Source organism: Eleginops maclovinus, chromosome 16 (assembly GCF_036324505.1).
Source record: "Eleginops maclovinus isolate JMC-PN-2008 ecotype Puerto Natales chromosome 16, JC_Emac_rtc_rv5, whole genome shotgun sequence".
NCBI lineage: Eukaryota > Metazoa > Chordata > Actinopteri > Perciformes > Eleginopidae > Eleginops > Eleginops maclovinus.
This window is the reverse complement of record NC_086364.1, coordinates 19,492,549-19,629,805: the sequence shown is the minus strand read 5'-3', so window position 1 is coordinate 19,629,805 and position 137,257 is coordinate 19,492,549. Positions and strand designations below refer to the sequence as shown.

At 42.1% G+C, this 137,257-nt stretch overlaps 7 protein-coding genes across 8 annotated transcripts in view; 3 read left to right on the top strand and 4 right to left on the bottom strand.

Moving 5' to 3' along the window:
- Window positions 1–15,738: 15,738 nt before the first annotated feature.
- On the bottom strand, window positions 15,739–19,312 carry desi1a (desumoylating isopeptidase 1a). The gene is made up of 6 exons (XM_063904062.1): window positions 19,103–19,312; window positions 18,775–18,796; window positions 17,935–18,004; window positions 17,409–17,518; window positions 17,140–17,262; window positions 15,739–16,891 (listed from the first exon to the last, which is right to left on the bottom strand). The coding sequence occupies exons 1-6, from the start codon at window positions 19,191–19,193 to the stop codon at window positions 16,801–16,803; spliced, it is 507 nt and encodes a 168-aa protein (XP_063760132.1). The 5' UTR covers window positions 19,194–19,312; the 3' UTR covers window positions 15,739–16,800.
- A 4,294-nt stretch (window positions 19,313–23,606) lies between these two features.
- Window positions 23,607–37,370, top strand: flii (FLII actin remodeling protein). The gene is made up of 31 exons (XM_063904117.1): window positions 23,607–23,746; window positions 25,010–25,120; window positions 25,630–25,701; window positions 25,858–25,938; window positions 26,156–26,403; window positions 26,627–26,730; window positions 26,899–27,074; window positions 27,229–27,386; window positions 27,614–27,698; window positions 28,177–28,324; window positions 28,481–28,617; window positions 28,704–28,811; window positions 28,934–29,038; window positions 29,146–29,325; window positions 29,467–29,549; window positions 30,158–30,232; window positions 30,384–30,467; window positions 30,562–30,733; window positions 31,573–31,680; window positions 31,773–31,964; window positions 32,246–32,344; window positions 32,481–32,570; window positions 32,679–32,818; window positions 33,415–33,649; window positions 33,742–33,896; window positions 33,985–34,045; window positions 34,128–34,256; window positions 34,729–34,835; window positions 35,001–35,106; window positions 35,218–35,283; window positions 35,361–37,370. Exons 1-31 carry the CDS (start codon window positions 23,684–23,686, stop codon window positions 35,493–35,495), a joined length of 3,813 nt encoding a protein of 1,270 aa, XP_063760187.1. The 5' UTR covers window positions 23,607–23,683; the 3' UTR covers window positions 35,496–37,370.
- Window positions 37,371–38,241: 871 nt separating this feature from the next.
- On the bottom strand, window positions 38,242–78,232 carry llgl1 (LLGL scribble cell polarity complex component 1). Its single transcript, XM_063904516.1, has 24 exons — window positions 77,965–78,232; window positions 74,742–74,839; window positions 60,725–60,806; window positions 60,485–60,645; window positions 59,987–60,133; window positions 57,204–57,366; window positions 56,214–56,349; window positions 55,605–55,659; window positions 54,515–54,669; window positions 54,179–54,399; window positions 53,053–53,120; window positions 51,783–51,957; window positions 49,831–49,935; window positions 48,648–48,940; window positions 48,322–48,472; window positions 48,100–48,238; window positions 47,320–47,633; window positions 46,470–46,661; window positions 46,268–46,340; window positions 45,715–45,829; window positions 44,896–44,954; window positions 42,189–42,324; window positions 42,022–42,104; window positions 38,242–40,006 (listed from the first exon to the last, which is right to left on the bottom strand). Exons 1-23 carry the CDS (start codon window positions 78,043–78,045, stop codon window positions 42,026–42,028), a joined length of 3,198 nt encoding a protein of 1,065 aa, XP_063760586.1. The 5' UTR covers window positions 78,046–78,232; the 3' UTR covers window positions 38,242–40,006; window positions 42,022–42,025.
- Window positions 78,233–79,542: 1,310 nt separating this feature from the next.
- Window positions 79,543–108,981, bottom strand: myo15aa (myosin XVAa). The gene is made up of 64 exons (XM_063904119.1): window positions 108,899–108,981; window positions 108,698–108,761; window positions 108,456–108,565; window positions 108,213–108,287; window positions 106,242–106,332; window positions 106,116–106,121; window positions 105,749–105,852; window positions 105,443–105,506; window positions 105,239–105,352; window positions 104,993–105,154; window positions 103,876–103,989; window positions 101,878–101,936; window positions 101,501–101,624; window positions 101,266–101,361; window positions 100,936–101,067; window positions 100,732–100,857; window positions 99,750–99,827; window positions 99,514–99,668; window positions 99,367–99,412; window positions 99,147–99,271; window positions 98,530–98,647; window positions 98,231–98,406; window positions 97,758–97,842; window positions 97,603–97,656; window positions 97,403–97,484; window positions 96,858–96,988; window positions 96,673–96,768; window positions 95,596–95,831; window positions 94,965–95,155; window positions 94,415–94,487; window positions 94,039–94,230; window positions 93,695–93,795; window positions 93,463–93,557; window positions 91,839–91,974; window positions 89,804–89,868; window positions 89,210–89,332; window positions 88,896–88,950; window positions 88,554–88,701; window positions 88,266–88,359; window positions 87,995–88,115; window positions 87,717–87,832; window positions 87,542–87,601; window positions 87,156–87,231; window positions 86,917–87,032; window positions 86,672–86,790; window positions 86,246–86,387; window positions 85,905–86,016; window positions 85,670–85,744; window positions 84,758–84,960; window positions 84,263–84,387; window positions 83,673–83,736; window positions 83,472–83,544; window positions 83,239–83,312; window positions 82,994–83,076; window positions 82,779–82,909; window positions 82,585–82,679; window positions 82,321–82,398; window positions 81,939–82,035; window positions 81,698–81,858; window positions 81,034–81,167; window positions 80,719–80,852; window positions 80,393–80,526; window positions 79,895–80,035; window positions 79,543–79,674 (listed from the first exon to the last, which is right to left on the bottom strand). Exons 1-64 carry the CDS (start codon window positions 108,979–108,981, stop codon window positions 79,573–79,575), a joined length of 6,945 nt encoding a protein of 2,314 aa, XP_063760189.1. The 3' UTR covers window positions 79,543–79,572.
- Window positions 108,982–123,998: 15,017 nt separating this feature from the next.
- On the bottom strand, window positions 123,999–129,139 carry drg2 (developmentally regulated GTP binding protein 2). Of its 2 annotated transcripts, none has more exons than XM_063904362.1 (14): window positions 128,983–129,139; window positions 128,687–128,774; window positions 127,771–127,931; window positions 127,461–127,550; window positions 127,328–127,388; window positions 127,012–127,102; window positions 126,724–126,796; window positions 126,287–126,377; window positions 126,064–126,161; window positions 125,820–125,896; window positions 125,617–125,705; window positions 125,460–125,518; window positions 125,283–125,336; window positions 123,999–124,351 (listed from the first exon to the last, which is right to left on the bottom strand). In XM_063904362.1, the coding sequence occupies exons 2-14, from the start codon at window positions 128,748–128,750 to the stop codon at window positions 124,265–124,267; spliced, it is 1,095 nt and encodes a 364-aa protein (XP_063760432.1). In that variant the 5' UTR covers window positions 128,751–128,774; window positions 128,983–129,139; the 3' UTR covers window positions 123,999–124,264. The 2 variants fall into 2 exon arrangements, with proteins under 2 accessions (XP_063760432.1, XP_063760433.1); XM_063904363.1 differs by having other exon boundaries at window positions 129,036–129,087.
- On the top strand, window positions 129,054–131,372 carry gfer (growth factor, augmenter of liver regeneration (ERV1 homolog, S. cerevisiae)). The gene is made up of 3 exons (XM_063904364.1): window positions 129,054–129,495; window positions 129,877–130,091; window positions 130,203–131,372. The coding sequence occupies exons 1-3, from the start codon at window positions 129,292–129,294 to the stop codon at window positions 130,363–130,365; spliced, it is 582 nt and encodes a 193-aa protein (XP_063760434.1). The 5' UTR covers window positions 129,054–129,291; the 3' UTR covers window positions 130,366–131,372.
- A 1,189-nt stretch (window positions 131,373–132,561) lies between these two features.
- syngr3a (synaptogyrin 3a) overlaps window positions 132,562–137,257 on the top strand; it is a 6,934-nt gene continuing 2,238 nt past the window's right edge. Inside the window, exons 1-3 of the mRNA XM_063904932.1 lie at window positions 132,562–132,789; window positions 135,457–135,691; window positions 136,230–136,375. Of these exons, the coding sequence (XP_063761002.1) occupies window positions 132,688–132,789; window positions 135,457–135,691; window positions 136,230–136,375 (483 nt within the window). The 5' untranslated portion in view covers window positions 132,562–132,687. The remainder of the gene's footprint in view (window positions 132,790–135,456; window positions 135,692–136,229; window positions 136,376–137,257) is intronic.

Here is a 137,257-nt window from a genome sequence, read left to right as displayed (position 1 = left end):
CCCATCCTCTCTTGTAGGGGGAGGATTAGAGATTAAAGATTGTAATCATGCAGCAAATTCTGACACTTTAGCTCTCCAGTGTTCAGAACTAGTAAATTACATTGTTATTTATAGATTATCATTATCAGCACTGATGACTAAAACATGGAGATTTACAGCAATAGGGAGTTGAGTGGGGGAAATTAATTACTGCTGTGAAATACATCCTCTTATTTCAGCTATCCACTGGAGAGTTATGACCGCTTTTAACTGGTTTTGTCTATTATGTTAAACTGATCTCATTCCCTTTCTGTGCTTTTTCTCAGCCGTCCTGTACGTCCATCACTCTGTGCCTCCGTCTCCATGCATTGTGGGTGAGAATCTGTTGTTTTGGGGTCAGGTTGAGAGGATTCGACTGCTGTGTTGAGCTGACTTTGGCTCCAATTAACAGAATACCACTTGACAGCAGCAGAATACAAAGTGAGAGCCACTGCGGCTCAGTGCCCCGTATACTCCCTGCTATCTAATTCTCTCTCTGTTTTCCCCTTCCCTCCCCTCTGACTCTGATAAAATCAATCTTTCATGATCTCGGTTGCGGGAAAAGGCCACATTGCAGCAGCAAGTAGCAAAAGGCTACAGCATGTACAGCAAGTGTGCATTTCAACACCGGTAGCCAGTGATGTTTAAAACATGAAACACATGGCCCCATGAAGAAATAGCAACAGGAGATGCAGCAAAATTACTCAAATATTTCAAACAAAAACCTATAATATGCAAAGCAATGATTGTGACATATGGAGACAGTTAGCCTAAGAGAATCTAGCTGTGTATATGTACGTATTTATGTATACTTCCCCTCAGGTCTTTTTTCTTGTGTGTCTCTATCTTATTCTGTTTGTGTGTCCCTACGTCTATTCTGTTGACTCAGCTCAGTGTGCCTTCATATCCTTCGCTCGCTGCGCCGTCACTTGGTTGCTCAGGGCTGCTTGTTTCAGCTCATCAGTAAAGTGAACTGTACAGTGCAGAGCTCGGCTCACTGCAGCTCTCCGGCTCTTTGCTCGGATCTGAGAAAGCATCCAAACTTTGTAATAGAACAGCGGCTAATTTTATCCACTCTGAGCAACTGCAGCACAGTTTGTAAGAATTGACGTACATTTAAAAAAATCTTTAGCCATCTAAATTGACACCTTTGGCTTACAACTCTTCATTTCAATGCAACTAAAAGGCTAAACACTAAAAGATTGTAAAACCACAAGCCTCGTTCAGCATCTTAAGAGTTTTGAATATTTTTCAATTAGTAATACAAAACCAAAATCGTGTGAGCAATGATTTAAACCGAGTTCATACGCGCTAAAGTTAGCTGCAAATAGAAGCACGCCAGGCTAGCTTCGGTAGCTAACCACCAAAGTTAGCATTGCCAGGAGCATTCAAAATGCTGCATTTGGCCAGAAACTACATGTGAGGTTTCAAGTTGCATTAGTGTAAAAAAAAAAAGGCCCTTTGGTATAGCTCATTCACTGTATATCATTTCCCTACTGCATGGAAATCAGTCAGTATTATATCAAAGTGTACTCGTTGCCTTTAGCCACACTGAAAGATTTCATGTCCCTGAGCATTCGCGTATACTGTGCATGCTAGATTAAACTGTATGAAGGGCGAATCTGAGAATAGAAACATTAAGAAATGCAGAATTTAAGTTCTAGCATAGATGGGAAGGTCAGCTTTTGTTTATCTCTGCAAAAGGGCCATGAGAAAAAAGGCACTGATGAATCCAGGAAGTACACATCATAACGAATGAGACGCAATCAGGAAGCTACGTGCGCCATCGGCTTAATAAGGCTCCGTTTCTGCCCATAGACGCTAAGAAACAACCCCAACTTTAAACTAAAATGTTGTCAAAGAAGTAGTTCTTTTTTAACCTGAGTCAGACAGAAATATATATTTGAAGGAAACTAACTCATGGAGCTGACGTTAGCTTAATTAGCTAGCTAGCAACATGACGTAACTCTGCTTCTGTCTTTCCTCGTTTTTCATATTAAAGCACAAGAAAAATGTGTGTCAGTTGCGACAACAAAATATTATCCAAGTTTGGGAATTTGGGAATGCTGAAATACATTTTTATCAAGTGGAGAAAAATGTCTACAGAAAGATCAGATGTGATTTCTCCTTTATTCACAGAAAGGCTCTGAGATCATCAGTCATTCATGAATTCAAGAAGTCTCTTTGAAAAGATGTCCTATGGATAAATGATCGTGTGGTTTACTGCGGCAGGAGGATGTAGCTTGCTCAGGAATAAAACATTTTTGGTAACAGCTAAGACTCTTAACTTTCTCATGTAACCGTTATTTCGGAGAGAAAAATGTCTTCAGTTAATATGGAGGGAAAATGGCCCTCAAGACGTATTGAAAGGGGGCAGTTGTTCTTAACACCGATTTAAAATGATGAGTGCTTATTTTCTCTTCAACAGCAAGAACTTATTTCCCTGTTTCTTTTAGCTCTTCCTTTTTTATGTTTTGTTATAGGGACACTTCTTTATGACATATTCCGATCTCTTGCATATTTCCCTTTCCGTAAGTCTTATTTTATTTGTGTACTTCTACTTAATTTCTACTGCTTTGTTGATGTAGTGTCTTGACATTCTTCCCATGTGTGACATCCTCCTCTACATTCTCTCCTGTCGTTTTGAGGTATAACTCAAGGTTTTATCCACAGAGTCTTAACCTTTTCAGCTTGACATCCAAAGCAACTCCTAAGTATTTCGTAAAGGTTAAAAACACAACCTGTGGCCCCGGCCGTGGCACGACTGGCTGGGGCACCTGCACCGTATGCCGGCGACCCGGGTTTGATTCCCGACCCGTGGTCCTTTCCGGATCCCACCCCGACTCTCTCTCCCATTTTCCTGTCACTCTCCACTGTCCTATCCGATTAAAGGCAAAAAGCCCCCCCCCCAAAAAAAACACAACCTGTGAGGGCAGTCAATTAGATCACTTCTCAAGGGCTACAAACGAGATGAGTGACTTGACAGCATCCCACCTTGACTTAAGGCCAAGCCATCTTTCTACCAGTCCTTCTTCTAGTTCTTTGCTGCCCCGCTGATTCCGTGTCTGTCAGGTTCCCGTTGTGTGTCGCGCCCTCGTCTCTCTGATGGGCAGAGTCCAAGACGCTCCACTGCCCACCAGCCCATGCAAGTCATTACCTTTGGTCCCAACAGCCTGTGAGTGTGTGTCCAGTGATATTTTAATCCTTGTTTTAGCGGTTGTTGATACTGCTGTCTTTGTCACAATGATACCCTAATTCCAGGCTGTAGGAATGTTTCGAAATTTGGAAAAATATTCAATTTGCAAATGTAATGCATGTACAGTATTAATGAAGTTACAGCTAGCAGCCACTTAGCTTAGCACAAACACAGGAAACACAGGGAAACAGATAACTCTGCTCTGTCTAAGGTAACAAACCGCCTGCCAACGCTCCTCAAGGTTACTTATGTCGTGGTTTTATTGCATGGTACAACTTGAGTCACTTTTGGTACCGAGTTTGTACTCTATCTTGTTTTTCACTATGGTTAGCACCCTTCAGAATAGTAAGAATTCATAGCTGATGGCATAGCGACCCCGCGGTAACTGCTGTAACATCATCTTCACAAGAAATCCTTTCACCTTCAAGCAAACAGAAGAATATCTGTATCAATACATCTGCACCTGTCTGTCTGAATTGACATTAATACTAAGCTCATGCACACTTTCGGCTTTAGTCAATGATGCAGACTGTACGTATAGAACCACCATTACCCACATTTATTCAAGCTGTCCATAAAGAAATGGAAATACCAGTTGGAATGAAGTGTGGTTAGGGAAAATGTGCATGGGTTGATCACCAGACAAATGCAGATCCTTGATTGCAGTATTAATGGAACTGCATGCATGACCGAGCCGTAGATGCAGAAATGATTTTGAAGGCTTTAGTTTATTCAATGAATGAAATCCTCCCTATCGTTCTCACGGGAGGATCCTCCGGGTCACATTGAAGTTTTAGTCTCCCGCTCGGGGATTCTCAAGCAGAGAAACTGTCAGAGCAGTGATGTCCCAGCATCAACTCCAGGGAGGTAATTAGAGGACCGCTGGTTTGTGTAACGCTGTGGAGGAGACGCCAAATCAAAAAGGAACATACATATTTGATGTTACAAAAAAAGATAAACACAGCAATAATACCACGCACACACAAAGCCACTGGTTAGTGTAACAAAGTTTCACCAGTTTTTGTGAAAGTTTGATAAAAGTGTAGGTTTGTTTCTCTGATTGTTCAACAGTGTTGACAGTTTGGTTCGACAGAGATATTTTTTGTTAGCGAGACAGCTCAAACTCCTTCTGGAGGAACTGTTAATAATGGCTCAACAACTGAGCCCTTGTGAGATGTTTTTATTTTCTGCTTCTCTCTTGTTTTTCTCCCTGATGACAGGGACAGTTACTGTCATACATAGCTTTTATGTGAAGTTGCAGTGTATATGTGCACGTAAAATATCACTCTGTATCGTTTCTGGCAGATGTGAAAGGAAGATCTGAAAGTAAACATGCTCTGTTTTTGACAACAGAGTTGCTGCGTTGCTGTTATTTATTCTCTGTGCTACGGTTCATTCTGTGACCCCCTCAGATTATATGACCTGGTTTTCAATAGCAGCTTTATTGCCATGACAAACATCATTAAGATAGTCCCATACTGTATTTTGATAGCAGGTAAATGAGTATTACTTTATTCCAAGGCATCTATACGTTGCTGTTTCTCATTAGTGTATCTGTGCTGATGCTGGTGCCTCTCTTCCAACAAACTGTTGTAATTACAGAAAGCAGACTTGGCAGCTCTTTGAGATGGATCCGTAGCCAGTGTTTCTATAGTTGATCTCGCGGGACGAAAGAGAATATAGTGCGCGGTTGTGGATGAAATGTTTCCTCTGAGGAGACATTTGTGGGATGCACAGAATTGCCTTCATGAGGACTGCCAGATGGCGAGTCATCCGTCTGTCTCTAAAACGCACCAGAATCTGTCAGCACTCTCTCTCTCTCGCTCTCGTAAATTACCTCTGTTGACTTCTGTGGACGCCCATTGTTTTTGAATTGCATGGCGTCGACCCTGCTCAAACAGTGGCATACTGGATTTATTACAATCCCGTTATACATCCCACTGCTGCTGTGAGAGTCGAAGCCTTTTGGACACAAGTGTGTATGTATGATTACCGTGTTGTCCTTGGGCAAGACACCTAGCCCCTAATTGCTCCCGACAGCATGGGTAACAGTGTGGGAATGGGTAAATGCTGACTTGTATGTAAAGTGCTTTAAGCTCTCGCAAATATTTGAAAATCACTTTATAAATGCAGTCCATTGATTATTTATGATACCTCAACGTCACACTGGTCGTAGGTGCACTTCAGAGATTACGGTCGGATCAATTGCAAGGCTGTTGCAGAGGAGGGACCGAGTCAAGTCCAAGTCACAACAAGTCATAACTCTCCTCTACCTGCATGTTTTCATGCTTCTCATTTGCAGGTCCATATTTGTATTCTGTGTCTCTACTGTGACATGTCTCCATGCTTTAATGTTCAGAAAGCTCTTTATTTTTCTCATACTGCCTGTGATGCAGCACCTCTTTTCACCCTCTGTCTGAAACCAGAGCCCAGTCTGCTCTGATTGGTTTGCTGGCCGGCTCTGTTGTGATTGGTCAACCGTTTAGAGATGTCCTACCCCTTGGCCTATCTGGTACAATGTGTTGGAGAGCCAATAGAAGCCAAAAGAAGCTTGAGTGTTACACAGTGAAGTCCCTCTGGAGGTAACTAACACGCTACAGGAAAGGGAAAACCCCAAAAGCCTTAAAGGGACTCTTTAACCCTTAGATGCATAAGTGGGTCAAAAATGACCCGGTGAGGTTGTTTTCTTGAAATATCTTCGTAATGAAAAATTGTTATCATTTCATATTCCAGGTATTCCTCAAAAAACACGTTTTTGATATAATGCCATTTACATTTTTAACTTACCTTTTATACATTTTAAGAAATTGTAGTTTTTGTATTACTACCCCAAGCTTCCATAAGTGGGTCAAAAATGACCCGCATGCATTTTCTATGGAATCCAATGGGAACCTTTGATTCTTATCAACTGTGGCTGTCAGGAATACATTAACTGTGGACCACACAGACTATATCAGAAGTGTCACCCCTCAGGAAGATTATTTTACACAGCAAGAGCTGATACGTGTAAGTATTATCTTCATATAATATTGTGTGTGTGTCTTTCATGACTGTTGTTATTATTATGTATCAACAAATTAGCCTACTTTATAACTAGCTAACACTAGCTAGCTAACTATGATAGCTAACATTACTATATGTATTGTGTGTGTGTGTGTGTGTGTGTGTGTGTGTGTGTGTGTGTGTGTGTGTGTGTGTGTGTGTGTGTGTGTGTGTGTGTGTGTGTGTGTGTGTGTGTGTGTGTGTGTGTGTGTGTGTGTGTGTGTGTGTGTGTGTGTGTGTGTGTGAGTGTATTCATTTATATAGCTACATATTGATCTATTGAAAACATTACTCTTATGTTTCCTCATCCAAGGTGTCATGGCTGCTAGATACACAGCTGAAATGGTCCTACAGATGCTGGATGATGGAGAGGCAGTAACGGGGTTGGACTCCGAGTCTGAAATTTCTGATGATGAGGACCCAGACTATTGTCCAGGTGGCAGTGGCAGTCGCCCACCTGGAAATCCAACTGAACAGGATCAATCTGACTCAGAAGATTCCTCTTCTGTGTCTTCTGAAGAAGAAAGTGTCCAAATCATGTCCAACAGAATGAGTCGGAAGGGCTCTTACTGGAGCGAGTTACCTCCCACCCAGGGCAGAACACAGAGCCACAATATCCTCAGAAGTCGGTCAGGGCCTGCACAAGGGCTTAGCACCACTGTCTCACCAAAAGATGCATGGGAGCTCTTTATCACTGATGATATAATACAAGAGGTGATGAAGTGCACAAACTTGGAAGGACGGAGAGTAGCAACAGCTAGAGGAAAAGAATGGAAAAATGTCACCAAAGATGAATTCATGGCCTTCATTGGATTGACCCTGCTTGCAGGAAGTGAGAAGAACTGGGATGTATCAATCCATGAGCTGTTTGGGAGTCCTCTACATAATCCCATGTACAAGGCTACTATGGCTGTTGGAAGATTTGAAGACATTCGCCGTACCTTGCGCTTCGATGATAAGAGGACCAGCACCCAGAATTCAAGAGCGGCATCACCAATGCACGACGGCTCTTCCTCAAAGAGCTGTCAAAGGAGCTTGTCACACCACACATGAGGAGTCAACTGGAAGGCTGCCCCCAACTGCAAACCCCGATTATTGAAGCAATGGAAAGGTGTGGGATGACAAAAGCCACAACCCAGCCACAGAAAAGAAGCAGACAGGGCCAACCAAAGAGAAAGAGGTGTCAGATCTGCCCGAGTAACAAAGATCGCAAAGTCAACAATAGGTGTGGGAAATGCAATGTACCTGTGTGGAATGATCACAGCCAGAAACAAAATGCATACAGTGATGAGACAAGAAGGCAAAGCAGGGAAAAGAGAGAGGAACTGTCAATAACTGGACAGTTACACACATACATACACACAAACACACACACACACACACACACAGACACAGACATAGACACACACACACACACACACACACACACACACACACACACACACACACACACACACACACACACACACACACACACACACACACAATGGATGTTGACATTTTTCTATTGCTGTTCTGGGTAATTTTCTTTTTCAAAAATGTTAAAAAGTGAAAAATAAAGATATTTCAAACATGAAATCATTGTTGTGTGGTCCTGAATATAACACTAAATATTATACAAGTGATTATTCTTAACCAAATTGACAAAAATGGCATAAAAACACATTGATTCTAATATGGGTCATTTTTGACCCACTTATGGAAGGGTGTAGGGTCCAGTCACTCGTGCATCTAAGGGTTAAGCTGACATTTGGGAGTCTGACTCTAGTCACGTGATTCCTCCACACCTGCGGTATTTTGTCCAGCTGTCAACTCTTATAAACTTAGTGTAAATAATTAAACAAATGTGATTAGCCTGCCACAGCTTTATATTCACTTGTTTGCCGGACTTCAGGCTAACATCTCTACCTCGAGTGTGCCTCTACTTCTAACAAAGTAATCATCTTCACAGCTGACACTCCGGTGTGCACTTCACATTTGATGCATTGAAGTGGACGCTCCAGTGCCACATCTGTTCACATAGTCTAAAATGTGTACCTCCGAGTTACAGGTCTCTCTCAGAGCCTCCACATCAGGGAGCACACGGGCTGCGTGCTGTCGATGAGTCAGCTTTTGCGGCACTCAAATTGGGAAAATCAATATAGAAATCCTGGTGTAATGAGGATATACTGACTGTCTTTTGAAAACTAAAAGCTACCTGATTTCCATTTGTCATTGTGATACATTTGAAGGGCGTTTTAAGTCTCCTTCACTGTAACAAATAGTGTTTCCAGGTGTCTCTTATGCAAGACTGTGACGGCTTACACTGGGCTTCAAATTAAGAAAACCCATTTTTTAAAATCCTGTCATATTATACCTTCTTGACAAACACCATCGGTGTCATAACAGCTGCCTGTTACTTCTGTCGGATGCGTTTTGAGCTGGTGCCTTCAAGTGGAAAATGTGAGTAATGCAAAATCACAAATAACTCTGTTGCCATTCAGAGGGTACTGAAAGCTCCCAGGCTTGTTATTTCACAGTCTCTACTGAGCAATATTATTATTATAATATTATGTCTGGGAGTTCCTTTCTGAAAGTGGGCCATTGTGTTAGGAGACATTTTTTATTGGGATCAAGATGATAGCAGGTCTCGATGCTGCCACAGCCAGTGTGTTCATTAAGGACCATTCCACCCCGAGCTATCAGGTAATTAGTGTTACCTTCTCTTGCTTCCTGCTCTTTTCTGTCTCCTCTAACCTTCTTTTCTTCTCCCTCTCTGTCCTCCAGCCCCCCCCCCCCCCCCCTCCTTACAGGTCTGCAGGCACCATATCAGGTCCCTGTAGACACCACTGCTCTACAACTACACAATTCTCCTAATGAGCGACAAAATGGGTTTTCAGCCCCAATTCAACTGTAACACTGACTCGTGTGTGTGTGTGTGTGTAATAGATACACAAAGGCAATTTCCTGTGCAGGGTTACATGGTTGGCTTTGGACTGATTGACCTACACATGATATTTTCAAAATAAAAGACTGACTAAGGGGGGGGGTATGCTTTTAGTTTCTAGAGTGTTTGATCGTGCATGCTGGACTTTCACATATAAAAAAAACATTGTTTGCCAACTGCTGATTAATCCTATCGCCATCGGTGATTTCCTCAGTTTATTTGCAGTATTTTGTAGAATTTTGGAGCGATTTCCTAAAGCTGGTGCACTAATGCCGCTTCTCCCGAACCCAACGAGTTAGCCAAGGTTTTTTTTTTTATCTGAAGCATCCCCTCCAGAAACTTCCGCCATGATCCTGGCTGCTGCTCTTTCTCTCTCCCATATGGTAATTACTCTCTCTGTGAGAGGGGGGAGACAAAGTTCTGCACTCTAATTATAATTGTTACACATTACTCTCGGAAAAAAACCTTCTCTGCTTTCTTGCCAAGACTTTTCCAAAAGAAAATTGATACCACTCTTGCGACTCAAGCCTTTACACACCAGGAGTATTACATTTTTTATTTCAAATATCAAATTACTTTCAGTTAGGTGTCTTCAACGTTGTCAGGCTAAGGTCCACTTGAGTAATTGAGTAACCAAAGACAGTATACGATTGAGCTGCATTTACCTGGGCTCAGAACAACATGTGGGTCGGCATAAAAGGGCATTTATAAGCATACCTTTTGTGGAGCATTGTTACCAAGCTATTAAAATAATAATATCCGGCCAAAGCTAACACAGTTTTATGGTATTGATAGGTGACAGACAATGTGTATATCTCAAGTGATTTCACAAGGACTCCTGTGTATCAGATAGAGAATCATCCATGTTGTGTGGTGACCTTGGTTGTTTTTGAAAAAGAGCAATTTACCTTGACTAATAATATGTTTGATTTAAAGTGTATTTTCATACTTTAACTTTCAAACAATAAGTTGGCATTCATGAACCACCTGTCGGGGACCACATGTCTTGCAACGATCGAAAATTGAGGTCACTTAAACTTCAAATAACCACGGGCGCACAGGGACAGATCATTTTCTCTCTCTCACACACACACACACACACACACACACACACACACACACACACACACACACACACACACACACACACACACACACACACACACACACACTGTCCAGATGGGACAACCCAAGGGCATTGCAGGAAACGGCTGTACACGGTGACTGATGCGGCAGAAGGTCTGGAGGACAGTTCACATGTGCCTCTATATATATTTATGCATCTATGTATTTATGCAAGGGCACGGCACTTACCCTGGCCTCGGCTCGACACAGACAAGGAGCACACAGCAGTTTGTTAAAGGAAGTTATTCCAAAGCAGTGACCTGTCCAGCTGGTTGGCCGTTGCTGGCTGGTTGCCTGTGGAGCGAGCCGACAAGTTGGAGGTGAAAGTAAAAGAAGGAGATAGAGGTGGTCTAAAGATTAGTGTCCAACTCTGGCTTTGGTTTTATTAAGAGGCACTCCTTTGCTTTTGGGGGTTTTTCCTTTCCTGTAGTGTGTAAGATATGTTCTCTCCGACACACTCCCCTTGCCTGAAACATCCATTGGACTTCTTGGTTTACTTCTTTGTTTACTGACATCACTATGTAATACTCGCGCTTCTTTTGGCTAACGCTCAAACACATTGTACGTGATAGGCTAAGGGGCGGGACATCCCTAAGCGGTTGACCAATCACAACAGAGCCAGGCCAGCTAACAAATCAGAGCAGACTGGGCTCTGGTTTCAGACAGAGGGTGAAAAGAGGTGCTGCAGCACAGGAAAGTATGAGAAAATAAAGAGCTTTTTGAACCTTAAAGCATGGAGACATGTCCCAGTAGAGGAGCAACATACACATATGAAACCTGAAAATGAGCACAATCCAGAAAAGAAAGAACTCTTGTTTGCAACGAACTTGGCCTGCAGAAACTCTCCTAGTTGTAATACTTTTTGCATTGCGTGCTTTGTCCAGTGAATACTTTATAATAGCTGCAGAGTCCAAGCCCATTACAACTCCAAAGCAAAATGGATGATGGGAATGGATAGGGTTTAAGGAACAAGGTCAGGAAAGTCGGAGGAGGATGCGAGTAGAGAAATGAGAGGAGGTTTGGAAAGCGGAGGAGGGTGCAGCCAAGCAAAAACTCACAGGGTAATTAAGGATTTTGAGAAATGGGGGGTTTTAAAGGCAGGGTATGGAGGTGTAAGAGGAGCAAATATGAAGAAAAAGATGAGGTCTGAGGTAAAACGGGTGAGAAATTATTAGAAAAAGAAATGTATGCATATGTAGTACTGGTGTAAGTGTGCTGCAAAAGAGGTCGAAGATACAACGAACACGTGGCAGATTTGCTGAGTCAGGAGAGCATTGAACATGCAAGAGGAGGGAGATGGAGGATGAACAGTTAAACGGTTCAAAAGAGGACATCCCTTTTTTCATCATACATGCTAAAACAGGTTGCTGTGACAGTCATTCAACTGACACCTACAGCAGAGATGAACCCATGTCGGTGAAGCATGACTGGACAAAAATAATCATCACACTTACTGATGTTGCTTTACAACATTAAGCCACACTCCTCTGTGGACACAACGACTGTGACAACACAAGGAAGTATCTGTGACTGTGAGCAATGCGTGTTTTAAGAGATTATAATAGAATTAGGGAAGTTTATTCTACTACTAAGAGTTGTTTTGCTTGAATTTGGTTAGACTGAGCAACAAAAGAGATCTGAGAACCAAACCTGTTCCTTTTTTTGAGCAGATTTCACAGTGGCGTAGTGTTTCTCAAGCGTGCAGATTTGTAAACGAGATTAAGGGATGTCTTCCTGCAGAACACCAGAAGCCGGAAGCACGGGACAAATTATAGGTTTTTCTCCAACCCCTAAACTAAGAGCCTGGCACTCTGCTACTGTGCAGTGTGCACACATTAATTATTCGCAGGGTAACCTTCAAAAAGTGGTACATGAATCCTTTAATTATGCATATCAGTTCTAAATGAAACATTAAGCCGTGGGGATGTAGTTCTACCGGGCCAATCCTTCAGGAGAGCTCACCCAATGCAGCTTTTAAACACTTACCTGTTAAAAGCGTCCCTCTTTTCTCACCTTCTCTCCCCCACAGATATACACACAGAAACACACACTCACAATCTTTTAGGGCACTGTTAGAGAGTCACAAATCAGAACCTATCAAAATGAATGTGCAACACCTCAATGCATTTGGTTTGTGTGGTTCTCAGGCCACAGTTTACTATTTTCCTAAAGCTTCTTCAACCAACATATTTATGCTAGTGGTATGAGCTAATGCATAGCCACGTTGGTCTTTTGGACAGTCCTCTACTTTGTTCCTGTGTGATATTTGGAGTACTGTTGGAAGGATAAAAATCGCAATATCTACAGGATAGAGGTCTACAGATGCTCATGGTTCCCAAAAGACGAATGATATGGATCCCCTGACTTTCATCGAGCGCTGCAACATTTTTGGTTAGAGGTTAAATGTCTTAAAACTCTAAATCTGTATGAGAAATCATTTGGTGTCTAAAGTTTCATCTAGTGCTATGATAGTTACATTGAATTTCTCATATATTTGAGTTCAAAATCTCCTTTTTCTTTTAATGCAAATGACCAAATGTTAGCATGCCAGCACGCCATAATGTGAGCTGAGTAAACACTAGCTGCTAAACTGCTAAACAACATGTTGTGTTTGTTGGCGTGGTCAGGTTAGCATTTTACTGCTTGCATTTTGAACATATACCTCTAAAAACCCACAAGCCTACATTTGCTTTGAAGTGTACCAAACTGCAGATTGATTAAGCATCCAGCTGCTGAGCTTTGTGAACCATTTAGCAGCTAAATAGCCAGACATTTCATTCAGGGGGTAGGTGGAGACCAAAAATAGAGCTAAAAGGAGATTGATTATTGGATATGGATTGAAATACGTGTGTAAATAACACAGTTTTTGCTAAATACTGACAGTATCAACAGCATTAGATAATTCTTAACTTATTCTATTCACTTATTTGGTCTTGCTGGTAGCATACTAGCTTGACATAGTGCATATAAAATATGATGTGGTACAGCTTACTTAAATAAATCTCATCTTTTCAATGTATTTTAACAGAGATACTAATTTGCTGAAAGGCATGGCACTTGCCCTGAACATTTAAACAGATTAACTTTCGACCAGAGCAAAAGTGAAGCCTCTACATGTAGAAGGAAAAACCAAATCACTCTTATGTGCCATGGCAGGATTTGTCCTCCCAGCAGGGGGGTGGGGGGGGGTGTGACTCACTGGGTTTTGTCACAGAGGTACTGCCGTGCTAACAACTTTGGCCAGCTTGACAGTCCCCTTGTAGTTGGAGAGAAGGTTAACGTTTGTCAAACGTCATGTGGAGACTCATAATTGTGCTACTAACCAAGCTGATTCAGCAACTCGGCTGCAGGGAGCAAGGACAGGCTAGGTCTGTCTTAGCATTTATTATCCACTTCCTCTCAAGACAGGTGCTGTTTCTAAATGCCATGGACCAGGTGTGCTTCACATCTGTCCAATCCACAGTTTTGCTGCAGAGTTAAATATCTGAGGTCTCTACTTTCTCTGCAATAGTGATTGTTACCACGGAGTTTGGATGACAAAATACAAGATCTGGAATAGACAGATCTGGAGGGTAGTGGCTCGAGAGGTAGATTATCTTCAAAACACCCAATGGTTAATAGTGAATATAGTGGAACACATAATATGGATTATTATTTTCCATGGTTATTCCTAAATGGTTATTTTGATCAGAAACAGGGTCTGTCCTGAAGCTGCATCTCTAGCTATCGATGGAGCAACACTGACTCTCTGTGGAAACTTAAAGGACTGCAGGTCACAATATACGAAACCCAGAAAAAGTTGATCAATTTAAATTGGGTGATAACAATACGAGGATTCATTGTCCACATATTTAGCATTTGTTATTGCAAACATCTCATGATAGATATGAATTTCATTTAAATATAAACGTATATACATTTACACCTTATTACCTACCGATGTGCAATCTATGAAGAAGATGTACATGCATACCTGAAGCTATAAGAACGAGTCAATAATAACACCAGACGTTCTGCAGTCAATGGCTTTATATGTTTAGGTAGATTTACAAAAGAAAACAATCACACAAACAATAAACATATCCAGTATAGTTAGACTCCTTAAATAGGGAATAATATCCAGCACTATCTGTTGCAATTTCACATCACAGGTAGCAGCCAGCAACAACACACGTCAGAGCGACGGAGAGAGATGTGTGCAGGAACACATTTCACTGGTCTGGTCGGCATGTCACTCCGTTGGTTAGCAAAAATAACAAGAACACAAATTAAACTGAGCCTTCAAGCCTCGTAAAAGGGCAAAAAGTAGCCGAATGCTGACAAATATCAGGTTCGAAAATGACTTTAAATGCTGCAGGATAGAAACGCTCACAGCTTGGAAGGTACCTTTTGTGAGATGTTTGTTTATTGCAGGAAAATGCAATGACATTTAATGCTGGTTTAGTCATTTTGTTTTTTATTTCCTTGTTTTTTGTTTGTTTGATCATTTAGTTTAGGCTCATGAGGTTCAATATGGTTCATATGGGTAACACTGTCTTTATCAGGCACACCTTAAAATGTCAAAAGCTTGAAATGAGACAGCTTGATGGCCGTGTATAATAAACTGGTATTATAGGCTGTGAGTGTTACTGAACTACTTGAGTTTTCTACTAAATTTATTCCAGGGTTTCTCACTACTTCTACCCACTTTCACCTCATTTGTGTAAAGTTTTCTGGAGCTCCACACACTAACCTAACTAGCAGATTTGAAGGCAGGCAGCACAGGGAGTTACCATCTGTGCTACACAAAAAAAACATGCCCACTCCTAACAGTGTGACTGTCGCCAAGCAGAGGGAAATGAAGGCACAGAGGTGTAGTGTATATGCAACACACTCTGGTGGCTGTCAAAGGATGCGAGCAGGTTGTATTTAAAATCTGTGGCTGAGCAGTTTTTATAATACACATGGCAACAAAAAACGGTATAATAAAACGTAATTATAATCAGCATCTCCCTGTGGAGCTGGAAACACAAAGAGGCACGACTCATGGAATATAACAGGACTGTGCTGCAGTTCACTTTCAACAGACAAGAGGACATCTACTGCTAATTTCCAGGTTCATATTTGTATTTTCTGCCTCTAATGTGACATGTTTACATGCTTTAATGTTCAAAAAGGTCTATATTTTTCCAACCAGAGCCCAGTCTGCTCTGATTGGTTAGCTGGGGCGGCTCTGTTGTGATTGGTCAGCCGCTTAGAGACGTCCCGTCCCTTAGCCTACCACATACAATGTGTAGCCAATAGAAGCACAACGGTAACAGTGATGTCACTATGTTGCAGAAGTAAACAAAGGAGTCTTAACATGTCCGTATTGACCAATCAAAATTGAGTATTCAACTAAGCCATGTAATAACTCAATTTAAAGTGAACTGATCCCAGTCCTGCTATAATGACATCACCTCTACATATATTATAACTCCAGTTTGAGTTAGGCATCGATGACCTGCTTTATCACAAAAGATGCAACAAATCAAATCATATCATGAGAGTTGAACTCGACAGAAACAGACAAACGTATTACAGGTATAAAAGGGTCAATGACGGACATTTAACTACAGGCTACCAAATAAAAATAGACAAAACAACCATAAAAGTGCAAAATTAAAATATGACTGACATTAAAAGATCCTTCAACTACCTGGTTTTCCTTAATTTTATTGAATATATTAAATATATCTATATAGAGGTGTACACTCAGATAAATGATGTCAGTGGAAAACAATTAAATTAATGATTAAATAACTGAACTACAGAAATATAATCTTATTAAATTAAAACCAAAATGGGAATCAAACTAGTTCCAACTGAGGAACATTGTTTACTTTGTTGTATAAAATGTAATGTACTTCCTAAGTTGGATGCACCAATGCGCAAGAGGTATTTTAATGTTGTAGGTGGTGTAATAACAGCCTATAGATAAATGTTATGGAGTAAAAAGTGCAATATGTTATGGAGTTAACGTTTAATTTCTCGCAAAATGTAAATGCTAAGTAACGCCGCAGTGCACCGAATCAATAATATAGATTTGTCGGTTATATTTCACTTCTGAAAAAAGCTAAATTGGACAACTGACTTTCCATAGATTTATATATAAGAAGGCAACATTCTTTAAAGTCAGATTTAAGTGTTAAAAAGCATCTTATATCCTGCTATGCTGGTAAACCCTTAACTGTATCAGTGTTTTTCTTCTAAGTACATTGAATTCGATGCCAGATTCCCATTTAACAATATTCAAGAACTAAATCATGTAGATCTTAAGGAGGTGTAAATTGTAGATTTTTTAAGAAAACACTGGTTATTCATCAGTAATAGCTTCCAAAATGGCCATTAGCTTAAATGCTATAGTGTGTAATGTATGTACAGAAGGAAAGGAGAAAGAAAGACAATTATTTTTGACTGTCTGACTACAATGAAAGTGACCTTGTGAGCACACGGTGATTCTGTTGCTCTCAGGTTACGCATTTCTCCCCCCGTTGATGACGTTTCCTCCTGGAGGGGCGATGTGGATCGAGTCCAGGATCGGCCGCAGGATTTGGCCGAACGGTCTGGAGATAGACAGAAAAGTTTAGATATTTTATACCAGCAGCCAGGGTTCTTAAAATTGATTTGAGTCCTTTTACATGCAGTATAAACCACATGTAATAAACTGGTTTGACTACAATTTCCAGAAGCTTGATGTTAGTTCAACTATTTTCACATTTAAAATGATTATTATTGTGACTTTTTTACATTATATTGTCTTAAACCTTCGATTGAAATCACAGGAAGAGGACAGATTGAGTTAAACACTCACGTGGAGAGGACTTCTGATGGAAGGTCGGTGATGTAGGATGGGATGGAGTTGCCCGTCATGAACTGAGCAACCTCGTTGGTGAAGGTGTTGCAGTTGTGCTCAAACAGACGATACCTGTCACCTCTGAACCCCAAAAAAAAGTTGTGAAATTAGCCACACGTTACAACAACCAAACTTTGAGAACTGAGTGAGCATCTTTTGTCTTAAATATTTACTACATGTCTTAATTTGTATAGCCTTGAAGAAGAGCTGTATATCAGTCACTCCACCTGTATGTGCTTTCTCCCAGGGAAGAGAGGTACTCCATGAAGATCTCCTCAGATACTTCGGTCTCGCCAAGCTCCACTACTGTGTCTGGAGGACCCAGCATCGTCCCACCCTGACAAACACACAACAGACAATGTCTCATAACATTTACATGTCGTGTTATAGCTGTTGATAAGAGCAGGGGTCATTGAATGGGCCTGTTTAAGTATGCTCAGGGTATAAGAAATAACTCATTCTGAGAAAACGGCCTTTAAAAATATATTAAACCTAAAATGATTTACAGTTTACAAGATGGGTGAATAGGTTAAACAGATTGAAGTAATACATATAACCATTGCTTAGACTGAAACATTTTTTAAAAATAATTTTTAATTAAGTTCTAAACGATTTTTCTGAATTGTTATGAAATCAAACTACGAAATGTTTGTAAATCTCTCCACTGTAACTTTTCGTTTGCAGGATTTTCCTTCTTGAGTATGTGGAAAATAACAGTTGTGAAAGAAGTCAGTCCCCTTTATACAGACTCACCGGCGGACAGCTGGAGATCCCCTCCCCTCCAAAGAAGAACTCATCACCGTATGCCACTATAGCTGTGTGCCTGGAAGAAAACCCAAAATGAACAAAGAGGTAAATACAGATCATAACAGTTTAATTGTATTTATTTAAAGTGGTAACTTAGTGTCTCTTTACAAAAGAGCAAGCCATAAACCAGTTAGACAAACTACAAACCGAGCCTTTGATAAATGGATTTTTATAATGGACTCTCTAAGTATGTGATTTTTTATACAATTTTCTTATATTGTCAAATAATTCTGTATTTTAGGATATCCTTAATTTGGTTTAAAAATAATATAAACCAAAACAAATGAAAAAAACCTCAATAAATAACAATATAAGGTAGAGCTGCAACAATTAGTTGCTGTATTAATAAGCTAAATGACGCAAAAATAAATGGCAACCAACTGATTGATCATTTTTTAAAAGTATGCCTGTTCAGTTTCAAATTTTCAGACTTGTTAAATAATTTTTAGTGAATATTTTATGATTTTCGAGTAAAAAAAAGACAATAAAAGAGATACCTTGGATTTAAAAAAAAAAGATGGATATTTTTCTTTTTTATTCTTGCCATTGTACTGACCAAATGGTTTATCAATATTCAATGAATCAATGAAAAATAATCCTAAATTTCAGCCTTTAATTAAAGAAAACATTTCGAGTAATTATTACAATATTTTATTAAATTAACTAATGTGTTTTCTGTGATAATTAATGGGTGACTGGCCTAGACAAGCAATGTTTTCATAACTCAATAGGTCTTTTTAGGTCTCAAACAAGACAGCTGTCAAAATAAAAGAAAAAGGTTCATACCATATACCATCCAGTTGCTTTCCTGTAACAAAAAAAGGAAAAAAGTGTCGAAAATAAATGGTTTGCAGTCGATATTCAGAGCAGCTGTAAATATCAAGTGAGTGAGTTTATTATCAACCCATAATAAAGACCTAAACCATTCCTTAAAATGAAGATATTAGTCACGATTCACATTATATTTTCAAAATAAATGTATAAAATAATATAACTAAATATCAGTTTACTGAACGGTAATAATTGAATACAAAAACAGTGTTAAAAAACTGTTAATACATATATAATAAAACCTCTGTTTGTGTCCAAGGCCGGATTTTGTATCTGCACTTACCTAACATGATGGGACTAAGGCTGCGGGCCATTCCTCTCGATAAATCATAAATATATAGCTGAACATTGTATCGCGTTATATTCTTATCCATAATGTAAAAACTAAAATAGCTTTTTTTATTTAATGTTTTTCTTGGCTGGCTAAGCGACGGATATTTAACTGCACAGCTGACGGGGAGGATCTCATACAAAACACTTCCGATTCCACTGCTTCAACAGCCCTTCAAAATAAAACATTTTTTCTCAAGACGTCATCATGCATCATAAGCTTTCTTGAGAAACGTTCTTATTTTGAAAACACGTTATACCTCTTCCGGTTTTACTATCGCTATCTCTTAATGACTTGACAGTTTCTATGTAACTGCATTTTTTACTGTAGCCTACATTAGGGTTAGGAAAAGGAAATGTGCAACTCATAATCCCTAACACAAATAGATTCCTGAGAATGGAATCGAATTAATCTAGTGCCCCACACTCCCATAATGTTTTGCTAAATAAAAGTGTTGTTATCTAAAGGTAATGTGTTTAATTTAATTTAAATCTTTAGTCTGAGCTTTTAAATAAGACACCTTAATTAGCAAGTCCTGATTGAAATCGGGACACCCACACAGCCCTGGGTGCATTGTAATCCCTGGTTATGATCACTAGGTGACGCTGTAGGCACTCATTATTATAACCTTTAGCACACATTCCGAAACAGGCGGTGGCAGTAATGATTACTTTACTATTCAAAAGGTATGTCAGACTATCAAAGTTTAAAGGGAATTTGCAGAAAATAATGTACAGTTTTCTCCAGGTTGGGATTGGGACACACTGGACTCGATGATACATTATTCATCATGAACAAAACAGATACAGATAAATTAGAGTTTTGTAAATGAATGAAGACAGTTGAACATGTGTTAGTAGAGAGGCAGGTAGAGAGGCAGGTAGAGAGGCAGGTAGGTAGATAGGTAGGAAGAGAGGCAGATAGAGAGGCAGGTAGGTAGAGAGGCAGATAGAGAGGCAGATAGAGAGGCAGATAGAGAGGCAGGTAGGAAGAGAGGCAGATAGAGAGGCAGGTAGGTAGAGAGGCAGATAGAGAGGCAGATAGAGAGGCAGATAGAGAGGCAGGTAGGTAGATAGGCAGATAGAGAGGCAGATAGAGAGGCAGGTAGGTAGATAGGCAGATAGAGAGGCAGGTAGATAGAGAGGCAGATCGAGAGGCAGATAGAGAGGCAGGTAGGTAGGTAGATAGGCAGATAGAGAGGCAGGTAGGTAGAGAAGCAGATAGAAAGGCAGGTAGGTAGAGAGGCAGATAGAGAGGCAGGTAGAGAGGCAGGCAGGTAGAGAAACAGGTAGATAGAGAGGCAGGCAGGTAGAGAGGCAGGTAGGTAGAGAGGCAGGTAGAGAGGCAGGCAGGTAGAGAGGCAGGTAGGTAGAGAGGCAGGTAGGTATAGAAACAGGCAGGTAGAGAGGCAGGCAGGTAGAGAGGCAGGTAGGTAGAGAGGCAGATAGAGAGGCAGATAGCGAGGCAGGTAGGTAGAGAGGCAGGTAGAGAAGTAGGCTTATAGTTTACCTGTCAGGCAGTCCCATTTCAGTCCTTTGACAGTAAACGCCTTGGCAAGGAATGTTTTTAATTGAGTAATATGGGAGATGTAGTTTTGTGACAAAGTGTCTAAAATACTACCCACCTAAGCTTTAAGGAATCATGTCATATTGTTTACATGAGCTGGAACTGATGCAAAGTAACGTAGGTGCAAAGGTTACTTCGGCTAAGCATTTGCTTGCTAAGTTTAATTTGTATTACTCACTTGCATACATTGTCCAAAGACTTCCTTAGATAAGTCTGAAATCAAATGTAGAACCTGCAGAACCTGCTATCAATGTTCTTGATGTGATGTGTTGTAAGATCACCTGTTCAGACACATAGACTTGACTCATGAGCAAAAGCAGTTAGACCACATTGATTGTTTTCTATAATGTGCATGTCTTTGATGACTCACGCAGTCAGTCCAGGCTTTGCATCAGGCTGTTCAACATGACTGATTGTCCAGTTTCTTAACATTTCTATTGAGGACAGACTTCATCCAGTGCCCTCTGCAGAGCGTCTACTCTACTCTACTGTAAAAGGAGAAGAGCAGTAAAAATGGAAAACGTAAAGTAAAAAAAGTGCAGAGGAATTGTGTGTTTTACATTTTTAACATTTACAAGTGCAGTACTCAAAACATGTCCTGGCTTCTAGATTTGCTGGTTTCTCAAGAAAAACAACTTTATATCCGACACTTGCTTCCTTGGGTCCTTAGTAATAAACATTGCTTGGCATATTGCATCCCCTAGCAATGAGTGAGCTCTACCCAGCATGCTGTTTGGCAGGGAACTGTCAGAACTATTTGTGTACGTAATGCTAGCTGCCATGTTGGTATGATATGAGAATAGTACGAAGCTGGATAAATAACTTTATTGTTAAATGACTGGCTGCTAATATCAGCCAGTACAGGATGACATCATGTCTATTTTTATTCAATTGTAACTTTTAGTTAAATCAATAATTTTTTAGTCCAAAAATCGAACATACACATGAAATCGCTGTTTCTAGACTGAGAGCGTTTCAAAGTACTTTATAAATTGAATAAGCATCGAGCCGTTTATTTATCATTCAATAAATGAATAAAACACCAAACTCGGACGGTATCTCTTGGGAAACTGGGTTCGGATAAAACCAACGAAGATGGCGAACAACCCTTTTACAATCAAAGAGCATGAGGAGAGGATAAAAGAAGCTGCCCCATCTCTCTGCATCAGAGGGTTTCGTGGTAAACTGAACTTAAACTAAGTCTTACCAACCAGTTTGGTGAAATATCGTCCTGTGACATTGACACTAGCTAAACGATCCAAGTAGACAGTTCAAACAACGGCCTAATTCCTGTGCCCACCTAGCTAGCCGAACTTCCTGCATGGGGTTAGACCAGTGTCAATTTAATGGACAATACCTTCTGCTTTCCTCACAACTTTCCTGGCATTGTAACCATCTATCATGGAGTTTCACTGAACACTGTTGGTAACTACACTTTAAAGAGCTCATCGAAGGGGACTTGTGAGTTAAGGCGTTTGCAATGCTCACTGTTGCAACTCTGTGATACAAATCCTTTCACAACAGTTACTTTTCAGCGATAGAGTACAATCCAACCTACATGGAGAAAATCACAAATGAGTGTTGTAAATGGTTGGGACATTTTGTCCAGATGAGAAGACGTTTGAGGCCATTGAAGAGAATTGAAGAAAGTGAAAAGGGGGAGCAAAACTGAGACAAAGTGAAGTTGATTGAAATTTTAAAAATCGTTGAGTACATCATTTACTGTCACAGTAAATACCTATTACCAGTTTTAATTCCTTATGAAGGAAAACACTTCCTTTGCAATTACATTTTTTACTTTTTTGCCAAAGTGCTTTAGGTCTGAATACTTTATGCATTATTTTAATCTCCATAGGGTCCGACTATAGAGGTCTATCAGAAAAAGATCCAATCTATCTATTGATTTATTACCTAATTTAACGGTTTACCACACACACACACACACACACACACACACACACACACACACACACACACACACACACACACACACACACACACACACACACACACACACACACACACACACACACACACACACACACACACTTCAGTAAAAGCTTTGACTCCTGATCATAGACTGTAAATTAAAACTACCCAACACAGTTTGTGGTCTATTAGGTTGAAGAAGATTCACTGGAGAAAGACAAATACTGAAGGGATATGTATTTAAAAAACAACATGTAGAATGTGGTAGAAGCTAGATCACAGAGGTAAAATCATATTGCAAAGAGTTACTTGCATTACAGATTTGATTCCACTGGCCAAAGACTATTAAACACCCTAGCTCTGTAAGGTGCCTCTATAAGCATTTATCTGTTGTCATCTTGCTATTTACTTATCTAAATAGTTATCAAGGTAATACATAGTATTTAATTTCATTACACTGTATATATCATACTCAATTTACATGTATATATAGACTTGTTCCTGCACTCATTTCTTTCACTATTTGTATTGGTTTTATGTTCGATATATATTCATGTTGCATTGTTAGAGGAGCCTGGGACTTAAGCTTTTCCATATCTACACTTTACAGTCCATATCACAATAAATCATTGAATCTTGAATCTTGTTGTAGTATTATAATTGTCAAACTAAGAAGATAGATAGAATCGGAGGATGAAACCCTCTTTATTAGTCTCACAAACATGCACACAGCAGAGCACACACAGTGAAATTGGTACTCTGCATTTAACCCATCCTAGTACTAGGAGGCAGCCAGTTTCAAAGGACTTTATTTAAATATAGAATATAGCATCGTAGTTCCCGTTTAATTTAATCATTTCAATAAATGTAAATAAAAGGCACACACTCCGGTACGGTAGGTGGCACTATGCACCTTTAAACGTTGGTGTGTCGCCCGCCATTAAAACCAACGAAGAAGAAGCGTACCGCAGCCACATCCCTCCCTGCCTCTACCAAAATAGACAGTTGAGGGCAGAGCAGCTGATAAAGCATCCAGAAATGGCTGCCACCGGAGTTCTTCCCTTCATCAGAGGGGTAGATCTCAGTGGAAACGACTTCAAAGTAAGTCTTCCAACCAGTTTTCGTTGGTTTTAAATTCGTCGCTGTTGAACACGTTGAGCTAGCTAGCTAAAGCTATTCCAAGTTAGACAGTCACAACAAACGGCTAAATGCTAAACTTGCTAAACACTAGCTTAGCCGAACGTCGCTAGCATTGGGCGTTAGCCAGTTGTCAGATGTTTGACATGGACAGAGTAGCTGTCTGCTTTCCGTCACAAGTCTATTTCCTGGCATTTTAACCATTTCTATTCAGGGGAGCTTTCTTAACTGAACGATTTGTTATCTACTTTGTTAAACGTTAGCTCATTCTGAATAGTTTGGGATCTTTAGCTCTAGTTTCAACGTCACGTTAGCTAGCAAACTTAGCTTCACTGTTGGCTAACTCTGTGACTCAAACATCCCTTCACAACACGTTTCAGCTTTATCAGCGTTAGAGTACAATCCCTAACCTACATGGCCAACAAATCAATATATTTGGTTAATGTTTTAGAGTTTGTTGACTCAATGTCGTCATGGTTGCAGGATTTAACACAGACAACACTTTGTGAGCTTAGTTTGACAGACTGGAATTAAAAGCAGCCCGGCTGCCAGCAGTGACAGCTGAGATCATCTGGCATGTATACTAACTGTCAGAACTATTTGTGTACGTAATGCTAGCTGCCATGTTGGTATGAGAATAGTACAAAGCTGGATAAATAACTTTATTGTTAAATGACTGGCTGCTAATATCAGCCAGTACAGGATGACATCATTTCCTCTGCCTAACATTGAATCATAACGAGTGAAAGGGTTCTTATAAAATACTACACATCACAGCTAGCTAAATGTTTGCTTTCAATGCTCATGTAGGTGATTTAAATTGCTTAGTTGTTTCGACAAGTTGACCCACATTGAAACCAGCAAAGCTGTCCACTTCTGTTTTTGTTTCTAGGTGCATACGAGAAATGTACCGTTCTTAGTCTTATGGATTAACACGGTTCATATGCTGTGATAAATACATTTAGCTAAAGATATGGAAGTTATTTGGAACATTTTGGGAAAAAAAGAATAGTCGGAACTTTGCTCTATTGGCTGGCATTGTATTAAATGTATTTCCATGTGTTTTGGTAACACAACACTAAGGGTCTTACACCAACATTTCCATCTCAAGTTATTCAGGTAATCAGACAATGGCCGGTGGGTTTTATTTGCACCCTCCACCAGCTTCCTCTCAATTTAACTTTACAGAGACGTGGCATTGACCTCCTTTCCTATCTGTCTTTGCAGGGCGGGTACTTCCCCGAGCATGTCAAGTGTATGAGCAGTCTGCGATGGCTGAAGCTGAACAGGACCGGACTGTGTTACCTCCCAGAGGAGCTGGCCTCTCTGCAGAAGCTGGTGAGACGTTCAGGACTGCACTTTAAATCGTCGTTGTAACCTGTAATTTGACATGCCGTCTATAACAATATCTATGAGGATTTCAAACGTAATGTGTGAGCAACCAAGAAAGTCACAGTCATTAGTAGATTTAGGAATCAGTAAAACATCACTTGATTAAAAACACAGCCTTACTTTTATCCTAGATATCTTTGATAGGATTATCTCTAATCTAAAGAGCTTTATTCAGCAGGCTGCAGTGAAAAAGTGAAGCTAACATTCTTGATATTACCAGGTGTAGGTAAATAAGATTGGTCTGTAATCTGGACTAGGAGTCATAGTGTCTGGGCTGTGTTTGAGGTGATCCTGTGTGCAGTTGAATCATTCTATTTAGGGATAAATGGGAATTAGTGCAAGAAGTACATTGCAAACTGCACCACAGCACGTTGTAGAGCGTATTTATGGGGTCATGTTTTGTTTGTGCAGTTCGCTGCATATCTGTAAACAAAACCTCTGTTTTCCTTCTTCAGGAACATCTTTCAGTGAGTCACAACAGCCTGACCACTCTACATGGAGAACTGTCAAGTTTACCGAACCTACGAGTGAGTGACACCCACACACGCTCAAGAAAAAGCATGTGGCAGTTTCTTGCTAGCTTCAAGCACTGTGATTTAAATGTGATGCTTTAAATATGGCCTGTTTCTCCTCGCACCTGTGTCGTTTTTTTTATTGCCCTAAATGTGTTTCTCTGTGTGCAGGCGGTGGTAGCCAGAGCCAACAACCTGAAAAACTCTGGAGTCCCCGATGACATCTTTCAGCTAGATGACCTCTCTGTGCTGGTGTGTAATAATCTCACAGAATCCCAGTTCATATGCTGATCAGCTGACAATTTTCACAGCGTCAAAATTCACTTATGTTCTAATCTAAAGCCTCAACTTTATAATTGTCACTGTCCCAGTTTTCAGTTGATTACCAATCGTTACTGTTTCAGAAAATAACTCCCTGTAAGTATTTTCTAAAAAAAGAAATGCCCCATTCCCCATTACTTTCCTTCAGGACTTGAGTTTCAACCAGCTGACAGAGATCCCGCGGGAACTGGAGAACAGCAGGAACATGCTGGTGCTGAATCTGAGCCACAACAGCATCGACGCCATCCCCAACCAGCTGTTCATCAACCTGACTGACCTGCTGTATCTGGACCTGAGCGACAACAAGCTGGACAGCCTGCCGCCGCAGATGAGACGCCTGGTCCACCTGCAGACGCTCACCCTGAACAACAACCCGCTGATGCACGCTCAGCTGCGGTAAGAGGACGAGACTTCTTTACAGCAGCTATGGCTTAGGGAGTCAATGTGCTGAATCTGAGGGTCCGTGTTTCTACCCCAGCAGGCAGCCAGTGCAATTTAAATTTCTTTACCCAAACCCACAGAAATTCAAAGGTTAGCCATAAAGCTAACATGACAGAAACGTGGATTGATTTGGTGTTTCTTTCTCTCTCTTTATTTCTCTGTGCGTCTGTGTGAGCAGTCAGCTGCCAGCCATGGTGGCATTACAGACTCTCCACCTGAGGAACACCCAGAGGACCCAGAGCAACATGCCCACCAGCCTGGAGGGTCTGACACAGTTAGCAGGTAACACACTTGGATACATTCACACACACCACTGTCATGTTTCTTCCAGACCATTTTTCAGGGACCTGGCACATTCTCCTTCTTACATTTACCTCTTGGCACTGTGGTACATATGGTACATACTCCCTAACTACCACGTGTTCCCTCTATCCCCCCCGTCTCTCCCAGATGTTGACCTGTCCTGTAACGACCTGTCCCGGGTGCCGGAGTGTCTCTACTCTCTGGGCAGTTTGAAGAGACTGAACCTGAGCAGCAATCAGATCACAGAGCTGTCCCTCTGCATCGACCAGTGGACGCAGCTGGAGACGCTCAACCTGAGCCGCAACCAGCTCACCTCCCTGCCCGTAAGCACACTGACACAGCTGTGACTCAATGCCAATATTTGTAACTTTTAATGTTGATCATTTATTAAGTTGTTTATGTTTACTTGCTAGAGTTTAGTATTTTCAATCAAATACTTACTTTGAATCTAAATGTCTCTTGTGCATCTCTATTCAGTCTGCAATCTGTAAGCTGTCCAAACTGAAGAAGCTGTATGTAAACTCCAACAAACTGGACTTTGACGGGGTGCCTCCGGGCGTGGGCAAACTGTCCAGCCTCACAGAGTTCATGGCCGCCAACAACAACCTGGAACTCATCCCAGAGGGGCTCTGCAGGTCAGCTTAACACACCAACACACTCACAGATTGACGTGCACTGTTACTCTGGTATTGATATTCTTCCCTACAAGGCTGAGTCTTGATAAAGAAGCATTTAAACCAAACCAGATTCAACAGCTGTGTAGAAGTTGACTGGCAGTAGCAGATGCTCTGTACATGATGAGTTATGTCAACACAGGAGTCGCCGTTCATGTTGATAAAGTGTGTGGTTTTCTGTTGTCTAGGTGTGGCAAGCTGAAGAAGCTGGTGCTGAATAAAAACCGGCTGGTAACGCTGCCGGAGGCCATCCACTTCCTCACTGATTTAGAGGTAATTACTAATTCACTTTTTGAAACACTGACTCGGTGCTACCAGACGGTCGAAATATGGAATATATGGTCTAGTTTTAACCCATCAATTTCTTTATAGATTTTTAAAAATTGTATTATAAGGAAATCTTATTTGCCGTGGTGTTGGATGACCTGAAATTCCTTGCAATGGCGCGAGTCAATTACAGCATTTATTTTAGGGAAAATTGTAAATTATTTAAAAGTGCTCTCATGACTGAGAAATATAACAAATTCACTATAAATGTAGGAATGAAATAAGATAAAGTTGGATAAAGCAAATGTCTGACATGCATAGAAACTAATGAAAAAGAAGAATATAATCCAGTAGATTTGACATTTCTGTAGGAATATAACATAAAATGACAAACTGACCTGAAAGGATTAGTGCTCTAACGTCCAAATGATAAACACTCCCAAACATATTTTATGATTTAAATGGTTTTTTTTACCCCCTGCAGGTTCTGGATGTGCGTGAGAACCCTAACCTGGTGATGCCTCCGAAGCCGGTGGACCGCGGAGCCGAGTGGTACAACATCGACTTCTCTCTGCCGAACCAGCTGCGCCTGGCCGGGGCCTCGCCGGCTACTGTGGCCGCCGCCGGAGGAGGTGTGTGTTTACGTCTGTTACTGGAGGAAGCGTTTCTACTTTAATGTTTATAGTATCAGTGCCTTATTGGATATTATATAGTAAAAAATCACGCGCTGATGATATCTGTCAGCTGATGGTGAGTAACTCCTCACACCCGTGTCTTCATGTCTCCAGGAGCCAGCCCCCGAGATCCCCTGGCGAGGAAGATGAGGCTTAGGAGGAGGAAGGACTGCTCTCAGGACGATCAGGCCAAGCAGGTGCTGAAGGGCATGAGTGACGTCGCACAGGAGAGGAACAACCTGGAGTCAAAGGTGACGATCAGCAGGGATACTCTGCCCAGGGGAAGAAGGATGAACACAGTATTTTTTATTTACCAACATATCTTTTGTTCCTGCAGGAGAACGGGGATCCCAAATACGCTGACCTGAAGATCCGGCGCTGGGACCAAAGTCTGGAGAAACCGGCGCTGGACTACTCCGAGTTCTTTATGGAGGACGTGGGCCAGGTAACGTGCACAATTTAAATATTTGTAATCCATTCTATATTTTACTGGATATTTAATGTCATGTTGTATGTTTATATTGTATTATATATTTAACTCTAACCTCTGCTGTGTCTGTCCTGCAGGTCCCAGGGGTAACGGTGTGGCAGATAGAGAACTTTATTCCTCTGCAGGTGGACGAGGCTTTCCACAGCAAGTTCTACGAGGCTGACAGCTACATCATCCTCAAGGTGGAGCATCCCATCAAACAACAAAGAATATGAATTTCTTTGGTAATCTTTCATGTACTCAATGTGCCAGGACATCTCTCTTGACTTCTTCTGTGGTGGAATTGCAGACCTACCTGGATGAGAACGGCCAGCTGAACTGGCAGATCTTCTACTGGATCGGTCAGGACGCCACGCTGGACAAGAAGGCCGGCGCCGCCATCCACTCCGTCAACCTCAGGAACTTCCTGGGAGCCGAGTGCCGGACAATACGGGAGGAGATGGGGGACGAGAGCGACGAGTTCAGCGCCGTACGTAGAAACATACTGTACAGATGATGAGGGCGCACACACGATATGCACACACACTATTACTTTAAATCCACCTCAGCTTAGATCGAGTCAAACCTTGGTTCTTCAATATTAAAGTCACTTTTTCCGTCTGGGTTGCAGGTGTTTAACAACGAGATCTCCTACATCGAGGGAGGAACAGCCAGCGGCTTCTACACCGTGGAGGACACCACCTATCCCGTCAGGTGAGATGCAAGGAAAAATGTGTCTTCTATATTTCTTCCAAGTCAGGAACATTTTACAGCAGCCCTGAGAGGCCAGTTAGAAAGACAGAAAACCCTGGATCCATTTCTTTGTAACTTTTGTTTTCTTAACTGAGTTTAGAGCCAGGAGAAAATGCACAGGATGATCTTTCTAACTTCCTTAAAATGTTATAATTGTGAAACTTGTTGGGGTAAGAAGTGATGCCAGGATTGTTTCTTAAAGGTTATGCGTATTTGTTTCCGGCTTGTTGTGACTGCCCGTTCTGAAATGCTTCATTACTTTCCAAAACTCATCATATGTACTTTATGTTTCAAACTCACCCTAATGCAGTTCAGCCTTTAGTGGCCGAAGTGAGTATTACAACAACAAACACTAAGAAATCATTTGAAAGTGAAAATAACTTTTTCACAGATGAGTAAAACATGCTTAAAACATTCACACATTGTAATCCTGTCAGAGATTATTTACTTTTGGATTAAATGAGTCAGATTATAGCAGTAAATCCTTTTGATTCTGTGATAACTATTGTAATCTGTTGGTCTGAAAACATTTTTCAATGAGGTGTTGAATCTTTTTTTGTTTCTCACAGGCTTTACAGAGTTTACGGCAAGAAGAACATCCGCCTGGAGTCTGTCCCGGTGAAGGCGTCCTCACTCGACCCACGGTAACGCTCACACACCTTTCAGCCTATGCGTGCTCTTCCACAGTTTGACACACACTCCCACTTTCTTGGATAGTTTCTGTTTGACATATTAACTGCGTTTGTTAGTATTTATTTTTAATGGTTGATCATTATTGTCCTTCCTTTTTGTCAGGTTTGTCTTCCTGTTGGACAGTGGGCCGGACATCTTTATTTGGAGAGGAGCCAACGCCACTCTGAGCGGCACCACAAAGGCCAGGTAGGTTGATGGGCCAATCTAAAGGTGGTTTTCTGTTGGGAACTCAATAAAAATAAAGTGAATGACACATTTTGTGCATCGTTTCATCTTGCAGGTTGTTTGCAGAGAAGATCAATAAGAACGAGCGTAAGGGGAAGGCCGAGATCACGACCATCTCTCAGAACCAGGAGCCCCCGGGCTTCTGGGAGGTTCTGGGAGGACAACCGGAGGAGATCAAGAAACACGTCCCTGATGACTTCTCTCCCGTCAGACCCAAACTCTACAAGGTACGTCTTTTTAACGACCTTACACAGCGCTGCCTCTGAAGTCAGGGTGGAGCACAGTAGGAGTGATCCTGCAGTGTGGAGGGAGTGTAACGGGGTCAGGGCTGTGGGAGGCGTGTGGGATTTACTGCGGAGCTTTCTGCTTCATCTCAAAGTCACGTGTAACTGCTCCTGTAAATGACCCATGATGCAGTATGTGGGATAAACCAAACAATAAAAAACCCCTTATTGAATATTACTTTATAATAATGTAATAAAAGAGGTTTAACGTTATTTCACGGAAGTTGATCATTAAAACTAGTCCTTTTTTAACCTTTAAACAGACGAGTCATAAGTATATCTATATGAGGACAATGTTGACACTCGGTATATTACTCATTTAGCTCCACATGAAATTATTGTCATAATGGAAATTGATGTATGGTTATTATTTCTATTGCAAGAGGGTAATGCCATGGGTGTATGGACTCAAATTAAAGACATCCCCTACTTTACCTTATAACGGTAATACATCATTTATCTTGTAAGGGGCTAGGACCTAAACTTTGCAAATAAACCTATTCATTTTTTGTAAATTAGACGAGGTTTAGGAGGGTTTTTTCCAACTTGAAACTTTCTTTCTTACACACATTTCTACTGAAATGTGTTCAAAATATGGTTCTGCTCAGAGAAGTACGGGCTTAAAAACTCCTTCAAAACAGCGTTGTAGGAAATGTGATCTCTCCTAGTTCTTGCAGAAACAATAAGAAAGGGACTATCAAAATCTCTATATTGCTTGATAACAGCTAAAGCAGCATGTTTTCGTTCTCTCATGTTTTTCTCTTATGTCTCTTGCCCTGTAGGTGGGCTTGGGTCTGGGCTACCTGGAGCTGCCTCAGATTAACTACAAGCTGTCAGTGGAGCACAAAGACCACAAGATCAAACTGGACACTCTGCCGGAGCTCAGACTGGTACGTCTGTCTGCTAAAAACAGGAATTTATAACTGAAATATTGCCTTAAGAATGGGTAAAATGTCAATATCCCCCCCCCCCCCCACCTCAGGTGCAGTCTCTGCTCGACACTAAGGGCGTGTACATCCTGGACTGCTGGTCCGACGTCTTCATCTGGATCGGGAGGAAGTCTCCGCGTCTGGTCCGAGCCGCCGCCCTGAAACTGGGTCAGGAGATCTGCTCCATGCTGCACCGGCCCAAACACGCCTCTGTCACACGCAACCTGGAGGGCACCGAGTGCCAGGTAACCCTTCACACTGCACCCACTGCAGAGACAGGGGGAAGTAAAGGGTTCGGGTCAGCAAAACCCCTTTTTGAAACTCCATAACATCCACTTGCTTTACATGCTGTCTTATGATGGGATGTGTGTGTGTGTGTGTGTGTGTGTGTGTGTGTGTGTGTGTGTGTGTGTGTGTTCAGGGATGAATGTATATATTTATAGATATGCGTTACTGGTCAACAGAAACTATTTCAAACTTTGGGATGAATAAAATAGATCTGCAATCTTTCCATTCTCTTCCTCAGGTGTATAAATCCAAGTTTAAGAACTGGGACGACGTGCTGAAGGTGGATTACACCAGAGCAGCTGAGACCGTGCAGCAGAAGGACAACCTGCAGGGCAAGGTCAGTGACGCATGTGTTTAGAAAAGAAACGTCTTGATGATCGTGCTTTGATCTCAGGCTCCCCATCAAAGGCTCCCAAAGCACTGACATGATCCTAGGAGCTCCAGAGTAATGGTTTCTCTGTGTTTCCTCTCAGGTGAAGAAGGACGCAGAGCAGAAGGATAAGATGAAGGCCGACCTCACCGCGCTCTTCCTCCCCCGGCAGCCCGCCATGCCCCTCACTGAGGTAACAACAGGGCTATTATTCCCTTTAAACTCACTCATTTGAGAGTTACACACACCTGGAGACGTTCTCTGAGGCCGAGGTCTTACTCGTGTCTCCGTCTCTGTGCAGGCCGAGCAGCTGATGGAGGAGTGGAACGAGGACCTGGATGGGATGGAAGGGTTTGTGTTGGAGGGGAAGAAGTTCGCCCGCCTGCCTGAGGAAGAGTTCGGTCACTTCCACACGCAGGACTGCTACGTCTTCCTCTGCAGGTAGGGACGCGAATGTAGGACTTTAGGGGGGGGGTACATGAGCCCGTCACTTTAATAGCTTTTACATTTTAAACCTTTTAAAATAATGATTCAAGTCGTTTATTAACATGGTTAGCTTTTTACGCTCGGGCCAGTCAGGGCTTGTTCCAATGGACCAACCAGAGGAGTTGTAACAATAGGCCAATCAGAGGGCTCGCCAGTGATCTAGTGATTCCAATAAGCCTTTGTGGGTCTTATAAATGACTAATTACCTAGCAGGGGAACCAATCAGAGCCTCTGATGGATCAACAACGGTCAAACTCTTCCTACAGGTCTATAATTAATAATAATTCATACATTTTTACTATTTCCCACCAGATGTACTCTTCTTTTTTGCTCTGCCATGTGTGTTAAAAACATGACATTTTCCTGGTTTCCACTCTGAGCTAATTTAAAAATACTGTTGCTGAACATTGATATATCCAAGGCTGGATATGTCGTTATCGTCTCAAAGGTTAAGCAGAAACTGACGGGACAGAGAGAGAAGAGAAGAGTCTCTCCTGGCTGATTCTGTCAGAGCGAGTCATGCCTCACTCTCACCCGCTCTGCTCCCTCAGGTACTGGGTGCCTGTGGAGTACGAGGATGAGGAGAAGGGGAAGAAGGAGGGCGAAGGCGCTGGAGGACAGAGCGCGGCAGCAGCAGCAGCGGAGGAAGAGGACAAACAGCCCGAGGAAGACTTCCAGTGTGTGGTGTACTTCTGGCAGGGCCGGCAGGCCTCTAACATGGGCTGGCTCACCTTCACCTTCTCCCTGCAGAAGAAGTTCGAGAGTCTGTTCCCCGGGAAACTCAAGGTATGGGAGTGGATTGGAATGCTTTCTTGGACAATATAAATCCTACTCTGAGTGTATGATGAATAACTAACCCTTCCTTCCCCCATGCTCAGGTGGTGCGTATGACTCAGCAGCAGGAGAACCTCAAGTTCCTGTCACATTTCAAGAGGAAGTTCATCATCCACAAAGGGAAGAGGAAACAGAAGACGGATGCCGCTCAGCCCTCACTCTACCACATACGCACCAATGGCAGCGCACTTTGCACCAGGTACACACAGTCCTGTTCTCTATTATCAGATCCCCCCCACCCCCCCCGCTGTCTGCAGGAGTTCAAACCTCTGATTTTTCTCTCTCAGGACGATCCAGATCGGAACAGACTCCAGCAATCTCAACTCAGAGTTTTGCTTTATTCTCAAGGTTTGGTCTCTTGTGTACCGTTTGAATAAAGTTTGATACAGTTTTTTTCTGGTTCCTGTGTGACAGTTGATGTTCTCTGCAGGTACCGTTTGAGAGCACAGACAATCAGGGCATCGTGTACACCTGGGTGGGCCGAGCCGCGGACCCCGACGAGGCCAAACTGGCCGAGGACGTCATGAACAGCATGTTCGACGACACGTACAGCAAACAGGTGTGTGTGTGTGTGTGTGTGTGTGTGTCTTACTGGGATCATTATGACTTTTATTTGCCCTTTTGTTTTTATTCTGCTTGTAGCTCGTAATGCTCTACAAAAACAATCAAGAATCAATTCCACACACACCAGCTCGGTCTCCTATATCTCCTCTGTTAACTCCTTTCATTGCTGCACTTAACTCTGAGCTCAACATTACAATACTCTTTTAAATTCCACTTAAAGATGGATTGTTTGCTAGAGCCATAGTGAATTTGTTTACAACTTTGTCCACAATTTCAACATTTTGAATTCTAAATCAACATTTTTGTGACGTCATAAATCACACAAAATATAAAAGCTTCTCTATAAAGTGTCCGTAAAATCTATCTCTCTATCCAGATTTGAGGAAGATACTTAGCTGTGTTTTTTATTTTTTATTCCCCTCAATAAAGTGTTTGTTGTCCAACTGACGAAAGAATCTGTCTCCCAGGTAATCAACGAGGGGGAGGAGCCAGAGAACTTCTTCTGGGTGGGGATTGGCTCTCAGAAAGAGTACGATGAAGACGCAGATTATATGAAGCACGCTCGGCTCTTCAGGTGAGTGAACGTTACCTCTAGGTGTCATCGAGTCGTACTTAAAAGGAAGTGCTCATAGAACTATACATTAATATGTGATACCATCTGCTTCCTCCTCATTTTCATCAACAGTTAACGTCACATTGTTTATTTCTCTCCCCTTTCTGCCTCTCCCCCTCCCCTCAGGTGTTCCAACGAGAAGGGATATTTCGCAGTGTCGGAGAAGTGCTCGGACTTCTGTCAGGACGACCTGGCTGATGATGACATCATGTTGCTGGACAACGGGAAGGAGGTAACGATGGATCTTAAATCTGACCGAATCACTTGGATTTCTTCATTTAATTCATAACTTTTTATCTGAATTAATCGTTGTGTTTTCGCGCGATTTCCTCTCCTCCCTCAGGTGTACATGTGGGTCGGCACTCAGACCAGCCAGGTGGAGATCAAGCTGAGTCTCAAAGCCTGCCAGGTGAGTGAGAATCTGTGTTAATACATGCTGCTGTCATCCACCCATGTCCACGTCTCACTGGATCCTCTCCTCTGCAGGTTTACATCCAGCACATGCGCTCCAAGGAGTCCGAGCCGCCCAGGAAGCTGCGTCTGGTGCGGAAAGGAAACGAGCCGCACTGCTTCAGCCGCTGCTTCCACGCCTGGGGGGCGTTCAAAACCACGCTCGCATAGACAAACCCAGAACGCTCGCCCACACACACACACGCGCGCATCAAACGTATCCGCTGACATGTCATTTTCTTCCAGTAAGATGATGAGGATGTCTTTGCCTAAGCCAGCTTTACATGAGCTCTGATTGCCTCCCCCCCTCCCCCCCCTCCTCCCTCCTGCCAAAAACAGATTTAAAGTTCAGCTTAACTTCAAAAAGTTATTTTGGTCAAGAAGCTGTTCCTCTTCTTCGGGACAAACTGCAAAATATCCCTTTTTTTTCGACAAGCTTTTCGGCAGCATCTGAATCCTGTTGTTAAATGAGAGGGAATGTTTGGGATGAATTCTGTGTACAGAGGCTTTATAGAAACCCAAAGGGAGCTGAACACCCTGATATATCGACCCGTTCTGCTGCGAGTGGTGCGGCGATGAGGCTCTTCTGTAAGCCGACCTGGAAGTTAGCATTGCAAGGGACGTCAGAGCAAAAAGCTAATGGGATTCATTTGGATTGTAGTAAACATGCTCTGTGGAAAACACAAGCTCATGATATTTCCACGTTTAGTTGAGCAGGATATTCCCACACATTAAGACCATCTTTAAAGCGTAAATGCAACAGCCAGAAGTAAGAAGCTATTACTCGGACATAGACGAACTACATCGCGGTCGCATGGCTTCACGTCAACACCGCTAAGATAAAGCAGTTTAATGTTTGTCATGATGGCGTTTGGTCGTCTCATTAGGCTCTTGTTATCAACTGCCATTATTGCTTCAGACAGTTGGCAGTGGGGTATTTTGTGACAGAATATTTGTCCTAGAACAACACTTGAAAATGTCTTAACCTTGTTTCAGGCATCTAACCAAAAACACATAAAAAAACAAACATGGATTTTGTCTTGAGCAAACAAGAAATGGTAAACTGCTAACTCATTACCTGGTTTTGGGACTCATTCCTGCACCACTCATTCAAGGGACAAAACAGAAAACAGCACTATAATAGTTTTTCTGAGGAATGTCTGTTTTTACCTATATTTTTGTCTGTTTTCTGGAATATACTTATGGTATGTTTGTCTGTTTGCCCCACCTTCATTGAAATAGGGACGGCTGATTGGTCACCTCTCAGATTCTTCCAACAGTCATTTATTAAAAAGTTGAATTTATCTGGCCAAAGAAATCTTAAAGGGTTGTGTCCAAGTTAAGGTGTGAGACAGAGTCTTGTTTTATGTTTAATTTTAGGGACAAATGTTTTAAATGTGCAATCGGCAGAGCCCGGGAGATATTGAAACTAAGTAATACTGTATTCTGCTACGACACCGGCTGCGTTCAATCTGTCAAACATGTTGATTTTCTTGCTATTCTGGAGCGAAGAGAACAAGAAAAAGCTAGTTTCTTTCCAAATTGAGTCTAATAATGTTTGAAAAAGTCTAATTCTACAGGTTTAGAAGTTGAAGCAGACATGAATGTTTTAAACGTTGCTGCAGATTTTAATGGGAGATGTTTTGCAGCATGTGAGAGATATATCTTAGTTATTAAAGTGACTTCTGGTTCCACTGATCTCCAATCAGTAGTTTATGTCGATCAGTTTAACCGGTTCTGGATCGGAGCCTCCAGGGTCAACGTTTAAAGAAACTCCACAACTGCTGCAGTGATCATGTGACCTGTGTAGAGTTCAGGCATTGATCCAAACCACACATATCTACGTACCGTATTCTCTACATGCCTGCTACTACCATCATTTTGTTCCTTTGTACTTTTTATTTTGTGGGGTGAACTGTATGCCTGGTAGCGTGTTTGAGTCCTCTACATATATGGATGTGTATATGAACATGTGCACATGCTTCTGATGCCACTTGCAGATGCTTTATTTATGTATTTTATATTAAAATAAAATTTCACATCACATTTTTTGTCATTTTGCCTTGTTTCTGCACTGTTATGTCATTTTACACGTGTGTTGTGAGGGGAGCTGTGTTTCTGCAAACACTGCTGGGAAAGGTGTATGTGGTTTATCACTTTTTATGACATTACCATGACTTTAAAAATAATATACGGTATCATCTCAAAATATATTTTACTTCGACCCTTATGGAGCTTTTGTAGCATGCCTTTTTTATGCCAGACGTATTTTACTATAAACCTTTTTTTGACATACTACATTGAACACCTGCAGAAGTTCTCTGATGACTCTCCAAGAAGGGACAGAGCAGACTGTACCTGCTGAGGAGACTGAGGCCTTTTGGGGGTCAGGGGGCCCTCTGTGACTATGTGGTGGCATCAGATCAGCCATCTTCTCCGATACTGATGGGAAGAGATGGGTAAATAAGGCCAGCTCGGTCCTGGGGAGTCCTCTGTACACTGTGGATGTGGTGGGAGACAGGAGAATGGCAGCCAGGCTTTCCTCCCTGCTGCACAATGCGTCCCACCCGCTCCAGGACACCCTGTCCACACTGTGCAGCTCCTTCAGTGACAGGCTGCTGCACCCGCGGTGTCTCACAGAGAGATACCGCAGGTCCTTCCTTCCTGCATCGATCAGACTTTACAACCAGCACAGCTCCTGGTAGACGCCCTTCTATAATACACCTTACATTACACGTCACTCAGTTCTGAACATGCTGCTCATCATTTCTTAGCCATGGATGTGTACGTACTGTGCTGTGCCGCTTCTGCTGTAACAAATGTAAAGGTCCCCGCTGTGGGACTAATCAAGGATTTCTGATTCTATACTAAGACTTCTTTTCCCCACACACCGCACCAACACATTAAACACAAAGGATTTCTGTAGAGTAAATAATTTTATTAACATTCACAATTCATCAGTCAACACGCCAAATGACCCAATTAAAATCCTACACACAACTTATTGACAAAGTAGAAACAAGTTCATCTAAATGTGGAATTAAAAATGTGAATCGTGCCAGCTGTAGCATCGAGAGGTTAAGTGTGTGTGTGTGTGTGTGTGTATGTGTGTGTGTGTCAACCAGAGCACAAAAACAAGCTAACACGAGTTTAAAAAAAAGCGTTAACATGATTCCTACCTGATGAGCTACATGAGTTAGTAGTGAGGTCCCTTTTTTACTTTGTTTTACGTGAGGTGATGAAAGAGCTTGAATATTGAGCGGTGTTTAGGCTACGACTACAAACCGTCTATCGTCGGCTCTCCGTTATAAACCTAGGTATAGATACTGTATGTATTTTTTCTTTTTACACAGTAAAACATTTTTTAAAAGGGTTAAAAATACTGGTGATCAAAGCTCCACATCTAAGCCAATATTACCCAGAATGCACCGATTCACAGAAACCCACGAAAAGAAATCTCCTGGGTGCATGATAGTACACAGTACGTTACACTTAGCATTCAGACTGACTTTGCTTCCCTCGCCACACTTCCCTGAGTCCCGTCGAAAAGATTTCAGATGAGATGATGGAGGATCTTCATTTCTACACATTCTTTAACTTCTTTTTAAATTACTGCTTTTATTTTCTTTACTCCTGAAAGTCATGATCTCCAAGCTCTTCTATCTGATTTTATCGAATTTATACTGAAGGATAAAGAATGCATTTGCAACCCAGGCCATGCGTTTAGCAATAAAGGTACTTCAAAAATATTATTTCAAATAAATCTGCTCTTACACTTCAGACATAGTACCGCTTTCCCGTCCCTCGTCACCAGCTTGTTCCCTTTGAAATCTTTACTCCCTTTCTGTTAGTCATTAAAATATCTTGCTCCTAAAGCCGTACAAAACATATGCATCCATCTTTACAAAACTCCTTCATCATCCATTGTTTTCTTCACTACCAAGAGTTCTCATCACTTTGGGGTGATGTGCTTGTGTTTGATAACATGTCGGCTCATTTTATGGCACATAAAGAGGCGGAGAATACACATTTATCAGCCTTCAAATATTCAAAATACTTCATTTGCTAGTCTTACTCTCCTTAAATCTACACTGCTCCCTTTCTGCTGGATTCCCTCATTTCATAAACACCCGTCATGCGTCAGCGTGAGGAATCAAAGGGCGCATTCTAGCACCAATTCCGGTTCAGGCTGTGGGGAAACCTCAGACTGATCCCAGCACACCAAGGAACTGTGGGTAGAACAATTGGAAACACGGAAATGTCACTGGTAAGTCTCCAAATGCAGGATGTGACAGGTGTTTCCTGAAGGCTGCAGTCACTACGTCCCGTAACCATTGAGTCACAACGAGAAGAAGGGCCAGGAGGAATGATCACGGTAAGATGGACGACGGAAAGTGTTCAGTGCTCTATACTCGAATAATCATCCACAAATCCATCCAGCCCCTCTGTGCCAGGCGAGGCCGTCTCCAGCTCCATGTGGGAGGCAATGTCATGTTTCCAAAGTGGTTATATAAGAAGATGTAGGTCTTCTGATGTCGTGTTCTTCGTCCGTGTGAAGGCTTTCCTCCCAGTTTGTGCCAGGCTAACAGGAGATGGGCTCCACAGCGGGATGATGGGAAATGTTTGTGGTCCAGCACTGAAATCTGGTCCATCCAGATTCACTCGAGCCCCTTCCTGTAATACTAACAACGAGCAGAAAAAAAGGATAAACAAAAAGTAGTTTTACATCAAAACATTGCAATATTTTTACATTGGTTTGTAGCTTTATGCTAACACTTCAGCACAAAGTGACAGAAGTCAGCCCATCTGCAAAACGTTGTAATTATTGACCCTAAGGTTAAACCACGGTCTTGTTTATGTTCAAATGTTTGCTGTTCTTGTGTAAAAATAGGGAAAATCACTGTAGGCCTGTGAAACTACTAGGGGTGGGAATCACCAGGGTCCCCCACGATATTATACTATCGCGATGCTTAAGCCACGATATGCTAGTTTTGCGATTCTACGATATGCAAGGTATCAAAATTCTGAATTTGAATATGTATAGTTTATATAATAAAATATAGATTCTTGGGGTCCGTATATCGATACAAAATCGCGATACTCTGCTGTATCGATTATTTCCCCCACCCCTAGCAAACACATAGTAAGAAATCGTTGTGTTGTTGTCATTGTAAGAAAAAGCTTCAGGTTTTGCTTTATTTCAACATCTTGATTGAAATGATTTGAAGCAGTTTTATTTATACGTGACAGGGAAATAAATATCTGGGATTATTGGACTGTGTCGGTCTAACAAAATAATAAGAGACACAACTTAAGGATCTGGCATGTGTGATGCAGATCTTTCACTGACATTTTCTGACAGATTTAAATGAAATAGATTAATCAAAAGCTGAGTCACATGAGTTGATATGACAAATGTACTACTTCATGCTCAAATGATGACGTATACAGAGATATAACTCTTAAAAATGTCAACATTATTAGTAAATACAACAGAATATTAAAGACTGATTAACTAAATGAAGTTTATCATACACAATTATGGTGTCATATCTATACTTCCAGAAGGCACCAGCAGGGGGCAGCAGAGGGCTTCCTAAAGGAAATAGAGGCGTTGACAAACAGACAGCGACCATTACCTCTGATTTATGAGTCCTGTGAGAGCCGACTGGATGGATGAGAGCATAAGTGCTGAGTCGCTAACCACCACACACTCTCTGATTTAACTAATTGAATGGTGGATATATTCTTAAGTCTTTATCATAACACCAGGACAAGCTCCAGCTGCTGACATCATAACCTCCTTTATTTTGCCAGATCCTGTAGCGCCCATATTTCTTTCTTCTCCTATATTTTTTTATATAGAAAGAAAAATACTACTTCTAAAGGAAACGTTAATGTGCCGCTAACAGCTTTACAAAAACTCTGATCTTCATGGAGCTTCAAGGCAAATGTAAAGACTGCTCCATTTTTGGAATTTCACACCTTTAAAGAGGCTTTTTGGGGATAAAATGAGACATAACTCCCACCTGAATAGCTGATAGGTTTTTGTTGTTATGCACTGTTAGTAATGTTATTATTTTGATACCTTTTAATGCTATTTCCTCCTTAAATGTACATACTTATTGATCTATGTATTTGTTTTTATTTATTATTATTATATAGGTTTTTCTTTCTGGGTATAGACTTAATGTGCTTTTTTTGAAAACGTAGGAATGGGAGGGGTTGGGGGAAGGGTATTCATTGTCTCTATTGTAACAGTGTATAAATGTACCTGTCCTTTAATAGAAATAAAAAGACGCAACTGAAGAAACTGGTAGTGTGAACAAAGCAGGCTACAGCAGGTCTATGAGCCATGTCCAAGTCTAGTTGAAAGGCAGGTGGAATAAAAAAGCCCAACCTAGAGAATGAAACCCTATTATAAAGTATTTAATCTGCTTCAATGGAGGAGATTTCTGCTCCCTTTGCTTTTCAGAAGAGGGAAACAGAGTGCAGCGCTTGTTATTGGAATGCAGCGCTCTGTATGTCACACTTTGAAGTTTCCACACTCTGGACGTGCTCCATTAGAAACAGGTGTCTGTGTGTGTGTGTGTGTGTGTGTGTGTGGATCTCCTTTAATACACCCTGAGTTGTGTCTAAGCCAGTGTGAGCTCATGCCTCTGCTCACTCTTCATCAGATACCTCCACTGTTCCTCACCTGCTCAGTTAATGAGGATGCCGGTCGAGCGTCCGTCCTCCTCTTTGATGTTCTTCAGGTTGTTCTCCGCCTCGTCCACGGTGCTGTGCATCCCAGAGAACACACGTTACATCATTGTCGTATGAAAACAGAGCCAGGTGTGTGTACGTATAGGTGTTAGTGCCTACGTTAGGAAGTCCCTGACATCCTCCACTGTGATTTCTCCGGTGGAGTCGAGGGTGAGGTCGGCACAGCTGAGGGGGGAGTCCAGAGGGGTGTCCATGAGGGGGGAGGACAGGGCGCTCGGAGGCTCTTCTGTTTGTCCTGTGAGGGAGAGAACCATTAAGTCTAAGGCTGAACCGCAGAGCTAAATCTGCTACAGATGGACGATTGGCTTTGAAAAGTTTCCCCGGTCATGTTGGATTGAGTTAAAAATGTTTTGGCAAACAGTTAGAAAACAACTTCATCTCAATTTGGTTTGACAGTAAATTCAGGAATGCTCATGTCATAAAGTTGATACTCTAACAAGGATGAATGGAGTTCAACAGTGCTTAGAGAACACATAAAGATGGATTAAATCTGTACTTGGTTTATTTCGTCTGTTGTTCTAATCCCAAATATGTTGGTTTAACATAAAAGTGATTTTCTGTCTATTTCTTATATTAGTTCAAGGATTTCTTAAGTCACTATTTTTTTTTAAATGTCAAGCCTGACTTTCGAAATTCAGCTTTAACATCAAATGGCGGCTTTAAAATAAACTCAAATGAACTATTATTGACAAACAAATCACAATGCTGCAGTTTGCCTCTGCTCAACAAGGCTTTCAGCTTCTTTCAGTTAATTGTTTTGGTTTCACTCTCTCTGCTCACAAAGCCTTACTTTGAGTGACAGAGGAGCAAAGTTAACCTCGAGTCGGTACACAGAGAGAAGAATCTAGCAGCTAAAGAGCTGTAAGGAGTTAGTGGAGACCAAAAACAGAGCCAAAAGGAAGAGTGAATATTGGATTTCACATGGACAGAAACAAACTCAATGGACGCTAAAGGTGTGTTTATTGAATGGGGAGTTGATAATATGTCAATGTGCTGCCCCCTAGCGGCCAACCACCTCTATTCATAACATTCTTATTCTTTATTAGGATCCCCATTAGCACTAGCATAAGCATTGACTATTCTCCCTGGGGTCCTCACACACACACACAAAACAAACATTAAACAAAACTAAAAGCAAAATAGAACAACTCATTTCATCATACAATGGATATGAAGTGAAACAAAAATGGTCATCACATTTTAGCCATCATCACAAGGCCCAACCACAGGCACAGTTACATGTTACTCTGTAATGCTCATATAATGTTGTAGCAACCTTTTAAAATGTACTTGAGAATTTTCCTGAATTATGTGGACTGGTAAAGAGTTCCAGCTGACCATGGCTCTGTACATGACTGTTTTCTGTCTGATATTTGATTTAGATGTGGGTCATACGAACCTTCTTTCTATTGCATGTCTTGTTTGATAGTTATGTTGAGTGTACTGCGATATAAACCTTGGTGATAATATATGTGGTAAGTGTGTCACTGTAATATTCCTAACTAAATTTAACAAAGTATAAGTGGACCTCTGTCTGACACCCAACCATTTAAGGGTCTCCAACATTTCAGTCACTCTGGTTCTGTAGGAGCACTGCAGTGCACATCGTGCTGCCTTATTTTGAGCTACTTGTAGTTTGTCTAGATCTTTTTCTGCAGCACTAGACCAAATAACAAAACAGTAATCAAGCTGTGACAGAACCAAAGCATCTAGAACTTGTCTACTGACATCTTTTGGCAAATATTTTACAATTCTTTCAACAAGTGACACACCCCTTCCCATTTTACATACAACATTATCAATCTGTTTAGACCAAGATCATTTTTGATCCAGAGTTATACCTAACAATTTCGTTTCCTTGACCTGTTCAATTTCAATATGGTTTAAATGTAATAGCAATTTAGGTTCACTCATCATTTCTTAACCTTCTATAAATTTGCCCATCTGACTCATAACTTGATGAGAAAGCTACAATTATGGCATCATCTCTTTGTTTCATCAGATCTCTTAATTCATCATCCAACCAGGGTGCTCTAAAGTTCCTTACTGTCAGTTTTCTAAGTGGTGCATGTTTGTCAATCACTTGCATGAATAACAAATTAAATACTGCAAGAGCATCATCTGGATTTAATTTACATCCTTTATAAATGACTCTTCACAAAAGCATTTCACTGATCTCCTCACAATTACTTTCGGTCCTGCTTTTGGCACCTTTGTCTTTCTCACGATGATTATTAAATGATGATCAGTACACCCTACTGGAATTGATATGGCCTGCGAACATAAATGGCTAACATTTGTAAATATATGATCAATGGAAGTTGCACTTGTTGCTCCACCTTTTCTTTATGCATATCCTAGTAGGTTTAGTCACCATTTGTACCAAGTTACATGTATTAGCTATTGTCTGCAACTTGTTTTTTAAGGCACAGTGGGACATACTCCAGTCAATGTTTAAATCACAGATAAAATAAATCTCTCTATCAAGATCACAAACTATCTAACATTTGACATACTTTTTCTCAATAGAACTATAATGTCAGTAAACATGGTTTGGTTAGTAGTAGTAATAGTCATTAAGATAGAAAGCCCACCAACACATGACTAAACTCTACTCTGGTCTCCACGACAACCATCATTTCCTACCAGTGAGGGAGGCGCTGGGCAGGAGAGCATTCTAAATGGTTACTATGGACACCGGAGGGGGAACCCCTGTAGGGCCTGCTTTCAGTTTTTAGAAAGAGTGAAGAGGGAGAACAGTGAGGAGGGGGAGGGAGAAAGTGTGTGCGTGTGTGTTTGTACATACCCTCAGCCTGACCCATTTGGTTCTTGTGGGTCCCGTTGGCCTGCGTCGTGGTGCCATCGCTGAGGACACACACAATCACACACCATTAGCTCTGGCAGCAGACGGAGTAATAACAGTAAACTATATTTCTCTGGTTTCACACCGAGCAGAGAGCATGATGGACAGGAACAGGGGGTTTAGAGGTTTGCAATGAGGGGGCCTGGGACCACCAAGAGACTCCCATAGTGGGTCGTTTTTGCACCAATGCGTTGAGTTTTCCTAAAAGAATATACCAAAATGGCATTATAATATACCGTGTGATTGTTTCATTAAAGAGAGAGGATGGTGCGTGGAGATGTAGCTTCTTATTAAACACACATTCAAAATGCAATAACACATACACACAAAAACAGCATTACATAACACACACACACACACACTGCAGATACAGACAACTCGCTCACCCTCTCCTTCTCCCACACACACCCACAGCCCTCAGCTGTTCCACAAGAGAAATTGGCTAATAGGACACCAGAAAATAAATCTATCTCATCAGCATAAGGAGCGATTCGAGCAGACAGCCTTCGGTTGATTTGCTCTATATGTTTGGAAGGTGTATACCTAAAATAAACACCTGTATTTAAACATAAAGACACCCTGATGCAGTGGAAAGATGTAACCAAATCCCACAAAAACATTCATCAAACTTCAGATATTGTGTGAGGACTCAATCTGTATTGCACGACAACGGTTTGATTGTATTACAGGAGTGTGTGTGTGTGTGTGTGTGTGTGTGTGTGTGTGTGTGTGTGTGTGTGTGTGTGTGTGTGTGTGTGTTACCTGGCAGGTGTGTGCTCCAGCGATCGGTCCAGCTGAACAGAGCACAGCGGTTCTGTGACGACTTTAGCCGACAGCGAGAACCTCTCATACTCCGAGGGGGAGATCAGGTAAAACCCTGCGCAGAAAAACAACCACACAGCATTTAGACTCATTTCACTACATTTCACTGCAAACCAGCCCAAAGTGAAATGTGCAGTTAGTCAAAATGTCCATGCTGTACTTCCATTATTATACTATTAGATTGTGATGATATAAGCAGCCCTGAATCGTCTCAAAACTGGCCTCATAATGGCGACATTCAAATGTTACTCTTCTTAATAAGAGCAGAACAAATCTTCGGCAAATTAAACAATAACAATCCGCATGACTGGAAACAAATTGGGCGAGTGGAACATTCGGTTTTTGGTATAATCTGTGTGAAATGACCCTTAAAATCAAGAGCTGTCTGTATTTTTCAGAGTGTTTTAAATGTCATGATCACAATGCAATTTCTTTGTGAAAAGTAGGAGATTTTTTTGTGTATATTTCTAGAAATAAAGCATGATTTCCTCACCCTGTCCATTCTTGGTGAAGACGCAGGATGCAATGCCGCTGATGTCTTCTTTACGGATGCAGTCGTAGCGCACCTAAAGAAAAACAAAATATTCATATACTTTCAGTGCATCATGAATAAATGATCAAATAAAGTCACAAAATGCCTGTAAACACTCCCTAAATGTTTATGTTATTGTCCAAAGACCCCTTTGTTTTCCTACCTGAGGTCGGAGGCCCGGTATGTTGAACAGGTGCATGTCTCCCAGGTTGGTCAGACACACCAGTGTGTGTTCACTGTAATCCTCCTGAGCCGTGGAGCCGAACACCACCAGCGCCACCTTCCTCACCCTGCAGCCTTCGTGAGCCGTCAGCTTGAACTTGGTCTTGGCGCTCACCTTGGGGAGAGAGAACACCTAAAGAGAGAGAGAGAGAGAGAGAGAGAGAGAGAGAGAGGGGAGACAGGAAATGTAGACCTTAACATCATCAGTCTTTCATGGTTTCTTAAGCTCACTCTTAGCATGTTTTGGGGCATTTTTAAATGGGGTGGTCAATGCATATAAAGTCTTTATTCTTCAAATGTTTACATCAACCCGGAAGTTTACATCACAACTGTAATTATCCCAAAATAAAAGCCAATGTAATTTTTACATTGGATTTTGAAATATTGCATAAAGCAAGATCTGTGGCATACACACCTCAATGACACTTACACTTTTGGTTCAGCAGGATAATCTCCACATATACGCACCAATTTAAATTCATAGTAGTTGAAGCATAAATTCAATCACTAGAGGTAAAAAGCTAACGTTTGGCTATAAAGGAACTCATCGCCACAAAGCTAACGTGGCTAATGTTCGGCTCAATGACGTTGATTAAGACAATTAGGGTATTTACTGACATATTTTATGTTGTAGAACACGTGAAACTTTGTTAACCACAGACTTTATCTCAGGTTAACCAAAGACTTATTGGAAAAAACATTGACCTTGAAACAGCTAGAATGCTTTCAGGGTTCAAGACGTATTCAAAGTACACCGTTTGTGTGTAACATATATATTTTCCAGCCGTTACCTTCAGCTGTTCCTCCGAAGCGATGAGCACAGAGTGAGCGTTGGTCATGTCGGGGGCGATGGAGAGGTCCTGCGAGGCTTCGTACGGGTCGGGTAACGGTTTCCCCCGGCCGTCCAGCACGGAGATGGACACCACGGGTGCTCTGTGCATCAGCTGGATCTCTTTACCCAACACCGCCTCCACACACACACTGCTCTCGCCCGCCCCGCCACGCTCACACACCCGACCCGAGCCGACACCGGGCACCTCCAGAGCGTAGGCGTACACACTGCCCGAGTTAGTGCCTGCCCAGAGTGTGGCGCCGTGGTGGGTACCTGGAAGATGATGTACAGTTAGTGGGGTGGATATCGTTAGAACTGTCACGATAATTATGTTATACATTTTTTATAAAATATAAGGACATTGTGTCGATTTTCGTTGAGATATTGATGCTCAAGAATTTAAGATAAGGTATTAGCCAAAATTACTTATTTTTTTTTTAGGATATTATGATATTTTCTTACATCACAGAGTCAATATTCTGAAGAAGTAGAAGTGTGTTGCTCTTTAAACTGGTTTTACTTGCACTATTATGCCTTCTATATTGTCAATAGAGCATAAAATAGTCTAGAAAGGACATTAATATTGTTAAACGCAATCATTTCAGGGACAATATATCATCTATCAAATCTGTCAGACTTCACATTTAACTTTTGGTTTTCTTAGCTGCAACAAAAGCCAACAACAATGGGATTTAAATCTGAATTCATAGCAGTTCTAAATCCTAATGAGCGAACACACCGTCGCGGAGAAAAGTGTCCGCGAAGCAGAGACATCGGACCACTCCGGACAGCGAGTCGTCTGCTGACCGCGGTTCGATCCTCCGCTGGATCGGAGCCACGTCCTCCTGCTCTGCGAGAGCCGCGTTAGCCTCCTGGACCTGACCAGTCAAAACATTTAGACATAAATTCAACCTTTACAATCCATATGGACCTCTCATAACTTACAGAGACCGTCTTTCACCTTGCTGGTGGGCGTGGTGATGGGTCGTTTCTTCCCCGACACCCTGCTCTTGCGGATGCGTCTGAAGCTCTGTCGTAGGGACTTTTTCAAAGACTTGACTCTGGAAAGAGGGCCCTCCATCGCCAAGGAGTCGTTAGGGTGCAGCGTACATCTAGGGGGGAAGAAAGAGCAATAGGATAATGCTTATTGTATCGCAAATTGGTGAATTTTTCAGCTTGATCCATTTAATTTATATTACACATTTTTTCTCAAGGGGCTTTACAGAATGTGTGTGTGTGTGTGTGTGTGTGTGTGTGTGTGTGTGTGTGTGTGTGTGTGTGTCTAACCTGGCCAGCACAGCGTTTCTTCTGTGGTAGTCGAACAGGCCGAATCCGTGACTCGTCCCAAAGGAGATCAGGTTCCACTCGGCGTGCAGAGCCACAGCGGTAACGGAGGCGGGGGGCATGCACTGCACCAGCACCTGTGGCTGGAAGCCCGGGGGGAAGGGGGCAGGTTTGAGGCGGGGCTCCAGCCGGTCGTGGCCCTTCCAGGTGAAGCCCTCGCGGTCCTGCAGCAGATCCACCACCGACACGTCCACAGTGTGGTCCGAACGCTCGTCACTCAGACCCAGAACAATCACCTGGAGAGAAGAAAAAAGGGTGTAGAAGTTTAGAGGAAATACAGATGCTCCAATGGGGATAAAACTTTACATTTTCCCCTGATTATTTTCCATTTCCAACCCCACAACTGCTAAAGCTACATTTGCAAAAAAGTAACTTCAACTGTTTGACCTAAATGTAGTTTAATTGTGGGGAGCAGGAACACTTAACCACAGTTTGTTGATGTTACAAATATTATACGCTCACTTAGCCTCGCAGCTACAGCCCTCAAAGCTGAGCAGAGTGTGTGTTTATGTGTGTGTGTGTGTGTGTGTTTGTGTTTGTGTGACTGCAGCTGCAACTCTCAGCTGCCAACTTAATCAGCGAGCTGCATCTCATCCAGAGGACATGAGGCTATTTTAAAAGAGGTTCTTCATTAAGTATGATCTTTAAAGTCCAATGGTCTCATCAATCATTCCATTAGCACATTAACAGTTGGAGAGCAGAGGGAACAGAAGATTAGACGATGTGTTTGGTTTTTATTATAAACTGGCAAAGTGTGTGTGTAGTACACATTACATGTATTCATAAATGCAGGGCCTTGGTACGTTTTAAATTTCAAAGGCGCTGTTAATTGGACTTGTAAATTACAGTTCTTGAACCTTAGTGCTCTTTTTCTTTCAAGAAGCTGGCAGTGCCTCCAATAGATTAAGAATGATTATTAAAGCTACATTTCTGTCTGTGTTGTGCCGTACAAAACCTGCATTATTTATATGGCGCCACAGGCTAGCGTTAACGCATGTATTAGAATTTATCAAATTAACTTTATCGATCCCAATTTAGTTTTTCTTTTTTTTTTGTCACAGCAGCAAGTTAACAAGGCATTTCACATCAATTACAAATAATGACATGATGTGTGTGTGCAGTTTACCTGTCCAGCAGTTCCAGCCACCAGCAGCTTGTTGCTGTATTTGCACAGACTGATCTTCTGGATGCCCAGTCTGGGGTCATCGCTGTACGGGTCAAAACAGCCCACCTACACACAAACAGACACACACAGGTATGGTTGGATTGGCAAGATTAATGCAAAGAACACAACAGAAACGTTTAATTAAAGCAAGATAAATCCAAATCGTATGAGAATCGCAGCATGGGCTAGTGCAATAATAAAAAGGGAGCACAATATTACAGACCACAACAGCTATATGTATGACAGGTGTTAAAATACCATTTAGGATGAAGTATTGTGGAGTTGACACCTATAAATCGCTGACTACAGACTTAATTAAACAAATGTGTTTGGTACAGATCCTCTTTAAAACTCACTCCATGACTAAAATCAATACATTTCTCAATGATAATGAGAAAAATGATCAATACCTACAACATCGTGAATCATATCGCAATATCAGTTAAAAAATCGAAATCAGCTATTTTTTTTCACGTCATGAAGCTCCACTTTCTCATTTTGATATTCAATTTGAACCGAATACAGACAAATTCAGTTTAAAATGTCTCCCTAAAGCTCTCCTCCTCCCTCCTCAGGAGCCTCTTTACTCCTAAGCTCTGCAAAATGCCAATCCCCCCCCGCTGCTCTTCATACATACTCTGCAAAACATGGGCATTAATCTGTCTCTCACACACACGGGAGGAATTCCAATAGAATTCCCTCGCACAAAACAAGGAGTAGGAGAGGTTGGTCACTAACTAACACACACACACACACACACACACACACAGACATGCAGAGAACGAGTGGGCTGATGTGTCTGGTTTTCATTACACGGGAGAGGGAAAAAAGGGAAAGGCTCTTCATCCCATATGAGAGCCACATTCCTGAACATGCAGCTCTGTTACCACAGGATACATGAGGAAAGGTGGGGGGAGCCAAACAGTGAATGGGAAGAGAAGAAGAGAAAAGAGGCCAAATAGTAACTCAATCAATTTGTCAATGTTCAATTCACCTCCATAAATCTGTTTCTGCTCTTTTTACGCTATGAAGGGGACCCATCCTGCTAATTTTCAGGTTCATATTTGTATTTTGTGCCTCTACTGGGACATGTCTCCATGCTTTAATGTTAAAAAAGCTCTTTATCTTTCTCATACTTTCTGTGATGCAGCTCCTCTTTTCACCCTCTGTCTGAAACCAGAGCCCCGTCTGCTCTGATTGGTTAGCTGAGATGTCCCGCCCCTTAGCCTATCACGTACAATGTGTTGGAGCGCTAGCCAATGGAAGCACACATAGTACACAGTGATGTCAATGGAGGCAAAACACCTATATAAACACATTGCAGGAAAGGGAAAACCCCCAAAACGTATAAAATGCATTTCTAATAAACGATGACAGTCCTCCAATGACAGCTGGTCTCAGTGAAAGAGCAACAAACAGATATCAGCTCCACAAAAGCCACAACTGAATTTCTTCCCATCACTGTCTTCCCTGCCATCTACAGATGTGAGCTTATCTTGGGAGTCCGCCCAAACCCTGAAAAAAAAAAGTCCAACCAGAGATTTACATATCATGTTTTTCTTCATGACTCGTCTCCATTTCTCCTCTACCAAAGCTGTCGGATCAGATTTACTCCATATGGGACTCCTCACAATGCTGAATCAGTTCATTTAAATGTAATTCTGCGCAGAAAAACAAGCGATTAAAACAGCATCAGACTGCGGTTCCTTCAGAGTTTTAATAAGAGGAACAATGGGGCGGGCCCGGTCTGTGAACCAAACACATGAAAACACTCAGATGAGAGAATAAGGTCGCAGATGTAACCACAGATGTAGTGTTGGAGGACTGACTGTGTAATGAACAGATTTTCCCACAGATGTTATAAAATGAGACTCTTTCTTCTCTGTTCCCATCTCCTCCTGCTGAGTTCTCACCTTCCTAAAAGGAGGCCATTCCTCCTCCTGCTGCATGTCGGGGTCGTCGCTGGGGTCATGAGGTTCGTCGCATGGGTCGCAGTCGGTGTGGAAGACGTTGGCGGTGCTGAGTTTGTACAGCGGAGTGAGAGCAACGCCCGACGCATCCCAGAAACGCACAGTGCCGTCCTCGTGCCTATCAAACACAAAATGTATAAACTGCAGAGATGAAAATGTATTTGAGTGCAAATCTTTCTGGATTTTTAAGGATATACGTGTGTGTGTGTGTGTGTGTGTGTGTGTGTGTGTGTGTGTGTGTGTGTGTGTGTCAAGTTGCAGTTCACAGTTTTTGTTGCCTCTGAATGGGTGGTTTGAGCTAGAATGTCAAATGAAGCCTTTGAAAGTAAAAGGAGAAAGTAGAAAGAGAGAGTGTGTGTGTGTGTGTGTGTGTGTGTGTGTGTGTGTGTGTGTGTGTGTGTGTGTGTGTGTGTGTGTGTGTGTGTGTGTGTGTGTGTGTGTGTAGGCTAGCAGGCTCAGATCAAAATGGTTCCTCAATTCTGATTGATAGCATTTTATGGATTTGTGACACAGAGATTAAAGCTATGCTAGCAGCTCTTTGAGGCTACATTCTCAGTAGCTTTGAGCTAAAGGCTAACACCGGCATGCTAACACGTGACAATGATAATGCTGAAACTGTAATGTTAAGAAAGTATGTTGACCTAACTTAGATAAGCGTCTTAGTATGCTTATTTTTAGCCTCCTGTTTAGCGATAATAAGCAAATTACTAAAAGCATGCTAACACATTAATCAGCTAAGGCTAATATCGAGCTGATATTGGCACTTGAAGTTCAAAAGATTAAATAATTCATCCTCTGAGCAACATAGTATCATGTTTATCTATTCAATAGGAAATAGTTCAGATATTTTCCCTAACTGGTCTGAATCCAGCTGTTTTCCTTTTAACGCTCTAGTTGTGTCTCATTGTGCCCCATGCTAATGCTAGCACTGCCAAACATCTGCAGTTGCCAACAGTAGGTAATTAGCCTCAGGATTCCCTTGTTACTAATGCAATGCTAACACATTTCACTGTCAGGACAAGTCATAGATCCATTGTAATGGAGGCTCTCCATATGGTTCACATCAGAAATAAACTCAGGGCTGCTTTCAGTCACTAACATTTATTAGCAAGGAACAGATTTATTTCATGAGAGGAAAATGAAAACTGGGTCCACCTGCGGACGCAGCCTGTGAGTGTTTATACAGACAGTGTGTGTGTCTGTGTGTCTGTACCCTGTCAATAGCAGCTCTTGCTGTTTGGGTGGAAGAGCCAGGTTTTTCCCTCCACAAATGGGCCAACTCTGCATAAACAGACAAAGATTAAAGTTAGGACTCTTGTTATATTAAAAAGATGCACAAGAAAAAAGATGAAACATCGCAAAAACAACATTTTCTCTACCTATTTCCATTTCATCACAACTCCAGCTCAAAAATAATCTGGCCCTGACGGAGAGGAATTCCCATCTGGATGAAAGTGTGCAGACAGAATCACACCAAACTCAGCTCCTGTGGGTTTTGGGTTTGCTCTGTTACTGTGCCAGTCTCTCTGGTTTGGCCGCGCACAGACAGACAGTCAGGAATGATTTACGAGCATACCAGCTGTGTGTGTGTGTGTGTGTGTGACTTTAATCTGCCACTGATAAAACAGCTGATCTAAGCTACAAAGCCTCTGCAAAGCCTTTAACTGCTTACACCTGCTCTTAAAGTTAACACACTAGCAGCAGGCCGGAGGTAACACCCAGAGACCTTTAGCTGCCAGCCTATACCAGCAAATACCATCCATTTACGTTTAATATCCTAACATTCAACCTCTAAAATGTCACTGCATTATTACCCCTTTATATTTCTCTCCCTTCATGAACAGAAGCAGACTTGAGAAGACACCTGACACTCGGCTGGTGGATATCCAACCCTTTAAACTGACTCTGTGACCATGCTGGTTTGTGTTTACACAGTACAAACACCAATTAGTGTCGATAGCTACTTTTAAAAGGAAAAGCAGCTTGGCTATTGGCCATACTGTTAAGGTGTTCCTGGATTTAGTGGCTTACATACATCTTGGACTTTCAGTAATTGAATATATCTACGGCCATGAACGAGCCAATTTACAGAATAATCCAGTCCTAGTGTCCGCCTGCCAGTCCACAGGAAACAAAAAATGTAGCTGGCAGTGAGTCTGAGAAGGACTATAATGATAAGATAAGATAAGAAAAGAAGAAGCTTTATTTAAACCCAAAAGAAATGCAGGTGTCACAGCAATAAGAGACAAAGGAAGCACAGTATAGGACAGCTAAGAGAAAAAACAGGGACGAAAAGCAACACAAAATACGAGTTCAAGTACATCCGGTGTGCTTCTCACCCCGTGCGCTTGTTGCCGGCCCTGCTGAGCTTTGCCGGCATTGACCAGCCTCTCCCAGAGTTTGGGCGGGACGCTGGAGACGTGGAAGGAGCAGGTGATGGCTGACGAGTGGAGGGGAGCCAGGTAGGGGGTCGGAAGCGAGGGCCAGCCGGGGGTTTGGAGGTCAATCACCACCAGCTCCTCTTCCAGTAACACCACCACCGCTGACGGATCATCAAACTCTGAAGGAAGGAGAGACGAGAGAACATGAAGGGTTGATGCTCCTGGATTACACTTTTGAGACACGAGGGTGAAGGCAATCATTGGACAGAGCATTAGTGATGTGCTGCAGCTGACCTTTCTCTTGCTCTACGTTATGGACAGTGAAGAAGTCGATGACTCGGGATGTGAAGTCCAGAGTGACGTGCTCTTTGTTCTGTTGGATGGTCAGACAGTGGCGGTCTCCGTAACTCGCTCTGGGCATCCCCCCGCTGTACAACAACACTGGAGAGCTGGAGCGGGACACAGACGTTTGGTTTAATTAGACCAACATGGAGCGAGTGTGACATAAGGCGTCATTATGAAACAAAAAATGTGTTGTACACTTAAATGGAAATATGAAATTGGCCTAACAAGGCTTTTTCTTTTTGGTTTTGATTCACAAAAATAGGAAGTTAATTATGAGGCAGTCTTCTGTGTTTCTTGCAAAAGGGAGAACAAATATTCTTCTTTGTGCAGGAGACACAAACCGGATTATTGAGACATGAAATCCATGTGAAATTATGTTTATACAGCAATAAAAAATAGAAAAAAGAAAGAAAAATAACACAAAAATGATAGAAAACAGACAAATGAAAAAAGGATACACAAATATCAGGGTTTTGATTAAACTGGGTAACATGGGCGCTGAACCCTTTTACTTTCGGCGTGCGCCCTCAAACCAAAACGCCAATTTTCCTGGTAAAATTTTAAAAGGAGTGCCAGAAAACAATATATCTGGTCTTCAAAAACTGCATAAATACTCCAAAAAAAAGTCAAATGTCTCATCAGAAGGAAGAGACAGGTCTGTTTTTACGGAGAATAAATAGGGGTTGGATGTCCGGTCAGGCTGACACTGAAACTGAGATTTCTGAATTAGTTTCTTTTACTCTCCTTCTTTCTGTAGAGGAAGTAAAGAAACCTTAACTCTGGATTTATTTGTCGTTTGAGGTGCAATATATGACTCTGCAGCTGTAAGACATTAAGTCACTATTATTTTCGCTTCCTCTGTTGCATGATTTTCCCCGGAAAGTGGGCGGGGATTTAATTTTGTCTGGAAGTGACGTTAGCGCCCTGATCATGATGCACAATGAAACAAAAAACAGGAACCAAGATTTACTGGCAATTTCCAATCTAATGTCAGCAATCAAATAGAAACAATAAGTCACAAAATAAGCCACACACTCACCCCGTCTGTGTCGTTCTCCACAGGATCTTGTTGATGGCCTTACAGGGGAACGGACCTGTGACAGAAGTCATGCAGAGTTAAGTAGAAACCAAAACATTACCGAGACATTTATTGGATTAAAATTAATAAAACCTCACGAAAAGAAAGAGTCGCCTGAGAGTTATTAATGTTATCTTTATGGATATTCTTCCTCGTTATGCCTTTATTAGTACGTCCCTTTTTATTTTATTTAGTATTTTAGTTTGTTTCCAATGCAACTGATGTTATATTTATAGTAAGGAAGGAAGAAACGTCCTGTCATTTACCAAAGAAAAAGGCAATACGAATTTCATTTCCATCCAGAAAGCCTTTAGGTCAGAGAGAGAGGGCGAAAGACAGGTAAAAATAAGATTTGAAAAGTGTCACTCCCACGATGAACCTGACCTAACCCTGACTCTAATTCTGGAAATAGTAACGAGTCACTCTGAGTCACGGTGGGTCAGCACTCATCGTCAGCTATTTGACAAGAACATGACCTCCACCGGACCTGGACCACAAAGTGTTTGAACAAGAGACACTAGCTGGGAAACACAAGCAATGTGTGTGTGTGTGTGTGTGTGCATTTCTCACCATATGGGATGGTAGAGGACACTGGCTGCTGATTGCAGGCGTTGCCGTTAGTAACAGGCCACACGGAGTACCCGCCATCGTTATGGGAACTGACGAATAGGTTTCCGGAACGTTCCCACACCAGACTCTCCAGCTGCTGCAGGACACACACACACACACACACACACACACACACACACACACACACACACACACACACACACACACACACACACACACACACACACACACACACACACACACACACACACACACACACACACACACACACACACACACACACACACACACACACACACACACACACACACACACACACACACACACACACACACACACACACACACACACACACACACACACACACACACACACACACACACACACACACACACACACACACACACTTAATTACACGTTATAGATAGTAACACCGTTTACTTGTTGACACTGGAAGGACTTCAAGGAGTCAAGTGCCTCCGAGAGCAGCTCAAATATTTCTTGCCATAAAAGCCCGTAACTGAGAAGTACTGCTGGGACTAGTGATTATTGTCCTTATCAATTAATCCAACGAGTATTTCTAGATTAACTGATCGATTGTTTGGTCTCTACAATATAAGAAAAAAGTCTTAAATGTCAATCCCAGTCACTGAAAGCCCGATTATATCCAGTAAAATATTATATAAAAAATAACAACTTTATATTTGAAGACCTGAAAACATTTTTTACTTTTGCCCTCTGTGGATTAACAATTGATTAGTTCACTTTTCGTTGCAGCTCCAGCTGGAAGACCTATTTAAAAAGACTTTATCTGTATTTCTTCATTGCTGTGAATGTTTTGCAACTCATTTCTGGCCTGTGTGAGTAAACTACAACATATCCAGAAAAAAACAACATAAGAACTATTCTTAAAGTTCTTCGTTGTGACATCCTGAAAGATAAATCAAGGAACACCAGTGTGCACTCGGCTCTGCTCTGTAAACCAGGTACCTGTTTGCCCAGGAAGAGCTGCTCGGTGTGACGGGTGCTCAGGTCCCAGAGGACCACCAGGCCCCGGCTGTAGCCAATCAGAATCTTCCCTGGCTGTTGAGGATGTTCCTGAAGAGACTCCACCGGCCCCAAGGATTTCCCACATCTGTACTCATCTGGCAGGCTGGGAAAACAAAACCAGTACCCCATATGTTGTTGATTAAACATGTCCACAGGTTTGGTTTATAGCACTTTCAAAATGTCTTAAAGGAGGTCCTATTATGCTTTTAACAGTTTTCCCTTTCCTGTAGTGTGTTATATAGGTTGTGTGCATGTAACGGTCTGCAAAGCTAAAATCCCAACACTTTAGCCAGAAAATGAGGACAATTGTATCAAAAACCATCACTCAATTCACTCAGGTGTGACCAAATTTGACAAAGAGGACCTTTAAGCCTACATTATTTTGTTACATACACTATTAAAGTAAGTTTCAATGACTGTAATTTCCCTTTAATGCACGTTTGGGACTGAAAAGTAGCTAAATCATGACAGGAGTGGAGATAAAAATCTGGGCTTATTGATCATCCAGTCGGTAAGTAGAACACAGGGAATGGACGGCACCGTATATTTCAAAGCACTGTTTTCCATTTACACAAAAACAACCCAGAGCAAAACACGAGAAGTGTTCAGATTTATGTAAAATCTAATCAACATCAAGCTCAAACCATCTGAATAAACACCACCACAGGCAGCTGTCTCTGCAACAACAACAAACATAAAACACTCAAATCAACATCAAGCTGCTGGAAGTTTGTGAACTAGACATTCCTCTGAGGCAGCTGAAGAATGTGGAGCAGGACACACCCTCGAGATTTCAAGAGGATTCCCCCGGTGAAGGATGGGGAGAAGAGAGGAGAGGAAGAGGGTAAACAAACGAACACAGTGCGAAAGAAAAGACGGCAATGCAGCTTTCTCTCTGGGGGGTCTACAGCGGACGAGGCAGAAGAGAATCGGTCAGCTTGCATGAAACACACACACACACACAAACACACACACACTTCTGACTGCTTTGTGGTAGCGCTCACTGAGGAAGATCCTCTCCGGAAGCACAGAGGCAGAAAACATTCCCAACAAAGCATTCCATTGTCTCTGTCTCTACGTCCACGAGTATTTTTAGGGAATCCAGCATCCTGCTACTGATTCCCAGTGATGAGCCTCTGTGTGTGTGTGTGTGTGTGTGCACGTTAAGAGATTCAGCTGAAACACTTCCCCAACCGGAACACCGTGTTTTGGCAGCCGTTACAAAGCATCCCTGTCTAAAACCTCCCTTCCTTTGCACACACACACACACACACACACACACACACACACACACACACACACACACACACACACACACACACACACACACACACACACACACACACACACACACACACACACACACACACACACACACACACACACACACACACACACACACACACACACACACACACACACACACACACACACACACACACACACACACACACACACACACACACACACACACACACACACACACACACACACACACACACACACACACACACACACACACACACACAGCTTATCAGGGCCCTCGTTAGGCCTCAGTTCCGCCCACTACCCTAAACAAGCCGGTTAATGAGGGGTTTGGACGGTCAGTCACCGCGGCTCGGTGAAGCCACTGTATCGACAGAGGAATGCAGGGGAAGGCTGCGGCACGAAGGACGAAGAAACAGCTTTGTTTTCGTTGTGTACCTTGAAGACTTTGCACCTAGTATTGCAGCCTATGCCTCTGTAAAAATAGGGGAAGGCTGACTTGTATGTGAAGAAAGCGTTTTGTAAAGACTGGGAAAATGGCGTCTGTTTACCATCTATAGACCAATCCCTGCAGCGTGCATGTCTGTTGCACACAGATTATTTTTGATATGCAGATCTGTGCATATTAACGTGATAACGATGCACAGGAAGTGTTTTGATCTGGTTCACTGCTGACTCTCATACATGGCCGCACACTAGTGCTCGCAACACTGCAGAAAGGAGGGGTTGGAAAAAATAACAGAAACAGGAACTTTTATTTCTGACAAAATGTGCATATTTTTGTTGTATTTCTGTATATTTCTATTCCTTGTGAACATTTTATTTTAATTTTGCAAACGTTTTTTAAAAATATTTCTATAATAATAGTTCTAAATGTGCTCCTTTATTTACAACCTTCCTCCTCTGTTAATGTTTGCACTGTTATTCCCCAGAGCAGATTAATTGTACATGTAAACCACTTGCCTATAAACCACATTCAGACTTCAATAACAAAGAAAATATCATTTTTCTAGAACGTGAAGTCTATCGCTCCCTCTCCTCTCGTCTCTGAGCAGCGCTGAGGATATATAGCCGTTCTCATGGTCCATGAACCACATGACCCCGACCTGCCTGCTGCTGCTGCGGTCATAGGGGATATTTATTTCTGTGTGTGTGTCCGACCTGCTCAGCTGGAGCTGTGAGGGGAGGAAACTGGAGTGCTAAATGTTTACAGGAAGACATACTGTGACAGGGACGGAGGAGTCAAGAAGAGATGGGCAGAGAAAAGGGAGAAGAACGTTGCAATGATTTGTTAAATGTAGATGCAATGTTAGAAACATACGCACCTGCCAGTCCAAAAACAACTGCATCAGACTTATGGTATGTTGGGTCAATCTTTCCTAGGCTCCAGATTTTCTTTTAGTACATTACTTTTGTCGTGTGCTTTCTTTGAGGTCAATTATACGGGACAGTCTCACCTCTGGGTGACCTGGTCCTGTGGCAGCGTGAGGTTGTCCTTCAGTGACAGGCGGGGCAACTCCAGGAAGTAGACGCCCCCTCCCTCCGTGCCGATGCACAGCAGGTCGCACGACCTCAGCAAGAGGAGGACAGTCACCCGAGTGGCACTGAGGAGAAGAGGAGGAGGAATGAGAAGAGGGAAGCTTCAGTCACGATAGATTTAACCCACCCAATTATTGAAGAATATGGGATATATTCAATGACGAAATGACCCACTTTGCTTTAAGTGCAATCTGATGAAACATTGAAAAGTGTAATAGAAAGACTAAGGTTAGTTAAGTTCAAGGGTGTCTTACAGGAGTATTTAGACACAAATAAATGAAACGGAAGATCAGAGAATTCATAAAAGACAGAAGATAGTTAAACTTGATCAGTTAAATTACCTCTGGAAAAGCAGTGGTAAAAAGAACATTTTCAAGCCTAGATTTAAAAGATAAAACATTTGGTATGTAAAGTACCTGCAGCTCTCGATGCCTGGTCTTCCTGGGAGGCTGTAGCTGTTCACTTCCTGGAGACTGATCAAACCTTCTTTCTTCACCCCGCCCACCTCTCTGGGGGCGCCGGCCACCAGCTCCCACAGGTGAATGGTGTTGTCGTCGAGCAGTGACAGCAGGCGGCCCTGTCACATGCACAATAATGTTGATTTCATACAACTTTAAGCCACCACTCTCTTTGAAAAGCAGGAGATAAGAGCTCACCTGTCCAGGCAGGAAGTGGATTTGTGTGACCGCAGTAGTCTCACTGTGTAGACCTGTGAACTCAACGCCAGGGCAACCGTAACTGCGAGGGTGCCGTTAAGGAAATCAAATATATATAAAATAGTTTTACACTTAACAATGGACAGAATAATACAAATAATAATAAATACATAAAACAAATAAATAATAATAATGTAAATTATAGTTAAAATAAATGTTTTTAAAGAATAAAATAATAACAAAAATAATAATAATAATAAAGCTTTATTTGGAAAGACATTTTAATACACCGGAGGGAGCTGAAAGTGCTTTAACAATTGGACAAAAAACAGATTCAATTCAAGTCAGAGGTTAAAACACATTAGCACACATACAGCACGTGTACATGACATATACCTGATTCCAAGAAAGTAAACATAGGCAAAATAATAAAGAAGTGGAAAAAAAGTGAGTGAAACCAGATCCCAAATCTGCTAACATGTGTAATATAGCAGAGACTTAATTCTAGTATGAATAAAGGGATCATTTAGAGCCACTTATGAGCAATATGGCACCAGGAATAATCTTTATGCATACTGTGTGCCGATTGAAGGAGAAAATGTTGTCTCCAAAAATAGGAACTAAATTAAACTGAGTGATTAGGACGGCAGAGACTGTTAAAGCAGTAACTGTGAGCTGTAAACCAGAAGAAAAACGCTGGTTAGGTGTAATAGTAGGGGAGAAATTAGAGCGCTGTAACAAAGCTCATAGCAATTAGAAGCACCAGATGACGCAGATGCTCAAAACCAACATTTTGTGTGTGTGTGTGTCAGTAGCAATCTTAACAGCCTTTGTTAGTGCAGTAAATGAAGCCGTAATAAAAGCTACATTCGAGAACAGTGACGCCGAGTACACACGACTAGGCTAAATCTGTCTACAACCGTGTATTAGCATTGACACACTAGCAGCAGCTACTCACACACACTTTTGAGAGCAATACTGACACACGTAGCTGCTTACATAAGCCCGTAAGAATGTGGATTAAAAGGCAGAAAATAGGAAGGAAATTTGGAGAGTTTGTGTGTGACCGTGTGCAGAGCTGGTTTTCTGTTTTCCTCCCACTATCTGTTTATATTATAATGCTTTAAGATAAATATCACGACTACGTACAATTCATTTCATCCCCTTTACATGGTGATGCTTTTCTTTCCTACTGTTGTACACTCTACATCTTCTACCTTTATTCTCTGTAGGGGATTCGACAAATTAGAAAGGGGTTACTAATTCCTCCTCTTGTTAGAGAAAAGGTCACGACAATTTGTTCTCTCTCGTTTGGTCCATGGGGGGTCCAGAGGAGTTTTAATACCCACATTCCTCCGCTGTCTCCTTTTTCATTTACCTCCTTCAGTTCCTGGTAACTCCTCTGCTCCGATTCATAGAAACCTACCTGCCCTCCTCTGTCTACCAAGTATTTAAATCCCTCCTTTAAATCGCTCCCTCCCTGGAGGCCCGGCGGCTGAGTGTTATACAAGCATTCCTCCAGTGTTGTCACTTCCTGTCCCCTGGTTTTATTCACTGCAGTAACACATGCCTCAGACAGCTGGAGGTGGAGGTGTCAGAGGGTCACTCACGGGTCATGAAACACAGGGCCAGACAAAAAGAGAGGCCATGATTTAGCTATAATATTGGGGTAGTTCGACATTTTTCGGAAATACAATTGTTTGCTTCCTTGCAGAGATTTGTTTTCAGTGATGCATGCTAAATTTGGAACCACGGCTAGCAGCTAGTTAGCTTAGCTTAGCTATAAGACTGAACACAGTTGGTATATCTCTGTGAAAGATGTTTCAAAATCTGCCTAAAACTTCTTCTGAATCTCAATAGTACATCTGTTTTATCTCGTTGTTAGGGGAGTTACTGCGCCTCGCCAAGTAACTGTCCAACACCACATTCATGGTCACCCCTAAATGTGTTTTAATTTATGATATTGAAGTTTTCAGACCTTTGGAGGGAGCCAGGCTCGCTAGTCTCCTGGCTGCAGCTTCATATTCAAAGACAAGACATAAGATCCTCTCCATTAACTTTCAGCAAAACAGACCATAGGCAGATTTAAACTGCAAGATATTTGGAGGGTGCAAAACAAGACTGAGACACTGAGGAGCAATCACTTCAAACTAAAAACTGAAAAAGGGAAAGACAGAATTACAAATCAAAGACGCTGTACTGCTGTGCTCTAAAGTTTCATGTTAGAAAACTGGCAGAAAAGTGAGTGATGGAGAGAAATGTCCACAGCTGTGCGGATTGGACAGCAGTGGTTTGTGTGTGTGTAGTCCAGCTCTGTAAGGACGACCGCAGCACATTCAACACTAATCTATACAGCAACTCCCACAAATTTAAAAGCTGGCTGTGCGAGAAAAGAGTGCGAAAAGCAAAGCAGATCAAATGAGACCGCTAATGACTGTTTAAAAAACGGCGTCGGAGCCCAGCTGATCTGGAGCAGCTCTGACAGAAACATGGCAACCAGCAGCTCCAGTTTCAGATGCTGTCATTCCATGTCTGACAGGCAGCGGAGAGAAGCAGGGCCGGGGTTAGAATTGCAATTATGAGGGAGGGGGGAAAAAAAGTGTGATAACCAGTAATAATAAGCTCAACTATAGCACATGATTCATGTGTCACGCACACTTCCTGGTCCTGGTCAGCTGGTGGAGGGATTTCATGTTGATGAGGTCATCACCAGGGACAGCTGTAGAGAAGCTCTTTCTGTAACCTCATTATATGTTTGTCTATGTGTGTGTGTGTGTGTGTGTGTGTGTGTGTGTGTGTGTGTGTGTGTGTGTGTGTGTGTGTGTGTGTGTGTGTGTCCTCAATAGTGTTGGTGGGCATAAAACAATTGTTAAAGTGTGTCAATCTTCATTCCCCTCCCCCACTGAGCAATATCAAATATAAGCGAGTAACAAAAAAAAAAACGTTTCGAGATGCAGTGATCAATCTTAAAAAACACGTCTGGCTTTTTATTTATAATTTACATGCACATATATGTGGCTGATGGTTGCTCAAATTACACAGAAAGTAGTGCAATGGGGTCTGTGATAAAGGAAATTGAAGACACCCTGGTCCTAAAAAGTAAAAGTCTAATTTGTCAGTAGGATTTTATGATTTAATGCAAGTATCTTTTTCCTAAAAATGTATTTTCAAATAGTACCACCAGATTCTTGCTTATACAGAGCCCTAGTTTAATACCTTCTGGCAAGTATCGAGTTGCTGTGGTGTAAGATAATTTATTCAACAACTAAACAACTTAAGTAGGGACTCTTCTTGGAAACAAACAACACCCACGTTCAGCCTCTAAGCGACTATTGGGAGTTGAGTCGCCACACAATTACTCATATGTGTAAATAAGTGAACTTTACAGGTTTACACACACGCTCAAAGTTACAGAAACGCGATGGCTGCTGAAGCATTTCCGTCTGGATCAAAGTCTCTGTCCAACATCTGTCATCCCTAGAGCCATGACTCTAGTATGATCATAAACAGAGCAACACTGTTTATTTTAAAAAGGTAACTGGCACTGATTTCCCTTTACTTCTTCTTGATTACACGTGCGATCAAATCATCAAGGACTGATTGCCATTTATTTTAAACCTGTCACTTAAAGATATGCCTTAATGTGAGATTCGTGGATAAAAACCAGAAGTGAGAGATGAAAGGAAGTGCTGCAAATTCTCAGGATGCTCCGCCAAGAACATCAGAGGCTTCTCCCACAGTGTGCACACACACACACACACACACACACACACACACACACACACACACACACACACACACACACACACACACACACACACACACACACACACACACACACACACACACACACACACACACACACACACACACACACACACACACACACACACACACAGTAAGGTTAATACTGGAGCTGGAAACAGTGACTCAACGCAGTAATTCACGAGTCTCCGCAATTCAATTTGGAGATTAAAATTTAAAGCATTAATAAAAAAGAACCACAGACGCTCATAAAGCAGCGAGACAAGTGGTGAGGGCAAACAAAGAGAAGTGTATAAACGGTCCTGGATGATACAGTGTTGAAATAAGTGTCCCGGGCGTTCCTGACAAAGTTGCGTTAAAGTTTCAGAAGCATTCAGTCGATGAACAACCTGTTGAATGTGCAAGAAAAACCACCCAGTGTGACATTGCAAGATCTGCTCACCAGAGAACCCTGCATTTCTACACAATGGAGGCCTACAGTAACTCATAATCACTGAATCACTGTCTCCAACACACACACACACACACACACACACACAAGTGCGGTGATGCAGAGAGAGAGCGTTAGCAAGGATAAAGCGATTTCACGGTCTGAATACAGACAAACAGAGGGCATTGTCCTCCATGGCAGACACACAGACAACAGCCAGCACACACTCCAACACACACACACACACACACACACACACATATGAACGTGACAGAAGATTGGGACGGACAGGAAGGAAGGATGAATATGCAGGTTGACCACACAGAAATAGAATTAGACACCAGAGGAGAAATCAGAAAAACTTTTATGAGACTTCAAACAACTTCAGTTAGTTTTCGCTGGAAACTTTTGCGTGTTTTCTCTAACTCCCTTTTTTCCACACACACACACACACACACACACACACACACACACACACACACACACACACACACACACACACACACACACACACACACACACACACACACACACACACACACACACACACACACACACACACACACACACACACACACACACACACACACACACACACACACACACACACACACACACACACACACACACACACACACACACACACACACACACACACACACACACACGTCTGGCAAAAGGCAGTTGACAACAAGACAGGCCAAACAACTCCACCCACCCACTAGAGGAACAATCCATCTCATTTGCATCCTCTCTACGTCAACTAGTACCTCTCCACCCCCCCCCCCCCCACACTCCTCTTTATGTCCCACTCCCCTCAGAGCATGCTCCCTAGACCAAGAGATATACATAGACAAACATTCATGCTCTCCGGAGGATGAATCGCAAGGACTTTGATAACTGCATTGATTAAAAGAAGTGTGTTTAACCATAATGAAAAATCTGAGACCCCTTCGTTCATTGGATCTCAGAATAAGATCTACTATCATGAGTAATGTCAAAAGGAAATCAAATAAAAAACAGACAAAGGGAATAACAGAACATTTTGTGACTGATTTTGGCAGTAGAAATGCCCCCCCAAGACCTGGTCCTTATCCCATTCTGGGTGGGTCAGGATTTTGTTCTGGCAACAGTCAGCCGGAGTTGAACCCTCACGCCTCGTTGGACTGTGTAGGAGTGTTGAGCAACTTTTATGGGCCAGCCGATGAGTTTCACATGTAGTTCAAACTGCTTGTAGAAACATTTCATCAACTAATGTAAGCTTTCCCAAGAGGAGACATGTCTGACTGGATGGAGATGGATCGACATTTTGTACAGACATTCATGGTCCCCCAATGATACATTTAAACCACTCTGGTGATCAATTAATTAATCCGCTTTCCTGCAACATCATCAGTTTGATATGAGAGAACTTGCATAATCCAACCAAATATCTGCAAATCCAAAGACATTCTCATCAACCTTAGCTGTACTTTGTTGTTAGTGCTTGGTGGCGACTGTTAGCATGCTGCGGCGCTAAAGTAAGAGTTTGAATAGGGTGACGTCATTAGCATTTAATACAATTCACTGCAGTTTGCCCTATATTGTTATTATCATCATTGTCCTAACTGTTTCTGTTTTTCTAGCTTTAAAGGTCCTTAGTATATTTACATTTGGTGTGAATATATGTATATATTTTAATGCTAGCGGTTTCTTCAAAATACTTGTTTTTATTATCTTTACATTTTTTACAACTTATTGTCTTACATTGTTTTTGTTTTGACACCAAATCAAATTCCTTGCTTGTGTAAACATAGCTGGCAATAAACTTGATTCTGATTCAGCTTAACGCACCGCTGGCTCACAGAGCTGCTCGTGTGTAAACATATTGTTGATAAGTTAAATGAACTCTAGAAAGTCACATAAAGTTAACATCCAAATAGACATGGACCTGTATCAACAGGAGGGAGTATATAAAGTAGATCCTATCAAGACTAACCTTTTACTGGACTCACAATCAATGGCAGAAATGACAATTTGTCAAAACAACCATCTTTAAGTAGCGGTGAAGCTCAACGTTAGCGCCACCCTGACTATCCACTCTACATGTTTCTGTTTCACTTTCAGTCGCTTTAATTCCATCCCTACTCGGCTAATTAAACACGTTGTTTTTCCGCCTGCTAGCATCTCCCCTCCGTCCGACTCTGTGAGACCACACACCCTTCTTCCCTCCGGCCCCCCACAACTTGTCGCCAACTGGACCGGCGTGTGTCTAGGTGTGGGGGTGAGTCGACTGGCATTGATGTGAGACGGAGAGTATAATAAAAGGAGAGAGGGTGGTAGAGGAGGGGGAGTTAAAAGTTCCTGCAAATCTTCTGGAATACCAATGAGGAATAAAGTTAGAAGGGAAAAACAGACAGAGATAGAGAGGTGGGAGGTGGGGGGAGAGAGACGGGATGGTAGGAGTGAGAAAAGGACCAGAAATAGTGAGCAGTGAGAAGAAAGGGTTTTACTGTCGAGAAGGAAAGTTAAGAAAGAGGGAGGAAGAGGAGGGATGTTTAGTTTATCAGAGAGCATCTTCAGTGCGATTACAAAGCTACCGTCCAGTAAATAATTACTTATGGACCATTACTTATGGATAACATATACAACATGTTTTGGGTTATTTTCTCTAACACTGACCACAGTTTGCAGCAAACATGTACACACATTAATGTCATTATGTAAGAATAAGAAGCTGGATCATTTTGGGGCAGGAATAGCTGTGGCTAAAGCACAATTGAAAGGGTATTGTGTGGAATAAACCAACACATGGGGAAATAACCCATTTCACCACAGAAAATCCTTCACTTTGAGAATGGATAAACAATTCAAGACGCTTTCAATTGAGCTGAAGCAGCTGCTCCACTTCTGAGACCACTACGAGAACTTAAAGACATGAAAGGGTGCATTTTTTATTCTTCTCATTTATGATGCAGCGTTAATCGTGTCCCTGCAGTGACCTTGCAAAAAAGACGGGATGACTCACAGTGTGAGAGTACAGAGATTTCCATACGTGTGTTAAATCAAGCCGCAGTGCTCGGGCCACTCTGACCTCAAAAGCGTTCATCCGCCACAAAAATGTCAAGAAAAGCAAATAAAACAAAACAAAATCAAGCCTCTGAGGTTACAGAGAAACACATTCAATCATCCCTAAAGAGGTCCAACCAGTAGAAAACGGGATGAAGGCGTGCTTCAAATGTATCTTTATTATTATCTGCGTGAGTGTGTGTGTGTGTGTGTGTGTGTGTGTGTGTGTCCAACAGGATGTCAGACAGACAGAGGGAGCTGTCAGCAGGAGCACACCAACAAATGCACAAATCAAAGCTATGCTGTGTGTGTGTGTGTGTGTGTGTGTGTGTGTGTGTCTGTGTCTCTGAGTGTGTGTGTGTGTGTGTGTGTGTGTGTGTCTGTGTCTGTGTCTGTGTCTCTGACTGTGTGTGTGTGTGTGTCAATATTAGCTCATCCTGTCGCTGTATGATGGCTGATGCTGAGGCGTCATGGTCACAGAGTTTCAGTGTGACTCAGCAGGAAAAATTCAAAGCCCAAAGTTTCGTGTGTGTGTGTGTGTGTGTGTGTGTGTGTGTGTGTGTGTGTGTGTGTGTGGGTGTGTGTGTGGGTGTGTGTGTGTGTGTGTGGGTGTGTGTGTGTGTCACACTGTATAAATTACGTGAATCAACTCTTAAAAGGACATGACTTTGATCCATTTGGCTGACTTTGATATGGTCTGTTATGTTTACATGCCTGGCTAAAATGCTTCCAAATGAAAACAGCTCATTAAAAAGACACATCACGAATAAAACGGTCTTAAAATGACAAACTTATCTTTTACCGCAATTATTTCTTGAACGAATATAATCCACAAGACAACAATAGATCCACAATAGTTTATAACTGACCAAATATCTCAAAACAAGCATAATAGAAGTGTTTCAATTCAACCCTGATTTCATTTTAGCGTGGCGTGTATAATTCCCTTATCCATTCTCCTAGTTATCGACCTAAAGATCTGCATTTTTGTCAAGTTTGTAAGGAGTTAAACATAAAAAATCTTAAGTAAAGTATGCTTAATTTGAACCACTAGCTTGTAATTTAAAAGAGCCTTCATCGATTCAAGTGTTCATTGTCGAGATTGTTGTTAATTGGACGTTCGTTCCCTCATCTGATGGATTTCGACCCACAGACTCTGATATGCTGAGCTGCAGACTTTTAATGCCCCGAGGCCCGCAGGCACTTCTCATCCCCGGCAACTGCGCTGGTCGTCTTGGAAACCGATTCAAAAGCTTCCTTTATTAAGACTAGACTCAGCAACAAAGCTCTTACTCACCCAAATCTGGACACACACACACACACACACACACACACTTAGAGGGAGGGTTAACCCAGGGCAGCGAGACACGCATTCTTCAACAGGAGACAGACTCCTCAAGATCGCCCCGCCACCCCCACACACGATCTCCACCAAACACACACATACACAGAAAAACTACACACCACATTGTCCCCCTTCCCTCTGCTGAGCCCCAGTCTGTGGTCCAAGCTGAAACTCTCAGGGCGTAATATGACTCTGCCTTTACAAACACGCAGCGAGAAGGAGGGCAAGAAACTCGAGCAAAAGAGAGAACATGGGAACGAGTGGAATCGCAGAAAGACGAAATTCAAACTCAATTTCAAACCTTTTCTTTGGCATAAAGTAAATAAAATCTACGTCAACTTGTCCCAAGCTGTCTCTGTAGTTTCCTACTGCTCATACTGTACGGGGGTCAGGCATCAGTGCTTGTCAGAATCCAACCACACATCTGGCACTAACGCTGGAAGTGTGTGTGTGTGTGTGTGTGTGGGAGGGGGGGGGTGTTACAGTAATGGCAGGTATGCTGGCAAACATGTCTAGGTCAAACTGAAGTCAGTGAGTCTGTGAGAGTATCAGAGAATGTGAACACACTTTTAGAAATTTGAGGTAAAGATTGTGAATCAGTCCTGACAATAGACATTCAATTCATTTCTAACTGGTCCACCAATTTAAAAAGTCTGCTCAAAGATTGTAGGTCAACCCTTTGAGAAACTCTATTACACATCATCTCTGCGAATGGATGTACGAGGTCCCACAATTTAGACTGAAGAACTCATTTGTGCATCAGTGAATCATCAAATTAAATACAGAGGTAGATCCCAGATCAAATGTACGATCGAGGGTCTGCAGTTATTGTTTAAATGTCTGTTCCACTTGTTTCCTGTCTTAATATTTGACCTTGTTGATGATGCAAATGGAGCAGTTGTAATGCATGAAACTGTCAAAGTAGTATTGAATTTCGTATCTTAGTCAAACAACAGGAAAATACCGGAAACTATTTCAAAAATCAGTTATCAAATCATTCACTTTCCAGCAAAAGCACCAAACGTCTCGCTCCAGGGTTTCATATTTGAGGTTTTGCAGTTTATAGTCTCAATCCAATCTACCTTCTACCTGGTTTCCATGTTTTTAAAAGATGGTTTCTCCAATTATTAATGCTTTGTTGTGCATTACACAGTCATAAAGTGATTCAATGCCTGATCTTTTTGGTCCCAGACTTCCTAAAAACAAAGCAAAGATTTGTCAGGTTGCAAGAGTTGGTTGAAAGATGGTTGTACCTCTCAAACTGTTTCATCAGAATGAAACAAATCGGTCGCAATAAATGTGTAAATTTGTACTTTAGTTATCTTTCCAGATGTCCTGTGTGGTATTTACGCTGACTTCCTCCAGATTCCGACAGCAGCTGGGACTGACAGTCGTAGGTATGGCCGTGTAGTCGAGATATTTTTTCCTCCCCTTCCTTCTACACTCCCCTGTCTTCACTGCCTCTCTGTTTATCTCCATCCCTCCCCTCCATCCATTTCCCTCTGGGGTGTGAGTGCCTGGTACCACCGGCCTCTCTCCCTCTCTCTCTTAAAGCTGCATCTCAAAGAGTCCATTCACACCAGTCTAATGCATCAGCACACATTACACACACAGCCAGCCTCCCTCACACACTGATGCATGCCTTCTCACAGATTGACAGGAGAAAATAAACATACCAAGATGCTGAGGGTTTGACTGATATTGGAAAATGATGAAATAATTACGATATGACTAGAATCCCGTCTGTAGGGCGGGACTTCTCTGCAGCTCCACAATACTTTGAATAAACGTGCAGCCCTATTATGCTTTTTGGGTTTTCCCTTTCATGTAGTTGGTGTGCATGTAAAGGGTGTGCCAAAACTAATATTACAAAGTTGTAGTCCTTTTTAACTTCCGCAACACTTGTGCTTCTTTTGGCTAGCTCTCAGATACATTGTACTTGCTAGGCTAAGGGGCGGGACATCTCTCAGTGGTTGACCAATCACAACAGAGCCGGTCAACTAACCAATCAGAGCAGACTGGGCTCTTGTTTCAGACAGAGGGTGAGAGGAGGTGCTGCAGCACAGGCAGTATGAGACAAATAAAGAGCTTTTTGATCATTAAAGCATGGAGACATGTCCCAGGAGAGGAAAAAAACACAAATATGAACCTGAAGATGAGCAAAATAGGGCCCCTTTAAAGGACCATACACATTTGCTATGGACAAAAATTATGATTGAAACACTGATATGTTTGGTTTCAGAAATCTGCCACTGAAGCTGCACAAAAATGAAACATTGGAGACAAGAAAGCTTAACAAACACCCTTTAACTAAGGCTTTTAAATATCTATATGACCAGTTATCGAGAGAAGAAACAAACCAACCTACAACAACAAAGCAGCAGACTTTTTCCCTGCTTTAAACTACAAAAAACATCATGGAAGCAATGACCGTTGGCAGCCATATAAAAAGATACAGCGGGATCAGTAACACATCAGAGAGTCGTGTCATGTGGACACTAGTGCGTGAGGATCCGAGCTGCTGGAATTTCTGACACAACTGACGAGCTAAATTATGGCTCTGCTGCTGCAATGCATCTCACGAGCCAAACCAAACCTCATTTCCAGCACGGCTTTACTCCTCTCTTATTCTGTGTTGCAAAAAACAGACGCAGTATTAAACTGCAGGGGGTTGGGGGTCGGATTCCCACTGATGACCACAAGATCAAAAAATGCCTTTATAGTATTCTGGAATTACTTCTGAGGAGGAAAGCATCTGCCAAATAGGTTCTGTAATGACAGTATCTGTTGTTTTGTTCCTGGGTCTTGAGCTGTGCCTTAATTTGGATATTTTCCCATGAGTACACGCCCATGTCCTAGACTGTAAACACTTGCGCAACGTGTGAATTTCAGCCAGGTAGTGTTGTCTCAAATTGCACAAGGATACTACAATCTTACCAGAAGAGACAACCACTGCTGCTAGCTTGCTATCTAGCAACGACTATTTTTTCCAGTACAACATTATTACAGACAGCTCGATTAACCCTATACAATTAACACCGGCTTCGTTTCGACACCAGTATAGTAGCACATTACTTTAATAGTGAAAAAAAACATTTGTTTAGTGCTGTGATAACTGTAGCATCTGTGATCACGGCTAGTTGTGTGTTGTTGCGTATCAGAGATGGTGATCGCTGAGGACGAGAAGTATCCATCATTTCACACTCAACTTTTTGCATGTGCACCATCTGTGTACTCATAGTTTATTTTCCGTAATCGGGACACACTTATGCACTCAAAACAGCAAATACAAGTAGAGAAGTAAACAAATTGAGACAAAGCATGGGTCTCGTTTTCCTAGCTCTGGCCAGCCGTCCGGTCGGATATAATAACATTTTACTCACTAAACAAATTTGAAGTGATGTGGAGGAGTTGGGAGTTTTACAACAGAGTACAGTAAGGGCAGGAAAACACAAGCAGTCGGATGAAGTGGTAAACAAACCCCCCTTTTTGACCATGTTATCTGAACCTTTGTGCAGGAGTAACACTGAAAAGTCAACAGCAGAGAGAAGCTGTGTGTTTACACTACCTCAGAACGTACTGTGAGTCATACAGCAAAAAGGTAATTGGTGTTTAAAAAAAGGACAATTTGGGAAATCATTTTAATTACGTCCGCACAGGAGGTTATGTTTTCAGCTCAGTCTGGGTGTCTGACAGCAGGATAATGGAAAATCCTATGGCCTGATTTTTATGCCACTTGGTGGAAAGGTGCTGGGGAACACATTGGGGAACTTGTTCTCCTAATCCTTGTTAGTCACAAATCCACGATTGAGTCAAGTCTTACAAAAACCCTTAAATTAAGATTTGAGAAAACACCCTAAATTCAAATTCAACTGGTTTTGGGGTCTTTATCGTTTCCACTTAAAAGGTCATGAACAGAACAAACATCAAAAGGAATGTCTGGTTACTCACTCATGCCGCTTCCCATGCAAGACTCCTATCTAAAAAATAACCACAAAATCTAAGATATATAGTTTGTGTGAGAAAATGTTACTATGACCTCAAAGAAGAACTGACCTTATTAAACCAAACCAACTATTAAACCAAAGCCCAGATTGTAAAAAAAAAAAGTGACTTAACTTTTCCCTGATGCTCTCGTTTTAGAAGGAAATTAAGTGCTTTTCAGTAAAGACGTGCACACAGTGCAACTCCCCTCAAAGACAGACAACACACACACACACACACACACACATACGCTCCACTGAACTGCTGTTATATAAACAGCCCTGCTGCAGATTTTTGATCAATGTTTCCTCAACACTCAAGGCATCATGTGAGGAACAAAAACCAACAGCAGATCTGTACTCATAACTCAATAAGCGTCAAAAAGCTATAAATAGTGTCGACCCTTTGTGCAGACATGGATTTAAATGACAGTGTTTGAAAGCGTCACAAGTTTTCATCCTACAACATCTTACACTAAAGAACATGAAAAAGGTACGGCTGATGCATGAAGCGCTGACTTCTGTTACCCTCACACCACAGTATCTGCACTGCAGAGCTGATGTGCAGATAACAGAGCGGCACTTCAAGGATGTTGACTGACAAAAAAGGAAGGAGATCAGTTTCCGTACCAGCCACAGCTCAGGGGTTACCTCAGGTGCTTAAGAGGTCTTAAGAGGCAAGTGTTCCCAATACATGCTCACTATTCGACAACACATAAACCTCCATAAGTCAAATTGGAGCATATTTCATTTCCTGTGCTGGCTCATTCCTGACATGCTTGCCCTGATTAATTCAGTGTAACCACTTTGAGATCCTGGACTGCCAGCTGATTAATTGATCCAACATTAATAATTCTTAGGATTCAGACTAAGAATCCTTTATGCATTGAACGTCAGGGGGGTAAACTGGGTGTAGATCAAATCAGAGGGTCTGTGGTTTTATCCCAAGCTCCTGACACCCAACATGTGGAAGTGTCCTTGGGGCAGACAAATAAAGGGGTCATATTATGCTAATTTCCAGGTTCATATTTCTATTTGGTGTGTGTGTGTGTGTGTGTGTGTGTGTGTGTGTGTGTGTGTGTGTGTGTGTGTGTGTGTGTGTGTGTGTGTGTGTGTGTGAGTGAGCGAGAGAACTTTGGGATTTTAGTCTTTGCAGACCATTTACATGCACAATAACCTATGTAAACACACTACAGGAAAGGGAGAACCCCAAAGAGCACCAGAGGGCCCCTTTAACTTCAACTGCTGCCCTAATTTATGAAAGTGTATGCAGGTCACTTCGGGCATAAGCGTCGGTTATATGCCATGTAACTGCCATATTAGTAAAACAATTGAAAAGTTGGTCATTTAAAAAAAAAAACTCGACATATCGACCAGACTTACTTTGACTGACAGCCCAGAAAACCCTCCTGTTAGATGCAGGAGCTGCATGATAATAAAGGATACACTTTGATGGCTCCTGACTTTGTCCCGATGGCCATAAGTTCCAGTTTGGGGTCAAAGGCCAAAGCACTGGGCTGATGAGGAAACCCATGCTCCACAGTCTACAAGAGAAAGAGTGGGAAAAACAAACAGATGTTAGCAGAGATGACACGAGACAATAAAAATGCTCAGATTTGTCTGTGCAGTCAGGGAGGCGTCTAAAAGGGAGGAGCCCTTAATAAAGTTAAAGGAAAGCTCTGAGCGCAGCATTTATTTTACACTGTTTTTCAGACTTTGTAAAATGGGATTAACATAAACTCACAGCTTTTCCTTTGGCCTGTGTCAGGAGAAGGCTGGGAAATCACTTAGACCATCAGATAAAGAGAGCAGCACTTTGTAGACCGGAGAGATACCCTAACCCACTTTAAAAGAGGTGAAGGGGCTCTTTAAAAGTGGTGTCGCAGAGGACCCCTGTGTCCGAGAAATGTGGCAATGAGGTATTTTGCTTGGAGCTCAGAGATGAGGTGAAACATTAACTCTTTGCTTCTTTAAAGTGCCGGTCTGAACACACACACACACACACACACACACACACACACACACACACACACACACACACACACACACACACACACACACACACACACACACACACACACACACACACACACACACACACACACACACACACACACACACACACACACACACACACACACACACACACACACACACACACACACACACGTAACACTCCTGTTGAGAGACCACCACTGTGATAGTGTTGGCAGCTGGTGCCAAACCTTTAAAAAGTGTGTGTGTGTGTGTGTGTGTGTGTTGTCACAGTGCAACACACAGTTCAAGGACTAGACACACAATGCAGCATTCAGCCAAATTCAATATACTCAGTTTGAAACACAACCGTAAAACTCTAAAGGTTTTGATATATTGGGCACTGACATTGTCTAAATAAGAAACTGTTTTTAGTGACGTTTTTGATTTGAAAAAAGCCATAAATGTCCCTGTGTAAATTCTCAAATGGGGGAACAGTGTGCTGTTCTTCTCAGTGGTTATTGTGATTGAAGTCTTAGGGGTCTGGGGTGTTTGGCTGACAAAATAAGTAATGTCAATGATTCATTTAAATGTTGGAAATGGAGACAGGATCAGAGGAATATTCGAGAAAGCAATGAGAGTAAGCATACGCATCGGGGCTCTCTTCACTTCTATAAATGTTCAACATCTGTGTTTTAGTTCCTCTTTTTGAGACAAATGCATCCAGGCGGCACAATTATACTAATGCTCGTAGATCCTGAAAAATCACATATTTATCGATCGTTTAAGATTTGCAGGCCTAATCATTTTGGATAATGGGGTTCATTTTGTCCGTGCGTGACAAATTCAGGCTTTCGACATCAAAAAGTTTGCACAACCCGTCTCTGGCACACTCTGCTCCACTTTGTGGGTGAGACACACTGTGCAGACAGACAGCGACCTCACCTTACCCGAGTTCAAGGCCACAGCAACGAGGTGGGAGATAAAAACAGATTTAAAAACACAACAAACTTTCCACTTATACCAAATATCCGCATTCAGTGGAGAAACTATGGATTATTTTATGCATGCATTGCATCTTCCCAACACAAAAAGCTATTTCAAACTTAATGGATGGGAAATTAAGGACAGAACTTTAAAGTTAAACTCATATGCATATTGGTTAGTTCATTTTAGATGCTATATTGCCTTTTATTTGACTTTAAGTGAGAATAATGTAAAGTAAATAGTCTTCAAATTTGATCGATATGACGAGATCTACAGCAAGCTTTGGACGGATGGAAACAGCCTCTTGGAACAAGGCATGGAGTAACGTCTTTCAGATAACTAGCTTTTAAACACTGAGTAAATTTAAGGGCCTGTACTTTTGATTTAAACTTGTGCAAGATGTATGTTTACTTTGGTTACCTAGCCTCTGCTCTTTGCACAATGGTGTTGAAAGTGAAGACCCTTAAGTGAATATTTTAAACACAATCCATATACTTTTACCTATATTTAAGCTTCCACCAGGTAAGCAAAAGGGGACAACATACATGATGCAGAGAGTGGAGCTCATAAATGCATCGCAGTAGTGACAAGTGAGGAGGAAGTTAAGCCTGCTCATGTAAACTCAGGCTTCCGGAAGCTGAGGTTTACAGTACCGTAAACAAGCTGGTTGATATCCCTATGAATGTGACGTCAGGGAGGGTAGCATTAAATCTGACACACATGGATTCACCCACAGACCCTAAAACACTGAAACAAGAGGAGCTGTCAGCACCAGGAAAACCCACTCCTGCAAGCTTTTACATACAGACAGTCACCACACTGACAGACATGTTGGACAATATCCAAATGAAATAGGTCCCACACACACACACACAACTTGAACAGCTGCAACACAACTACAGTCTTGGAAATGTGAAGCCTGATGAGCCCTGTCGAAGGGTCTTGGTTTTAGTAGAAAATGAGGGGATAAACAAGAAGATTTTTCTGACATGTCTGATCAGTGCATGATAAGCTAGCAGCATATGACAATGCACAGGGATATATTCTAGATTTACACTGCCTTTTATCTGTTCTTTATGGTGTAAATAACTTTTATGGAAGCTTAATTTCTCAGTGCAAGCCATTTCTCGAAACAGATTTAACAAGTCATGCTTTGAAACAGCAATAGGGACAAAATCAGCCATTTCTAAAAGTGGTGGAGACATGTCTTCACTATAAATGACACAACTATGGCTGTCAGTGTGTGGTGGTTAATTACAGTAATGCTAGGGTCTGCAGAGATAAGTTTCTTGCTGCTGCTCACTTTGAACGCGGGCCTCGCTTGGGTGAAAGCCAATTAACACGCTTTGAAAACAACTGAACCCCACACACACACACACACACACACACACACACACACACACACACACACACACACACACACACACACACACACACACACACACACACACACACACACACACACACACACACACACACACACACACACACACACACACACACACACACACACACACATCAACAAAGCAAGTCCAGCCTGCACTAAAAAACAGTTTTCCTGCTCAAGCTGCAAACAGACAGAGAATGCAAATAGTGCTCCAGATAGAAAACCAGGTCCCGTTAAGAGATATAGTTTTGGGGAGCAGCAGAAGAGGAGAGGAGGAAACCCTCTCCCTCCCTCCCTCTCTCCACCGTCCCGTTACTTTACCTTGTTGAAGGCGAACAGCTCCTGTTTAATCTTCTCTCTCTGAGGGTCGGTGCCCTGCCGACGGAACCGAAACTTCATCATCTTGAAGCCGGAGCTGCGGAGAGCAAAACACGGAGGTAACAAACCCGGTGTTCAGGAGAGGCGGTGCTAAGCTAACCGACTAGCCCCATGCAGCAGGCTGAAAGCGGGGCTGCTGCTGCTGCTGCTGCTGCTGCTGCTGCGGCTCTCTCTCCTCCCTCCTCACTCCTTTGACCACATCCCCCTCCTCTTCTCGGTTCACACGGACCCCGTTGTTGTTAACCAATGAGGGTGAAGAAATCTGCGAGCAATTTACTCAAAAACCGCCCACAGAGACAGGGGCTGCAGAGAGGGGGCGTTCGGTTTGCAGCACGGAGCGCACCGGATACACGTTCCAAATACATCTGTCATTATGATGACTTGAACGGGGAAAGCGTTACGTAAAATGAAACCAACACACAGTAAAAAACTAGTTTCAGTTAAAGACGCAAGTTATCTGTTTATCAAATTATATTTTACGACTTGGTTTATATAATATAATACCATACAGTTTTATTTGTAAATCACTTTAGAAATTCCAGACCTGTGCAGAGAAATCACACAGCTCAGCTCAGAAACCATAAATAAATACAGAAATAAATTAAGGCCATATTTGTATTTTTACTGGCATGTAATTATCTCATTCCCATTGATAATATACCTGTATAATAAACCAGATTCACACACCAGATTATTTATGGTACAAACTTTTAATGTACAACATTATTCCTATGCATTCCTTATGTACAACAGCTATTTACAAGACATATATACATTGTATAAATAATCAAATTAAATAGTGCAAGGAGTTCAGTGATGTGGCTTTTAACTGTGTGCCGTAATGTCTCTCTGGTCATGTCTTTCTCTTGATTTCATGACAGGGAAGAAAATTAAATTTGGGGCTGCCTTCTCTTGCTTTCCATTTCAAATGCATCTTTATCAAAAATAAAATATCTTCTTGATGAACAAATAGGAAACGGTTGAAAGGTTTGCTACACACTTCAGCTTCTTTGTAGAGAGCCAACCCAAGCAGGTGTCCCTTTGTGCTAATCTCCTTTAAAGCAGCCATGGCAGACACATTTTAAACAGTTTTGGCTAAAAGTGTCGAACTAAAAACATTCTTGAGTTCGGTTTGTAAAGATATTTCAAAGTCTCACTCTTTATCACATGGATCTGTACTTACACTGGAAATATATTTTATAATTCATTTAATTGCTGTGGGTGTAATCATTTAGATCTGTTTTTAAAGCAAAATATCCCAAAATTCACTTGATCTGGCTTCTCAAATATACATATTTTAAAAAGCCATTTGAACATAAAAACGTTGGCTTTGGGAAATTCAGATGTTGATGTTTTGATTTTGCTATATTGTATAGATTAATGTAGATGAAAATCTTTGGTTGCAGCATCAACGCCATAACATAGAGGTAGATTGAGGTGGGATTTCTATGTGGTTGAGTGCGTGTGTGTGTGTGTGTGTGTGTGTGTGTGTGTGTGTGTGTGTGTGTGTGTGTGTGTGTGTGTGTGTGCATGTGTGTTTGCTTGTTTGTGTTACAGCAGAGTAATTTCACTTGGTGGCAAAGTGAGTCTCTTTTCTCTGACTGATAACATGTTCTCCATGTGCATGGCGATGACTCTGCACAGCTCCAGGCCCTGAAAAAACACACACACACACACACACACACACACACACACACACACACACACACACACACACACACACACACAGAAAAAAGTTGTATTCAAGGCGAGTGAAATGCTTAAAACACATTGCATATAGAAATTGTAACAGCCCCTCTTTGTACCGACTTCCTCTGTCTGTCTCACAAATATATATTTGGTCACACACACACACACACACACATACACACACCTGCTCCAGCTGTAGCTGTGTGATGCGCTGGTTGAGCAGGTCTCCTATCATGATCTCCACGTACGGGTAGCTGGAGCCCGAAGTTGGTCTCTGAGTGCGAGTGGACTGGACTTCCTTCAGAGGGAAACGCACCATGGCCTCCTAATTTAACACAAATACACACACAAACCAAATATATACACACACTAACAGCCATTAAACATTAACACACATATACAGAGAGATATGCACAGGTATTTCAAGTCAAAACACAGAATATAAGATTTGCTATAACAAGCAGAAGTAAACACAATTACCAACAGGGGGAGCTACTGCTTTGTTTTAGAGGGGTTATAGGGTTAATGTAATAGAGACAGGGTAAATAAGTGTGTAAGTATTACAGACACTCAGCTGCCAGCACCATATTTTTCCAGCTGTTCCTGGAATGTGAAGCATGCAACATTGCACAAGCTGGATTGCTGTGTCTGAGTGGATGGTTAGAGTCTGACGGTGACATACATGAGTGTCCTTGTTGAGAAAGTGCAGTCCGTTCAGATTCACGGCCAGGATGCACGGTGCGCTGATGGAGGCGGAGCTGCAGCTCTGGATGTAAAAGAAGGAGGAGCCGAACATCGGGAAGGCACTGACCAGACCTGGGCAGAAAAAAGGAAAGGGTAATATTTTTTATATTCAAACATTACTATCCAATGCAACTCTCATTCACATATTTGCCTTTTTGTCTGGCAAAGGCTTTTATCAGATAGATCCTAGATATAAATTAAAGCAGTTATTTGTGTGGAATTGATGATCAATCAGAATCAGATACCAGATATTAAGTGTCTTACCGAGGAACTGGGCTCGAGCCTGGTTTGGGTTTAAGGGCTGCACCTGCTGCATGTGCTGAGTCGTCATGTTCAGCCAGTGCTGGGAGCCCTGTTTGCTGTAGAACTGTGGAGGGACACACTCCTGCACGTCACGCCTGAAAACACACAAACAAACACACCAGCCATAACTCAGAGGCAGTGGTAAAGGTTGTATTTAATACATGTGTAAAAGTGTAAACGTATAGAGGTCCAGCCTGGTCAAACTGACTGGAAAGCTCATGACACCGATAGTGAAGGTAAAAAGGAATTGTGTGTGTGTGTGTGTGTCTCCTTTACAAGGTGGGCAGGTAGACGGTGTCCTTGGCACGGTGCTGGAGGGCAGACAGTCTGGCGATCTGCTGCAGATGCTGGTCGCTCGCCTTCGCCTGAGGAACGACGCTAAGCAAGGCCTTCAGGTAGTCTGGCAACACCTAGAAGAGAGTGACAGGTTGTTTATTTTTCTGTAGGTCACTGCGTGTTTTGTAATCGGAAATCCTGATACATCTTCCTTGTCAGACTGAACTGCTGTCACACCAATTGGAAAGCTACAAATGATGTTAGCGGATGGTCAGACGATCCACACAGGGAGGAGGCTCTTGTAATTCTTATGGTTTATGGCGAGAACATGGGGAAGAAATACGACAATGGGGACCATAGGTGTAATATCTACTCTATCGCAGTGAGTGAGACAAACTTCCTGAAATACAACGGCATATTAGGGATATTGTAGTTAATAACGTAAAGTTGAATAAATCATGAAGGTAGCAGATAAGTGATTTTATGAGGAGCCAGCAGATAAAAGGCAGGGGAAGGATGTAATATTTAGAGGAATTTCACAATTCATACGCCACTACTTGCTGTGTATAGCTTTTTTTAACTATGATCTCAGAAAGCATCCACATTTGTCATTGTTAATGTGACCCTAATACTCCCTGTAACCTCTCTTACAGTAGCCCTCTACCTGGTTATAGTGCATGGTGACGTAGAGTTCGTTGTCCAGTTTGAGAGCCAGGCTCCATATGACTCTCCTGAACCACAGACTGTAGCTGGCGTCCACCGGCTCGGCCTCTGTGGCGATGTCCAGGATGTACTCCCGCTTGTTCAGGGGACGCACATTCTGACCTACTCACAAACACACCTGAGTTATCATCATTGAGTGTTTGCATTGTGGGTCTTCACTGTGACATTCAGATCCTTGTTACCTTTGTGTGTGACCAGAAAGATGGCATATTCATCCAGAGCCTCCACCCTGTGCAGTCCCATCTCATAGCAAAGCTCCTCGATGACATCCAAAGCAACCTGAAGCAAGAAAATAATTCACGAGTAATGCTGCTGTCATGTTGACGCACATATGCAGCATCTTGGTTTTGTTATGTAACTGTCAGGCCTAAAAATGTTACACAGAAGGATAATACATTTTTTCAGAATATCAATTGTGTGTGTGTGTGTGTGTGTGTGTGTGTGTGTGTGTGTGTGTGTGTGTGTGTGTGTGTGTGTGTGTGTGTGTGTGTGTGTGTGTGTGTGTGTGTCTGTCTGTCTGTCTGTGTGTGTGTGTGTCTGTGTGTGTGTGTATGTGCCACTCACAGAGCATGTCTTGATTTTCACGTGTCTTTCTATCCCGCCAGGCAACAGGAACAGCTGTCTCTTGGAGCTCCGCCCAGCCTGCAAACAAACAACCAATCAGAGAGGAGAACATCATTTCATACTGTAATACCTCTATAGTTTGATTATTGGAACATAGTTGATGAAGTTACGCAATCCTAAAACATTTAAAACCCTTTCCAAATATTCATGGTTCAAGCCACATATACAAACTAAGAAGACTTCATGGCTGGATTAGAGACCTACCAGCATGGCTTTGAGTTCCATGCTGTTCGGATACTGTATACGTCCGCCATATTGAAAGGTCCTCCTTAGATTCTGCTCACACGCCTTGGCAATGCCTGTGTCCAAAAAAGTAACAGATTGATGGATAACCAAGGACACCTTCAGACTTGTAGTGATGGATTTAGGATTTGTCGATGGATTAATGGATTGTCTACCTTGGTACTGCATCCCGGGGCTCTCACAGGCATCCTGCAGGAACTTCAGCAGAAACGGCTTCATGACGTCAGAGCAGCGATAGAAAGCTGTCAGGATGTACAGCAGCCGCCATCCTCTCTGACAACTGTCCCTGCACAAAGGCACACAACTACAAATTAAAGCTCAGATTAAGCCATCACGTCGCACGTGATGTAAGACGTAGAAGAAGTCTTACGGTTTGGAGCTGGTGTTGGAGGTCACTTGCTTCATCACCTGACAGTAGGATTCATCCTTTATCAGGCCATGGTCAGCACTTAACTGGATACATGAAAGAAAATTATGTTGATGTTTATCTTCGATTTCACTTAAATACACCACATGTAAGCCATTCAACATCTGAGTGTGTGTGTGTGTGTGTGTGTGTGTGTGTGTGTGTGTGTGTGTGTGTGTGTGTGTGTGTGTGTGTGTGTGTGTGTGTACCTTCAGTATAGAGGTGGCCAGGTCCTGCTCGGTCTGACCCTTCAGTGGGAAGTCTCCCATGAACTTCATTATGGCTGGGAATTAATCAACATGGAAATTAAATATTTTAGGAATCAGAAGACATTTTCTGTTTATTGGATCTGAAGACCTTTAATTTTTCTCTATTACAGCAAACTATTAATATCTACCTTCCTCTGCTACTTCCTACATACATTATTGATACGTCCTCTCACCTATGAAGATGTCCACAGCCACTCTGTTCATCCCACTGTCTGAGAAGTCGATCAGAGACTCCTGGATCGGAGACTGAACGCAAAGCAGAAAAAACAGTGCCGTAGTTGAAACACAATATTGTTGAAAATTAAGATAAAATATGAGAGTATACAATCATATTTGTGAATGATTGTGCTTTGAAGCAAACCTAGTTGATTTACCTTGGAGAATTTGACCATGTCATGAGGATCCCTGCCCTCCTTCCCCTTTTTGGCTTTCTGATCACTGTGGGACAAATATTTTCAACCATTATGAACTGTACGTGTTCTTAGCAGTAAGGTGAAGACAATCTGACACATTTGTCATATTATTTTGTCCTTTTGTTGTATTATTTAACAGTTTAATGCTTATTTCACTGCTGTTTTCTACAGAGGCAATTCATCTTATCTTAAAGAAGTGTTATTATTTAAGTTAATTTGAGTAGTTGTCAATGTTTTGGATTGAAGGCCGCATCAGACCCTGGATGATTTGAGTATTTGTTGCTACAAAGGTGGAAGAAGGATGGACTGGTGGAAAAGGAATACGTTTTGTTTACCGAAGCAAGAGAGGAGGTAGAAGCTAATGTTCTTTGTATTGTTTCAACATCAAAACCTAAGAAAATTAACTGAAAAACAGATATTCTTGACAGGAAAATAGACTTTGTGACTGTGTAAAATGCCTGTAGTCTAGGCAGCAGTTTCATTTCAAGTTTTTTTTTAGTTTACTTTGTTTTTGGTTTGAGAAAAACTAGCCGCTACAGTGTGTGTCTGACCTCTTGTTCCTCTGCGCCTCTCTGAAGTACTTCTTAGCAAACTCAGCCATGTAGTACTGGCCGCCGTGCAGAGGCAGATCGTCCAGCTCCGCACTCACACTGTCCCCATACATCTCATTAACCACCTGACACACACACACACACACACACACACACACACACACACACATAAACATAAAAAGCTAAGCAGCAATGCCGCTTAAAGAAATACCAAACATGTAATTATCTAGAAAACATTTCCATTTCTGCAAACCAAAGCATTTCATCATATCTGAACAAACAGCAGCTGGCCTCGTAATATAGGGGTTTTGTTCATGCTGAAATCTGACTCCAAACCCAGAATTCGGACTTATTAACCGTCAATTGGGCAATCACTTTCAATGTTATATGTTATGTCTCTACATTACACTGTTATTACACCCATATTTTCTTTGTGTTGCATTTTGTTTAAAGAATAATGCCGTAATGTGAGTAAAACATCTCCCTGGCCTGCACCTCAGTGGAGAGGTCGAGCTCATGGGCAGCCACCGCTGAGCCCATCGCCACGGCGATAGCAGCAGACGCAGCGACCCGCCCCTGTCGGTCCCGAGGCTCTACGCGCTCAGCTGGGAGAACCAGGAAGTCCGGAGCAGCTACAGGACGGACGTAGTCGCTCGGAAACACACCAGACTTTCCGTACACAGCACCGAACCGCCAGCCTGTATTACACACACACACACACACACACACACACACACACACACACACACACACACACACACACACACACACACACACACACACACACACACACACACACACACACACACACACACACACACACACACACACACACACACACACTTGTTTCATCCTTCTGCTGCAAGAAGAACATCCTTCCAGAAGGACAGCTTGAGGAAACTCCGGAAGACTGACCCTCAGTTAGCTGCTGTAGCGACTCAAATTCAGTCAGTAACCCTCAAACCGGGGGTCTGATCCCGGGCTTTGACTGCCAATACGATTAGCAAACGTTCTGTTGCTGCTTCCATACAGTTTAGAACCAGCACTGCAACTATTTTCCTGTTTCTGCTCGTTTGAATTGAGTTCAGTACACTAAATATGTAAACATTCACTGTAGAAACCCCCGATAAGAAGCACAGTGAACCCAAAGATGGCTCAATGAAATTAAAGGCTGGAGATACCGGTAACGATTGAAAGAGAGCAGTAGTTTAAGCAAACTTTTTTATGTATAATTATGTATTATAACTGTAAATGCAGACTGTATGGACTTAGTAGAAGTGGTGGAAATACTGTGCCCTCTTTCTTTCGAGCATGTGGCCAGGCATTACACATTGCACGTTTAAAGCTCTACCAAAAAAACTAAACCAAACAGCAAGCAGACACACAACACCAGGCTGCCAAACCCACCAAACTCAGGAGTGTCTCTCTTCAGCTCCTCCAGAAGCAGGACCTTCTTCCGCACTATGCAGCCGTAGTGTTTGCCTGAACACACACACACATATGCACATAGACACGAGACAGACATGGCGTGAAGCACAGGGAAGCAGAGACATACTGAACACGCGTCTCACAGAAGCAGAGAGCAGATCTACAAACAAATCAAAGTGTCAGGGGGAGTATTTTGGGGGGGTGTGCCTCTCACCGGCCTCCAGCCCGTCCATGTGCTGCACTCTGATGATGTCTCCTTTGTGGAAGCTGAGCAGAGTCCTGTCCTCTGTGATGTAGTTCCTCACCGCCACCACGTACTCCGAGTCCTGGCAGAGAGGGGACAGGTTGACACAGACATTCATGCAAAAAGTGATCCGCAGAAGAAGGTGTACTGTAAGCCCTTTCCCTGTTTCCGAATAATTTATAGCTTTCGTGTTTGCTGGTGTTACAATGTGTCGTACGACTTTTCTTCTAACAGATGACACCAAAATCTCATGCTAACCCACAAAACACACAAACACTGACACACACACACACACACACACACCCTCTGACCTTCTTGAGCTCCGTGAGGAAGTAGTCGATCATGTGTTTGACCTGCGGGGCCTTGGCGGAGAAAAGGATGAGCTTCTCGTTGCTCAGGTTGAACTCCAGCATGTTCTTGGAGGGTATCGACACAAACAGGATGTCCGAGTAGCTGCACAGGAAGTGATGAGTTTAAAAACCAGGAAGTCGACATAAAGTTACAGTGAATGAAGATTCGGCATTGGGCCAGATCGACACAGAGTTTAGTAAAGATTCTCACCTCTATACTACACACACACACACACACACACACACACACACACACACACACACACACACACACACACACACACACACACACACACACACACACACACACACACACACACACACACACACACATACACACACACACACACACTCTGTCCATGTGTTTGGTCATTGACTGAGGCTCACCTGTAAGGCCTCAGCACTCTGAAGTAGTCTGGAGCAGAAGAGCTGTTCCTCACCATCTTCAGAAGCTTGATGCCTTTATGAGACACAGACAGCACCTGCACCCCTGTCCCCACACTGCCCTGGAAAACACACACACACACACACACACACACACACCCGTGCACACAGAAAAAACCTGAGTACTTGCACACATAATGAATAAATACGCCATCATTTTCAAACGCTAAGAAGAAACAAGAACTCACAGAGGCTGGGAAGAGGCGGGAGAAGTAAATCTCCCATGAGTCCCTGGCCACGGTGACACATTTCTTCTTCACCGTCTCATCGTGTGTTCCTGACACTTGCTCCACCTTGTTTTCAGCTGTCAGACACACAAAGACGGGTTAGTTAATGTATATTATCTGTTGTGTTGTTTAAAAGAATTGCATATGCTATAAATAACGAGAACGGATGAGTAGATTTAACTGTTTGTGTGTTTTCATACCGAATAGAGCTCTCATCTTCTGTCTCTCCTCCTGGCTGATACGGATGCAGGCCTCAGAGAAAGTGTCGTGTACGACCTGAAGATCACATTTAGGAATGAGGTGGAAATCATGTTTCTGATAATGTTATCCTGCGGTGAACAAGGCTTAGAATTAAAGCAAAAAAATACAAAATAAATATTTTTTAAAATGCTCTACTGTCTGCTTCTATAATCTGTGGCTGGATGTTATGGGAGATATCCTTACAAATGGGGCTTAGAAGACGACAATTTTCCTCCGTGGACCTTAATAAATCAAAACTAAACTTGACTTATTTTACCATGAAACAATAACTGAACTTAATGCACAATACATGGAGGAATAAGTAATAAGGAATACACAAATCAACCTGTCTGAAGAGCAGGTCAAGAATCAGCGGACTGTTGAACGTCTCTTTAGGATAGAAAACCTGTAAACAGACACAAATAATGGTATATTTGATGATATCAAAGCATTTTATAAGGGAAATTAGATATTCAATTTCACTGTCTGGCTCCACTGACTCAGTGTTTGCAGAAACTCACCTCTTTCCTCATGTAGAGTTTCCAGGGGACGTTGGAGTAGGTGTAATATTCCTCACTGCTCCTACTGTGGAGTTGAGTCTGAATGATCTCCTGCTCTACTGGCAGCTCTCTAGAGACTGGAAACACACGCACACACACGCACACACGCACGCACGCACACACACACACACACACACACACTCACACTTTTGACTTCTAATACAGTCCATTCACATGCAGGTGTAAGAGTTGTGAAGAACTCTCTGTCATTCTGTCATGTTAGTGTGTAAAAAGTGTACCTGGAGGGGGGGCGGGGCTTATGCTGGAGCTAGTCGGCCCAGTGGGGCGAGACTTGGTCGCCTTGGTAACCTTAACTCCTCCATCTTCTTTGCGTATTGAGGACTGAGGCTTCCTTTGAGTCTGAGACATAAAAGAAAGGTTAGATATTATTATGTGTGTGTGTGTGTGTGTGTGTGTGTGTGTGTGTGTGTGTGTGTGTGTGTGTGTGTGTGTGTGTGTGTGTGTGTGTGTGTGTGTGTGTGTGTGTGTGTGTGTGTTGAGTTAGATTACCGGTTGTGGGGGGTTTGCCATCTGATCTTTAAGGATTTCCATAGCTTCATCATGTGGGTCGGGCTTCTTCCCAAACGCCTTTCCATCACCTTTCCTGCACACACACACACACACACACACACACACACACACACACACACACACACACACACACACACACACACACACACACACACACACACACACACACACACACACACACAATAACATAACAATAACATAATGCAAAACCCCCTTAATTAATATTCATATTTAAATACGTGTGTTTAGAGTTGATGAGTGTGTTACCTTGATGGGGCGGGTCCAGCAGAAGTGGTCGTGTCCGCGGGCTGGTGCTGCTTGATGATGTCTTTGATGTTGTGGCTGGGATCGATGCGCTCCGTGTTACTGCTACTGGATCGTACCACGTCCTCAGGAGGGGGGCCGCGGGTCGGACCTGGAATGTCACTTTCTATTAGATCGAGCACTCACTGAAATATAGAATTATGTCAAAGCTTCTCCGAGGGGCAGAGTGAGCCTTCAGCTATCAAACTCCTCTTCAAAAGAAAGCATGGGGCCTCCTGAAGCTTCACTGGTAATGGCATTAACCACACAGCAAATCCATTTGAGTGTCCATTTAGTAAAACGTACTCATTTTGCGCTGAACAGCAGCAGGCTTGTACGGCGACTCCTCCCTCTCATTGGTCTGCAGGAGAACACAAGTTATACCGTCGAGTATTTTTTATGCAAGACAGACTGTTTACACACATTTCACATAACTGTATTAGGTTATTTGAAAGCAATAATATAAGGTTTAACCAATTTAAACTTAATATTATTGCTTTCAACTTACAGTACCTAACCAGTTACGTGTAATCTGTTGACATCATTTACAATAAAGTTAACGTCTAAGGTTTTTCAGTGCACAGACACAACAGGCAAATCAGAAATGTGTGGATTCTCACAGGACTGGAGTATTGTGCCATGTGATACTGAGAGGGCGGTGACTGTGGCGCCGGGGCAGCAGGGGGGAAGGCGGACAACATCTGCTGCTGGATCGCTATGGCCTGCATGGTCATCTGCTGGGCCTGCAACATGCATGAAGTATTTCTTATATAAATAAATATAATAAAAACCTATGACAGCTATAAAATAAATAAAACAATATGAAATAAATAATTAATTAAGATTAAAAGACCCAATTAAAAGGGGATGTCGCTAATAAAAAGTTCATCTAAATAAAATTGTTTTCAGCTCTCGTTTAAAAATATCTACACAACTCAAACAATCCCAGTCAGCCGCCATTGTTTAACAGAGTATAATACTGATAATAATAGCGTAATCTTTATCTGCAACTGTGCAGAAATACCATGTTTAAACAAGTTAAATAAATCTGCAAAAGAAAAAGAATCACTGCAACATAAAGATGTTGATTTAGAGTTTGGATATCAAAGATATGAGTTAAACTTTTGGTAGAGCACCGAGTGTAACCATGTATTTTCCATGTTACTCAGACAAACACACCAACAGAAGTATCAGAAGGAGGATATGTGACTAACCAGAATGATAGCCTGCTGGTTGATGATGGCCTGTTGCTGTTGGGTCAGTACCGTGTGCTCCGATCCTAGAGAAAAGTCAAATCAAACACCGCTTTAGTAAAGATGATTTTGTTTGAGAAAAACAGCAGAAGCACACACACTGAAAAAGCTGAAGCGTTGACTTTAATCAACTGTATTATTTCAACAAATGTCCCCTAACTGTATGAGGTTAGTTGAAAGCAATAATATTAAGTTGAACTAATATTCGTACTTAATATTATTGCTTTCAACTAACCTCATACAGTTATGGGACATTTGTTGACATAATACATTTAATGAAAGTCAACGCTTCAGAGAAGTTCACTGCAAAATACCCAGTAGACTCCTCCACTTCAACCAAAACACACAGAGGAACTTGCAGAAATATATTTCTAATCCAACACAGACTGAATTGTAACTCCACCACGCCCACACGCTTCAGGCCAAACATGCTGTACCTGGCACACCTGTCATCACAGATAAGCCTGGAACCACGGGCGTGGCGGGGAGCGAGGGCACCCCGGGGGCGGCAGAGAAATGGGAGGCCACATTATCTGAGTCGGCAGCGGGGGTGGCAGTGCGAGCGCGAGAGGCTGATGGGGTGGGGGCTACACGGGAGGCGGGAGGGATGGTGGAGGAAGTCTGTGGGTCGTAGGGGTGTTGGGGACGGTTGTATTGGTGGAACTGTTGTTGTTGTTGTTGTTGCTGTTGTTGGGGTGGTTGTTGTGGTGGAGGCTGCTGCTGCTGCTGCTGCTGTTGTTGGTGTTGCTCGTGGTGATGGTGGTGGGAGGGGATTGGCATGGCAGGGATGGGGGGCATCATTCCTCCTGCGACTGGTAGCACTGGCACAGCTTGAGGAGCGACAGGTTCAGGGAACAGGGTTAGGGTTAGGGAAAAGTGTTGCTTATAGGCCTCGTTTTTCCCCAAACTCATTGCTAAGTTCATCGAGGGAACAATCGGACCAGCTTAACAGTTATTAACCTGGTCAATATCACCATGCAATGTTCAATTAAGACCTTAAGAGTCCTTCCATATTTTTTTTATTTTTTTACCAACTCCCACCCACTCCTCCCTGTGTGAGTGTGTGTGTGTTTGTGTGTGTGTGTGTGTGTGTGTGTGTGTTTGATGTGCAGCGACAGAGAGAGAATGGGAATGACGGAGGCCTACAGAGAGTACAGGAGTCAGCTGTGGTTACAGTGAATGGCTGTCTCTGCATTATCCATGAGGTCAGACTGCTCATTACAGCTAAACGACTAACGGTTACCGCTGGTGAACTTTACACCTGAACCGGTTCTGTGTCACTGAGCCCTCACCCTCAAACAACCTGGGAATAATGACGATAACAATTACAATGTTTGTTACACCACATTAAACCATTTAGGTGTATTCAATGTCTCTATAATTAAGTATACACACATTTATATATCTTTGTAAATATGTATGAACTGATTTTAAACGTTGTTTCCATATTTGATTTGCTTATTTTTTATTATTGTTGTATCTTTTATAACATCAACATCAAATCTGTGAATGAACATTTACATAATTTAATCATTCTTTCACTTAAATGGAAAGGAGCATTGAGTCACCTTTCATTTCTTCGTCTCAATGAAAACATTTTAAACAATAAACTGAATTAAATAATCTGTTCATTTATTTATTTTATTTTTTTACATGTATGTGTTGCTGTGTTTTTTTGTGTAATTTTCTGGTGAAATAAGGGTTAAAAACATTGAAATCTTGGCAGTGTTTCCATTTATCGGGGAACTTTTAAGTATTCATGAACCTGAGACTAATGCTGAGGATTTAGAAACATCTTAAAACAAGATGAATAATTGATGTTGGTGTTGAGAGAGGCTTCAGGAACAGGACAAAAGAAGGGTGAGAAATGAAATAATGGACCATAAGAAAAATGTAAAGAGCCAGTCTGTAACTAAATACGGAACCAAACCTGGAAACCTGGAAAAATAGTAGACGTAACTAGCAGGAAACCCACACTCCAACTTGAGTGTTTTACCTCCGGGGTGTATTCCTGGTGGGTAAGGCCGACTGGGGGTTGCCTGAGTCTCCCCCTCTCCTCTTCCCCCTCCTGGGATGCCGATACCTCCTCCTCCCTTCATCCTCGCTGAAAAATTTCCAGACTTATCCATGTCCTGGGAACCAGAGAGAAGCAGCTGGAAAAGGACTGATGGAGGCTAAGAGGAAACATTGATCCAAAATCTGCAGTGATTGCCCAAGTTCAGCTTTTTCTGCAGCTGTCTCGGCCCGCTGGGGTTAGTTTGTGTGTGTCGATGTGTGTGTATGCTAGCCTAGTGTGTGTGTGTGTGTGTGTGTGTGTGTGTGTGTGTGTGTGTGTGTGTAAAAGAGAGAGGTGAGTGTGTTGTATTGGTTGGTTCAGGCCCTCTGTGAGAGAGTCAGGAGAGCTGCAGGAACTGAATACTCTGCAGGAAGTACCGTACATACTGGAGGAGAGGCTCAAAAGTAGTAGTAATACATTTTGTTTTATAGAGAGCTTTTAAAATATACTTAATATGTAAAAAAGTGGCAAAAAATCATCAACATAACTGGGAAATTCAGTATGCAATATACATGTTATATATTGTGGTACAATGTGCACATTTTTACACATTTATGCACTTATATTTAATACTACAATGGAGCAACTGTCTCAAAGCAATTCCCACCGTATAAATACAGTTTCTGATTCAGATTCTTTTTTGAATCACTGTCTCAACACAACAAAACTACTTCTTCAATGCTTTACTGCTCAAAAGGTGAAGTACTCAATATTTTAAGCTGCAGCTGTACCCGCATGCTGTTAGCATGAGCAGGGACAAGTCAAAGAATAAAGTCTCAATACATTAGATTAAACTTTATCAAAAGCAAATCCAAAAGAGACATTTTCCCACCCACACGGTTTGATTGACAGAAAACCAAATAAATATGGGAAAAATGGGGTCTCAAGGATACTATTTTAACCACTATTTAAAAGAATACAAATTATGGATATTATTATTATTTTTATCCAACTGAGTGCCTTAAATTACACCCTTAACATACCTGCACTTTCTTCCTGTTTCCTCCAGTTTTTTGTTTTACCGAACACAGCAGATGTGAAGCAGGTAACAGGGCAGTAATCCTCAGAGCTGAACACAACTTCTGCTTTTCTGTTCGGTCGTATACGGTGGGTCAGTCAGTAACCTAATCAGCCCTGCTGTCTGCTCCATTCATACACAACAGAAGCCGTGGATCACATGTTCCCAGCATCCATCAACACTCCCTCCATTCACACTGCAGATCAGGTGGAGGAGCGTGACGTGACGCTCTTATCCTTTTCTAATCTGCAGTGAATGAGAGATTCCTTCATGTAATCTGTTTTTCCCCCCGCAATTTATCTATTATTGCCTATAAAATATGTACATCAGATTTTACCAGACATTAAAGTGATGTTCTGAAATGACTTGCTCACAAAATGGAAATTTGCTGGGTGTTTTCAACGCACAAACACCTAGTTTAAATCAATTTTCATTTGATTCTTTATCAAGACAGCCATCCCTATTATCTGATCGAAAAATAATGGAAGTATGAGAATTAAAGGCCAAGATGATTTTGTACTTCCAAAGCAGAGGGTCAGTACTCACCATGCTGCTGTCTGACAACACCGGGTCGAACAGGCTGTCCAGGTACCGGTCCATCCCTCTCTGAGTCTGACCGTCACTGAAAGCATCTGACTCTACTGAACACAGACACACAGCAGAGCAGCTTTCAACATCCAATTTGTCTTCAAATGTAATAGATGTAAACACGTGATACCTCTGTGTGTATGCTTATTGAAGTATGCATAAAGTATAAGGTGTATTTGTGTGAGTGTACCATGGCTGTAGTAACCGTCAGAGTCAGGCAGACTGTACGCTGGTCTGCTCATACGGTGAGGAAGATCCTCGTCAGAATCAAAGCCACTGCCAAACAGAGCACTGAGGGGAGAGGAGAGGAGAGGAGAGGAGAGGAGAGGAGAGGAGCGGAGAGGAGAGGAGAGGAGAGGAGAGGAGAGGAGCGGAGAGGAGAGGAGAGGATACGAGAGGAGAGGAGAGGAGAGGAGAGGAGAGAATGGCGGGAAACTAAATGAATACAAGGTTCATTCATGTCTTTGCTGTAAATAACTGCAGTTCAAATACTTATATGTATTTGTATATGTGCGTTTTTTTTTGTGTACTGACAGGCTGGCGTTGGCTCTGACTCTGGCCGGGTCGTCGCTGCTGATCACGAAGTAGCTCTTCTGCTTTGGGAAGTCCGGGGGAAGCTCCAGGTCTGAAATCAGGTCCATCACATAGTCGTGACCCGCTAACTCCACCCACTGGCCGTGCTCCTTCATCAGGACTGAACTCCCCCTCCACCAGTCCGACACCCCCCTGGAGAAAATGAAATGAATGCCTTAAATAAATTCATTGTCTCGTGTCTTGTAGGTGACAATGGACAACTGTTGTTCTCCATGTTGCAATTGTTCCCTATGAGACAAAAAACTCAAGAAACACTTGTGGGTTGATGAGGAAATTAAGGTTGTCTGTTTCCACTTCAAATACGAGGTCTAAGCACCTGTGCCGCAGAATGTCCCCCGCTAATTCCTCCCCACTGGTCCAGGAATGGACCGGACACAAGAATGATCCTCCTGTGGGGAAAATAAACAAAAAAGTTCCTTTAACGGTCCCCTTCCACTGGGCTTTTTAAATCAGTCAGATTGGAGTAACACCAAAGCAAAATACAGTAAATTGATCCATTTAGAGGCCTGAGAGCCCGGTATAGTAGTTCCATCACCTGATCCTCCCTGGTAATGAATTATCAATGATCGGGGGCTGTAATGGATCCCACTCCATTAAAGTGATGCCAGCAGTCTGTGCCACACACTGGATTTCATGTGTGTGCTCCTTTACTATACAGTTAGGATAGACTGCTCACTTGATAATTAGTATGAAGTCAAATGTTTTTTCTGTGCTATTTTTAAAATCAACATTTTTAAACAACAGAAAGTAAAAGAAAAATTAAAAGTGGTACATTTTGTGAATATTGTGTGGTTGTTGCCCATTGATTGTAGCATTGCTAGGAAGCTAAGTGACGTTATGTTTAAAATAGGCGGGAAGAATCTCACCGTCAAAGCAGTGCACGTGCAACACCATGTTAGCCTTCTTCCTATTGGCCGTCCACTCCAGAAGCGAAAGCGGATAGGTCCGTGCAGTCTCGGGGGTGGAGCCAGAACCTAGCTGTGTCTTCTGATTGGCTTGGATGAGTCTGTGCTGCAGCAGTGCCTGGCAACCAGCGGGGGCGTGGTCAGATACAAACCTGCAGACGAAAGGTCACCTGAGGTCAAAGCCTTTATTGAAAGAACGTTGTTATGCTCTTAAAAACATGGTTTACTCAAATTTAGAATTAACCATCAATATTAAAATATTTTTTATAGATTTAGAAATTTAAAACAAAGTAAAGTTAAATAAACAATGTCAAATTTCAGAGTTAATTAAATCTCCTTTAATTTAATTATGTGCTACCTGCATCTACTTATTTGGCTTTTTAAAAGGGATTTGAACACACATCATTTGATTCTAAATCATGCTACCATCCCAGTGTAGGTGGTACCACTTTGTTTGTCAGCAAGATTATGGAAAAACTAACCCAGGTTTTTATGAAACATGGAGAAAACGTAACATAGGCCAAGGAAGAATCCAGAAGTTTGTTTTTCTCAATGATTCCTCTAAACACGTGTTTAAGAAGTCATGTCTTACTTCAGCAGATATTTGTCCATCTTGGGCGAGGGGGCGAAGCTGCAGACGCAGGCCAGCAGCAGCAGCCAGCCTCGCTCAGCGTTCTCAATGTTCACGTTCCTCCACACCTGGTTCACCACCTGAGCCAGGATCTCGTCCTGTAACCCCGGAGATGACAGGCTTCTCTGGATGATGTAGTTCCCGAACATGTTTTCCTGAGCCCCGTTCAGGTGAGGGTCCCCCATGAACCGCAGTACCTGAAATAAAAAAAAACAATCACAACTAACTCTGGCAGTCTTACTGCCTCGTAGAATATTCACTATTGTTGTAGCATTTCTTGAAATGTGTTCTAGGTTTCTGCCTTTTAGTCAATTTGGGACAAGTGTTGGAGCTAAATTGTTTTTTTTATAATGAATACATTATTATTATTTAGTCTTGTTATTTAAGTGAGTTAGATTTGTTTCTATGCTTTTATTTTGAAGGAATGTTTGGGCACTGTGTGCACCTGGTGTAATTGTGTATATATTGGAGATAGGTGGTAGTGGGAGCAGAGCACCATTAGGCACATCGTTTTTTACAAGGGGGATTGATTCAAGCTCGCAGGAGAGCCATAGGAAAGGCTCAAGAAAAGGAATGAATGGAAACTGTGTTTTTTGTTGATACTGGTTCATGCAAATAAACGCACAAACGGTGACTTGTCTTGGATCATTTTTCCCTGCGTAAGATTCCCTATCTGGTTCCTCAGCGGCAGTTTACTTTTAGGTTAATTTCATTTTATAGATTCTAGGATTTGGCCGCTATGCAATGATAAGAGTTTTGATTGTTTCCCGGATTGGCCCAAGACGGTAAGTGACCAAGGTTTTGGAAAACGGCTAACTGGTCGGTGTGTCACGCTCAAGGCAAATGGGGGGAAGGAGTGTGGTCTTTAAAAATGGTTTCTACATCGTCCTTTTTGTTGTTGGTCTGAAATAGACAAGGTTTATCTAGAAGATCAACGCCTGTGTGCTGGTCCACTCATCCCACACCCAGCTAAGCAGACCAGAACATGTATCATCAGTAGTGGAGTGCCATATTCAAGAGTTAATGGAGTCAGTGTACCATGATGAAGAGCTGCAGAGCTTCTCCTCTCAGGTCGTCCTCTACACGGGTCAGCGGAGACTCCAGAGGAGCCGTCAACATCCCAAACTTTGGCTCCTAGAAGGTTTACAGTGTTTTATTTACAGTATATTTATAGTAAGGTGGGTCTGAATACTGTGAGTATACTGTTACACTCAGTGTCTCACCCTAAAGTAGATCTGCACATAGCGGAAGAACGGGTAGTTGTTGATGTCCAGAGGAAGGGTGAGTTGAGCCTCTTCCTGGATGTGAGGAGTTTGAAGCAGAGCCAGACAGTCTGAGTGTAACTCCCTCCTGACTGGAGACAGTAAGACAACAAACTACAAGTCAGCAGACAAACATACTCTCTGTATTGTAGTACTCTAAGTATGTTTCAGCTGGAAAACTACCAGACACTAGAGTTACTCATCTAGATACACATGTCATAAACTGTTCCACTCTCTATTGTCACTGCTTAAGCTGATATATATTTGATATTTGAAGCAGATGTGGAAAAATCTTTTATAAAAAATGACATTTTTCCCTTATGGTTATTCATCAGCTGCCACCACTCTGTCAGGAATATTCAAGTCACTCCTGGAGATGACGCTTTTAGTGCTGATGAGATGAGACACATTGAGAGAGCTCAGCTATTTGGCTAATGAATAATCTGTGTGTGCACTTTAATGTGGACTTCATAAAAAGGAAGACAGAGTGACAGAGGTTGACGGACCTCCCGCTGCCTGCAGCAACGCGCCCAGCTCTGCAGGGATCACCAAGTGTGTGACGTTCACCACCTCCCTTTTGGTCAGCTCCTGAAAGAGACCTTGTTTTTACTGTTCATTGAAAACCCTTCCTTTCTTATAGGAGGAGAGACATGCTACTTTTACGGAAACATTTCTTATTTAAGTCCTGTATGAACGTCCATCTTACCATCTCTCTCCGCCTCCTTTCTTCTTCAGCTTTCCTCTGGGCTTCAAACTTCATCTGAAACAGAAATCACACACAATTCAATCAACAGCAAGAAGATGTAAAAGCACTAAATTGGAACAAAAGTGGACCATGCTTGTAACACTTGAGTTATGTACCTTGATGTACTGCTTGCGGTTGACGTACATGTGGACGAGAGAGCGAAACCGAACCAGACTCTGCCTCATTTTCACATAGCGCTTCCTGGAAGGCAGAATGAAGAATTGGAGATCACCTCGTCAACAAATGTTCCCCTAATGAAAAACTCTTGCTACACAATGGGACAAACATTGTAGGCATGCTACAGGTGATTTGTTGCAGAATTCCCCTGTGGTTTTTATGCCAGGATATGACTCAGTTTTATTAAACAATTTAGATCCAACATGACCAAAAGCCCCTGCCATCATCATTTTTGCATACATGTGTAACCCATTAAATAAGTGTATTGTTGTTAACCTTAATTAGTCTACCTCCCAGCTACGTTATACAATGTAGATAAAAGTAAGTTACATAAATGCTTAAAACGTTTTACTTTGTTGCTGTCTACAAACACTTAGATTATTCTGAAATTAGCAGCATTAGAGAAGCCGACCTGGTGAGGAAGCCTCGGCACTGAGCCTGCAGCCCGATGATCTTCCTGCGAAAGGCTATGAATCGTTTCCTGACGAAGAACATGCGTGTGTAGCGCTGCAGGGTGAGAGCGGCGAGCTGACGGGAGCGCTCCCGCTTACACTCCAACAGCTGGTAGATGTCCTCCTTCAGAAACAGCTGCACATCACACACACAACAAACACACACACACACACACACACACACACACAAACGTTTTATTAGCATTGCATTAGTAGTTTTGAGAAGAATAAGCATTAACAAATGGGAGGAGAAACTCACCTTTGTGACTCCAACGTGGAAGGCTCCATGTCGGAGAACACACAGTTTGCTGAGCATTATTATACAGTTGTCTCCATTCGCTGCTGGAGGCTCTCGTAAACCCACCAGGGACTTATACCTGAGGAGACACACATTCACATACACACAAATCAATTGGCTCCAAAAAATAAAAGTAATTATGATGGCCAAAAAAAGAGGTTAACTGGTTATCCACGTATACTGTATATGTGTGTTTGGGTTATCTGTTACACTAAATAGAGCTGCTGCAATACGTATATATCAAAAAAGTAAACTGGTGGTCCAGCTTCTATCATTCAAATCCATATTGTGTTATCATTCTAAAAATAAATCCTTGAAAAGTGTTTTCTCGTCAAGATCAAGCATGTGTTGTTGTAATACTCATTGTGGCCACAAGAGGTCAAAGTAGCCCAGATCACAACATTTAGTAATACTAAATAAAACCACTTTTTCCCCAACTGTTCAAAACGATAAGTACCTTTAAGTTACCTAAATGTGTTTTGGTCTGGATAATCAGAATTGTTTTATCCCAATTGTATCTCATGGCTTCGTAGATGAGCCTCTGACCAGTGCCTCCCACCACCGTGTGTGTGTGTTACCTGAACAGGAAGATGTAGAATGGCATTCTGACAGGATACCCCTCTCTACGGATCCTGATGGTCTCGAGGACGCCAGAGTGTCTCAGCTGACTGCCGACCATCTCCTCCTCAAACACACCCGGGTGCTAAACACGGAATAAAGTACATTTAAAGAACAATGATTGTCTGGATACAGAGAGACATTGGCATCAGTAGAAAAACACAATGTCTGAAAACCTACCTTCATATTATTTGGCTTAATGCAGCGTACAAATAAAGGGTTGCACCTGAAAAGAAAAAAGAAAAGTAAACAAGTAAATAACATTTCTTCTTGTAATTCATTATGAAAAACTCTTCATGAACTATATGTCTAAAAATACAGGCTCACCTCTCCATCTTCTCCACCAGCTCCAGCAGGGACTGTTGGAACTTGTTGCTGACGGTGGGCGCTTGGTATCTCCTGGTGACGGTGCTGCTCTTCCTCATGTGACCTCTCTGCTGACCTGTGACCTCTGCGTGAACCCGGAAGAGGTTTGACACCATCTGGAAACACAGAAATACAGTCATAACATTTATTCATGTGAGATACGTTGGAATAATGTAAAGATGGTTCTCTTCTCTCACCTTGTTCTTGCTCTGAATGAACAGGTCCAGAACATCCTGACGGACCTGGTCGTAGTTCTTATCAAGGAACTTGTAAACCTGTGTTATTGACAGAGTAGAGTCTTACGGTTGAGGGCGGTGCTGCATCACCGCCTGGTATGGCAGTTGCACCGCCCTCAACCGTAAGACTCTACAGAGGGTGGCTAAACTGCTCAGCACATCACCAGGACGGAGCTGCCATCCATGGAGGACCTCTACACCCAGCGGTGTAGGAAGAAGGCCGGTAGGATATTAAAGGACCCCCATCACCCCAGCAACAATCTGTTCTGTCTGCTGCCGTCTGGCAGACGGTACCGCAGCATCCGGACCAAGACCACCAGACTCAGAGACAGTTTTATACCACAGGCTATAAGACTACTGAACTCCTGAGCTGTGTGAATGTCTACTCACATCTGTTTATAGTACACACATACATATATATACTGTATATTATACACATCTGCCATACATATCTGTTTATAGTACACATATCTATATATTGTACATATCTGCCATACACATCTGTTATACATGATATATGCATCTGTCCATACCTCCTCATTCAACAGTGTAAAGTATTAAATACTTTCAATGTATTCCACATATGTATATATTTCACATCCTCAAATCTTTATTGTTGTTACTGTAAATATTCTTCTCTCTTTTTGCACTATTTTATTTATGTTATTTGCACCATGTATGTGGAGTTGTTGGAGGAGCACGCGACATAAGATTTTCATTGCCAACATATACGCTGTATCTGCTGTGCATATGACAAATAAAACCTTGAAACCTTGAAACCTTGAACCACAACTTATTAGAATTTGTCGGGGAAAAGTGGATGTTTCCTTTTCTTCCAGCAGAGTTGTGTGTTCTTTCCATACACTCTTTACCGTCTCTCAATGATACTGATAATAAGTTATCACTGACATTCCTCCAGATGAGCCAATCAGAAGCTGCGTACCTGGTAGGTGACTCGTCCAGCGAAGTGCTTGATGGTGAACTCTGGGAGGGGCATCTTTGGCTTCATATACAGGGGGTTGTTGCCGTGGTGATAGTGACACTTTTGGAGGAAGGTGTGGTCTGTCGCCTGGCAACAAAGCAAAGTGACATTTAAATCTGTGTGTGTAACAAATACAGTACCTAAAAAGTGATTTTCCTGCCCCACCTGTGGGAAACAGCTCTGGTCGTCCAGGATCCTCAGTATCCCATGAGGCTTAGCGGCAATGAGGTCGATGCAGGGCTGGTTGTCACTGAATTGGATGTCCTGCCAGGGGATCTGTTCCCGGCTGTACTCCTCCTGCAGGGGGATCACATGTAACAACAACCTATGAATAACATGACTAAACTTCCATAAGTAATTGAGATACATCCTAGTGTGTGTGTGTGTGTGTGTGTGTGTGTGTGTGTGTGTGTGTGTGTGTGTGTGTGTGTGTGTGTGTGTGTGTGTGTGTGTGTGTGTGTGTGTGTGTGTGTGTGTGTGTGTACGTAGACTCACCTGTTCCTCCCTGAATACGATCCTGTTGAAGAAGAACTGCAGGTATTCGTTTGCATAATTAATGCAAAGCTGCTCGAAGCTGTTGAAGGCCAGATCCTGTTGTTCCCACAGACACACACACCCCCACACACACACACACAAACACATACACACAAACACATACACTTGAGTACTTCTGCTGTGCAACACAAGCCAGTGACAGACAGCTAGTAAGACTGTGTGCGTTTTGTTGTACCTCAAATCCGTAAATGTCCAGGATGGAGATGGAGAGGGAGTGTTGGCGGGGATACACCTGAGCGTTGATCCTCTCTGTTAACCAATGGAAGAGCAGCGAGTACAGGATCTTGGCAACAGCATCTCTGGGGAGCAAAGACGTGTGTGTGAAAGACGGATAACAACAGAGTGGGGCAGGAATATTGTATGGGGGAGAAAAATGCACCATTATCTATTAATTTAGTGCGAGAAATAAATAATTGGAAGTTATAGGAAACAACAATTGGAATGTAAGAGCTAACAAACATAACTCACAGGTTTTGAAGATGGGGAAAGTATCTTTGTGGCAACCTTTCATGCAGTGTGTATTGCAGATACTGTATACAGCAGCTGTCTCACCTGGCATCAACAGCACTTTCCACAGTCAGCGGGGTGTAGATCTTGTCCCTCATCGTCTCCTGTGAAGAAAGACAGAAGAGTTACACATTTAACGGAGTTTAGTTTTTTACAAGCTACTGGGTTTTTTCACTCATGTTTTAAGGTAATGCTGATCAAATGAGTAATATTAATGCTGTGATTTGTTACATGGGAAACACTAAACTACCAATTAATTGGATTGAGTGTCTTTGTAACAGTGGTGGTGGTTAAGGAGAATAATGTGATGGGAGCTTGGCAATTAAATTCCTGCAAAATAAAAATACTTTTATGACTTGTAACAAATTCCCAAGCACTACAATGGTGTGACTTGCTTGAAGTGAATATACAGTATCTGCACTCTCCTTGTTGTTCGGAGTTTGATTTGCTTTGTTTTTTGCACTTATTGTAAGTCACTTTGGATAAAAGCGCCAGCCAGATGAATGTAATGTAAAAGATAAGTGAGAATAAAAGAAGTGAAGGAGATTACAACAGAGTTTAAGCTTATTGACTTTTAGAAACTGCTTTTTTTTGGTCAAACCTTTTGGAATCCTTCTTTATATAATCATACTGTTAATAATAACTGCTTCTTGGAAACCACCTGCCTGAAGCAAAGACGTACAACTGGGGACATATTTTATCATTTTTGTATTATTCATTATTTTATCTTCTAAAGATTTTTGGATGTGAAGGCCATCTCTACCACTGGATACAAAATTTGAAGCAAGACACATATTCCTGACAAAGAGCTGTTCCTGAAAAGTCTATCTGCTCCTGACCGGTAACAGACGACAGGACACAAAGACAATGAGTGTAAGCCTTTCAAATAAATACAAAATGCAGTTTTGGAGAAGAAAAGCAAGAATCTGCTCAAAAAGGGCTATGATGTAAAATGTTCCATCCCTCAAGCTGTTACGATGGTGTTCTGCTGAGTGCGGCTATTTATAAAAGATACATACCGTCCAATATACAGACTGCAAACAAAACATGCTTCAATGCTTCCACTGCCAGAAGGGCGACTCTACGAAATAACATAGCGTCCACAGTGTATGTGTTTCTTCCTGCACGCTGCTGTGTGTGAACAGGAGGGTTTTCTGTGCTTGTGCGAGTGTGTGTGGACATGTGTGTTGTGAGTATAAGCCATAATGAATGCTCACATGTTAGTCATATCTGAAGTTACATAGTGAGTCATGGAAAGTGTTTGAAATCTGTCATAAAGTGATTCTGTTACCACCCAGAAACAGAATCAGGCGGCTCTACGTGATTTCATTTGAGGATTGTCTTTCAAAACATGATGAATTAATGATCACACAGGGTCAGAGGTGAGAAGGAAGACACTTCCCAGGTAAAGGGTAGAAAGAAAAACCAGTGTCATGCAAGGTAGATCTGACCGAGGTGTCAGGGAAGATGACACGGCAGCTGGGACTATTTATTTTTAGAAAATCAGGGTGAAAATGATCTCATGAAATGTTGTATAATTCATCACTTTGGGGATACTGGTACCTTTTTAGCGGCATATTCGTGTCGTTCTCTACATTTTTTGTGAGTGCTTTGTTTAGGGCAAACTGTGATGAATGCTGTGCCCATAAAGCAGGAAACACAACTTCTGCACTTGGAGGAAATACCAATTTGGAGGAAAATGTGTTCAAAGAAAACTGCTCATCAATCAAAAACGTTCATAAAACCAGAGAGAAAACCGCTTCACCAGCGAGCAAGTACGTCAGGGTTCAAGCGTCTGATTAAATAACTAAGAACAAAAGGTCTGACTGAGTCAGATTGGCTTGAATCAGTGTTTTAAAGTTCAAAATACAAGCAAGTCAGTCCCAGTTTGCCTCATCATTTTGTGTGAATAGTACATTGATATAAAGCTTTTAATATCACCACATGTGTGTAAGCAAGAGAGGGACACCGACTCATTAGCAGGCTTTGAAGTGAAGGAAGGATTTTAATATTCATGCACATAAAGTAGATTTCGATACTGACTGTGACTTTGTATGTGATGGCTTTCTGCAGTCCCTCTGGAGAGATCTGCAGCAGCTCGGCCACCACTCTGATCTCCTGAGCGCTCACCACTGACGCCACCTCCTGGCCATCGGCCTGACGTGCAGCACAGGAAGAGAAAGAACGTCAACAACAGAGCACTTCGTCTTATTATCATCCAAATCAAGCTACAAATCTCCACAGCGCTTTTTGATTCTTTTCCATTTTTTTGTACTTGGAAGGAAAATGTAATAAATAAATCAAAATTTATGTGATTAATTATGTGAGTGTTGGGGGAGTTGTCGATGTGTTTTAAGTAATAATAATAATAATACAAAATAATAATAATAATAATAATAATAATAATAATAATAATAATAATAATAATAATAATACAAATAATAATAATACAAAATAATAATAATACAACATAATAATAATAATACAAAATAATAATAATAATAATAATAATAATAATACAAATAATAATAATACAAACTAATAATAATAATAATAATAATACAAAATAATAATAATAATAATAATACAAAATAATAATAATAATAATACAAAATAATAATAATAATAATAATAATACAAAATAATAATAATAATAATAATAATACAAATAATAATAATAATACAAAATAATAATAATAATAATAATACAAAATAATAATAATAATAATACAAATAATAATAATAATAATAATAATAATAATTGGAGACAGTTAAACATAAATAAATAAAAACGTATTTTAAAAAATACTTTTGGTTGATGGGCTGATAAGTCGTAGTCAGTGTTGTGGGAAGTTGTGGAGGTTTTTAATATTATTTATAGTAATATAATAGCCAATAAAAATACAAGTTGAAATTGTCAGGTTGAAACGTAATAACAATACAAAAGGAAAGATAAAGAAACATTCCTATTTTTATTGAGTGTAGTTCCTGTTTAGCTCATTGTAATAACCCTGAACATCATCTGCATGGCAAAAAATATACTAAAAATAAATGCTTTGTAAGACAGTGGTATTTGTACTGCTTCCAAATAAGAAATTGCTAAAAAAAAAAAGGAAATAGCCAAACAACTAATAAATAAAGACCACTTTGGAAACACTACCTCATGTCTCTGGAAGTAGACGTTGCCGAGGTGCAGGATGGAAGAAAGAACTCTAAAGATGGCCGACTGGTCGTCAGGGGTGAAGTGAAGGATCTCCATGGCAGCGAGCAGACGCAGGAAGTCCTCTGCATCATTCTTTCCTGTTATCCCACAATCCCCCCCCTTGAAGGACAGAAAGACAGTTAAAGCAACATACTTCATATATGTAACCCCAGTATCTCCACATGACCAGATTGTGTCCTCCACCTGGTTGAGGTAATAGTAGGTCTCAGCCTCCTGCAGATAGAAAGCCTGCCTCTGCTGCGAGGGAAGACCTGCCAGCATCTCGTAGAAGATATGATAGTTCCTCTCATCTTTGGCCTGAAGGGAAAACACAGATGTAATACTTTCATAGACAGAAAATGAAAAGATATGGTTGGTCTATTTGTCGGTTTTGACTGTGTGTGTCACCTGGAAGACGATACGGGACTTTTCCAGAAGATATTGAGAGGTTATGGCACCACTGATCACACCACTGGACAGTGAGAGACACAGAGGGAGAAAACATGTAAATAACCTTCCTAATATTTAGAAAATGATTTGGCAATATTGTAAGAGATGATCAAGCCTATAAAGCTATTTATTTTCATTTGAGAGAAAGACAGGGATAGAGAGAAACAGCACAGAGAGGAGAAGAAACACGAAAAGGAGAGAAATTACAATATTAAACTTTACTGATATACAACGCAAAACATTTTCGGGTGATTTCATACTCACTCCTCCAGAAAGATCTCTATGTATTTCCCGAAGCGACTTGAATTATCGTTCCGTACAGTTTTGGCATTTCCAAAAGATTCCAGCAGAGGAGCAGCCTCAAGAATCTGCCAAACATTTAAACAAACAGTCAATGGACAATGTTTGTTTTTTTTTAGCTTGGTGACAAAAGGACAGTGTACCACCATAATGCTTACATCATACACATGCTCGACAAACTTTTAAAAAATCAACTTCAACAAAAACTTCAACATCTCTAATGAATATTGTCACACACCACAGCAAAACACAGCAACCTGCTGTTATGGTCATACACTGTTCTTGGAAGATGCTTTGTAAAAATGTAAAATCATGCAGGGAAACCCACTACCTCAATCTGAACCCAAGAAGAGCCGGCAGAGAAACAAAGACATGGAAAAGAAGACGCATTAGTCATCTTGTGTGAGTGCGTGTGTGTCTGCCTGTCTGTGTGCGCAGTTCAAGCAGTTGTGCGTACCTGATGCGGAAGATTGCATTTGTGATGCATTGCTGCTAGATAGCGAAGGACCAGTTTGGTGGCTTCTGTTTTCCCAGACCCGCTCTCTCCACTGAAACAGTCAAAAGTCAAATAAAGTAGTTCACTTAAACTAATCAAAAACTAACAAAAAATGGGCTTTATGGAGTCCAATAACGGGTGAGGCATCATATGTTACCTGGATATCCACAGGTACATTAAGACACTTTTTTACACAGCTACAAGAGGGTACAGGGGCAGAAGTGTTCGAATGAATGTGTGTAGTCTGACTGATCTGTGCAAATTAGAATCTAAAGCCCTGATGATGTCTTTAAAATATCAGTTTACTATCTTTGCTGTGTATTGAGAAATCCATGGCGCTGTCCGTGGTGCTGAAGTGGTGCTTTTTCTCGCTTTTCTGTCAGTTCAGTCTTGCATCTATAACATTGTCTTCTTAACTATATAGCTTGGGGGTGAGCTAGTATATAGTATACATTTATGGACTGGATGGACTTTATAAAAAGTGTGATAATCCCTTTAATTTAAAGGTATCGTAGAGGAAAGTCCAGTTATTTTGAAGTCAAAGCAGAGGCTCATCAGTGTGAACATTATCTGCACTTTGGGCAGCACTACACCCAGCATTTATTAATCACTTAGAGAGTCCAGTATATGATACTTCTCACCTGCCTGCTGGAGCTTGAGAAGGGTTTGACTTAATTGACTAAGTGATGTGAGAGCCAACTAATCTTCATTAGGTACGGCCTCAATTCCACTTTTGCGCCAAACCACCTGAAACACAAACTGTGCTTCATCACTGCCAACAGTTTAGCGCTAAATACCACCATTATGTAAGCTTTGCCAACGGGGGGGGGTTGTGTGCGTGTTTGCGGGGGTGTATTTAGAGACTCCGACACTTTGACCACATTTCAGCATAAGGTTTCAACTCACAGGCAGGTTAAAACAGAGCCAATACTAGTCACTGGACCTCAGTAACCCCTTAAAATGCACTCAGTGACACACACAAACACAGGGTCCGCACACATGTACTCGGACACACACACCTCTGAAAGATAATCTGCTCCTGGCCCAGACCTGGCTGGGCTTTCCTTACAGGTGTCTCCTTCCGAATATGGCCAGAGTGTTCCAGTTGTGTGCGAGTGTGGGCTTTTTTGTGTTTAATATGATAGTTATGGCCATATCTCTGTGTGTGTATATATTGTTTTATACCAGATTTAGAAGTAAAATACCTCTGTTTGTGTGTGGAGAGCAGTTGTGACAAAGAGAGAGGTGCCTGTCTTAAGTTTACCTTCCAGAAAACCACAGACAGACACTCATGAATATACAAACACTTATCCAACTGGAGATGGAAACCTAACTGTCCAAGGAGCTTGATGGACACTGTGTGTATACCAGGGTATACTGCTGCTAAACCTGAAGGTTACTAATGATGTGCAAAAAGTCTATCTTGTTGCACTAAACACGATTATTTTGTTGAAACTGTTTTTCCACGTCTAAGTTAGGCTTGCAAATATGTATTAGGGTAATTGTGGGCAAAAAAAAAAAGAAATACCAGCCAGGAAAGTGGGTTAGTATTCAGAATATAATATTATAAAGTCACAAATCTGCATAAAAAACACTCAAAACATTAAAGCAATATATTCAGAACTCATTGTGGATTGTTAATCAATATTTTTGTCCTTGCAGTATGACTTAATAAAAAAATTCCAGTCTTTTCTCATTTATTTGTGATTTTTTTCCCTGTAATTTGTCACCAAGTTTTGTTATTCTCATGTAACACCTAACTCCGAAAAAGACCCAGATACACCAGGTGTAATGTTTGGTGATCAGTATGATTTAGCTAGATAAGCCATGACAAAATCTCCTAGTGGATGAAATTGGTGATGTCTGGTTTACAGGAACATGGAAAATGATTGAAAAAACTTGAGAAGATAATGAAGAGAGTCATCCTCTTACCTTATAATTATGACCTGGTTGTGTTTGGCATCCATCATTTTCGAATAAGCAGCATTTGCTATGGCAAACAAATGCCTGAAAGACAAAGAGTCAGAAAGAAATGAACCAGAACTCTGTAGAAATGTGTATATATCTGTTGTTTTGACAGTTAAATATACTATACAAAAGTAGACTAAAAATGTAACCTTCTGTTTGTTTGTTTTCAGTTTACTGTCTCCACAGGTTGACAGTAAAATGACTTACGGAGGGTTCTCTCCCAAAGCATGACCCTTGTACAGCAGCACCATGTCCGTCCCATAGATGTTGTACATCTTATAGGGGTTCACAGAAACCAGAATACTACCTATGTATGTCTGGAAAAAAGAAGTTATGAAAAGAAAGAGATGACACAAACAATTAAACAACTGATCAGGTTTCGTTACAATTCAGGAGTACAATGTCATGTTATGCAGGTAGTCGGATGTGTGTGCTGCTCAGATACTTGCATAAATAATCTCCCTCTCAAATCTTTTCCTCAGGTTCAGCAGAACAACCCCTTCATGCATCTCCCTAGACAGAAGCAGTAGAACAAACGCATTTAAGAATAACAAAGAACGTATGTTGAGTTACTCTACCATCAAAATTGTGGGCATTTCACACCACTGTATTCGTAGTAGCAATTTATCACTGGTGATCATTTTACTTACTCTAGCTGTGTCATATCCTCCACTCCATCTTCCTCTCGTTGCTCCCGGGCTGCCATGGTGGGCAGGCTTCTGATGGAGTACATCTAAAATACAGGTGTACATTCAGAAAAGACGAGAGCATACACATACCGCTGTGCACAAAAGGTTCATGTATTCATATATGCACACCCTCATATGGAAACATTTGAATAAAGGGAATGAAATTCTCTCCCCTACGTGTACAACTACTTATTATGGAATTCAGAACCCATGTTTGTCCCTCTTTTACCAAAAAATTTTCCTTATTACCTAATTTATTTAATTTGCCCAATACCTATTCTAATCATATATTCTGCTCTATTAAAAACAATCAATCAATAATTCACCTAAATATGTTTCCTTCCCTCTGAATTCCTCCCCTAACATTACACATTCAACAGCAAGATGTCATCAGAAAGTCTTAAAGTGAAGTGCCCAACATCAGCTATCGTGTGCACTTATATGTAGAGTCATGTATTCAAAAATGTTACCTTGTCATACCACTGCCCCTGTGGTTCCCCCTCCCTGCTGAGATTCCACTCCCCTTGTTCAAGACCAACTTGTTCCTGTCCCATCGGGCTGTGGGGATCCAGCAGCTCCCCGTCTCTATACATGGACCACTTATTGAGGTTCTGCACTGTCCCGTGAGGTAGAACCCTCTCTGCACCCCAAACATCCATATCTTGCCCCAAGCCTTCAACCCCGGGGCCCTGTGCCCAGTGCTGTTCAGGGCCGGACCCCTGGACCTGGGGTGACACTACAGCGTATGAGGGTAAGCGAAAAGAGGACCCTCGGAGGTTAGCATTCTGCAGGGCCCCAGAAAGATTAAGTGATCGTGGCTCTGGGGCACTGGGGGCACCAAGCCGTTTCATGATATTACCATCGGGGAGCCGGTAATTCGCCCCACGAAGGTTTGGGTTCTTTGATAAGGCGTTGGACAGGTCAAGTGTTCGAGGTGCAGCAGTAGGTTGAGGGCGGGTCATCAGAGATCCATCAGGCAAACGGTAGGTAGCAGATCGGATGTTCTTGTTACGTAGAGCATTAGAAAGGTCAAGGGAGCGTGATTCATTGGTATCAGCAGAACCAGGCTGCCTCAATAGTGATGTCTTTGGGAGTGCGTAGGAGGCACCTCGAACGTTGGTGTTTAACATAGCACCAGATAGGTTTGGGCCGGAGGGAGCTTGGGGTTGGTTCCTTGAAAACAATGCTGATCCATCTGGAAGCTGAAACTTTGCCTTGCGCAAGTTAGCATTCATCAGGGCGCTAGATAGCCCCGGTGATGAGAAAGCATTCTGCGTTTCCTCCACCGGATGGGTTAGAAGTGAACCATCTGGTAGTCGATAAGAGGCTTTACGAACACTAGAGTTCAGAAGAGCAGAAGAAAGCATAGAAGATGACGGGGTGGCAGGCTCTGGTGATGGCTCATTTCTTGAAACCAGTGTTCCATCAGGCAACCTATATGTGGCCTTACGTACATTAGAGTTGAGAAGAGCAGAAGAAAGCATAGAAGAGGACGGGCTGGCAGGCTCTGGTGATGGCTCATTTCTTGAAACCAGAGTTCCATCAGGCAGCCTATATGTGGCCTTACGTACATTGGGATTTAACAGTGCAGAGGAGAGCATAGGAGAGGAAGGGGAGGGTACAGTTGTGGGCTCAGTCCTTGTTACAAGAGTGCCATCAGGCAAACGATATGTGGCTTGCCGCAAACTGGGATTGAGCAAGGCAGAGGACAGCATAGACGACGAGAGGGGTGACGGACCTGGGGAAGGTACAGCAGGTTCAGTTCTGGTGACCAGTGAGCCATCAGGTAGTCGATAGGTGGCCTGACGCAGACTGGGGTTCTGCAGGGCATTGGAGAGCATAGAGGGGGACAGTCTCCCACCACCACCATCAGAGGTAACAGGAGGTACAACAGGACCCCGGGACATTGTCAAAGTGCCACTTGGAAGCCTTAACATGGATCCCTGGATTTGGGAGGTTCGCAATCCACCTGAGAGAAATGAAGAGGTACCCCCAATGGTTCCCTGTTGAGGTGTGGGGGGAGGAGGGGCAGGAGATACGGTAGAAAGGTGTTGCTGAAGGGGTGAAGCATATGATGCATTACGTAGTTGGGAGGTAAGCATACTGGAAGACAAGTACGGGGATAAGGGTACAGTTGGGGCCTGAGGGGCTCCTGCCTGAGAGGGTGAAAAGACCGGTGTATAGACATTTGCATTGCGTTGTAGTGGAGACGAGTAAGAGGCATTGCGTAAGTGGGAGTTCTGCATCAGAGCATTGGATAGGCCAATACTGGCATATGGACTCCCTTCCTGGCTCACCTGTACATCAGCCAACATCTCCACCTGGCTACCAGGAATGGGGGAAGGGCTTCTCTGTAAAGGTGTGGTGTAGCTGGCATTCTGCAGATAAGGGTTCTGCAGTGCACGCCCCAAATGAGGTGAGGAGGGTCTGGGTAAAGGAGAGGAGTAAGGAATGGAGGAAGGAAGAGATGGAGGATAGGGAGCACCTATGATCTGAGGGTTTGGTAAAGCATTTGTGAGCATTGGGGATGGTCCTGGCTCCATCATTGTGTAGTCATACTGGGTGATACCCTGAGATGGCTGGAAAATACCAGGAGCAAAACTGGGGTGAGGTGCTTGAGGTTGGAAACATGCTGGTCCTAGACTCTGGGGACTCATAGCCCTTTGGGGGTACGGGGAAGTTGGGCGAGACATATAGTGCATCGGAGAACCTGAACGGGAGGGGAGAGGAGATTGGCGATGCAGGGGGAGGGGAGAAGAAGGTCTACTCTGCAGCCTACGCACTGATGGCTGGGGAGAAAGAGGGCCACTCTGTTTTAAAGAAGGCTGTGGAGAAACAGGAGGCACTGGAGGAGGTCCTCTAAAAGACTGTCTAGATTGAAGAGAGGGCTGGTTTCTGGGCATCCGGACTAACGGCTGCCCTCTACCTACAGGTCTGTGGAAGCCTCCTTGGGGAGTACCGATTCGCTTTGACTCTCTTAATCCTGCAGGCCGGGAGCCTGCCCTAGCCAGCATGGGAGTTCCAGCTACACCCCCTATCTGTCCTGAGGAAGATGTTGGGCCACTATGGATAGAGGACCGAAAAGGAGCTACATGCTGAGTGACAGGGGGTCCATGTCTACTGCGTCTCTGTGAGTAGGGATTAGCTGGGGAGGGTTTCACGGCCCCCATTGGCACGTGATTTCGGCCTCCAGCACCACCTCTCAGCCTGCGAGTAGAGGACCGTGTCGGGAGAGGGCGATTAGTGATACGTGAGGGGGAAGGAGAGGGTGGGCGATAAGGGGAGGTTGGGCGAAAAGTTTGAGGGGGAGAGTGAGGTCTTTCAGGCATAGGTGGGCTTCGTCTTTGTGGGGATGGTAGGGGAGGGGAAGGGGATCGCCTCATCTTGGATGTTTGTTTTCTACCTTTGAACATTTGTGGTCTGGTAGATGGAAGAGGCACAGCATCAGGAGGAGGTTGCTGTCTGAAAGACAGTCTTGGAGAGGGTGGTGGGCTTGCTCTCTTTCTGAATGATCCTCGGGGTGAAGATAGGGGGCTAGAAAGGGGGGATTGGGGGCGGACAGTTGATGGAGCCCTGCGCAACCCAACTCCACCCCTTCCCCTCGACTGGGTTGGCTGGGCTCTAGCTGACATCCCTCTCCTCTGGTATGATGGGGAAGAGGGTGGGCTGGGAGGCCTTCGTCTTTGGGAAGTCCGCACTTGGCCTGCCATTGAGGCCTGGTGCGAAAGGCCTCTTCTGTGAAAGCGAGGGGAGAGATCTGCCTGGATGTTGGTTTGGAAGTCCAAATGATGTGGTGGGAGGTGGGGTGAAGGAGGTGCGATTGTCCTAACCGATCCTTGCCTGAGTGAGAACTGTGGGGATGGAAGGGGCCCCATTCGTCGCACTGGCCTAGGTGAGGCAACTGGTGAATGCATTGGTGAATGCATTAGTGGAGGCATCAGGGGCTGCATTTGTGCAACCATTGGTGACATTTGCCCCATCTGGAACATTTGTGGGTCTTGGGGGAGAGAAGTTTGGTACACGTGGGAGGCAAATTGTTGCGGCAGGGGTGATGGAACCATGTGACTGAGAGGAGGGTAAGTAGGCTGGGGGAAAGAGAAGTGTTCCTGTTGAATGGTCATCGCTGTAGGTGAGGGAGCTTGTCTTTGAAGAATGGGGGTTTGTTGTTGGTTCATCAAGATGGGGTAATGGGGCTGTGGAGGGGGGTATGTGGGAAGCTCATATTGTATATCTGACATCATTTCTAGATTGTTGAGGTCAAGAGCTGGGGGGTGAGGGTGGTACATTGTGGAGGAAGGATGGGAATGAAGAGGAGGTGGTGGCAGGGTTTCCACCTCTAGTCTTTCTTTTCCAAACAGCTTAACCTGGGGCCTCGGGACCCTGAACTGCTCTGCTGTAACTGGCTCAGGAAGCGGGTATGACAGCTGCTCTTGTCCATACAGCTGTCCTGTGTCAGCTGGATCCAACCCAGCATCCATATAGAACGTATGTTGATAGGGGTTGTATATAGCAGCAGGGTCTGTGTATGCCAGCATTGGGTCATTATACAGACCTGAAACAACCTCATAACCAGCACTCATCATGCCATAAGGGTCCGTCATACCATAGTTATAACCTATATTTTGGTCGAGGTAGTCTCCGTACAGCTCGGTTTCATTTGGGTCATAGAAACCGTCCATGGCATTACCATAGTAACCATACGGCTCTGGCTCCACTGCATACAGAAGTCCATCTTCACCATAGTAATACTCAATCCCTTCATCGCCATAGTAATCTTCATACTCGTCATCATAATAGCCATAAGGGTAATCCACGTCTTCCTCATAGTACATCTCATCATCATAATAGAAGTTGCCCTCATCATCATAGTAACCATATTCATCTTCCCACTCATCATCGTCATAGTAATCCTCCCCATAAGGGTCATATGGGTCATAGGTCATTGGTTGTTCCAGGTAACCTCTAGGTCTTTCCCTGTCATAGTAATCTTCCTCATATCCATATTCATCGTCATCATACTCATACGCCTCATTATACTGATTGGTCTCTCTCCCTCTAGTGTCCCTGTTTGCAAAAGACAGACTCTTCTGTCCTCGTCTTCCTGCCTGACCCCCCAACCGACCTTGGCCCTTAGCAGTGAGGTACCTCCCCGTCAACCAGTTAGACGCTGCAGCTATCTTTCCTAACATCCAGCCTTTAGTCTTAAACCCTGATACTGCTTGCTTTTTCCCAAACATGCCTTTGAACTTCCCTCCCAGTCCCTTTGCCTCTGCTGCCATTTTCCCCTTTCCCCCTAAACCAGAAAGATTTATAGTCTTTTTAGCCGGTGTGGTTTCTTTGGCATCAGCCTTTTTATTGAACATGCTAAAGCCGACAGACCTGGCTTTTTGTCAGCAGATTTACCGCCAAACCCAGCAAAAAGCTTGCTGGTTCCCAGAAGTGGTTTACTGCCAGCAGCTGGCTTCTTTTTCTTGGAGAGTCTTAGGAAGAGACGGGAAGTGCTTTTGAGGTTTCTCTTTGGTTTTGCTTTCTCTGCTGGTTTAGGCATGCCAAAAGGAGAGGACTTCCCTGTCAGGCCTGTGAGGGCTTTGGAGGCTCCTTTAAGGTGAGACTTGGCATCTAGTGTCTTCTGTGTTTTTGCTGCACCTGCGCTTTTCTTCTGTCCCTCTGCAGCAAAGCCCATCATGGCCTTGGAGGCCCCTTTGATGTTGACATTACTCATAGTTTTCAGGTTTACTGCCCCCATCCCTTTCTTCGCAGGTGCCTTAGTTTTTTCCTCCTCGTCATCAGACATAGGTGCATGTTTAGAAGGCTTAAAACCCTTCACAGCCATGGCCTTGGATGCGCCTTTCAGAGCTGCTTTCCCTTTCCCTTTATCTTTCTTGGTAACTACCTCTTCCTCGCTCTCATCATCTTCCTCAGTCCTCATCTCTTCTTCTTCTTCTTCTTCTTCTTCTTCTGACCCCTCCTCTGATTCACTGACAGGTTTCTTTCCCTTTCCCTTCTTTCCATCATCCTTCCCTTTCCCCTTAGCTGGAGGCTCCTCCGCTTTCTTCCCCCCTTTCTTGTCATCTTTGCCTCCCTTCTTATCATCCTTTCCTCCCTTCTTTGGCTCCTCTGACTTGCCTTTCTTGGCAGCTGATTTTGAATCACCTTTTTTAGGTGCCATGATGTCTCCTAACTCATATCATTTTAAACAAGAAGATGATAGAGCAGGGCGGTAACTATGTCAATGTTGATATGCGGTAACATCCTCTTTCTCCCAATTCGTTTCATGTCTTCTCCCCTTTTTTACTCCATATGATCCGTCACTGTGACACCTCAGAAACCAAAGCACACTGTGTTCCAAGTCAGTTGTTCTATAATGCACACAGAGACAAACACAAACCACAGTGCTTCAAAACACGATCTAGTAATGGAGTCGGAATCTCAGCCATCGGTGCTTGCTCGCATTACAGTACGTCTTCAAGACTCAGCAAAAGAAGTTGTCTCTGTGTGGGTCAAAAGAGACACACCTTCCAACAGGGTTACATAAAAAAAATATGCTTATTTAATTTAAAATGTTGCATATCAAAAAATATATCTCACTGGTTGCAATGTCTCTCGGTTTACCCACTTGTTGCCACTGGCTGACTGAGTTTATCCTATGAAGTCCATCCAGCATTGCAAAAATATCCGTACATTGCTGGTCTTGGTCCTCTTTTAAGGCTTGTAAGTAACTTCCCAGGGTCACACGGTGAATAAAAGACCCTGCTATCCCAGTGACAGAGTCTGTGTAGTCCTTTGTGTGCCTCCCATTGTTAGAGCGTCCTGTGAGTCCGGCGTTGAATCCTTGTCTTGGCCACCGCACCAACTTTCGCAGGACGTCCCCCTAACAAGGATGTGCGTCTGTGTAAGTCTCGGCCTTCGGGGGTGTCCTCCTCTTTGTCTGAGCGTGAGTGAGTTTGCTTGTTGTATCCTCCCACATCCACGTCAGTTTGCCTTTGTGACCTCCTGCAACCTCCTGCATCTCTCTCTGGTTACTGCAGCTTCATCCATCCCCGGTTCACCTCAGCGTGAGGCGTCAACAGCTCATGTGCACACGTACATGTGAGTGCATGTATAGTATGTCAGTTTGTGTATATGCATCAAGGTGTATCCCTATAATATAGTTGCAAAGGGCACCTTTATGCACCAGCTATACTGCCCCATGGTAACCCTATCTGCAGCTTCACTCCTGTATGAATAATGCAGGCTGGCTGAGCTGTTGCTAAACTGTGTCTGAGAGGCGAAGCCACGCAGAGCCAAAAAACACACACACCAGCGGGAGCAGCATGGTCCACAGCTGAGCGGAATACATGCTTTAATGTCAAAAAAGCATTCACAGCTATAAGATCGCACAAACAGTAAATATGGGCGCGTTGATGTAGAAAGATGCAATTTAGGACTTATATAGTCTGTTCAGACAAATGGATAATAAAAGCAGCACCTACTATTAAAGTCAGTGTTATGATCCAATTATTTGATGTTATTAATTAACTTTTCACTCAAGTGAACCCTCTATTTAGGCTCTACCCCTCATTATGTGGCTATTAGAGCATGTTTTAGAGCTCAAAGAAGAAACATAAGAATCATTCCTTTTCTTTACCTTGACACTCTAAATGCTCCATCTATTATCATATCATCAAAGGCCGGCATTTACTACTCATAGGGTCAATTTGAAACAAACCTATAAAGGGATAATCAAAACAATAGTTGACCATTTAATTAGAATTCACCAGCCAGCACAGGGGGAAATGTGTACATGATGTAAATTCATTGAGGACGTTGTGACGCTAGCTCATTGATGATGATCTGATGTTAATTCATTGATGACAGGCTGATATTCCAGGAGGTCATCTCAGTGGCAGATATGAATGTTTAATGGCTGGCTTGCCTACGCAGAATGGATAAAACATTCATCGCAGGCAGCGCTCTAAATATATCACAAAGGGTCAATCCCCTCCCCGGCCTGATCCCCAACCAATACATTATACATACAGGCTGGTGTCAGGGGTTAAAAGCCAGACACCACGGAGCACGGGGAGTAAACAGAAAAAGAAAAGAATCATTTTCTGATAGCAGCGAGATAAACTACTTAAGATATTAAATAAAGCCGTACATGGAAAGTATTTATTCTACAGAAAACCAAGGAAAGGTCATGATGTCAATGACAGTTAAGAGGTCTAACTTTACTTCCCTTAAGCTGGAGTTGAAAGGACTAATAGTGTTGACCTAAGATAAGATCTGAGCAGAAATCTGTATCACGTATCCCCACGGGCAGTGACCATGACACTCAACTGTCTGCAGGCTGCACAGCAATAACAACAACATCAAAAGCAGTTGGCGGGATTATCTGACTGCAGACGGAGATAAGGGGGTAAATAAGGTGAATAGGCAAAGAGGAAAGTTCATAAGTTCCTTCCTGACTCATCAGAGTCGGGCGCGGTAAAGGTTGTTGGTCTCGAGAGGTAAAGAGACACACAAAGAGATCTTTCTGATATATGTGATATGTATCTGCTGTCTGGTTGATGTGGTCTGTTGACTGAATGAACTGGTGTTGAATGAAACACAGATGACAGAGATGGATGGGGAGGGGAAAGGTAAGGAGGGAAAGAAAGAGGTGCATCAACGAACTGTTGATGAATGAGCTGCAGATTACATAAATGTTGAAAAAGATGCTGAGCAGAAAAAAAAAATGGGAAGGAAAAGGGATAGAGGGACAGAAATGGACTCACTGAGACGAAATCATAAGAGTGCGTCAAAGAAGGAAGGGACTAAAAGCAAGGACGGGGAACGACACATCCAGAAAATTATGATCTTAGTGAAAGATGTAGGGATGAGAGAGTGATATAGAGCCACAATAGGGAGAGTGAGAAAGTGAGAGATAAGTGGGAGACTTTCTTTAACTACGTGCCAATCACTGACAACAAGCTTTCAGCAGACCCACTCTGCGACACGAGACTAATAAAGGAGATCACCCGAGCAGAGCACAGCCAACAGGCCCATTTAATGACTATGGGCACACGCACACACACACACACACACACACACACACACACACACACACAGTTCGTCTCATAATGGAGATTGCTTGCAGGATCTACTTTAAATCAGCCGTAGAGACTCTGTGGATTGGCAGCTACACACACACACACAAACATTAATTGGGGGATTGAAAGCACGCCATGTACACAGCGATGTGCTGCAAATGCAATACATTTTCATCCATGCAATGCGTATCTCCAGAAATGAAAAAAGGATGTGGGAGATAAAGTAAAAGCTCCAATGCTAGTGGTAAGGAAATGTGACTGAGAATACATTCGATTTGGATCCATAATGGTAGGCATTGATGGGTGGAGGTATTCAAAATAGTTCTTCTGGTCACTACAGCTAGCATTCAACATATTTTCCCACTTTGTTTGTTCTCTCTACACAATCAGAAGTGTGTGATAAGGCACAACATGTTGAGCCAAATGTCATGGCGGCCCCTCCAATAGTAATTAGGATATTTCATAACAGACCACAGCGTCTGTGTTGACGATAATAAAACAATAAGGTTTGAAGGTCATGCAGAGTGACAGGAGGAGAGAGGGAGCGTCTTTTCAGACAGAAAAGGTGACACGGGAGGATGAGGAGGCTGGACTCGGGTTTCCTGTAAGCCCATAAGCCCCATTCAGGTGTTAACCTTCGCTGCAAGATTACTCCGTGACTTAACAATGGCAAGACGGCACCGAAGACCTGCCACCGGGGATCAAACATCCACACTGGGCTGCTATTAATACACCTCCCGTGCTTCGAGGCAGTATCAAACTAAAAAAGAAAATACGTAAACGCTGAAAAGTAAATTCTGTGTATTTAGCTGATTCTGTGAAGCATGGATCCAACACTAACATGATGTATTAATGGTAAAGTGTTGTGACAGTCTCATCAGATAACATTTTCCATAAAGAGACACTCCACTAACTTTTTACACATTCCCAATAATGATATTATTGCAACGAGATGAGATGTGAAAGCAAATTCAAATATTGCTTTCAGACATTTCATCTTATTATTTTTTTGAATGCACATTTGTTGTTTTTTGGCAAATTGTTAACACATATTTGTTTGTGATGTAGGGAGAGGAAGACAAAGCAAGATTGGAAAAAAAACCCTGAAAATACGAGAATAAAAACTGTGAAATTCTTTCTATTCGTTAACCAGATCGATAAGCAATATTAAACCTTATTTTGATTCTAAATCTGAAACAGAAATGATTCATGATGTCAATATCTGTAGATTGTGACACCCATCATCACTGGTATTATAAATGGACCTGAGCTACAACAAGCGCATACAAAAAAGACAGAGAACATTTCTAAAAACATTAGCAACCACGCCCTCTAATGGCAAAATGAAACGATTTTCCACAACAACAGTTTTTGGGTGCAGCTTACCTTTTTTTTTTAAATGTACGTTGATATTTGGAGCTCCTAAATCCACAAATACCCTGAAGGACCCACTCTCTGCCTGCAGTAAAAATCTAACCCACTGACTCTTTTTTTTGGACCCTCTGCTGATGTTTTATATCTTTCTGCACACCCACACACACACACACACACACACACACGCACACACAAAACCATTCCTTAAATGACAAAGCCCATCATGACACACAATGGGGCTTTAATGGTAAATGGTTCTGTTGCTTCACTGGTTACCTGTACATCCACGGTACAAATGTACAATAGTGAGTAAAGAAAGGAGTTACTACTCTCTACATCTACCTATGCATCAGTGCAGTGCAGCGATTAGGTTTCGTAGTAAACACGCTGTACATGTGGTGTGTATGTGTGTGTGTGTGTGTGTGTGTGTGTGTGTGTGTGTGTGTGTGTGTGTGTGTGTGTGTGTGTGTGTGCTACCTTTCTCCTGCTGCGTGAGTGCAGTAAACAACAGTGCAGGTCCATTGTGCGTTAATGGCAGCATCGCGTGCGCGCGTGCACACACACACGCACACGCACACACACACACACACACACACACACACACTCACTCATCACGCTATCATCCTCACACACTGCGTCCTGACGTCAGAGCCTGAAGAGTGATTTGTTAGGAACCCCATTAGTGACAAAAGGTTGTGAAACATTTGTGGGTTTGTGTGTGTTGGGAAGCCTTATCTGAATTCCTCACATACACATATCCTAAAAAGAGGTGTCTCTCCCACACGCACACACACACACACACACACACACACACACACACACACACACACACACACACACACACACACACACACACACACACACACACACACACACACACACACACACACACACACACACACACACACACACACAGTACGTGGATAGTTTTGTTAAATGTCAACAAATTATCACTGCATGATGCAAGAGTTTTTTTCAAGAATAATTAAACTTATTTAATACAAAAAAATGTATTTTCTTTCAAGATTATCGAATTGAAACCTTTAAGATGTTCTAAGGATCTGTTATTACATAGAATGAATGAGTTTCCTTTTTTCCTTATTGTCCTAAAATGACAAATTGACTTTCCTACCTCGATCTCAAAGCATAATAAACTCAAGTATGAAGTCATGTGAAACTTCTGAATCTTCAACATAGTGTCCGATTGTTTGCATGTTATTTGCTTTTTAATGATGTAATCTAAAAGGACAACATGAAGGTTGTGTTTGTAATCTATACATGAGTGAGTGCCGGATTAGGGTCTCTGTAAAGTCCCGCTGCTTCTTGATGTGAGCAAATCCTTACCTTAGACAAACATCAGTGCACACGTTGTACACAAGCTGATCGTTTGTTGAAGGTTTCAAACTGGATTAGTTTAAGATAAAGGCGGATCTAGTACACCACAGTTGGTAATTCTTTATATAAGCACACAGGCTCAGTCCATACGGCTCAGTCCTATGTTTGCTTATAGGATATACTGTGAGCTCCATACAGGTCCATGCTGGGTCTAGTTTGGTGTGCAGAGAAAACAACCTTAATGATGAGGAACTAAACCTCTTTTATTATAAAGAAGCTGAATAAAGTACAAGGTTCACATGATATGAAAGCTATTGAAAATCCAAAAGTTTTTATTTAAAAAAGACTGATTTCTTCAGGTTAATATTCATCTGAACCAGAACAATCAATAAAATCAAAAGGAGTGAGACATACTAGACTAGATAAGTTGAACAATTTGGCATCGCCTTTGAGTACTACTAAATAAAGGTGTGTCCCACTCAAGTGTCATTATAGAATTCACATGAGAAGGTCTTAGAAAAAGCAAGTGTTTTAATTACAAAACTATTTTCATAAAGATATTTATGTTAATAAGAAAACACATAAACAGTGGGATAAAATTAAGGGTTCCATCTGTCCACTATAAGAATACAATGCTCTATTTTAAAATGTCCACTGTTAAAAACAGAGCACACGCTGCCATAAATTAATTACAGTCTCAAGTTAATGTAATGAGCAAGCTGAAGCAGAAGAGGGCAGGAGACACAAAGTATTTAGGGTCCTTACACATGTTAGCTAGGGAGTTTTGACTATGGTTAGTGTCTTTCCTATAGAATATTTATTAAGCGGAAAAGGTCAAATACAATAAAACCACGACTGAAAATAAATACATTTACTTGGGCTGTAATCAAGCAAAAAGTTGTCTGATAACAGGAAGAAGTTATAACTACAATATTTACCAATATATTAAATCTGACACTTATTTATTGGTGTTAAAAGTAAAAGAAAAGAGCTCTTTGGTTTCAGTCACTTAACCATGCTGCTGGCTTTTTGTAGTGCCTTGTATGAAAGAAAATGACCTATAAGTTCGTAGCAGAGAGTTTCCAGTTTTAATGTAATGCATTTGACATTAATCATCACATAATTGTTGTTGTCACATTGGCAAAAGAGGAGAGAAATGTAGGAAATATTCACATTTGAGAGGCTGCATTTAACCTTTTTCTGGGCAAATTTGATTTAAACAAAGACAAACAATACATTGATTCTCTGGAGAGATTAAGTTATCAAATCCTCAAATAGTCACTACAGCTCTATGGAAAATAAAAAATGTTTTTTGGTTGGGTAACTATTAATTTAACTGGTTTACTTCATGGTTACAGGTAATCTGTTTACAAGGTGCTAAGTGGCGAGTGACAAGTATGCAAACATGTTCTAATTGAGACTAAACTCACATTCATATATTCAGAAGACAGCTTTCAACAACGTACATATGGCACCAAACAACAAAGAAACAAAGCTATAAAAGCACCTTTAACTACACTCCCAGTACTGGCTCATTTACACTGGCAGCACACACCCACACACACACGCAGTCACTCTTAGCCACGCCATATGGAGCCAAGCAGCATCAAGTGTCATGCCTGCTCCACACAACACACACCCATTCGACCGTACCTTTGTTTCTTCTTGTCCTCCACGGCAGTAAACCTCCATTGTTCCTCTCCTCTTCAGGTTATTCCAAAGCAGAATCTCTCCATCCACGATTCACTCTGACGAGACATCTTTAAGGCATGTTTAAAGGGCAGCAGAGACCACTCAGTCCCTCTCTGTGTCTCTTTCTCTGGTAGAGCCTTCTACTCAGTGCCCCTCTGCGAGCCTGAAGTGATGCTTGTGAATATTTAATGGTGCTATTGTGCATGTGTGTGTCCCAGTGAATGGGGAGCATTGGCTGGTAGTCCATACTCTCAGGTCAGCCTGCCTTGGAGACAACACAAACAGCTGGGCAGCAGGGATGGAGGCATGGGGGGGGGGGGGGGGGGTGGGGAGGGGCTGACCCTCACCTGCTGCAGTTCTACACCTGAGGAAGGATGAAGTTGTGCAGGAAGTTCATCTCCAGTCACTGCCAGACTCCAGTCACAAAAACAGCATGGTCTTACAGTGAAACAAGACAATGCATTTGATGATATGAGATTACTTAATGGCTGCTGGTTTGGTTGTATGAAATTCCTATCCATATTGAAGGTTTTGCCGCTTATTCCATTATTCTCCACGCCCTAACACCACAAAGTCTGCCTGCTTCCTGTTCTATAGTCTGTTTGTACTTCCTCAAATGAATTATATTGCGTTTGTTTTATTTATGTAGGTTGTTTGTTCGTTATGTTTGTATTGAATGTTACTATAAAGTGTCTTTGAGTACAATAAAAAGGGCTATATAAATTTAAATTACATTTATTATTAATATTATTATTATTATTATTATTATTATTATTATTATTATTATTATTATTATTATTGTAGGAGTAGTAGAAGTGGTAGTAGTAAAGTCCCTCTCCACTCGAAATGTGCTTTTCTTGTAGTTTGTCCACTCTAGTAGTCTTGCCTGCGCAGTTTGGTACTAGAGAGCAGTTTTAACGTTTCGTGAATCTGTTAAGTTTCCTTCCAGCTACTTTTATCCCCTACTGACCATTAGCATATTTTGGTTTTACCACCCCATTTTGGTTCTTCCCTCACACTGCTTATCGTAGCAAATTCTGAGACCAACCGTTAGCTAACTGCCAAACAACAAACGGCTGACAGTTAGCAACAAGCTAGCTGGGGAATACAACATTTCGCAGCTGAAAAGTTAAATATTTCCCTCTTTAGTGAGAGGAGACAAACTAAATATTTTATATTGTAGTAATTAGTAAATAATGGACTTACATTCTCCAGGTGACCAGCAAAACAATTCCAATTGAATGATAATGTTGCTCCAAAAGCAGCATAATGCATCAGTTATGCCAGGAGCTGTTCCCGGTTGTTTTTTTCCCGTTGTCCCAATGCCACCAAATCAATGACTTATTACAAATATATCAATTTCGACAAAAAAAAACAACTTTCACATTACTTTTATAACAACAAACATATCTTTTTATATCATATAACATTAATTCATCTTGTTTTAACGCAAAAAACCCTAACTTTTCACATCATTTCGGTCAAAATAAGTCTCAGGCAAACATCAGAGTGAAAACTGTCCCGAAAAAAGAGGTGAGGTCTTTGCATCTGACTGCCCAATAAAACAGATTGAAAAAAGACAAACATCATTATTGATTTAACATTTTATTTTATTCTTTTCCCCCTCTCTCTGAATCAACGCATGTTTTTAATAATCAAAAAGGTAATATAAGCCATTCCTTGCCACAGCCAACTCCAGTCTGCTCGGTTTCTTCAAAGCATTTTCTTAATTTTAATATACAAAATAAGAATGGTGGTTTTTTTCTTTGCTGTATATCTAATGTACAGTGTGTCTTTCAACACCCCCAATAATAGCCGTCTCCTCAGTCTTTTCTCTTCCAAACAGCAGCTTGTTTTACTTCTTTACGACCTGGATGACGTCCTCGTGCTCCATGACGTGCGTAAGGCCGACCCTCTGAGGGCTGTACTTGGTGCTTGTTCCCTGGAAGAGCAACAGAGGATAAAGTTCAGACCCTTTCTTTTTGTTTGTTCAGGATTCAAACATAGTGAATCACTTAACCGCGTAGAGATCTGCATCTGCTCTACTCTGGTTCTCATGTGTCATGGCACAGTAAACAAAGCTGAGCACTTAATATAGTGACTATTTTTGTCAATGCCTTTCCCCCCACATACCTAATCTAAAGTTAACAAATAATAATTGTATGAGCTGCAGCTGTGTTTACTGTCCTGTTTTAACTGTGTTTAATTAAGAAAGCTCAAGTACAATGACATTGTTTACAGTGAGAGTGCTTACTCTATGTCCGAGTTTCGTACAATATCAAGTATATGTGTGTAGTAATTATAGTAATGTATTTAAATTTCTGCTGCACAACACATTGTGAGATTAAAGCAACATCAACGCCACTCTCCAAAATGTTTGAAGGTTGATATGTATGCCACAGAAGTTTAATTCATTTAGTACATTTTAAGTAAGTGAAACTACACAGAAGAAGGACAAGAAAAATGTTCACAGGTCATTTCTACGAATATACTATTTAGCTGAACACATCTAATGTGATTTTCAGATCTGATATTTGCTCATACACACATTTTAACAGCAAGAAGTCTGACCCATAAATCACTGCTCAGTGCTGTGTTTTTCAAAAATGAATGGACATGTCTTTTTTACACTCTCCAATGAACAAAAACAAACTGAATCATGAGGGAGAGTTTTGTGAACCATAACACCTGTTGTAGAAGGGGCAGCGTCAAAAAGGTACACGAGCAAGTCTAATGCGAATAAATCCATGACATCTACAAACAGTCTTTCTTTATTTTACTCAGTAAGGCAGAATTGGAATTATTTCCCACAGTTTATGGGACGAGAGATAAAAATGATAGAATGTCATTCCCCCTAAAAAGCCTGTACTTACCCAAACCAGGGCGTATTTGAACTGTCCAACTAAGGTTCTGTGGATTCGATGGCACTGTTGGGAGAGAAAAAAAAGCCATATTTGCAATCATATCATAGAGCAGATACAGCAGGTCTACCTACTTTAGTGCAATTATTAATATAAAGAAATGTAAAATGTGTGAGTTCATGTGCTTACCACATGTTCTACAGTTGCAGCTCTTCTCATGATGATGGCATCACCAAAGTCTGGGCGCTCTAATGGGAAATAAAGAGAGATAAACACGTGGTAGATTAAGTAGTTATGCATGTGCCTGTAAAAAGTTAATGAGTGAATAAGAAGAACATGTGTGTACCTCCTCTTTTCTTAGTGTAAATGCAAATCAGAGCCAGGTATTCCCACAACGTCTCCAACAGGTAATCCAAGTTCAACTTCATCCCACAGCTGAAGACATGAGGAGGAAGCTGTTAAACATCCACATATATACATACAAAGAGGGGAAATTAAATGTACAACCAGACTACGGTTTTCACACACACACACAGACGTATATCTGACCTGATGACAACACTGTTAGGTCTGTGAGCAAGGCGGTCCACCTCCTCGATGGAGATTTGATCCACCTTATTGTACACCTGCGAAAGCACAAATAACATAAAGGTGAATAAAAAGGATTGCTAAAATGAACTCAAGATAAAAACAAAGACAAAGCCAAAAGCGTGTAACACCAAATATGGTCATTTTGGCTTCCAAACACTGAAAACGTTTTTGGAGTTGATGCTTTGATTCAGTGTGGACTTACATATAGGCAAGGCATGTAAACTCTGTTCCCGACGATGACATCGATGAACTCGTCCGGTGTGCTGTCCTCCCTGAAGAGCACTTCTGCGTTAAAGATTTCTGAGGGGAAAGAGGTTAAAGGAAACAACAGGATCGTATTGTGGCTTCTTAACCACTCTATAGAAATGAAAAGATGACCAAATAGACATTTGTGTTTCTTCCAGTGCTGGCAGGGTGAAGGATACTGTATTCGTGAAGGATGAGCTGCACGAGCTTCTCTGAGCAGTGGGTGAGAGGAACTGTGGAGTTGTAGGACAGGCCGCCGCCTTTCTTGGGCTACAGAGATAAATCACACATTTCAGTTGCCAAATTTATTATTCACATTTGAGCATTATTTTTTAGGGAGATGACAATTCCCGAAAATGACATGACAATGTATTGCTCTACAACCAACCACGCCCAGTAATAATGCAACAGCAGGATACTATGACATGTGTCTTCTCGTATTTATACACAGAGGGTATGTCAGCAGTGGATTTATCTAGAAGCCATTTGTCAATTTTTCCCTCGTGACCCACATTTTACCTACAAAATAATCTCAAAAACTAATAGCTATATCATTTTTAAAATAAGCTGATGATAACCATGCTTAGCCCAGAATGATGGTGTATGGAAAATGTACCTTGAAATAAATATTGGGTTTCGAACAGTTGAGTCTGATGCCCACCGACTCCAACTCTTTTTCTAGCAGTTCCCTAGAAAGATAATAAAAAAATAGACATTAGAGGAAAGGATTAGTAGATGAAATGACACTTATGCCTCCCAAACACACTTTAAGACACACACACACACACACACACACACACACACACACACACACACACACACACACACACACACACACACACACACACACACACACACACACACACACACACACACACACACACAATCAGCGCCTGTCACACACCTCTGAACATCTCCTTTGGTGGCATCCAACATCATGATGACGACGTCTGCTGTCCTGGCAACAGCAATGACCTGCCGACCTCTACCCTTACCTAAACAATAATATTGCAATCAGTATAAGGCCTTTTTCTCATTATTGGGAGTGGTAGAATTTAAAAATGCTTAAACAGTCCCTCGTTTTAATCCCAAACATCATCAATCGTTAACAAATCTGATACAACACCATAATAACAAAATGATAGATGGACTAGATCTCCAACGCCTGCCTACTTTGGGTTTAAGACAACGAAATACAAAACCAAGAAACCCAAGCATACCTTGGGCAGCACCCTCGATGATTCCTGGCAGATCGAGCAACTGGATGTTGGCCCCTTTGTACTGGAGAGTGACAAATAACAATGTAAGTGGCACGTTGATGTTTAAATTATGCAATGGTGCGAGTGTAAGTACCTCTATGACCCCGGGTATGCAGGTGAGAGTGGTGAACTCATAGTTAGCAGCTTCACTGGCAGTTGATGTCATCAGACTGAGGAAGGTGGACTGCAGGACACAACAGAGGATTTAGTTACAGCAGCTTTTTGTATTCGGTTTCTCTTTGCTTTCCGGTGCGTTTTAACATGTTGGCTTGTTTATTTTTTTTGAATAATGCATTGAGTTTTACTTTTGAATTTAAGATTCACTGCAGAATGAATGAATAACAGGTTTTTGTAGATTATCCAGAGCACAAAAAAACAACACATTACCGGGCATGTTTACTCACCTTACCCACAGATGGGAAACCGATAAGAGCAACACGAGCATCTCCTGATTTCATGACATCAAAGCCCTCGCCTTTGGCCCCCGCTGACTTGCTGGGCTCCAGGAGCTGAGCTCTGTATTTGGCGAGCTTGGCCTTGAGCAAACCCAGATGGTACTCAGTGGCTAGAGAAATAAATAAGAGACAAAAAAATGTGAAACAAAAATGTATACAGATTGCATCCAAGTGAATACCTATAATTTGTCAAGCAAGTAAGAGAACTACGTGGCCTACAGGTTTACTGGCGCCATCGAATTCAAGCTGCCACTTTAAGGTAAAAATGTTTGTCCCTGTGTACAGCCAGAGTGTGGTTTGTCCATTCTGGGCTACTGTAGAAACATGTCTCTATGAACCAAAACAGTGTGTAGTTCCATGTGACTACACACAGCCAATAGGTGCTCCTAAATCCCATACAGTGCTCCTTTAAAAGAATGTGGTACACAATAAAGTAGTTGTAAGGTAAAGAATGGCTGCAAAGAAACTGTATACCAGCACATCCACAACACTGGAGTTAAGTTCAACTCACTGAATGCATAAGCTACTAGCCTACTTTGTATTAACATGCTTTGGGGGGGCGATTGCTTCTTTAAGTGTGGTGGCACATTAACTGTAATCAAGACAACGGTGTCAATTAGCACCAAGACCTTGAATTTTTATGAGATTAACGAGAACACAACACTGGATGCTGTCCCACAAACGCAGGGAGAGATAAAAGAGAGATACGTATATCTGTTGTACTTGTGTTTGTTGATACTTAGGCAACGTTGTTTCTTGAAACTGTCATTGCAATAAACCCACTTTTAATTTTAAAAAGTGGGTAATGGCTACAAGTCCGTTCATTGTGTAGCTAACAGTTAGCCTGGCTAGTGCCCTTTAATACCTTTGTTTTTCTGTGTCCGAGCGATTTCTCGCTCAATTTCCGCGATTTTCTCCAATATCCCCATGTTGGCGGTTCAGATGTGCTACAACTGTAAAGGAGAGAAAGAACAGAAAACAGAAAACGTGTCACTCCACAGTTGTTAGCTCTGTTAGCAACACGGCTAACCAGTGTTTTTTTTTTACAAAAGACAACCCGTTTTAAAGCAATGAATCAACATATATATCTTTAAATGAATGTGCACATACATCATATGTAATGTCGACACTTTAACATGTTATATTTTCATAGATATTTACACTTTGACAGGGGCTACAATCCGCAGCATGCACAAAAAACTGTCATCACCAACCGGAAGTCGTTCCGTGCCCGTAAAGGTTCCGGATGACACAAGGAAACTCAACTCCAACGCGTTTTTTTGGACCCATGTTACATTATCGCTCACTTCTATCGGGAAGTGCACAACATGACGGTGACTGTGAGCGAGTACATTGTTAAAAACTATTAATAATGTGTCCGGTCCGGTGTAGCTGCATTTTATCTGCCGTACGTCCATGATGTTGTATCTATAGGTCATTCGGAGTTATTAGGTAATATATATAGAGAACATGGCTGCGCCCACAGGACCGAGAGGAGCCTCTAGCCCGCCCGGGTTTGAAGGCTTCCCGTTCCCACTAGCAACCAAAACACCGGAGGACAGCGCCGGTAAAGAGCAGGAGCAGACCGGTGTGAAGAAGAAGCCATGCAGGGCTTGTACCGACTTTAAATCATGGATGAAAGTCCAGAAGACACCCAAAACAACTGCTGTACAGGTGAGGTGAAGTCAATGCTGGAAATATCTTTGTATTGATATTACTTTTACAGTAGTGGCTTGTAAGTTTGGCTTGACAAGAATAGACTTGTTTGATATTAAATTCTCATTTTGTTAGAGTTGTGTGTGCTCCCTATGAGTTTATCATTATTCATTCATGATGCAATGTACCATGCCCATCCTGTAATGCGTTTGGGAGCCACTGTGCTGTAGAGCCGCAACAATTAGTAGATAATCAGTTAATCCATTGGTCGAAAAATAATCACTGACTGTTTTGATAATTGATTAAATATGTTTAAATCATTTGAGAGAAAATGCTGTCTCATTGGGCTTGTTCCATTTTGAAATACCAGCTAATCGACTCTACTTTATTATTCTCCAGGAGACCGTAGCTGCAGTGTCAGAGCCACAACAAGAGCCAGAGTGCCCACTGGACCGGGGAGAGCTGGGGCGTAACACCTGGTCCTTCCTGCACACCATGGCAGCGTATTACCCCGATCAACCATCGTCGACCCAGCAGCAAGAGATGGGGCAGTTCATCAACCTTTTCTCCAAGTTCTTCCCCTGTGAGGAATGTGCTGAAGACCTCAGGGGCAGGTCAGTCAATGCTGTTCCCTTTTAAGATTTAATACACAGGATACAGACACATTTAAAGATGTCATTTAAAAGGAGCAGGCCATTTCTAAGTGCTCCGTTTCCTCTCCACAGATTAAAAACCAATCAGCCAGACACCAGGAATCGCCACGCTCTCTCTCAGTGGTTCTGTAATATCCACAATGACATCAACATCCGGCTGGGAAAGCCTGAGTTCGACTGCTCCCGTGTCGATGAGAGGTGGAAAGACGGATGGAAAGATGGCTCCTGTGATTGAGCAAAAAGAAATGCAAGGACTGAGAGGAGAAATCCTTCCTGTGCAAAACCTTGAGTGGTAGCACAAAAATATGGACTCCTATCTCTAATGTTGAGAAACTTTACGTGTTGATGGATAGGCCATGTGGTTATAAAATGTTTGCTTTGTGGTCAGTTAATATAACTGATCAGGTAATACAAGTGAATGAGATATTACAAATCCCTTTCTGTTTCTCCGGTTAAAACAATTAATCATAGTGAAACCAAATTTCCCTGGAATGTACATCCAATTTTGTGTAATGGAGAACATATTTTTGCCCCTGATTTGTCTGTTAAAGCAGTAAGTAATTTACAAAGGGATTTAGCTATTACAATGTTTTATGTGCTAAGCTTAAATTTGTCAGAGAAATATATATATTTTACTTAATGAAGTTGTTTGGATTGATTTTTCACTGCATAATTCTAAGTTTGTTTACATGTGTTGTGTTATACGTTCAAAACATGTTAATTATTTGCGTTATTTAGTGCTGCAATGAGTACAAATTGACATTTAAGGGAGCAGCGTGTGAGACGTAGCAGCATCTAGTGGTGTGGTTGCACATTGCAACTCACTGAATATCGGAGGAAAATTATGGCAAACAAGTGAATCAATTCTTTGTCGCCTATTTACATAACCTAGCGTTAGTACAATCACATTCTCTTAGCACTTTGTCGTTGTCTTTTCCTAAATCATTATCAATCCTCCTACACGTCTTTCCATCGAGGCTAAGGAAAAGTAGTTTAAGGAAGTGTCATTGTCATGGTTCGTACTATTTGACTGCAAACCTGCTAACTATGTAGATATGAAGGGCTCCTTGTAAGTTTATTAAAACACAATGATTCATGATTTCAGGTGATCATACACTACGGAAAACATAGTTATTAATATAAAATTCCATTCCTGCAAACAAATTCCCTTAAATCTTACACACTGTGAGTCTTATAAGTACAAATGCATATATTTTGTTGAATAAAGCTTCTCAAAACTGATCAATTGCTTCTGTTTCTCTTATTTTCATCACTGTAAATTGCTTTTTGGCAGATCTTTGGACAAAATAAGCACATCCGAAGACACACTTTGGGCTCTGGATAATAAGACAATAGATTAGTGTACTAATGGATCATTAAAACGTGTGTTAATGCAGCACCATGTGATCTCTGGCATCTGATATCAGAACCTCAGGCATGTGAGTGGATCTGTTGTGTGTTATTAATAAACACTCTATATATGAATCTGTTATTTAAAGAACCTGAGGACACACTCCAACAAGTCGAATGATCAGCTGCTACTGTTGGTTTCACTTGATCCTATAAATGACTTTAGTATTTGTTCCACACACACCCACACAACTCAATCATCCTTAACCAGCTAACCAATCAGCATGGAGACATGTCACAGTAGGGGAACAAGATACAAATATGAACCTGAAATCTTGAATTTGGAAGGAGACCTCGGTGACCTCTAATGGTTGAAGTCATGTGTGCATTTCATAGCAGTTTCATATCACAATTTATGTTAGTATTACATTAGTTGTGAGAATGGCCACTGAATTTTCACATTTGGAAGTTTTTTAAAACCTACTGAAGCTTAGCATTCTATAAAGAGACTGCTTATTGTTGATTTTTGGTCACAGCAAATTATAATATCCCATGATAAGCAACATGTGACTTCTCTCTGTTGTGGTATTTGGCACAGCTACATCATCAGGAGACTTTTCTACATTCCTTTTTTTTTTAAATTAAGGATATTTCATTACAGTGCTTGAAGTCTTTGTGCCTCATATTGAGATGGATATGTTTTAGAGACACTAAAATGCAGGAAATCTTTTTTTATGTGTCTCTTTTGACTCACTCACCTTTAAGGAAGCATAACACCAAATCCCTTTATGGCCCCAACACAATTTGGTAACACAAACCAAAGGCCTCCTTGTTATTTATTGATCTCAAGTGGAAGGAAGTATATTTATTTATTTTTATTTCTAACTCCTTGTAACATCATTTTGAACACTATAATATTCCATGTTTGTATGCGGTGGTGTAAAGTAACTAGTACTTCTTCCACTTCTGATAATACAGTATGATGATTAACCCCATAACTGTCTGTATAGCGCGGTCACGTCGCCTGTTACGCACGCTCCCTTCAATCGCCGCGTCCTCCTCTGTGCCTGCGCGCCTGTACGTGAGCGCGCAAGACCCGTCCCTACAGCAGAGCAGCGCATCCATCCTGCTGAGGAGCCGGGAGGAGCGCACCGAGAGAGCCAGAGAGAGAGCCAGAGAGAGACGGAAAGGGTGAGAGTGAGAGAAGATGGACGGAGTGGGATCGTTCGGAGCGGGCCGGACTGGGTCCACTATCGACCCGATTAGCTTCGCCAAACAGCCGCAGACCATCCTTAGAGTGCTGTCCTGGGTGAGAGCCTTTTTTCCCCCAGGCACTGCTTCTGTTTGTGTGTGTGTGTGTGTGTGTGTGTGTGTGTGTGTGTGTGTGTGTGTGTGTGTGTGTGTGTGTGTGTGTGTGTGTGTGTGTGTGTGTGTGTGTGTTGTCGTCTCCGCTGCGCGAAACCCCTGACGTGTTCCCACTGCAAATATACTCGATCCTGCATAAACAGGGTGCGTAAAAAGAAAATAGGGGTGTATTTTGATGTGTTTTCATATATAAATGTATCGTACTGGGTGTAACCAAGGCCTGGCGTCTGTCTGACTCCCTGACCATGAAACTGATTTCACTACAGATGTTTTTTCTTGGAGGAAAAACGTCCTATCCTCACCTTTTCTTATTTGAAAAACCTTGCCTGGTAGTGCATTATGAATCAAGATTAGAATATGTGCGGTAGCCAGACCAGGATGGTGTAGAAAAAAAAAAAAAAAAAACAGATCATTGTCCATCCCGCTGCTTCCTGGTTTTCATATCAACCATTATGATTTTATCATGGATTTCCTTTATCATAAATGCGTGTTTTTTACTGTACACACCAGCTTCGGTTTTTTACAACACCAATCATATTTCCAGCTAATTTTGCTGTTTTACCCTAAACGGTCGTCGTCCGTCTTCCCACCTGTGATTGGTCCGTGTTCTTCATTACGCACGCAGGGCCAAGGACACGCGTCCCTGACGTTTGATGTAACGCATCACCTTTGGGTGACACGGAGAAGGTCTACCAGTGCGGGGATTTTATGAAACACACACCGAAGAGGGGATTTGCCCTAGAGCTAATTACTTCTGAATGAGTGCCTTTAGATGGATTTAATGCGCACATATTAGATATTATTCTGGATGTTTCTAGTGTGAGTGAGGAGGCGGTTATGATTTACTACTGAGCCCTTGAGAGGATATTACGATAGACAAATCCATGCTTGGCCTCAACGTCAATATTTTAATACCATATTGTGATTTAAAGTTCAATGGCCTATACTTTTGTTTGTTGGTGTAGCCTTCAATCTTACTCCCCTAAAATTAGCGAAATGTACCTGTCGATTAGGACTGTTGTGATGTGACTACGCGATTGTTGTTGACAAAATAAATCACGATATGGGCAATCTCGCGATATCTATAATCTATTCTGGTAGCCTGAACATCTGTGAGCACAGTGTTATCATAGTTGTTGATATAAATGAACATTTCCTTTTCAAGATATCTGGTTCAATTACCTTATTATTGTACCTTAGTGCAACAAAGACTATTCTGCTCTCTCCAGCTTTGCTATAAAGCTGACTCACTGCAAGAAGTCTAATCATTTAGAAGGAAATCACACGATATGTAAAGAGGATGAGACGATAAAAAGGAAAGTAAGAAGACAACATAAGTAAAGAAACTCATGAGGAAAATCACTCATAGGTGGCTGAATACCACAGATTGATAATATATGTTGAAATATTACATATAGTAGAATTTTCCTTTAAAACTATGCAAAGAAATCACTGAAAGTTTGCCCTTGGAGATGTATTACTTTGATATGTGTCGATTCACTAAGCACCTGAGTCTGTCTCTGCTCAGATTATATCCACACATGTGATCAGTTAAGATGTGGACCAGACATTATCCCATTGTGAGTCCCTCCATCATCATGTGACCCACACCCCTATGTGTGAGTGCATTTCTGCTTGAATGTGTGTGTGTGTGTGTGTGTGTGTGTGTGTGTGTGTGTGTGTGTGTGTGTGTGTGTGTGTGTGTGTGTGTGTGTGTGTGTGTGTGTGTGTGTGTCACATGGCCCTATTCTGCCACCCAGTGTTAGTCAGCTGATCAGTGTCGGGGTGTGAGTCCAGAACAGAGGTAGGAAGAAATACATATCTACAGATCAGACCTAAAGAAGGGTGTAATTCATACAAATAAGATGAACCTCTAGGAATAAAAAGAGTCAAAGCATGAGCTATATCAACGTTTATCCCACTTCCTGTTTTGGTATACACACCGCCTCAGGACAATATGATTCTTGATGGGAAGTGAAGCATCGAAGTCTTCGGTCAGTCAGAGACAAAGAGAGGAAATTAGGTTAATGCTTTTGGTCTGAGCACGCTCAAAGAGACGCTGCTGCCACAAATATTTTTCTAGTGAGCCTGCAACAAGGGAGACAGTTAGAGAAGCAGTTTAATGTTCAGACAATAAATCATATTTTTCGGTTTCATATCTGTACTGTGTGCGTCTACGGTGACATGTGTCCATGCTTTAATGTTCAAAAAGCTCTTTATGTTTCTCATACTGCCTGAGCTGCAGCTCCTCTTTTCACCCTCTGTCTGAAACCAGAGCCCGGTCTGCTCTGATTGGTTAGCTGGCCAGCTCTGTTGTGATTGGTCAACTGCTTAGAGATGTGCCGCCCCCTTAGCCTATCACATACATTGTGTTACAGCGCTAGCCAATAGAAGCGCAAAGTGATGCCACTATGTAACAGAAGTAAATAAAGGAGTCCGATCGAGGGAGCTTTGTGATTTTTGCTTTTGCAGACCATTTACATGCACAAAAACCTATATAACACACTACAGGAAAGGGAAAGCCACCCAAAACACCTCTTTAATTTTCTTTGCATCTTCCTCCTCTCACTCATCTACAACTTTCTTCCTCTTCTTGTGTCCCCGTCCACAGATATTTTCCCTGGTGGTCTTTGCCTCCATTGTGAACGAGGGCTATGTCAACTTGGGCAGCGAGACCCTCCACTGCGTCTTCAATAAGAACGCAGACGCCTGCAACTACGGCGTGTTCGTGGGCCTGGTGGGGCTGCTGGCCTGCTCCTTCTTTTTCATGCTCGACTACAAGTTCGCCTCCATCAGCTCCGTCAAGGACAGGAAGAAGGCGATCATGGTTGAGATTGGATTCTCAGGTGAGAAGGAAGTCATGTTTGGTTGTATTTACACAGGTACTGTAGAGCGTTGACATGATAAGGGTCCATTACTTCAGGAATTGCAAGACACAGCATTTGAACATCGGATATTTCATAGTTAGTCTGTATTTAAAGCAACAAATCTAAAGACTGGGTTTCCCCAAAATGCCAAAAAAAGTCAGCCTGCTTCTTTATTTCAGCTGAATGCTTTGATCATTTTTACTATTCATCTAAAGAGGCAGGAAGTGCAAGACATAGCCTTTGTACTTTGGAGGCAATTAGTTATTTAAGGATTAGAAAGACTGGGATTCCCCGAAATGCCCAAAAAAAGCGTCCCACTTCTTTGTTTCAGATCATTTTTGAAACGCAACACATCAAGAAGTGATACTTGTAAACGCAGATAAAAGATGTTAGAGAAATGAGGAACAAAGAACTGCTTCCTCTGTGTCCGATCTAAGAGCACCTGCAGACGACGTGTTCATGGTTACCTTTCTCTCTGCTGTAACAGTGTGTTTTTTGTCCCTCTGGTTTCTGGCAGGTTTCTGGGCCTTCTTGTACTTTGTAAGTTTCTGCTTCCTGGCCAATCAGTGGTCTCGAACCACGGCTAAAGAGCTGCCTCTCAACCAGGGGGCGGACGCAGCCCGGGCGGCCATCGCCTTCTCTTTCTTCTCCATAATCACCTGGGTAAGAACATGCCGCTACAGATACACAGTGTGAAATTAGAATTAGTTAAATGATCTCTGTCTTATCGGCTTTGCAAGGAAACTAATATTTTACCATTTCTTCCTGTTACATTTTACATTAACAAGATACACAGTTTTTATATTCGCATTCTTATGGTAACATTTTACATGAGCACTTGGTCCATTAACGAAAACAAATATTTGGTCGAGTGTTTTAAATTCACTTAATAATTTAAGTGTGTGGTGGCAAGTGTTAAGGGTTTTCTAGTCTAGAAATACTGTTTCTTGCCGTGCAGTTCTTGTACTTGCCAAAAACAATGCAATTACAATGGTTCTGCCCGTTACTGCGTTTATTTGTTATGTTTCTGGCCCACCATCAAAAAATCTGGCCACCCCAGGGATATGGGTTATTGTTACCGAGTGCAGACCATCCTTGCACCATCCAATCGATGACTGACTCTCTCCTTCCCTGAACCATAAAGATAACTCTGAACCTCACAACCTCCAGGTTTGTCCCTCAGGCTGATTATGAGACAAAGGCTGTGGGCACATATGCGTGGAAGCCCCCTCCTACCTACGGAGAAAAAATAACCCTTCGTTTTTTAAAACATATTATTCATTCACATCTAGTCAACCATGACTTCTGCTGTGTTGTTTAAAACTGCACCTGCATTTTTCCCTTGAGACAAGTAGAGGCTGTGTTACTTTGTCTCCTCAGATACATTATATTTGTATTTCAATATAATATCTACATATTATATGTCTGATAATGTTGAGCAGGAGCTTTTCCCTGAACGATGACACTTTAAAAGTTAACACTACAGACAGACTCTCTGGATTAGAGACCCTCTGACCAGCCGGGCCCCAGAGCCTGTTAGGTCTG

What these genes read in the sequence shown, in the direction of transcription:
- drg2 (XM_063904362.1), bottom strand. Translation starts at nt 128,750, where the DNA reads ATGGGGATATTGGAGAAAATCGCGGAAATTGAGCGAGAAATCGCTCGG. An exon ending in ACCAAAGGAGATGTTCAGAG is followed by an intron (nt 126,797 to 127,011) that starts GTGTGTGACAGG and finishes TTATCTTTCTAG; the next exon opens with GGAACTGCTAGAAAAAGAGT. An exon ending in CTGCAACTGTAGAACATGTG is followed by an intron (nt 125,337 to 125,459) that starts GTAAGCACATGA and finishes CTCTCCCAACAG; the next exon opens with TGCCATCGAATCCACAGAAC.
- llgl1 (XM_063904516.1), bottom strand. Translation starts at nt 78,045, where the DNA reads ATGATGAAGTTTCGGTTCCGTCGGCAGGGCACCGACCCTCAGAGAGAG. An exon ending in AGAAACGCTGTGCTGGCCAG is followed by an intron (nt 48,473 to 48,647) that starts GTTAGACACACA and finishes CTTCCCCCCTAG; the next exon opens with ATGTACGCTGCACCCTAACG. An exon ending in CTGGAGCACACACCTGCCAG is followed by an intron (nt 44,955 to 45,714) that starts GTAACACACACA and finishes GTGTGTCCTCAG; the next exon opens with CGATGGCACCACGACGCAGG.
- gfer (XM_063904364.1), top strand. Translation starts at nt 129,292, where the DNA reads ATGGCTGCGCCCACAGGACCGAGAGGAGCCTCTAGCCCGCCCGGGTTT. An exon ending in CCAAAACAACTGCTGTACAG is followed by an intron (nt 129,496 to 129,876) that starts GTGAGGTGAAGT and finishes ATTATTCTCCAG; the next exon opens with GAGACCGTAGCTGCAGTGTC. An exon ending in GCTGAAGACCTCAGGGGCAG is followed by an intron (nt 130,092 to 130,202) that starts GTCAGTCAATGC and finishes TCCTCTCCACAG; the next exon opens with ATTAAAAACCAATCAGCCAG.
- myo15aa (XM_063904119.1), bottom strand. Translation starts at nt 108,981, where the DNA reads ATGTACTCCATCAGAAGCCTGCCCACCATGGCAGCCCGGGAGCAACGA. An exon ending in GGCTGTGGACATCTTCATAG is followed by an intron (nt 83,313 to 83,471) that starts GTGAGAGGACGT and finishes ATTAATTCCCAG; the next exon opens with CCATAATGAAGTTCATGGGA. An exon ending in TGGAACTCAAAGCCATGCTG is followed by an intron (nt 82,399 to 82,584) that starts GTAGGTCTCTAA and finishes GTTTGTTTGCAG; the next exon opens with GCTGGGCGGAGCTCCAAGAG.
- desi1a (XM_063904062.1), bottom strand. Translation starts at nt 19,193, where the DNA reads ATGGATAAGAATATAACGCGATACAATGTTCAGCTATATATTTATGAT. An exon ending in AAGCAACTGGATGGTATATG is followed by an intron (nt 18,005 to 18,774) that starts GTATGAACCTTT and finishes GTTTTCTTCCAG; the next exon opens with GCACACAGCTATAGTGGCAT. An exon ending in CTGGGAGAAAGCACATACAG is followed by an intron (nt 17,263 to 17,408) that starts GTGGAGTGACTG and finishes TTTGGGGTTCAG; the next exon opens with AGGTGACAGGTATCGTCTGT.
- flii (XM_063904117.1), top strand. Translation starts at nt 23,684, where the DNA reads ATGGCTGCCACCGGAGTTCTTCCCTTCATCAGAGGGGTAGATCTCAGT. An exon ending in ACAGCTACATCATCCTCAAG is followed by an intron (nt 29,039 to 29,145) that starts GTGGAGCATCCC and finishes GTGGAATTGCAG; the next exon opens with ACCTACCTGGATGAGAACGG. An exon ending in TGAGTCTCAAAGCCTGCCAG is followed by an intron (nt 35,284 to 35,360) that starts GTGAGTGAGAAT and finishes TCTCCTCTGCAG; the next exon opens with GTTTACATCCAGCACATGCG.